This window comes from Perognathus longimembris, chromosome 17, assembly GCF_023159225.1.
Source record: "Perognathus longimembris pacificus isolate PPM17 chromosome 17, ASM2315922v1, whole genome shotgun sequence".
In the NCBI taxonomy this organism is placed as follows: Eukaryota; Metazoa; Chordata; class Mammalia; order Rodentia; family Heteromyidae; genus Perognathus; species Perognathus longimembris.
In genome coordinates, this window is record NC_063177.1 from 43,170,636 (window position 1) to 43,286,203 (window position 115,568).

The 115,568-nt window shown below is 37.0% G+C and overlaps 1 protein-coding gene and 1 pseudogene across 1 annotated transcript; one reads left to right on the forward strand and one right to left on the reverse strand.

The window, feature by feature from the left end:
• Positions 1-12,418: 12,418 nt before the first annotated feature.
• Efcab13 (EF-hand calcium binding domain 13) lies at positions 12,419-107,317 on the forward strand. The gene is made up of 45 exons (XM_048367260.1): positions 12,419-12,774; positions 14,199-14,347; positions 15,949-16,063; positions 19,211-19,338; positions 20,697-20,779; positions 24,161-24,304; positions 26,577-26,651; positions 27,018-27,161; positions 30,081-30,152; positions 31,913-32,386; positions 34,531-34,665; positions 36,452-36,523; positions 37,529-37,672; positions 41,774-41,845; positions 44,519-44,659; positions 45,520-45,591; positions 48,561-48,704; positions 49,340-49,411; positions 52,361-52,495; positions 54,855-54,905; positions 57,807-57,950; positions 59,090-59,161; positions 61,630-61,773; positions 66,095-66,166; positions 67,786-67,929; positions 68,105-68,173; positions 70,137-70,277; positions 72,872-72,940; positions 74,458-74,598; positions 76,181-76,252; positions 77,030-77,173; positions 82,174-82,317; positions 86,290-86,394; positions 88,306-88,359; positions 90,566-90,667; positions 91,501-91,554; positions 92,313-92,417; positions 94,078-94,185; positions 97,533-97,631; positions 99,168-99,222; positions 99,853-99,956; positions 100,848-100,901; positions 102,498-102,602; positions 104,520-104,621; positions 107,031-107,317. Exons 1-45 carry the CDS (start codon positions 12,745-12,747, stop codon positions 107,219-107,221), a joined length of 5,046 nt encoding a protein of 1,681 aa, XP_048223217.1. The 5' UTR covers positions 12,419-12,744; the 3' UTR covers positions 107,222-107,317.
• On the reverse strand, positions 17,319-17,985 carry LOC125365738 (annotated as a pseudogene).
• Positions 107,318-115,568: the final 8,251 nt, after the last annotated feature.

Here is a 115,568-nt window from a genome sequence, read left to right on the forward strand (position 1 = left end):
TCCTCCAGTGTTTGAGTTGTGCAACAGTGAATTAAATGTTTTCTAAAAAGAATTGGCTGCCTGGTACTTCCTGTGTTATTTCTGTTTTCTTTGGGTGAAAAGTCCTAAGTGTCACTGCCTCACAAATGATTATTTTGAAGTGTGTTCCTAAATGTAACAGAAGGATGACTCCTGTGAAAACTGTGCTAGCTTTGAGTCCAGAGCTCGTTCATTCATTCATTCATTCATTCATTCGTGTGTGTGTGTGTGTGTGTGTGTGTGTGTGTGTGTTTGTCCTGAGGCTTGAACTCAGGGCCTGGACACTCTTCTTAAGCTTTTATGCTCAAGCATGGTATTTTTCCACTTGACCCACAGCTCTACTCCTGGCTTTTTGGTGGTTAATTGGAGGTGAGAGGTTCATGGACTGTCCTGCATAGGCTGGCTTTGAACCACAATCCTCAGATCAGTCTCTTGAGTACAGAGCTATTTTTTTAACTTAATATCTTTTCAAAACAAGCAAGTTATTACTGTTTTAGAACTCTCTCTCTCTCTCTCTCTCTCTCTCTCTCTCTCTCTTTCTCTCTCTCTCTCTCTCTTTTGCCAGTCCCTGGGTTTGGACTCAGAGCCTGAGCACTGTCTCGAGCTTCTTTTTGCTCAAGGCTAGCACTTTACCTCTTGAGCCACAGTGCCACTTCCAGCCTTTTCTGTTTATTGGTGCTGAGGAATCGAACCCAGGGCTTCATGCATGCTAGGCAAGCCCTCTACCACTAAGCCACATTCCCAGCCCAACTTTCTCTTTTTTAATTGGGAATTATTTAGGAATGTATGTAATCACAACAGACAGACTGTCAAAGTAACCTTGGTTTCATTTGTGGGAATCATAAATGGGCAAAAGCTTAATGGGATTTGTTTCTTTTTAAGGCAATTTCTCCCTGTATAGTCCAGACTGGCCTTGAACTTGTGATCCTCCTACCTCAACCTCTTGTGTGCCACCATGATCAGCATGGCAAATTATAAATAAGAACATTTACATGCCTTTTACTTAAAGACATTTGATATTTTGAGGTCTTCAAAGAGTTGTATTCACACAAACTTTGAAGGCATAGGCCAACAGCTCTAGGTCATCTCATTTTTTGTGTGTGAGTGTGTGTGTGTGTGTGTGTGTGTGTGTGTGTGTGTGTGTGTATATCTTGGGGCTTGAACTCAGGACCTGGGCACTGTCCCTGAGCTTTATTGCTCAAGGATAGTGCTGTACCACTTGAACCAAAGCTCCACTTACAGATTTTTGGTGATTAATTGGAGATAAGAGTCTCTTGGACTTTCCTGCTGAGGTGGCTTTTAATTGTAATTTTCAGATCTCTGCCTCTAGAGCAGCTAGGATTACAGGCATGAGCCACCAGTGCCTGGCTCCACACGACTTCTTTTTTTTTTTTCTTTCGGTTTATGTGGTACTGAGGAATCAAACCCAGGGCTTCATGCATGATAGGCAAGCACTCTACCACTAAGCCACCTTCTCTACCCTCCATATGACCTCTTGATACAATAAGGACATTTGGTAGACATGAGCTGTATGATTTGGCTGCCAACGGAGCATGGCATATTGTTTTCTAGTAAACATAAAAAAGTATTTATTTTTTTGCTATGTTGGGAATTGAACTCAGGGCTTTATGTATGCTAGGCAAGTACTGTACCACTTTGAGCCACACTCACGGCCCTTTTGTTTTGCATTTTATGTGTATGTGTGTGTGTGTGTGTGTGTGTGTGTGTGTGTGTGTTCTAGAATCACCTGTTAAGCTCTGCTGACAGCATTTTAAGTTTTTGGGGGTTAGCCTCTTCAAAATTCTCTGCAGCTAGGCATTGGTGGCCCGCGCCTGTAATCTTAGCTACTCTGGAGGCTGAGATCTGAAGATCGCGGTTCAAAGCCAGCCTGGGCAGAAAAGTCCATGGAGACTCTTATCTCCAATAAACCACTCAGAAAACCAGAAGTGGTGCTGTGGCTCAACTGGTAGAGTGCTAGCTTTGAGCTGAAGAGCTCAGGGACAGCGCCCGGGCCCAGAGTTCAAGCTCCATGACTGACAAAACAAAACAAGGTTGTATGCATCCCACAGATCAGTTCCAAATGACCACAGCAAAGGCCTCACTTCTTGGCACCAATTTTCTCTATTAACATTCTCTAGAGGAACAGATATGTACTTATAAAGGGGGGTTATTAGATTGGCTTCTATAACTGGAGATTGGATAGTCCTACGAGGGCCATTTGTGTCCTGGAGAGCCAGAGGACCTAGTTGCCACCTAGTTTAAGAAACAAGAAGGGCTGGGAATATGGCCTAGTGGCAAGAGCGCTTGCCTCCTACACATGAAGCTCTCAGTTCAATTCCCCAGCACCACATATATGGAAAACGGCCAGAAGGGGCGCTGTGGCTCAGGTGGCAGAGTGCTAGCCTTGAGCTGGAAGAAGCCAGGGATGGTGCTCAGGCCCTGAGTCCAAGGCCCAGCCCCCCCCCCCCCAAAAAAAAAAAAAAAAAAAGAAACAAGAAGCCACAGAACAAGAGAGACCTCTGATGTGTCAGACTGAGGATCTGGAAGCTTCCTAGAGAGTTGTTGGTATGAGTTTACATTGAAAAGTTGAAGAAGCTGGGTGCGGTGGCATAACCTATAAATCCCACCAGTTGTTTTGAAGTCTGGGATAGAAGGATTGTAAATTTGGAGACAGCCTAGACAACTTAGATTCTGTCTAAAAATGAAAGAGAAAGGGCTAGGATATAGCTCAGTGGAGGTGCTAACCCAGCATGCATAAGATTCTGGGTTCAATCTCCAAGTGCATGGGTGTGTTCATACACATACACACACACACACACACGCACAGACACAAATAAGCTGTAGTCAGATGCATATGGGTTATGGTAGCTGCAATGGATATACTTACTCAGGAAGAACGAAGCTTATATATGTTGACTAGCTTCCTCCTTTTCCCACTTTTCTTCTACCCAGGTCCCTTGCCCAATGGATGGTGCTACTCACATTCAGGGTGGGTCTTTCCCTTCTATTTCTGATCCACATGCCAATCATCTTAGGGAATATACTCACAGACACATCCAGAAATGTTCTTTAATCTCCTAGGCAACTCTCAGTCCAACCAAATTGACAATCAAAATTAAGCACCACTTTTTTTTTTAAGGAAAAGAATTTGCTTTTCCTGGCCCTCTTTTGTTAAACCGCAATTGTAACTCTTTAACTCTTGGCTTCTGTAGTTTGAACTCTATAGTAACAGAGCCATCTAATGACCATGAAGTCCAATTACAAGCAGATTCCCTGATAATCACCATGATACAATGTTCACACTGATACATTGCAATGATAACGTATACTTGGTAAGCAAGCCACTTAAGGATAATTTCTATTTGATTTTGGAATGCAAAATGTTTCTGGAAATATGCTTTCCTCATTTGTTTAGTTTGGCTAAAGTGTGCAAGGAGACAATCTTAGATGCTTATAATTAGGGTTAAGTATATCATTAAGTAAATGTTTAAAACTCCACTCAGTGTGGCTAAAAAAGGAAAATTAAGAGGTCAAGAACATGATTGCCTTCCTTGCTTTTTTTGCAGCTGCTAATGTCAGAATGATGTGAAATTAAGCACAAAGGAAATATCTGTTAACGCTATGTATTATTGACAACGTGGCAAAAAATGAACACAGAAAGCAGCATTTAGAAAATGTCTGGGCCTTTAGATAAAATATCCATTGTAAATGAATTTTTCACTTTGTCCCTGAAAAGAACTATGTTAAAAAAAAAAACCAGTTCTACAATTAATTGCGCTTTATCTAATGTTAGTTGAGTTTTCCAGTGACTCATGCAATTGGCAGGATTTTTTAGAGAGGTCAGAGTGATGGGTGTGTAATGATTACTTTGATGGCCAATGGAAATTACTAGTTAAAAAGGAAAAATGATGATGTTTAGAGGGTGTTGCCTTTTTTGATCTTTATACTCACCATTGTAACAGATATGAGTAATTGTATCCCATTATTTGTTATCTCCTCACAGCTAGATGTACCTTGGCTTTCTGATAGGCAGTGAGGTATATGAGGTATAAGTGAAAGAATTGCTTGCAACTTGCAGTATTGCCATTTCAATCAAGAGAGCATGCCTTTTTCTTCCTTTCTTCAGGCTGGAATGAAAATGCATTCTATTCCAGAAGTATTCTGAAAGTTAAGTAGCCATCATGAATGGAGACATGATCTAGGTGATTGTTATTAGTTATCTGTTAGTGCATAAAGTCACCCCATAGTTTAGCAGTTTAAAACAACAAATATGATTGTATAGCTACTGTGGTCAGAAGTTCAGGAATTTAGCTGGGTGGCTTTGGCACAGTTTCTTATGAAACTGAGGTCAAACTGTTGGCCAGGATTTCAGTCAATTGTAGGCTCAATGGGGCTGGAGGATGTTTTTCCAAAATGGTTTCCTCACATGACTTTTGGCAGAAGGCATCATCCCATCCCAGCTGGCTGCTGTTCCTTACCCCTTGGCTGTATTCATAGGGCTGTTTGTTGGTGTGAGGTTCCAGCTGCTTTCTTTCGAAGTATCCAAGGGAGAAGCCACAATGTTTTGATTTAAAAAAAAAAAAAGAAAGAAATCTGCCTTCATTCTATTGGTATAGAAAAATGTTTAAGTTAGTGGAGAGGAGGGGAAAACCTGAGAGCCACCCATGAGGACGGGCGGGTTCTCTGGAAAGAACTCAGGGAGAATGAGAATGGAGCACTGTGAACAGAGCCAGAGCCTGGAGTCCATGCGAGAAAGCCCACACCACCTTCACATGTCTACATTCCTCAGCCTGAAACCAAATTCCCAACGACTTCACTGGGCTCTGGAGTTATGTGGGGCTGGAAAGGTGCTGTGTGGCCACCTTTTATCAGTGAAAGTGGCAAGGCAGGAATTTTTAAACAGCCCAATTGGCAACAGCTACCAATGGTTTCTCTTCTAGAAAGAAGTAAAAAGTTCAGAAACTCCTTGAATTAGCACCCAGTGTGTCCAGCGGAGGCCAGGGAGGGCTGTTACAGCCCCGGACCCTGGAAAGTCAGATGGGTTAGACATCATCAATCATGGTTGATGTCTATGTAATGGTATCATGAATGACTCCTCCATTGTAATTTTAGGTAAATTATAGCTATATGTATCTATATGCTAGTATTATTATGCTGAGATCAATAAATAACACTTCCTGGTTACCGGCATGAGAGCTGTGCTTCCAACCAGCTTCATAAGACAGGGCACTTAGATTTTTTTGCTTCCCCAATCTAGCTTTTAAAACAGTCCTGTTGGGCTGGGAATATGGCCTAGTGGCAAGAGTGCTTTCCTCGTGTACATGAAGCCCTAGGTTCGATTCCCAAGCACCACATATATAGAAAACGGTCAGAAGTGGTGCTGTGGCTCAAGTGGCAGAATGCTAGCCTTGAGCAAGAAGAGGCCAAGGGCAATGCTTAGGCCCTGAGTCCAAGGCCCAGAACTGGCAAAAAAAAAAAAAAAAGGGGGGCCTGTTACCATTTGAGACACCTCCCTCACTCCATCTTACAGTTGTTCACCATACCTCTGTGTAGGGAACTCTGAAGCTGAGCTGTGACACCTGGAAAAGGTTTGAGAGGTTGGAACGCCACCTTGATAGTACTTGGAATGCTGAGAACTGGTCATAGAAATATTAAGACAGCCAGCTCTGAAGGTTTAGGAGGCTGGAATACCACCCTCCACCTTCCTTAGAGCTGGAAAGGCACTTGGAGCTGGGCCTTGAAAGCTAGATAAAGCAGAATACATGTTTGAATTATGCCTGGGTTGCAGTCTGCTCCCCAAACAATAAGGGAGCCAGTTATTTATGCAAACTCTGTTTTGTCTCTATGAGTGGAATAACTATAAATGCTTGTTTTCTGCATGTACCCATGGTAACATCCCCTGTACTAAATAAATAAGCTTACTTATGGGAACTCAGGGTTCAGAAGCCAGTGAGCATGGAATCCCCTGGTTTCTCGCCATCTCCCTCTTCCTCTGTCTTTTCTCATTTCTTTGGCTCTGTCCCATGCTGTCGCAGGTTGCCTTCTTTGGGTTTTGTCAGCTCTTCCTTTTTCTTGGCTATCTGCCACCTTGTATGCTCACCATTCTGAAGATTCTTCTTCTTCCCTGCTATGATGATTGGCATGCTGAGACAGAATGCTTGACTTCCTGAATTTCTTTTTTTTTTCTTGGATGTTTCTAAACTACAGGGGCTACCAGTTGGTGTCTGGGTTGGAGAGTATCCCAGTTATCCCCCACAAAACCAGCCTTCCCAGCTTCCCACCCACCTTGATGTTTGCCACATAATTCTCAAACACCATGGGCACATACAGCTCTGGGAATTGCTCCTTGCTGAGATCATGAGGCAAGCACATCTTCCTGCAAGGTCCATCATCAACTAGCACACAAATTTGTCCTGGATGACAGTCACCACATACAAATGGGCTTCAAAATGCATGGTTTATGTGACAGAAGCTGTAAAGTGTGCCTTGAACTTCTCAGATGAAAGACACAGACAACAATGTCCTGGTTGGCCTCTTTGCATGGAACATACCCCTCTGTGGGTCATAAGCTCAGAGAAGTGGGCAGGACACTCAAGAGATGATGGCAGACTAACGATGAGAGACCCTCTGAAGGGTAATAAGCAGTGGAACATAAGCAAAGATGGCCAGGGTAGGAGTCTGAGGAAACAATGCTTGTTACAAGATTGAGTTTTGTATCACACGATCACTTCTGACATAGTCTATTCATTATAGGTAGCCCAATAAAGCCTGCTAATAGTTAAGAGGATGGGAATAGTTGCTACCTCTTGAAGGGAGGGACATTATAGACAGAACCATTACTCCCCAAAGATACCCATATTGGAATCCTCTAACCTGTGGATATGCGATGAAAGACTTGGCTGATGGGATCAATGATCTTGACCTAAGATTATCCTGATTTTTCTGGGAGGCTCAATATAATTACTTTGGCCCAGTAGAGTCAGATTAAGAGTAGGAAATATGATAAGGAAAGTAGGTTGGTGTGATTTGGCCATCAAAGAGTACATATAGCCTGTAGAAGTTGAAAAAGATAGAAATGGATTCCTGCCCTCCTGCCACCTGCCCCCTACCCTCCCACCACACACACACACACACACACACACACACACACACACACACACACACAGAGGAAGAATTGCAGCCTTTGATTTTAGCCCTGAAAGTTTCATTTTGGAGTTATGATCTCCAGAAATGTTAGATAATAAATTTGTGTTGTTTAAGTTGTTACGTTTATGGGATTTTTGTTTGTTTTTGTTTTACTGTGGCAAGTATTGTTGGATGTATTTAAAATTACCACTGTCTAGCCTCTGGATACAAATTATTTATAGCTCTCCCACAGGCAAAATAAACTCCCTCCTCCCATTATAGCATCAACTCAAATTTCAGAATCATATTTTCTAAATAGGTGCAGGTGCATCTGAGTTCCTTGGGTGTAATTCCTTGTATAAGGCTACATAAGAACAGACCTCTAATTCTAAGATCTTTGCACTAGAGAAAAAGTTATGTGTTTTTGTTCCTTCAACAACTCATAAGAAATGATAGGCCAGACCAGATAGATAATTGCTACAAACACACAGAAAGTGGAACCAAAGGAGACACAGCAATTCTGAAATCCACTTGGGCAATGGGTTTGCAGTCACACATTTGAAGCCTGGGAATAATTCTGCATGGCTCTTCATTCCAACTTTTGGGCTTTTGACTTTACCTTCTATGTCACCCTTCTCATGAAAGGTAGCATGTGTTTGTGTCTAAATAGGCTTCTCAGACTTCTTTCTTCATGTACAGCTGTGGGGGCCTGAAGGTCTCTTTCCTTTTTATATTTTCTTGATTTTAGTCCAAGCCAACAGTATCTCAAAACCTTTTTGAGTCTTCTTCAAATAATACCAGGTTTCAGCACATGAGATAATAGCTATTCCCACAAATCTTTTTGAGATAAGTCTTGGAGATATTTCTGCTGAAGGACAAAGACCTTAAGCTTATTGGAAGACAAGTGATTTTCCATAAAGGAGTCAAGAATGCACATTGGGGATGGGAAGATGTCTTCAATAAATGGTAGTGGGAAAACTGTCTACATGCAAAAGAATGAAATCAGACCCTTATTAAAACAATTTACAAAAAAATCAACTCAAAATGGATGAAAGGCCTAAGGGTAAGATTTGAAATCATAAAGCTACCAGAAGAAAAATTCCATGGTGTTGACCTGGACAATGGTTTTTGTTTGGTTTGGCTTTTCTATGTGATTTTGAACGCACAGGTAAAAATAAATAGGATGACACCAAACTGAAAAGCTTCAGCTCAGCAAATGAAACAAGAGAGTAAAGGGACAACTCAGAGTGGGAAGAAAGATTTGGAAACCATACATCTAATAAGGGCTTCATATCCAAAACAGAAGAAAACCAAACAACTTGTTAGCATGCAAAGAAATAACCAGCTGGGTATCAGTGGCTCATGCCTGTAAACCTCTAACTATTCAGGAAGCTGATATCCAAGGATCACATGCTTTGAAGCCAGGCTGGACAGGAAAGTTCATGAGACTCATCTCTAATTAACTTCTACAAAAGCCAGAAGTGGAGCTGTGGCTCAAGTGGTAGAATGCTAGCCTTGAGCACAAAAATCTCAGGGATAGTGCCCAGGCCTTGAGTTTGAGCACCAAGACTGGGAATAGTAATGATGATGATGATGACGATGATAACAACAACAAACCAAACTAAAAACTGGGCAAAGCATCTGATTACACATTTCCCCAAAAGAAGAAATAGACAACAGGGATTATGAAGAAAGTGGGAGATCTCAGTTTCTGTCAGTGAGAATGGCTATTATAAAAAAGATGAATGATAGCCACCATGAGGATATAAAAAAAAGAAACCTTTGCATATCGTTGATGGCAATGTAAATTAATACAGCCATTACAGAAACAGTATGGAGGTTCCCCTCATGGAAAAAAATGGGGTTACCATTTGATCCAGCAATCCCATTTCTAGGTATATCGCTAAAGGAATTTAAATCAGTGTGTCAGGAAGACAATTGACATCCATATCTGGAGCCAACTGAAGTGAAGGGATGGATCAAGAAAACGTAAGTATATGTAAGTGACTGTTGTTTTAGCCTCAATAAAGAAAGAAATTCTGCAATATGCAAGAGCATGCAGAAAACAGGTGGACATTATGTTAAGTTGTAATAAAACAGAAATAAAGCATAAGACATATACTTCAGGGTTTGACTTGTACGTGAAATATGACAAGGTCAAATTTGTACAAGTTAGGCAGTGGAATGTTGCCTGTTAGTGACTGGGAGGGAATGAGGATGAGGAAACACGATTCAAGTGGTACATCATTTCAGCAGATGGGAGGGCTCCTGCTCTGAAATCTGTTGCACATGTCAATTTACATATTTACATAGAGTAAGCGAACATTTTTAAAAACTGCTGTCATTTTCAGATGTCTCACTCGTAGAAAAGATAAGTGAACAGATGGTGGTGTTACTAGGCTTGATCTAACCATTCTCTATATATTTAGGGAAAATGATAAAGGGGATGAAAGAACTGAAGGATGAGTATCCTCGAGTGATTGAAATATCATTTTGAGGGAAGGTGGAGGCGTTCACAGGATGGGCAGAAGGAGGAAAAAACCAACAGAAGTGGGGTGCGAATCTGGCCGGACTCAGCAGGGACGGAGCGGGGAGCCAGGAGGAGGAGGAGGGGGGGGTAACCTTCATGCCAGGGTTACCGGGAGCACGGTGTGAAGACAGAGGCGCCTCGGTCGTGTGCAGGGTCTGCAGGGCTGGGGTGGGGTGAGGTCACAGGCCCTTATGAGGTGGGGCGACGGACGGGCGCGGCCGCGGCGGTTCCCGGCTGGAGCTCAGCTGCTTCCCCTCGCCGCTGCCGCCGCCGCCGCTGCCGCCGGGAAGCCTGGGCCTAGGAGGCCGCCTCCGCGGGAACCCTAGCGAGCGCACGGTGGGCGGAGCGTCGGGCTCGGTCAGGTGATCTAGGGGGCGGAGCCTCCCCGCGCGGGAGCCTAGAATGGGGGCGGGGCTAAGGCTGGGCTCTCCGCGCGAGGGTTCTGAGGGGGAGGATGGAACCCTCGGGCCTGGCGAGTGGGCCTCGCACCCGCACCCTCCGGGGACAGGCATGAGCCCTGGTGAGGACGAGGGAGGCCTTGGAGCCTATGGGGGAAGAGAACAGGACTGGTGTGTGGACCAGATGGGACGTCTCACAGAGTTGGGTGAAGGAAGGTTCCAGAAAGGAACGGGTCAGTCATTGGGGCCCAGTGAGGAATGATGAACGGATCCCGGGTCCCTCAGAAATGGTTGTTCTGGGAGGGAGGAGGACCCCGTCCTATGGAAGCTTCCTTGCTCCTCCCATTCGTGGCCTGTCAGAGCCCTGGTTTTTATCTCGCCGGGTGGTGCGGCTCTATGCCCATTTCCTTCCCAAAGAAGTTGCCTCACAAAGGCAGGGCCTATGGCGAAGCGACTCCTAGGGCCTTCCTGAGGCCGGGGGCTCGCCAGTGTGAGGTTCGTGTTTGAACGCGGATTATTGGTGATCGACGCCATAAAGTTTGGGCTGCAGTTGCCATTAATGGACATTTGCAAGGGAAAAGTGAGCATCCGTTTGTGAGAGAATTGAAAGCCCAAAGAAGGGGAGATATTTTTGGTGAAGCCATGTCCTGCAGAGTCTCTGTTCAGTGAAGATGCTCACACTTGTTTCCTTCTCAAACCTTATGACTTCATTTCCCCCTCAGCTGTTATCTTTTCTTATTTTTTATTTTTTTGGTCTATTGTGGGGCTTGAACTCAGGGCCTGGGAGCTGTCCCTGAGCTTTTTTTTTTTTCTGCTCAAGGCCTAGTGCTCTACCACTTGAACCACTGCCCCTCTTCCTGCTATCTTATTTCTCTCTCTCTCTCTCTCTCTCTCTCTCTCTTTCTCTCTCTCTCTTCTTTGTAGAATCTGAGCTGTTTCTTTTTCCTCCTATTTTCTCTTGTTTTGAGGACACTGCCTCCTTACCACACATTGCTCTGTTTAACAACATGGGTTACTCTGCCTTGACAAGCCTCAGGTGTTATTCAGATTTGTCTTGACCTAACAGTAGCATTTACCATCGTTTAAAATATTTTCTTCACTTGGCATCCAGGAATGCAGACCCACCTGGCTTTCCTCCTACAGTAAGCACAGCACAGCCCTTTTAGAAAGGATTTCAGATCTTGTCACCTCCTGCTCAGAATTCTACCCCTTCAAAGTTCAACCCTAAATTCTTGTAATTATCTACAGATCCTCTACTCTCTGTTTTCCTCCTTTAGGCTCTTCTATCTGCTTTCCTCCTTCTTTTCCTTTGCTTCCCCTGCTTTAGCTTCAAGTACTTTTCCAGTGTCCTAGAACATTCTGGCTGCTTGCCTCAGGGCATTTTGTACTTGCTTTCTTTCTGGCTGAAGTGCTGTTAGAACTGATTATCTGGCTCCTAAATTCAGTTTTCTTAAGTCTGTAATTCAAAAGCCTCTCTCTCTCTTTCTTTCTCTCAGTTTAGCCCATCTCCTCTCCCCCTTCCCCACTTGCTTTTTCCTCTTCACTCTAGGCCCTCAGTTTTACTGGAGACTCAACCACTCTGGCACCTGAACCACACCCTAGCCTTCCTTTCCCCGCCCCACCCTCCCACCCCCCTCATTCCCCAGCCCCCCTCCATGCCCTTGCCCACGCTGATATTAAACTCCCTATCCTCTTACCTCTGCCTCTATCTCCAAGTAAATAGGATAACAGGTGTGTACCACCACACTCTGCTCTTGGCGACGCTTTCCATTTCCCGAATTTCTTCCCGAATACCACACTTCATAGTCCCCTCAACATTTACTTTTTCCCTTTATTACTTACTTGATTATATACAACATATTTTATATTTTTCTATCTCTTATTAGAATGTAAGTTCCCATGGGACAGGATTTCACCCTCCTGTTTTATTCACTGGAATAATTCATGTCAAAGTGTTTATCATGTCTAGCACAGTATAACATAAGCCCATGTAACAGTGGGATTGCTGTTTCAGCACCTCTGTTTCTCAGGGTTTAATTGACTATATAAATAAATATCAACATATTTATATTCATATAAATATATGAATTATGGGCTGGGGAGATAGCCTAGTGGCAAGAGTGCCTGCCTCGGATACACGAGGCCCTAGGTTCGATTCCCCAGCACCACATATACAGAAAACGGCCAGAAGTGGCGCTGTGGCTCAAGTGGCGGAATGCTAGCCTTGAGCGGGAAGAAGCCAGGGACAGTGCTCAGGCCCTGAGTCCAAGGCCCAGGACTGGCCCCCCCCAAAAATGTATGAATTATGCAAACACATAAATAAATATACTAAATATGAATATGAATGGATTTGCTCTTCCTATCATTTGCAATGTATTAAACTAATTTCTCCTTATACTGAAAAGGACAAACTTTAAGGCACTGTGTGATATCCTGTGAATTTCGAGCTTTTGTCCACCTATCTCTGTTGGTGACATTAGGTATTATACTCTGAGCATGACATTGAGCTGCTAATTTCAGGTAGGTAAATATAATAGCTTAAGTCTCCTAGATAGGCAAATTATTTTTCTATTTTTCTTTTTTCTGACAGGAAATCTTTTTGTACTGTTGTTCATTTGTACTTGTTCATGACCTTACAGTCCTGAAGGCCAGAATTTACCTCTAAACAGAAAGATGGAAAGTAAAGAACATTTTTTTGGCCAGGTATTTACTTCAAAATAGATTTTAAGTATTCTTCCTCTATTACATATGACATTATCATATATTCATAATCATTACACAAAATTAGGGCATAGAACAATTCGTAAGAATCTGTCTAATAATGGAGGTGACTTCAGGTCTTTTAGTGGAGGTAGCACATGTTGAACTGTTATCCAACTACTCAGATAGCTCTGTATGAAAAGAGTTCCCATGTGGTATGATGGAAATTTTCTTTGGGGGGCGGGTAGTAGGACCCTGGATCATTTTTCAGACAATCAAATTCAGGATTTTAACTGTCTGCCAGAGTGCTATACCATTTTGCATTCTCAACCATGAATGAGTTTTAAATTGAGTGGTACTTTTTTCTTATAGCTATATTTGAAGAGTTCTTTATATATTTTAGATAATAGTGCTTTATCAGATAAATTCTTTGCAAGTATTTTCAACCAGTATAAGACTTGTCCTCTCATTTTCTTGATGGTGTCTTTCACCATCAGAAGTTTTTAATTTTAAAAAAGCGTAGTTTATCAGTTCTTAACTTTCATAGATCGTGTCTTTGTGTTTTGTCAGTTGTGGGGCTTGAACTGGTGGCCTGCACACTGTCCCTGAGCTCTTTTTGCTCAAGCCTAGCACTTTACCACTTGGAGCCACAGCGTCACTTCTGGTTTTCTGGTGGTTAATTGGAGTCTCACAGACTTTCCTTCCTGGGCTAGTTTTGAACTGCCATCCTAAGATATCAGCACCCTGAGTAGCTAGGATTACAGGTGTGAGCCACTAGCTCCTGGCTCTTGCCTTTGGTTTATATTAAGTATAGTTAGTTTTTATGATAAAATAATTGCTTTAGAAAACTTTTTCAACATAAGCCTCTAAGAATGAGGTTCAGGCTGAGTGCTAGTGGCAGTAATCTTAACTGCTCAGGAGGCTCAGGTCTGAGGATTGTTGTTCAAAGCCTGCCCAGGCAGGAAAGTCTATGAGACTCTTATTTCCAATTAACCACTAAAAAGCCAGAAGTGGAGCTGTAGCTTAGGTGGTAGAGCACTAGCTATAAGCAATAAAGTTCAGAAACAATGCCCAAACCTGGAGTTCAAGCTCCAGGACCAGAACAACAACATCAACAACAAAAAAGAATGAGGTTCAGATGATATATATGTTTATGAATCCTCTGTACTTTATAAATTTCATGATGCATTAAGGAAAATTGGTAGTACATAGAATATGTCCCTAATGTATAATAATAATAACAAATTAAATAATAATAAAAATAAGACTAAGACTAATGTTCTAATGAGTACTAATGGTAATACTAATGAGTTCTAATGCTATTTGAGAAAGAATATTTATCCAAAAATGAATTATTTGACCCAGATTGTTACATTTCATGTGTATGTGCAAAGAGAACATGAATGACCATGGCTTTTGATTTGCAGACTGAAGAAACTGTTGACTCATCAGACAATGAAGCTAGCAACTTGCCACCAAAAAGTAATGAAAGCAAGAAATACAGCAAAATTTCTAAAACAATAGAGAAGAGAACTTCACTCAGAACTGTGGATTTGAGCCCAGATCATAAGAGAGGGTCAGTTAAAAGTTCTGAACTTGCTGGGTGTGGTGGTTCATGTGTGTAATCCTAGCTACTCAGAAGACTGAGATCTAAGGATTGTGGTTTGAAGCCAGTCTGGGTAGGAAAGTCTCATCTCCAATTAACCATCAAAAAGCCAGAAGTGGAAAAGTGGCTCAAGTGGTAGAGTCACGGGGTTTGAGTTCAGGGGAAGTACTCAAGCCTTGAATTCAAGCCCCACAACTGGCACAATAATCTTTTTGAACTTACTTTATCAAGTATGTTTTTTCAAGAATGTCACAAATGTAGCTTGTGTTCAGATGTACAGTGCATATAGGATCATCCATATTAAGGTCATGCTTTCAGGAACCAAGTTTTCATTCATATGCTGACATTCTTATGCTTTGTTTCATTCTGTGACATCCCTGGAAGTCTGTAAGCTATTATAGGATTCCCATTAGAGGAGAGCAATTGTGGATAGGTGTGTAAGTTTGTCTCAGAGATAATTTAGTAAGAGAAAGGAAGGGTTCTTCCATCTGTGCTTGGGTTTATGATTTCCATAAAATTAAACTATTTTATTCCTATAGTACTTTTTTTGGATTATATGGCTTTGTTGACTTTTTTGAGCTTTAAAAGAAGCTATAGCATTTTATTTCACCTAGGATAAATGTAGAATATTGGTAAAGAAAAAAGGGATTTGGAGAAGAAGAATTGGGGATTTAATCTTGTGTGTTTTTTTTCTAAATAAATACCAGTCTCATGGCCTATTAACTAGGAAGGATAGTGGAAGTATTGGAAATTTCTCCTTATCTTTTTTCTTTAGCATTGTTCAAAATAGGTAATCCTGAGATGTGCAAAGGAATGGGATACAGGAAGAACATTTTTATTCATGACTTATGCAATAAATAATAATAAGTTTTGGCATAAAACTACCCCTATTCCATAAAATGTTTAAAGCAGTTTATAATTTAAAAATGTAATTATACTTTAAAACAGATGAATGACCCAAAGCCAGGTAATAGAGTAAAAGTCATGAGTAAGCTAGGAATAGGGAAACTCAATGTCAGTAGGAGAGGGTAGGGGATATAAAATAGTTAACAGACCAGACCAATAACAGAATCTTAAAAGCATGATGAAATTGTCACCAAAATAACAATAATAACATAGAAGGAGAAGCTATAGGTGAAAAGAAACTTGAAAGGCCAACCAGTCAATTGTGTTATGGAGAAATTATTGAATCTGATGCAAAATGTCAAACCTGACATTTAACAGCTGAAAACTTGAACACTGATTAAGTATTTGGTGTTATAAGAAACACCTATTAATTTATTTAGGTGTCATGAGGTGTTTCAGATATTTTAAAAGAAAAAATCATTCTAGAGATGTGTATTAAAATCTTTACTGAGGTTTGTTTCAAAATGATAAAGGATGGGAAAAGGGATAAGGACACAGGTAGAATGAGATTGGTCATTATTAAAGCTGAGTGATGAATACATATGGATAAATTAATATTATTCTGTCTTCTTTTGTATAATTTGAAAATTTTCATAATTAAAAGCTGAAAAGAAGAAAAGTCAATGAAAACAACTCAAGAATTATTCAATTTTTATGCAATTTAGGTATGAAACATCACTATTCCTAAGTAGAGAAGAAAACTCCTCTGATTCTTCAGCAGGGAAAACAGTCAGGAAAAAGAAAAGTTTACAAGTATACCTGCATAGTAAAAGAACTGAGGTAAGTCTAAATTTAGGAATTTTCCTTTCTCTTTTAAATATTGTGCTTAGACCTTAAATATTTGTATACATTTTTGTCCAAACACATCTTCATTCCAGCCTCCTTCTTTCTCCTCCCTTCATTCTTCCTTTGACACAATTTTTCTATGTTGCCCAAGATGCTACCAAAGTTCTGGGCTCAGATTATCCTTCTCTTCTTAGCCTACTGAATACCTGGGAATATACCATGACACTTACCTAGTTTTTTTTCTATGAAAGCAACCCCCTCCCCCCAAAAAAGAACAAGGGATTCTTTCTTAGGTTTACATTCTTTACTCTTTCCACATATATGCATATACTATATATTACACACACACACACACACACATATTTATTTTTTTACTGTGCTGTCTGCTAACATTTTTCCTTATTCTTATAAGCACATCTGCCATTGGGTATCTCATCTTGTGACAGTTACTTGATTGCAATAAGGATTCCCATTTCTTAGGTTGCAGATATTAGTGGAGTGGATCCACTACAATATTCCACCAACTACATTCACTGTGATATAGTTCTGTATATATGTTTTAATTTCTCTGTCTTAATATTTGTGTGCTTCCTAAATCTGAGAATCAGTATCTTTCCTCAACTATGGGAAGTTTTAACATTTAAAAGCATTTGCTTTTTTAAACATATATTTATTTTATTTCATTTAAAGTTATTATAGGACAACCAAAACTGTATTTTACTTCTAAAACATAAATTAGCACTAAAGTCCTAACTTGTGAATCACAAGTCAAGTAATAAAATCTTACAATTATAAAACAAGCTAATGTTATAGTTCTTGGGGAAAATACTAACAACTAAGAACAACCCAAATAAAATAAATTCATGTTCAAGTATTACAGTCTCTTTTGCAGAAAGGAAGCATCAAGCATTCTTGTCAGGAGTGTATTTACAAACATATCTAGTATGTGGAATTGGAGAGTTTAATCCACTTCCAGAAGCCTGTGCCTCTTCATTCTTCTGTTAAATGGGTGAATTATAACACACTTATTTCTTTTTTTTTTTTTTTTTTGGCCAGTCCTGGGCCTTGGACTCAGGGCCTGAGCACTGTCCCTGGCTTCTTCCCGCTCAAGGCTAGCACTCTGCCACTTGAGCCACAGCGCCACTTCTGGCCGTTTTCTGTATATGTGGTGCTGGGGAATCGAACCTAGGGCCTCGTGTATCCGAGGCAGGCACTCTTGCCACTAGGCTATATCCCCAGCCCAACACCCTTATTTCTTAAGCAGTTGGTGCCTCACTATTTAAAAAAGGTGCAGCAAACCCGGATCCAAAGTACACAGTCATCATGCCCGGTAACCGCCACTTGTTTTCCACTGAAAATGGCAGCGTCTTCCCTGGACCTTCCTCATAGCAGGCCCCACGGATCACCGAGGTTATGAACCTCCAGACGCTTTGGCCCAGCCTTGCGCCATGAGAACCTCTGCTAGGGCGCAGAGACCACTCGAGAGAATCGGCAGAGCAACCCCAGCGAGACTTCCCTCATGACCTTCTTCCAAAGCATTCGTTTTTAGAATATTTTTCCTCCCTCAATTCTCTGTTTTCCTTTTCTACTAGACGTGTAGTAGGACTTTCTGTTCTTTAACATTTGTATTAGCTTTCTGCCATAAAACATTAGGGGGTAATTAATTCATAAGGAAGGAAGCTTTATTTTGGCTCACAGTTCTGGAGATTCCAGTCCAAGATCAATGGCACCAGTTTTAGCAGAGGCACAGGGCAGAGCATAACAAGGAGATATGAGGGACCTCACAGTCCTCTTGAAAGTTATTTCCCAATGTCATAGGGACCTCCCATTTGGTCCTGCCTCTCGAAGGTTCCACTACTTCCCAGTAGTGCCACCTTGTGGCACCAGCTTTTGGGGAATACTACCCACTGCAACATTGTGTCATCTGTTTCTCTATATTGGTTTTGGTATTTTTAATCCTATTTTATAGTACATTTATTCAGCTAAATTTAATCTACAACTTTAACCTACCCATTGAGATTTTTTAATTTCAATGAATATGTGTGTGTGTGTGTGTATTAAAGTCTGACTTATATTACCATGTTCTTTGATCATTTTCCAGACCAGTATCTGCTAAATACAATATATGGAGTCCCTGGGGGTGGGGGTGGGAATCGAAATCTTGCTTGCAGTTAACTTGTATCCTTGAGTATTTTGTGTGTTTTATTAATTCTTTCATACATAGTTGATCTACATTTGTGGAGACACGGTGATTTTTTTTCTCCTCTAAGAGATATTTTTTCCCAAGGGGAATTTGCATTTGCTTTGTCTTGAACAAATCTGAGGCCACTTGAAGTGATTTTTTGAGTTATTTTTCTGGGTCATATATTTGGTATATATTTGAATTCAATATATGTTTATAATCAGGACTAGTAATCCTTCGTTAATTTTTTTTAATAGCTTGGAGTTGGAACAGAGAAAGAGGCTGTTCTTCGTATTCCTAAATTGGAGGTAAATTTGTTTAATCTAGCTTTTTCTTGCTGAATGTGTTGCTGTTTGAAGATTTTGGCTTTACATGAGTTTCAATATCAGTTCTTGACATTCTTCAGTAGCCTGGAAGTTTTCTCTCTCCAAACTGTAGAATCTGTAAAACTCAAGGTTCTAGGTTCCATGTAGAAGTAAAGACACCCGGAAATAGAGTTTTCATTTTCTAAAATGGTACTTTTCTATCTACCTTGCTATTTGGACTTTTGAATCATGTTTGGATATGTAATGTTAAGTGGATAATTTACTCAAATATAAGGATCATTTAAAACAAAATTACCTGCATCATTTGAATGACTGTGATGCTTCTCATTATTTTGCATGTGCTATTAGAACCAGTAGCCTAGTCTGGGTGCTGAATCATATTCTTGCTTTACTATAAAATTTTCCTGTCTGTAAAATCCATTACTGTGCAAGTAAAGAAAAACACGATGTTGCAAACGAACATTGTATATAGCTTATTTTAAATTTCAGTATGTAAAGAATATAGTTTAATTATAAAAAAAAACAGTTACATCAGATGCATAACTAAGTGAAAAGGCAAAGAATGACTACTGTACAAGAACAATGGATTCCCAGTATGATCTCAGGCACCAGCATACTTGCATTTTGCCCTAGATCGCCTCTCCTCCTCTGAAGCCATCAAAGGAGATAACCAGGAAAGAAAGTACTCCATGCAAATTGCCAGATCAGCTTGGTGCTCCCAAGCCTTCAATATCTCCTCGTAAATATTCCTCAAGTATTCGGTATTTAAATCTTTGTATTCTATTCTTTGAATGTTGGGCTCAAACTTGGGGATTTTCTCCAGAGGTATTTATTCCTTCTACTTATAGAATGCCCAATTATTTGTATAAATTAAGAGGCTATGTGGACAGAAAAAGACTATGTAGAGAGGTAAGAACACTCTATATAGGATTGGGTTCTAGTTGATCTCACCTAGTAGTTTGCCCATTTGTAAAGTTAACTTCGAACTTTGGTCCTCACTTTCTAAATCTGTATAAAGTTCTTGTTCTACATGAACTTCCTTTTTAAAGACATTGTTGGCATCTGAACTAAGAGTTTTTGCCCTTGCTAGGCAGGTGTTCTACTTCTTTTTATTTTTTTCTTTGAGCTGGTTAGTGGAGTTTGAACTCAGGGCCTAGGTGCTATCTCAGCTTTTTCCATTCAAAGCTGGTGCTCTACTATTTGAGCTATATCTCTACTTCCGGCTCTTTTAAATTAGAGATAAGAGTCTCATGGGCTTTCCTGCTCAGGCTGGCTTTGAATCATGATTCCTTAGATCTTAGCCTCCTGAGTAGTTAGGATTACAGGTGCGAGCCACAGGCACCTCACTGTACACTTTGGGGCATGCTCTAGCCCCTTTGCCCTGGTTATATTCAAGATAGGCTCCTGCTTCTCCCTCCCCGGCAGTCCTGGACCACATTCATCGTGTTTTATGCCTTTTGCTATAACTGGGATGACTTGCATATGCCACCCTATTAAGCTTTTTTCTGTTGAAAAGCTTTTTTCTGTCTGTTCACAAACTTCTTTTTTTGGCCTGGGCTGGTCTAGAACCACAGTCCTCTTGGTCTCAGCACTGTGGTTCATAGCGCCGTGTCTAGCTATTGGCTGAGATGTGGCGTCTTTTGCTAGAGCTGGCCTTTAAGCACAGTCTTCCTTGTCTCCTTCTGAGTAACTACGAGTACAGGCATGAGCCACTGGCACCTAGCTTTGCATGAACTCTTAAACAATTTCAACTGCTTATATATTACAGCATCAGACGAATCATTTTATTTGAGACATTTTAGTGGAAGGTGATAAAATCTGGAATTCTTTGGTTGTTTAAAGATGTTTTCATTTACCTTATAGTAACTTTCTTTGAATTGCTGTAACTTGTATTGATTACAGAAATCAGACCACAAAGGATAGTGATTTATAAGCACTGTTTACTTACTAGAGTCGATTATACCCCATAGATATGCATTGTCTAAAAATTTAATAAAGTAGGAATTCTGGAGAATAGAAGAATATTATGTACTTTAGTTTACTAATAGGTTTCCCAATATTTTTCAGTGTTTTTAAATATTTTCTTTGTTGTTTTCTAACATGGCTATTTCTTTGAAAGGAGAAAGGAATCATTATCTAATCTCTACATGACACTATATGAAGAAGTACCTGAAGGAAACATTTCCAAAGAAGATTTAAATGGTAATAGAAGGTTCTTGAATCCCTCCCTCCCTCCTTTCTTTCTTTCCTTCTTTACTTTGATAGAGTCTCAATAGGTAGTCCAGGTTGGATGAGATTATAGACATATGTCTTTACTCTTGGTTTAGAGGTTCTATAATTCCTAGAATATGTTTCTTTTCTTTTTTTTTTTTTTTTTGCCAGTCCTGGGCCTTGGACTCAGGGCCTGAGCACTGTCCCTGGCTTCTTCCCGCTCAAGGCTAGCACTCTGCCACTTGAGCCACGGCGCCACTTCTGGCCGTTTTCTGTATATGTGGTGCTGGGGAATTGAACCTAGGGCCTCGTGTATACGAGGCAGGCACTCTTGCCACTAGGCTATATCCCCAGCCCCTAGAATATGTTTCTTGATTATGTGATGTTTCAGCAGTTATTGCCTATCCTCTACTCCCAGTAGTTTAAGGGATCAACTAATAACATTAAATTTATGCAATGGAAATGTTGGCCATGAGGAAGCAAAAGTTGATATTTAATAAATTGCTTCATAGTATTGGTAGGATTGTAATACTATATCAACACAGACACACTTGTACAGCAACACATACACAAGCTTATTTTCATTCAATTTTTTGTTCTTGTTGTTGGTCGTGGGGCTTGAACTCTGGGCTTGGGAGCTGTCCCTGAGCTCTTCAGCTCAAGGCTAGCACTCTACCACTTGAGCCACAGAGCCACTTCTGGCTTGCTAGTGGTTAACTGGAGATAAGAGTCTCATGGACTTTCCTGTCTGAGACTGCTTTGAACTGTGATCCTCAGATCTCAGACTCCTGAGTAGCTAGGAATAGAGGCATGGACCATCATTGCCTGACTTCATTCAATTTTTTGTTTTGTTTTGTTTTTGCCAGTTCTGGGGCTTGAACTCAGGCCCTGAACACTGTCCCTGGCTTCTTTTCACTCAAGGCTAGCACTCTTCCACTTGAGTCACAGCGCCACTTCTGGCTTTTTCTATATATGTGGTGCTGAGGAATCAAACCCAGGGCTTCATGTATACGAGGCAAGCACTCTACCGCTAGACCATATTCCCAGCCCTCATTCAATTTCGTTTAAAATTGAGATTGTATACAATGGATAAACTTTACTGCACTCAAGTTCCTGGATTCATTGGAACATAGACCTTGGTACCTTAGTATAAGAGCTTAATGTTACCTTCTACTCCTGATGTTGACCTCTCCCATAATGTGGTCATCTAGTTTATATTTTGTAGTGATTTTTCTCTCAACTTTGGTCACCACATTAGGTATCTTTAGCATCCAAGTGGATAAGGACATCTGTGCTGCTCCAGCTTTATACTTTCCAAAATCAATTGCTTTATTCCATTTTCTCTGATTAGCACTGATGGCCACAAACTATCATGATGTTGAGATCCCAGGTTTTTTGACTTGCTCTCTCCTCACAATGCCTTATACTTACTTCCAGTTCTTTCTTTTTCTTTCACAATTTTATTTCCAACCTCAGCTACCTTTGGCACAGTTTGTATTCCCTTCATGGTTTGGTCAGAGCTTTCGTCTTTTCTGGTGTCTATGCCAAGCCTTCATTACTTCAAATTCTCATCACCTAGTCCTTCACACAGCATGGGTAGAAAAGTCTGAGAGACTATTATCTCTAGTTAATGAGCAAAAAAGCCAGAAGTAGAACTGTGGTTCAACTGGTAGAACATCAGCCGTGAGTAGAAAAAGCCACAACGTCATGAATACTTGAATTCAAGCCCCAGTACTACCACCAAACAAGCAAAACAAACCAAAAGGAAAATAAAACAGCAACATAAAACAAACCATATAGGAAAAATCCTGTCCATAAACTTCAACATTATCTACGGCTTTCAAATTGTCTTTGGAAGAGATTCCCTTTGACTAAACTAATCTATTCACTTCTTATTTTTTATTCTGCTTCCACAGGGTCTATACTTTGGAAATCTTATATTCAATGTTTTTTTTAGAGAAGCTTCTAGTATGAGTTGTCTTCCTTAGTTCCTTTTTTTTTTTTTGCTTCCCATTTCTACCTCTAATACTCTACTACTAACTCTGCTATTGTTAAAGTCAGTATCATCAAATTTCCAGTCTTTCATTTGTATTAGCAGTGTCACCTAATTATCCAATCTTGTTTCCTTACTCTAATCTTTCTTTCATTCTATTCCCTTCATCTCCTTCTTTCCTCTTTACTTCTCTTTCTTGTTTGCTTTCTTTCATTCTCTTCTCTCTTCTCTTTTTCTCACTTTCTCATTCTTTTTTCTTCTTCCATCCATCTCTTCCTTCTTTCCTTCCTTCTTTCCTCCCTCTTTCTCTTCCTGTCTTTCTCTCTTATTCTTTTTCCCTTTCCTCCTCCCTTTCTCCTTTCCTCATTCCCTCTATTCTTTCTTTCTTTATCTCCTTTCTTTCCTTCCTTCCTTCCTTCCTTCCTTCCTTCCCTCCTTCCTTCTTTCCTTCTTTTCTTCTTCCCTCCTTCCCTCTCTCCTTCCCTTCCTTCATTCCTCCTTTTCTTCCTTCCCTCCCTTCCTCTCTCTTTCCTTCTTTCTTTTTTTTAATCTCTCTCTTTCCAGACATTGTGTAGCTCAGGCTGGCTTAAAACTCATGATCATCTTTTTTTTTTCAAATTTTTATTATCAAACTGATGTACAGAGAGGTTACAGTTTCATACATTAGGTATTGGATCATGGTCATCTTGTCTCTGCCACCTTACATGATTATTTCATCCTTTTTGAAAATAAAAATGTAGTTGTCATTGAACTAAACAAAAATTCAGTTCAAACATTGTTTTGAGAATCTGATCTAAAATAACACTGGAAAGAAGGGAAATGGAAACTTTTGCTTCTTGTAAGCAGTTACAATACCAAGTGCTTTAGCTGAGATGCACAGTGAGCGTTAAAAGACCACATAGGAAGGATTTCATATTTCTAGGAAAAGTTGTGGAAGCCTTTTCCCATGTAACCCTTGCATGACTTTTCTAACAATGTTTCATGGGCTCCTGACATAACTCAATAGATTATCAGATAGACTTTTTTTTTTTGGCCTGTCCTGGGGCTTGGACTCAAGGCCTGAGCACTGTTCCTGGCTTCTTTATGCTCAAGGCTAGCACTCTACCACTTGAGCCACAGAGCCACTTCTGGCCTTTTCTATGTATGTAGTGCTGAGGAATCAAACCCAGGGCTTCATGTATACAAAGCAAGCACTCTTGCCACTAGGGCATATTCCCAGCCCCAGATTATCAGATAGACTTTAAAGTAGACAATCTAGAAAACAGACACCTGCTCCTTTTTCTTCTTTTAATGATTATTATTTTCTCTTATTAGCAGGTGAGGGTAGGAAGCATAGTTATTCCTTTGCATTAACTCAGTGTTTTGTACTATGTATACAGCAACTCATAAAGCCTGTAAAATTTTTGGAAAAGTTCGAGGTGGTAAGATTTATGTGAATGATCTGCCAGTGGTCCTTAGCATGTTAAAGATTCCCATGACTGACTCAGAAATACGATGGGCACTGAAGATGATTGATATTGATGGTAAGTATTATCTTTTCATTATCTGTTTAAGGCTCTTGAACACATGAATTTAAGTTATGTTTGTGAGATTAGTTGAAGATGATGTAATCCTAAAATTTAAAATGGAAAGCATCATTTATAAAAATATTATTTACAATAATGATATTAAAAACTGAGTTTTGGATTATACAATTAGGTTGACTACTAGGTTGGGTTGTGATATATTCCCATTGTTGATTCCTACAAATCACACTTTAGTTGTGTAATGTTATTTTAATAATGTGATAATATCTGACCCAACCACCTCATATGAAAAGTAAGATCTTGACAATAATTTTCATCTGTACATAAAGTTCTAGACGTGGATTTTCTTAAAACACTCCCATCATCTTTTAATACCATACAAGAATTTTTAGCAAGTATGCAGCTCATACATGTTTGGAAGGACCTTTTGCATATGATCTGAAGATGATTGTCCACTTTTTAGTTTGTTTAAGAGAAAGGAAATTTAAGCTAAATGTCTGTAAAATTCCTTAATCTAGTCCAGGATTCTTGATATTAAAATACTTTTTTTCAGGTTGAATTCAGCGATTTGTGCTCACCTGGCTTGCTTTCTTAGCTGGCATTCTACCGTTTGAGTCACACCTTCAGCCTGACTTTATGCTATTTATTTTGGAGACAGAGTCTCGTGAACTCTTCTGCCTGGGTTGGCTTTGACTCACAACCTTCTGGTTCACATTCTCCTAAGTAGTTAGTAATACAGGCTTGATTCGCCAGTGCCTGTACTAAAAAACATTTTAAAGGAAATAAAGGAAAAGCTAGTGACTATATTTCCTTGGGCATATAATTAGAGGAAACTATAGATATGCCTAATAGTTCTACCACTGCTTGCTTTTCAACTGTTATGCTGTTATGACTGTAATGAGATAGTGATGATTTCTCAAATGATAGTTTCTATCTGTAACATTAAAAATGGTGCTGTAAATTTTTTTTTTTAACATAACCCCCAAATCACAAGGAAGTCAGCAAAGAAGTCACACACAGTAGCTGATTAAGATGGAAAATGTGGGGCTGGGAATATGGCCTAGTGGCAAGAGTGCTTGCCTCGTATACATGAAGCCCTGGGTTCGATTCCTCATCACCACATATATAGAAAACGGCCAGAAGTGGTGCTGTGTGCTCAAGTGGCAGAGTGTTAGCCTTGAGCAAAAAGAAGCCAGGGACAGTGCTCAGGCCCTGAGTCCAAGGCCCAGGACTTGCAAAAAAAAAGATGGAAAATGTTTCACTGTTTTTCAAGGAAAGGAGAGCCCACTTTCAAGTTGTTATGCTAAAGAAGTTTGGAGACAGATAACTTGACAAATTTTGTCATTTTGTCTGCAAATAGAAGAAACCTGGTGACAGCTGGAAACATTTATATGCTGCATGTCTGCTTAGATGACATTTAATAAAAATGTAGATTTATAATCATTTTATTCTTGACATAGATAATATCAGTGGTGCAAACCCTGTCAAAGCCTCGTTTGCTTAAAATTTTCTTAAGTAAATAAATCGTAATTATTTAACTTGAAGAAACTTGAAAAATTGAGATATTTATTTATGTTTGGTCAGCAAATGAGATTTGCAAACCCTAATTCTGTGCTTTGGTAGATCTTGTGTGTCAGGATTTTCAGTTTTAGTCATCAAAGGTGGTATTTTCATTTATCATTCTAAAAACCAGTCTATGATTTTCAAGTCAAACATCATTCATTATCATTCAAGTCAAACAATAAAAATTTCTGATGAAGTTATCAGTTGTATAGCATAGGTTTTCTTTTTAAAAAAATCTTTTACAAAAAAGTGTCCATTATTTTTTACTTGAAAAATGAGGTTATTTTTGTAAGTAATGTCTTAATATAGTGCAATATTATGTGTATTATTTAAGGAGAAATATTATAGTATCACATATTATAGGATCACATGTTGTAGAAGTCACATGTTTAGCTTGCCATTTTTGTCTTATATTCTTTTTTTTTTTTTTTTTGCCAGTCCTGGGCCTTGTTCTCAGGGCCTGAGCACTGTCCCTGGCTTCTTTTTGCTCAAGGCTAGCACTCTGCCACTTGAGTCACAGCGCCACTTCTGGCCATTTTCTGTATATGTGGTGCTGGGGAATCGAACCTTGGGCTTCATGTATACAAGGCAAGCGCTCTTGCCACTAGGCTATATCCCCAACCCCTTGTCTTATATTCTTGATTAGTCTACAGATCTTATTTGCTGATGGATTTTTTTCCCTTATGTTTCTGAATCACTTTTACAGTTAATGGAATGCTGGAGTTTTCAAACTTCCTGAAGACCGTGAATAATGTTTCCAGTTTGGTTTCTCAGGATCCAGGTAAAAGAATATTCTTCAAAAGTATACACTAGAATGATATTGATAATAGTCAATTATAAGGTGAGGTTGATATATTAGTTTGTCTTTTCTACTTTATAATTTGACTGTGATGACTGAATGAGATAATGCAAAGCTTTTAGTACAGAGCTTAACTAATAATCAGTATTCAATAAATACGAGTGATTGTTGTATTACTTTAGCAGTAATAACAGCAACAATTAGAATTCATGTTAGAAATGTGGCCAGAATTTGGCAAATGCTTTTATTGTGGGTAAATATTTGGAAAATCCCCATACCTGTGTTGATTTTTAAGTATTGCTTGACACAAAATCAGCTCCTTTCTCATAGTACGTCTGTTTGTTTTAGCATTCCTGAATGCCTTGAAGATTTTTTCTAAGATGAAAGGTGGTCGAGTTTCCACTGATGAAGTGGGTACTATTTTGGATAGTCTGGATATTCCTATCAATCCAGAAACAATTCAGCAAGTGTTAAAATATAGTTTCATTGACCGTGAGTTATTTCAATTTTGAATATAACTTTTTGTGATTCTTCCTTTACCTCAATGTATTTTCTCCCTTGTTTCTTAACTTTTGCCACTGCCACAGCTTATCAGTGTCAATAGTAAAGGCTAATCTAGAAAAACTTAAATGAGAAGCTTCTAAAATTATCATACTGTCATTTGTTTAGCAAAGTTCAAAGAGTACAATGAATTTAAAAGAAAATTCAGCCTCATCTCTCTTTCCTAATAGTAATTTCTTATCTTTGTGGATAGTTTCTTATAATAGCAAAGAAAAGGGCCTTGTTTTCCCAATATAGGAGGTTGAAATTTCTTGACTTCCCAGTTTTATTATGTTATCACTATGGCTACTAACAATCACTAATGGTGGATTGATTAGGGATTGGCTAGGTTAGTGATTCATTCCTTTAATGTAATGATGGTCATTTAATAACTATTATGCCTGAATCTATGATAGGGGAAATAAAGATGAATGGAACAGTTCTTATTTTAGGACAGCTCCCATTCTCCTGTGGAAAGAGTCAATTAAGAAAATTAGAATGCTCTGTGCATTGGAGCGTATGTAGGCTGCTTTTGCATATTGAAAGAAACAGGGAAAGATTATCAGCAAAAGTGGTGTCTGAGTTAGATCTTGAAGAATTAGCTGGGGGTTAATGGGATGAGGGTGGTGGCAAAAAAAAGAAAGACATTTTAGGCTGAGGTAACAGTTTGTGTAAATATGGCAGAAAAGTAATCTGACATAGCATCTGTTTTGGTGGGCTTTGATTTTTTTTCATTCTTTAGTGATGGCTTTGTAGTGGGCCCCTTGGGTGCTAATTTTGTATGGAGATAGGCTTAGGCTACACTGAATTCTATTAGATTGGGCCCTAGTGCGGTAGACATGAGTAGAGGGATATACTGGAGTTAGAAAGACAGTAAACAGTCTTTTGTAAAAAAAAAAAATAATAATAAAATGGTTGTAGGGCTTGAACTCAGGGCCTGGGTGCTGTCCCTGAGTCTCTTTTTGCTCAAGGCTAGCGCTCTACTACTTGAACGGTTTTCTGGTAGTTAATTGGAGATCAGGGTCTCATGCACTCTCCTGCCCAGGGTTGGCTTCAAACCACAATCCTCAGATCTCAGCTGCCTGAGTACCTAGGATTACAGGCAAGAGCCACTGGTGCCCAGCTCACTACACAGTCTTTAAGGCATGCCTTTCCAGGAACAATAGAAATTATTTGTAAAGCCATTATATAATCTTGCTTTTTGGGCTTACATCTTCCTTGTTTGGTGAGATGGACTTGACAAAAGATACCAACTTTATAGGATTGATTTAAGAATTAGACATAAGCATTTATTACAGTTATTATCACTATGAACAGTCTCAGGAAAGATGAGGAAGAAACATAAGAATTTTTCCTGAAAACTCAATTTCTTTCTTCTCCTCATGTTATCAATAAAGTTCTCTTATTTTAAACTTCTCTTAGATCTTTCTGTTTCTGTTTTTCCACCTTAGTTCAAGTTAACATAACCTTTCCTTGAAGCCATTGCAATTTAACCTTATAAGTCTATCCATATCCACTTCTATCCCCTTTATACTGCAAACATCATAAAAATGATGCAAAGCATAAATCTAATCATTAGTCTCCTCGCATAAAAGCCAATAACAATCCTTGTGACCAAGAACCCTTAAGGTGGTGTGTAAAGTTTTACCTGATCTAGCTTTCCTTCACATGTTCAGTTTTCTTTCAGACCACATTTCTTCCTTGTTTTCTGTGCCTTTTCAACTAGACCTCTTTCTGCCCAATAGACATTGCATATGTTCTTTCTTTGAGCATTCCTCTTCTAGTTAATTCCTATTCATAACTTAGATCTGAACCTAACTGTCTATACTTCTAGAAATGTTTCTCCTGATCTCTTGGACTAGTTCACATTCTTTTTTTCTTTGTGCCCATCCTGGGGCTTGAACTCAGGGCCTGGGTGCTGACCTTAGGCTATATTTGCTAAAGGATAGTACTCTGCCACTTGAACCACAGTCCATTTCTGGCTTTTTTTTTTTTTTGGTAGTTTATTGGAGACAAGAGTCTCACAGATTTTTTTTTTTTGCCCTGGCTGGCTTCAAACTACAATCCCCTGATTTCAGCCTCCTAATAGCTAGGATTATAGGCATGAGTCACCAGTGCCTGACATTAATTCACATTCTTATGTTATACACTTTACAGTGCATCACAGTTGCAATTTGTATTTAGAGTTTGGGTTTGTTTTTTTTGTGTGTGTCATTTGGGGGCCTTAAACTCAGGACCTAGAAACTGTCCCTAAACCTTTTTGCCCAAGCAAGCATACTACCACTTTGAGTCACATTGCCAGCCACTTCTGGTTTTCTGGTGCTTAATTGGAGATAAGAATGTCATGGACTTTCCTCCTCCAGCTGGCTTTGAACTGTGATCTTAACATCTCAACCTCCTGAGTAGCTAGGATTATAGGCATGAGCCACTAGTGCCTGCTCAACTAATCATATTTGAGTTACCAAATCTCAGACTTTTGGGGGCTGAAGCCTTGAAGTCTATGACCTAAGAGTTTGTTATAGAATCATTGCAGTAAGGAGGCGGGAAGATGAGAGAACCACAATCTACAACAGAATGAGGATAAACACTAAATAAATAAGAAACCTGACTGTAGGAAGCAGTTCCTAATTAGAAGGCAATTTGGCATCAATTTGTTTTCACACTTCTTCGATTTGTTCAAGTTCACACTTGCTTTATAGTAATTTAAAGGTCTGCATTGAGCTATTAATTCACAATTGCAGATATTATTTAAAATTCATAACAACTGGCCCTCTATTCTACACATTTCTGTACTATTTTCAGATTAGAACAATATGACAGCTATATATGTATTAAAAAGTAAACACAGTACTTGAAATTACTCTATTACAGGCAACCAGATGGTGGATATTGGAGACATTGTGTTTTCTTTGGGTGAACTGCAGCAACTATATGAAGATGTTTGTAAGAGAGCTTTTGCTGTGATAGCAAGTTTTGTCTTTAAAAATCAAATTGTCTTCAAATCCTAAAACTATAGGTTTTATCTTGTAGTACAGGTTGTTATTATTTTGTGTGCCAGTACTGGGGCATAAACTCAGAGCCTGGGCTCTGTCCCTGAGCTTTTTTGCTCAAGATTAGTGAGCTCTTGAGCTCTACTTGAGCTCTACTTCTACTTCTGGCTCTTTGCTGATTAATTAGAGTTAAGATTCTCAAAGACTTTCCTGCCTGGGAGGGCTGCAAACTGTGATCTTTAATGATCCTGAATAGCTAGTATTACAGACCTGGGCCATCATTATCTGGCTTTATATGTTTTGAAATCTGTCTTTGAATCCTTTTTTTCTAATTCATAAATTGGGGATAAAAATTTAATATAACACTTTTTTTTCTAATTTTTTCTAATTTTTTTTTTTTTTTTTTTTCCAGTCCTGGGGCTTGGACTCAGGGCCTGAGCACTGTCCCTGGCTTCTTTTTGCTCAAGGCTAGCACTCTGCCACTTGAGCCATAGCGCCACTTCTGGTCATTTTCTGTATATGTGGTGCTGGGGAATTGAACCCAGGGCCTCATGTATATGAGGCAGGCACTCTTGCCACTAGGCCATATCCCCAGCCCCTAATATAACACTTTTTTTAAAAAGTTGATTGTATAATCTGGCAGTCTCAACCTTTTCCTTTTATCTTGTTCTTAACGTATCAAGAGGTATAAGGTAATAATAATATTTCATTTGTAATCTATAATACATTCTGATATTGATCCTTTAATAAAATTTCATAGTTTCTTTTTAATTCATTATTTAGTTTTTCTTCATTAATAGGTACATTTAAAAAAATCTCTTCTTATTGCTCTGCATACCTTTTTTTTTTTTTCCCCAGTCCTGGGCTTAGGATTCAGGGCCTGGGCACTGTCCCTGAGCTTCTTTTTGCTCAAGGCTAGCACTCTACCACTTGAGCCACAGTGCTACTTCTGGCTTTTTCTGTTTATGTGGTGCTGAGGAGTTGAAGCCAGGGCTTCATGCGTGTTAGGCAAGCACTCTACCGCTAAGCCACATTCCCAGCCTTCTGCATACCATTTTAACACTTCTGCTCATATCATTTGGTCAATTACCTGTGCCTATAATTTTAAGAATTATAGTTTTATTAACCTTATTGCAAAAAAAAAAAAAACCAAAACAACCCCAAACCCAGCCCCATCCTTGATGTCTCTTCCCAGAATGAATAGCAATGACTAAATCAGAGAGATTAAAATTTAACATAACAATATACTGGAACCATTTTAGTTTCACTATAACTTTTAATAACTTTGGATGAAAGCATTTAAATATAGGAAACTATCAGATTATATTTATTCCAGTCAATAGTTTATTGACACAGTTTTTTCTTTTTTTTTCAAATTTTTATTATCAAACTGATGTACAGAGAGGTTTCAGTTTCATACGTTAGGCATTGGATACATTACTTGTACTGTTTGTTACCTCGTCCCTCATACCCCTTTCCCCCCATGAGGTGTTCAGTTCACGTACACCAAACAGCTATACAAGTATTGCTTTTGTAGTTGTTTTTCTTTTTTTACCCTGTTGACACAGTTTTTTCAACTTGTTAAATTTTGCTTTATATATTCAAGCAGTTTATATTCTTGAATGGCTTTTATGAGGACTTGTTAGGTGTTTTTGAAATACAATACAAATTGTACAAATACATGAAATAATTGAATATGTTTCTTTTCCTTAGCAACTTTGGAAGATCCAGGCTTGAATGAAAAAGGTTCAAACAGAACATTATCATATGTAGCCCCATACAGGAGGAAATCAAGTTCCGCAAGATCATCTGAATCTTCATTATTAAAAAGGTTGGAAAAGAAAATCTTCCAATCTTATAGTAATGTTTTGGAGAGGAATGACTCTGAATATAAAGAACCAAAAGTTTCTTCACAAAAGTTTCCAGATGTGGTTGACAGCAGACACACAGGAATCCAAGAACCATATTCGAAGTATGGAACAGATTTAAGAAAACTTTCAGAGAAGGTTGAAATTCCTGACTCAAAGTCTAAACCACAAAGCTTGAGGAGTATTACAAGCCTCAATAAGTTTCTGGATAAAAGTGATATCACCAGTATTCCAAAACCTCAGAAACCATCTGGGAAAAGGCGTTCTACCCTTCTAAAACAGATTTCATCTAAGGAAGAACCTGCAGTTAATACTCTGGGTCAGTACTATGCATGTAAATCAGAAATTGGGTCCTTGAGTTCTTCAGTCAGCATAGAAATGAACATAATTAGTTGTCATTGGATTAGTTGTAAGCATTTCTACTGTCAATGCTTTGAGTAAGCACCACTTTTGATAGGTGCAGAAGGCCAATAAATATTATCTTGTGATTTTGATGGTAGTTTCTTCTCAGATGCCCCATTTTTCACAGGGGGTGGTGGGTAGAGAAGAATTTAACTTTGAGAAGCTTATTCAAGTTTCCTAGAAAGGAGAGGGCTTATTTTCCTTTGTGAATATTTATACTTTATTTTTAAAAGTGTGGAAGGAGTTTATGAAATATTTCTTTACAGTTTCTTGCTTTAAATGATATTCATAGTACATCAGGTATTCTTCTCTATTGGAAAATATTATGAGAAAAAATACTATACATTTAAGGTCCTCAAGGATTTATAGTCTTACTCAAAGATGACTAATGATTTTTCACGTAAATGTATGTACTACCCTTCTATGCTACTTCCAACACAGAAGTACTATGTATAGGTACTAGTTAAACATGTGCTGAAATTACTTAAGTAACTTCCTATTAATGGAAAGAGTACTAGTCTTCTTAAAGAAATTTTATAACTTTAAAAATTTCCATTTAGTACTTAATGTAATAGTTAAAAATGAATGTTCAGTGAAAAATCAGCCATTAGTACACTAATGCATAGCCCAAACAATGTAGTTGGACAAAGAATGTTATCTGTTGAGAAAAGTTAGGACTATTCATTCTTATTCCTTTACTGAGGTGGTGCTATTACTCTGAGACTCCTATTTTTAAGGGATCTTTGTGTTTCAATAAGAAACAATAAACTCTGGGTGAACAGAAAGAGAGTAGTATACATTTAGCCAAAAGATAGAAGTGGCCTTAAGAAGAAAGTGAAATCTACCTACCTGGTTTTGCTAAAACCAAATGATGTCAGCTACCTCTGCCATATTTATGTTTTGTATACAGAGAAGTATAAAATAATTTATTTGGTATGAGTTCTCCAAAAAAATTGATGGTAATTGGGCATCTATGAAATATGACCATACCAATGATTTTTATTGAAAAGCACTAACCTATCATCTTAAATTCATTTTGCACTTACAACAGTTGAAAATATATTTAAGAAAACATTGCCACATGCTCCTCATTTTCCCAAGTGTTAATATCCTATATACTCATAGTCTAATGATCAAAACCAGAAAATTAATACTGATATTCATCCATAGACTTTATTCAAAGTTTGTCTATTGTAACCTTTTTCTGATCTAGAATCTGATCTAGGATTATACACTACATTTAGCTGTCGTGAGTCTTTAGTCTCTTCCAACATGGGATAATTCATCAATCTTTCAATGCCCTTAACACTTTTGAAGAATAGTGACCATTTTGTTTAATGCCTTTATTTTGGATTTTTCTTATATTCATGAGTAAATTCATGTTATTCATTTTCTCCCAGAATACCAAAGAAGTGATGTTATTCATCCATGTGTATCTACTTTTAGAATTTTAGTATTTGAAAGTTGTACATGCAAAGCTTGCCATAGGTAAATTTACTGAAAGGGAAATAACTCACATTTTTCTCAGAATTCTGGAGTTTAAATAAAAATATTGTTGAAATAGTGTTGTTTTTTATCTTAGACTTATTAATTACATCTTAATCTGAAGCAAGAAGCATTGTGATGGCCATTGGCACGGGCTGTGACAAACCAGCAGTGTATATATGTTTATAGAATTTTAAGTCAGTTCTTTGTTTATTCTAAAAGAGAGATATAAAGCAAATTTAAGACAACAGAAATGTAGGGAGAAAAGCTATTGTTTTTAATAGTTAATATTGAGTAGGTAAAACTTGTTCTCTGATTAATAATTTTAGGTATACCTTGGTGTGGTGGCACATCCTTGTAATCCTAGTACTTGGGAGGCTGAGGTGGGTGGATCCCAAGTTTGAGACTGTCTTAGGCTACATAGTATAACTGTGGAGGAGGAAAGAGAGAGAGAGAGAGAGAAAGAGAGAGAGAGAGAGAGAGAGAGAGAGAGAGATTGAGATTTTGGGCACCAATTATTGCTTTTAGACACATTAATTCTGTTGTTTAACAGTTTTCTAAATTTTATATATTTAGAAAATATCCTTCAAGCTATCAGTAAACTCCAGGAAAATTACATTACTGTAGAAGATCTTCAGTCCACTTTGCCCTTATTAGGGATTACTTTATCGGACACAGAATTCCAGAGAAGTGTGAAAGAGACTAAAAATGGTAAGAGTTTGATAACACCAAACTTTTTGAGAAAATTAGGTATTTTTATGGGATGGTATTACATGTTGGAGGAATTTCTCTCAAGCAGGAATGGGTCATTCTGAAGAAAATCAAGAAAAAAAAACATAAAAAATGGAAAGTAGTAGAAAACAAATCCCAGCAAGAATGACTATTCAAATGGGCTGGTTTTGGAAGATATAGGCTTTTTGTAACACCGAATTGTTTCAGTAAGACTCTTTCTACCTGTGTTTTCCAGAGTGAAAGATACTAGCAAAGGTAATCTAGCTGTAGAGAAGTTCATACTACAATACTACAACATCCAAGATGTATAAAACTCTCTAAGAACTTGTAACTCATGCTTATAATCCCAGCCACTCAAGAGGCTGAGACCTGCAAGGTTGTGGTTTGAAGCTTGTGCAAACAGAAACATCTGTGAGATTCCAATTAACTAGCAAAAAGCCAAGCTGGAGGTAAAGCTCAAGTGATAGAGTGCCAGCCGGAGGCAAGCTGAGCAAGATTGCAAGTCTGCAGAGTTCAAGCCCTAGCATAAAACTAAATACCAATCTACACTAAAACAGAACAAAACAAAACAAAATCTCTTTGATCAAGAGCTGGACATGTGGCTCAAATGGTAGAATACTTGCATAGCTTACAAGTAAGAGGCTCTGAATTCAATCTCTAGTTCCATCAAGGAAAATAATTGAATTAAGTTCCTAGAGATTGAGGGAGAAATAATTGGAGGGAATTTAGAGCTAGTGATAATCAAGAAAGCAGTTAGCATCTAGATATTAAATGGTACATTCCGGTTATTAGTCTAAGTTCAAGGAAGACATTGTCTCTAGGGAGGTTTTGTTTTTGTGAGAGTTTGTGTATGAGAGAAAGTGTTTTTTTATCAGTAACTAAGAATTATTCACTGCAAAAATTCAGCTTGAGGGGAGAGAGAACATTTTTTTAAGGAAAAGAAGACTCTATCTGGATACAATTTCTCAGCTAAGAAAAATAGAAAAGGTTTGATTGAAAATATATGGGAATTGGGTGCTAATAAAATTATCGAATCCTTTGTTGCTTTTCCAAGTTGGTGTGATTACTGTGGAAGGTTTGTATTGAAAAATAGGTACTAGACAATATTAACCAGCCGGTTAATATTGTCAAGGTGTCTTAATAGAGAGCATATTGATAGTGTATGGGTTTCCATGGTGGCATGAAATAGATTCTTGAGCCTTTTTGTAGTCTATCTATATGGAACACTTTTCCTTTTACCCATACCTATCAAGAATTTAGTGTCTACCTGGGGCTGGGGATATGGCCTAGTGGCAAGAGTGCTTGCCTCGTATACATGAGGCCCTAGGTTCGATTCCCCAGCACCACATATACAGAAAATGGCCAGAAGTGGCGCTGTGGCTCAAGTGGCAGAGTGCTAGCCTTGAGCAAGAAGAAGCCAGGGACAGTGCTCAGGCCCTGAGTCCAAGCCCCAGGACTGGCCAAAAAAAAAAAAGAATTTAGTGTCTACCTGAATTTATTTTCATCTATTGATATTGAAAAGGCAGAGACTGTGCCTTACTTATGATGGTATCACTTATGCTTAGCACTAACATGCCTCAATCATTGCTGAAATAAAAGGAACTGACCTAATTTACAAACACTCCTCTTAGGAGAAAGTATATGAAAGAGAAATAGGATGATGAAATGAAAGATCAAATGTTTTTTCATACTTGCATTTAATGTGAATTTATTACTTATGCAAATGACAATTAAAACTATAATCTATGACTCTTGATTTTTATAGAAAATGGACTGGTGAACTTAGATGACTTTATTATGACTCTCTCCAAGGATCAAAGTTTTCATGAATATGATGGTAGGTGGAAACTTGCTTTAAAGTGATTTGAAGGAAAGAACAGTTATACTGGGAAGAATTAAATTCTATTGGGACAAATATTTAAAACTCCTGTGATTCTTAGTCAAGTAAAATGCTGGTTGGCTATTATTACTCTGACACACCAAGGTTTTTTTAAAAACTGGATTTTCCAGATAAGAAAAAATGAATTCTACTAATGTATGAAACTGTAACCTCTCTGTACATCAGTTTGACAATAAAAATTTTTTAAAAAGAAAAAAATGAATTCTAAGAGACTTCTTTTTATAACTAGATGAAACTGATGTTAAAAGCTACATTTGTCACGTAGCTTAAGTACTTGTGTCAATTTCTTGAAGGTAATATAAACAAACCTACATCCCCAATGTTTCCCTATGAAATAATTCACTTACCATCTTAGTCACTGTTATATACTGTTCTTCTGAAGAGTAAAAGGGACACTTTCTGAAACTTTGTGGTATAGCTTTTGAGGGGGCATGGAAGGGGTCTTGTGGCTTCAATTCATGATGCTCTGTCACTTGAACTATGCTTCAGCTTGTGTTTTTTGCTAGTTAATTGAAAATAAGAATTTCACAGGTTTTTTATTGTTTCTAAGTAATAATATATATTTACAGGAGATAAAATAAAGGGACTCACCAAGGAGTGAATTACATATTTCCACAGAATGGTATTTCAATTTGTTATTAATGCTTGAAGATTTTCTGCTAATGAGAAATAAATACATTTCAATTTATTGAATTAACTAGGAACCTTTCATATTTTCTATACACTTTTAGTTATGTTATTGTCAGTGCATTTTAGGCATAGAAACTTTAGAGCAAAGACAAATATTTTGACTGATTTTGATACATACTGATCTTCACTATTTTAAATAATTATGGTCATGTGCTTTTAATATATAACATTTTGGAAATGATTTATATTTTTGTTACTGCTGGCTTTCTCTTTTTTATTTACATTTAATGCAAGTATACTTCTTTATTTTAGTGCTGACTAATGTCATTAATGCTTTTGACAAAATTGAAGATGAAAAAGTTGATTGTGAGGATCTAAATACTTGTCTGGAAGATTTTGGAATTTATCTCTCTAAGCCAGAAGTGGAAAAGCTTGTGGAATTGACTGAAGCTGATGGTAAGTGCTACATTTTGAGGCAACTGGGATGACACATCTGGCACAAGCATCAGTTTGCTGTTATTTTCCTTTGAATAATGATTTTTATTGGTTTTGGTCAGAAAAACTATTAAGATTAAATAAATAAAAAGAAAGCACAAAAGTACTCACATGTGTAACACAAAATGTTCAATATTATCTAGAAATAACTAGTGTTAATAGTCCATTCAGACATTTTCTTTCGGGGGAAAATGTTAAAAGAAAGAAAGAAAGTAGAGTTTGTGACTTTGCTATGTGACAAGGTAGAAGTCAGGATACAAGATATTGAATAGGGCAAAGGACTCCATTATGCCAGAGCCCTCAATTCACAGTAAAGGCACACTGGTTATGGGTATCTGTGCCTTTTAAGTGAGCAACATCAAGGTAGAAGTAAGCTTGACAAATGAGGTTCTGAATGAAGAATGGCTATGAATTCATAATTGTTGATGTTAAAATAGATAGGAGCATTCATTACAATGTTCTTCCCATTTTTCATACATTTAAAAACTTCCATAAGAAAAATATATGAGCTATGTAAAGTGAAATGTGTGAGGAGAAAATGAAACTGTTAAAACATTAAAGACGTCTCTTTGTAAGTCTTTAGCCCACTTGATGAGGGGGCTAATGGTTCTTTGTGGTTTTGTTTTGGGAGAAGGTAATTTTTTTAGTTCTGCATATATTTTAGAGATGAGGCCTTTGTCCATTGAATGGCCGGTAAAGATCTTCTCCCAGTCTGTGGGCTTTCTGTTTATCTTGCGAGCTATGTCCTTTGCCGTGCAGAAGCTCTGCAGTTTGATGCAGTCCCATTTGTCCAACCTTTCTTTGATTTGTAGCCTTTCTGGGTCATTGTTAAGGAAGTTCCGTCCTGCGCCAAGGAGCCCAAGTGTTTCTCCTACTCCTTCCTTTAGTGTTTTCAGGGTGTCTGTTTTGATTTTGAGGTCTTTAATCCATTTGGGATTGATTTGGGTGCAGGGTGATATATAAGGATCTAGTTTTAGTTTGTTGCATATGTTGAGCCAGTTTTGCCAGCACCATTTGTTAAAGAGGCTATCTTTCTTCCAAACTATTGTTTTAGCTCCTTTATCAAAGATTAAGTAGGCGTAGTTCTGTGGGATCATTTCTGGGTATTCAATTCTGTTCCATTGGTCTTCAGGCCTGTTCCGGTGCCAATACCAAGCTGTTTTTATTACTATAGCTTTATAATACAGCTTGAAGTTGGGTATTGTAATTCCTCCAGCACTGTTCTTTCTGCTTAGGATTGTTTTTGCTATTCTAGGTCTTTTATTGATCCATATGAATTTCTGGACTGCTTCCTCTATTTCATTAAAAAATGGTGTTGGGATATTAATGGGTATTGCATTGAATTTGTAGCTAGCCTTTGGCAATATTGACATTTTGATTATATTAATCCTCCCAATCCAGGAGCATGGGAGGTTTTTCCATTTCCTTAGTTCTGACATAATTTCATTTTTCAAGCTTTTAAAGTTCTCCTCAAAGAGGTCTTTCACTTCTTTAGTTAAGGTTATCCCTAGGTATTTTATGTTTTTGGGGGCTATTGCAAAAGGAGTTGCTTTCCTTATTTCCGCCTCGGTCTTTGGGTCGTTAGCATAGAGAAAGGCCATTGATTTTTGAGGGTTTATTTTATATCCTGCAACTTTGCCAAAGTTTTGGATCAACTCTAGTAGCTTGGGGGTAGAGTCTATGGGATTCTTTAGGTATAGGATCATGTTATCTGCGAAGAGAGAAAGTTTAACTTCATCTTTTCCTATTTGGATCCTCTTTATATTTTCTTCTTGCCTAATTGCTCTGGCTAGGAATTCTAGTAGTATGTTGAAGAGCAGGGGAGAGAGTGGACATCCCTGCCTTGTTCCTGATTTTAAAGGGAATGGCTTTAGTTTTTCACCATTTAGAGTTATGCTTGCTGTTGGTTTGTCATAAACTACCTCGATTATATTCAGGAATGTTCCCTGGAATCCCAGTTTTTCCAGGGCTTTTAGCATAAATGGGTGCTGGATTTTATCGAATGCTTTTTCCGCATCCAGAGAAAACCATGTGGTTCTTTAGCTTGCTCCGGTTGATGTGGTGGATTAAAATGAGAATGGCCAAGAGACATATGAAAAAGTGCTCTATATCACTGGCCATAAAAGAAATGCAAATCAAAACAACATTGAGATTCCATCTCACCCCAGTAAGAATGTCATATATCAAGAAAACCAACAATAACAATTGTTGAAGGGGATGTGGCCAAAAGGGAACCCTACTTCATTGTTGGTGGGAATGTAAACTGGTTCAGCCACTCTGGAAAGCAGTATGGAGATTCCTCAGAAGGCTAAATATAGAACTCCCCTATGACCCAGCAGCCCCACTTTTGGTATCTATCCAAAAGACCACAAACAAAATCACAGTAATGCCACCAGCACAACAATGTTCATCGCAGCGCAATTTGTCATAGCTAGAATCTGGAACCAACCCAGATGCCCCTCAGTAGACGAATGGATCAGTAAAATGTGGTACATATACACAATGGAATTTTATGCCTCTATCAGAAAGAATGACATTGCCCCATTTGTAAGGAAATGGAAGGACTTGGAAAAAATTATACTAAGTGAAGTGAGCCAGACCCAAAGAAACATGGACTCTATGGTCTCCCTTATTGGGAATAATTAGTGCAGGTTTAGGCAAGTCATAGCAGAGCATCACAAGAGCCCAATAGCTATACCCTTATGAACACATAAGATGATGCTAAGTGAAATGAACTCCATGTTATGGAAACGATTGTTATATCACAGTTGTAACTACTTTCAACGTCCCATCTGTATCTAGCTTCTATTATTGATGATGTTCTTGTATCACCTTCCAGTGGTTGTACCTATACTATCTCTGTAATCTTATCTGAGTATATTGGAAACCGTGTATACTGGTATTAGAAGTAGGAAATTGAAAGGGAATACCAAAATTGAGAGACACAGGGTAAAAAAAGACAACTACAAAAGCAATACTTGCAAAACTTTTGGTGTAAGTGAACTGAGAAAGGGAAAGGGGGAGGAGGGAAGGGGGTATGAGGGACAAGGTAACAAACAGTACAAGAAATGTATCCAATGCCTAATGTATGAAACTGTAACCTCTCTGTACATCAGTTTGATAATAAAAATTTGAAAAAAAAAACATTAAAGACAACCTAAATGAATGGGACTATTTTCCGCATCTCTATAGATTGAGACCAAAAACTGCCAGTTTTCCCATTTAAATACCTACACTGCCCACTTCTTCTTAGCATCTGTGATCAGATTAAATTTGAGGATGTGGCCATAGAGAAGACTGTCAATTCTCGATTGCCATAACAATTCTAAAAAATTGAGGCTTGTATTAGCTGGTTGTATGAATCAGCAACATTTAGCAATATAGTTAAAACCCTCTCAACCATTTGCTCCTCTAGACATTCAAGCTTCTTAAAAAGCTATCATAATTAAAATAGTGTGAAAATGGAACCAGGATAGAGAAATTGACCAAAGTACAAGGTAATAACCTTCAAAACATGTCCATACATACACATGGGAAGATATGAGTTAAATTGTATATTAAATTCTATATCAAAACTATTGTACTAGTAACAGATTAAAAGGATTTTTATCAATTTTCTTAGCTGATTTTTGTTGTTGTTGTCAATACTAGCTAGCCTTGTGCTTTTGCTTGACTTTTTCTGTTCAAAGCTGGTACTCTACCACGTGAGCTACACATGCACTTCTGCTTTTTTGTTGGTTAATTGCATATAAGAATGTCTTGGATTTGTCTGCATAACTACGCTCTTTTTGGACTTTGATCCTCAGATTTCAGCTTCCTAAGTAGCTAGGATTATAGGCATGACCTACTGGCACTTTGCTTTAACTGTTTTTTTTTTTTTTTAATTATTTACTCTTTGCCTCTATATTGAATTACTTCCTCTTTACCCATATATTTTTAGTGGTTAGTATTATGCGATGGTTGTAATTATATCTTTCTAAATCTAGTACTTTTCATAACCCAGTATTTGTCATAATTTAATATTTAATGATACTGAAGAAAACATATTTCTTTTCCCTTCAGAAACAGAAAAGGTGAATTTTAAGCAATTCATTGATACCTTGATGAACAACACAGACTTCTCTGAAAAATTAAGTAAGAACATTATGTCTTTTGCTTTTTTGTGGATCAATTGGTTTAACAGACTTTGCAAATTACAAGTTTTAATAAAATGCCCAAGAGCTAGTGACCTGATAGAGTAGGACAACAAAGGCCTAGCTTCCTTCTGCAATATTTGGCCTTAATCATCACACACACACACGTGCGCGCACACACACACGTATATATTTAAGTTATCTTTTTTTTTTCTTTTTTTTGTCAGCCCTGGGGCTTGGACTCAGGGCCTGAGAACTGTCCCTGGTTTCTTTTTGCTCAAGGCTAGTTAGTACTCTATCTCTTGACCCACAGCACCACTTTGGGCTTTTTCTGTTTATGTGGTACTGAGGAATCGAACTCAGGCCTTCCTGCATGCTAGGCAAGCACTCTACATCTAAGCCAAATTCCCAGCCCTATTTAAGTTATCTTTAACTAGTTGTACAAAGGGATTTCAGTTCAACATGGCAATTTATGAGTATAATGTACTTTGACATCCCTTCCATCATTCTTTTCACTCCTACCACCTCAATCCTCAATTATCTCCTTTATTGACCCTTAATTGGAGTAAATTCCACATGCAAATGAATAAAAAAACTATGTAACAATCTTCTCATATCCACCTTTACTATAGAGCCAGAGCCATGTATATCAGGCTCATTATATGGGAAATTTTAAAATGTCTACTTGCTTTGGGAAAGTGATGCTGTTTAGTATCTGGGTCTTAATATACAGAATTTCATTCTAGCTATTTCATCAGCATTTCTTCCCATTTTCCATTTATTCAGTAATATTTATGAGCTATTAATATGTCATGTTTTATGTTAAGCTGTCAGTGTGGCTATATGACATAGTCTTTGCCAATATGAAATTTACTTTAAAGAAAGGTAAGGTAATGCATATACATTTTCAATGGAGTGAAGTTCACATTTTAAAAATTTGTGGCTAAAATAATATTGTTATTTTTATGCTTACATGTTGAGTAATAATGGATATTAAACTATTTTTACCTTAGAGATTTGTTTCCTAATATATAAAGATGAAGAGGTTATTTGTATTGTCAGTCACTTCAGTTTTCTTAGAATTTCAATATCAGGGAAATAAAACTTTTCATAGCACAGAGTTTTAGAAAATATTTCTATTAATATCTGTAGTTATGTTCTCTTTTTATTTTAAATTAGTTTTTGATATTGTATATTTATGTTTCTTTGTCCATCAGATGGCTTCAGGGACTACTCTCTTCATTAGTTCTATATACCTTTTTCTTGTGCAGGTCCTAGAGTTTAAATTCAGGGTCTTGGCACTATCTCTGAGCTTTTTGTTCAAAGTTAGTGCTCTACTACTGGAACTACAGCTCCACTTCTGTATTTTTGGTAGTCAATCGGAGATAAGAATATCACAGACTTTCCTGCCCAGGCTGGCTTCAAACCATGATCCTCAGATCTTAACCTCCCAAGTAGCTAGGATTATAGAAATGAGCCTTGTTGAAAAATATGTTTTTTTTTTTTTATGACACTATTAGCTCCTGATTTTATCTCCCGATTTGTCTCCCACTTTACTAGCCTGCTTTTATTTTGTTTGCTGGCCACTGCTTTTATGGATGACTTTTATTTTTTATTTTTATTTATTTATTTATTTTTGGCCAGTTCTGGGGCTTGGACTCAGGGCCTAAGCACTGTCCCTGGCTTCTTTTTTTGCTCAAGGCTAGCACTCTGCCACTTGAGCCACACACAGCACCACTTCTTGCCATTTTCTGCATATGTGGTGCTGGAGAATTGAACCCAGGGCTTCATATATACGAGGCAAGCACTCTTGCTACTAGGCCATATTCCCAGCCCTATGGATGACTTTTAAACATTAGCAAGATCCCTGTCTCATCCTCTCACTAATGCTCTTTTAGTGTAATTCTTTTTGAAGTAGGGTCTCACTTTGCAGCTGAGGATGGCCTGGAACTTGATGTGTATCCCAGGCTGTCCTTGAACTCTTCCCACATTAGCTTCCAGAGTGCTAAGCTTATAGGGGTGAGACCAGGACTAGAGTAATCTTACTGCTTTAAGTAGTATCTGTATCCTTTTGACTCCCAATTTATCTCCATCTTACTGTATTCCCCAATAAGCTTGTTATTTCCATAGTCTTTGAAATGACTACTTAGTTGCTCAGGACTTGAGCTTCTTTAGCCTCCAGTCAGTTCATCATTAAATTTCCTCAAAATATATCCTGAATTCTTTCAGGTCTCCTTAGTGCCATCACTGTCATAGTAGATCATTGCAGTTTCTTCTACCTTATCTTCCAAGGAGTCCATTCTTTATATAGCAGCATAGTGATCTTTTATGAACTTTTAATAAGATAATTTGTCTCTTCTATTTAAAACACAAGATTGTCTATTGGACTTCTAATAAAACAAAACTTTGCATTGTCTGCAGTGGTAGATTTAAGGGAATGAAGGAGGTAGGAAAGAAATGGAGCAGAAGCTATTTTCTTAACATACTTTGGAATCCTCAAAGATATATTAAAATTGGGTTAAATATTTGTTTCAATACTTGAACGTTGTCTATTCATTTATCATTATTCTTCTTAACTACAAAATCTTTAATCCTTGACTACTCCAAGTAATTTTACTGTATTAACTTCTTGAATAAGCATGTTGTAAAACTTGTGTTTTTATCCACTATTTAGAATTGCCTGGTGTTACTGAAAATCTTCAGAACCTCAGCCAGGAGCAGATGAATATTTATGATCTGTGGGACACTCTGTCTAGTTTGAATAGTAATTTAAAAAAAGAGAAATTCCTAGATGCAGTGAAACTAGCAAAAGTTGGTGAGTATTCCCTATACTAAAAAAATAGATGAAGGGTATTGTATCAAACTAAAAAGCTTCTTCAGATAAATAATTGGAACAAGGAGACAATTCATGAATTGGGAGAAAATGTGTGCAAATCATATACCAAGTAATGGGCTAGTATCTAAAATATATAAAGAACTCAAATTACTTAATAGCAAGAAAACATCCTTAAATTGGGCAAAGGTCTTAAATAAAACATTTCTCAAAAGAAGACATATAAATAACTAAAATGCTCAATATTCCCATTACAAAAATGCAAATTAATCCCACAATTAGCTCATATTTGTTAGATTGGCTATCATCAAAAAAGAAGATAAACGCTATATGTTGGAAATGTACTTTGCTGGCTATACTTTGTTTTAGGTTTTGGTCACAACTACAGCAAATTTAAATTTTGAGACTAAGTTTCTTTATTCTCAAATAGGGAAGAAAAGCTATAGCTTTTGTGATTGTTATTTGACATACTAATCTGACATTTATATGTTCTTGTATAAAATATGGGTATAAGTATTTTTTAGACATATCTTCAGGTGAAGATAAAATTAAAGACTAAATTAAGATTGAAATCTACATTAGTTTAATATGGGGCTTTATTTTCATATTATATTTTAGGAATACAGATATAGTCTCTCTTGATTAATGGAAATTGAGAAATAAGCTTAAAGTTGATTATCTTAAATTTAGTCTATAAAATTAGTCTTTTGGTTATTCAGAAACATGGAAAAGAAATATGATTTTCTTCCGAGCACATCAAATGATTTACATTTTTATAGATTGCTTCATTGGAGCTGACTTTTGCTATGTAAGGGTAACCTATTAAAATTTTATTCTTACAGACGATGACAAAGTACAACTTAAAGAATTTGAAAAAATAGTAAAGAATATGCATGATGCCTCCAGGTTAAAAGGTAAGCACTGGACTATTTGTGATTGTTTGTCTTTCATAGAATGTACATCTTTTTGCTCTAGATTTTTCATCACTTCTGATTCTAATTTCTGGTTAACAGATTGGCATTGATCTACTGAGAGACAGGTAACACTTGGGGTTTTCATTAAAACTGGCAGCTTCCATAATGAGAGAGAAAAATGCTTTTTGTGGAAAAGGGTTCTATTGAAAGCTCTTTTTAATTTCATTTTTATTTCCTGGGATCTACAGAAACTGAGATATCAGCTTTAACTTTTGTTTTTCCAGATATAAGTATTTTCTGTGTGTCTTAGACTTGGAACTCTATACTGTGAATTATTTTCTATTATTTTAAAATTTCTCATAAGTCTCCTACTGCTTCCTTTAGGAGAGAATTCATTATGAGCTTTCTTTAGTCTTCATTAAATAAAATAGTTGTCATGCATTTTTAGCACATTTTTATAGTATTTAAAATGTCCTTATTATTATAAAGATGATATACAGAGGGGTTACAGTTATCTAAGTCAAGTAAAGAGTACATTTCCTTTTGGACAGTACCACCCCTTGCCTCACTTTTGCTCAGTTTTTCTCTCCTGTCCCGACTCACAAGTTGTATAGTTCATTTTCAACATAGTGTCTAGTGAGTACCACTGCTGAATTTGTTCACCCTTTGTCCCTTCACTTCTGTGCCCTATTACCCTCCCAAAGACAAACAACTCAGACAAAAAGAAAAGAAAAAAAAATAGCAAAAAAGAAAAAAAAACCTTCCTATTTCCATTTCCTGGAGTTCATTTTGATAAATATGGAGACCAGTACAGAATCATTTACATGCCCAGAGAAATAGCAATACCTCATTTTCCCCTGAAATGTAAAATTCCCAATATTGTTCAGCTAATAAAAGTGTTCAATGATTTTTCTATTAAAATACAAATACATTAATGTGTCAAGTAACATCACTGCCAAAAGCATAATGAATTATAGTTAGGTTTGTTTTGTTGTAGGAAACAAAGCATAGAAATAGAGCATGAGCTTTGGGATAAACTGAGATGGAATTGTGTTTCTTTCACTTAACATCTGGTCATTCTTTCTGGGCCATTCTGATTTCTTTCAGCAAATAACATCATGTTAAATACAATAGTAATATACATAAAGCAGTATTAGTATCTAGTATTAGGGGCATATTGTGGGTTTAATAAATGGTAGCTATGATTTTATTTCTAATTCTGAAATTAGAGGGAAGGGCTCAAAAGTACTGATTGATATACTATATAAGTAACATTTTATAAGAAGGAAAAGGAATTTTTTTAAAAAGATTAGACCATTGCATATTAAGGAGAGGATATAGGCTGGGTGCCTTGATCTGGAAGGTAGTCACAGATATAAAGGAGATGGCATTGTCATCCAGTGCAGAATAAGGCCAGTAACTCCCAGGAAGAATTATAATAACTGAGCTACCTGAGCAAGAAAGGGTGAGCATAGCAGGGCTGAGGTTCTTGTTTGGAAGAGCCTGCTGCAAGGTTGACTGGCATATACAAACTTGGCTTTCAGAATGTTCTCTCCATCAATAAGGGATAAAACGGGCTCGCTGTGCCTAAGCTATTTGTTGGAGAGACTGGAAGAGCCAAGAGAATAGCTACACAAAGTTCTATGCTTTTCTTCAATATTACACATAAAGTCTTCAAGAATTGTCACCAATGTCTGGTCTGGTAGTTAAGATTTTAGAGGTGAAATAGGCCAATGTTAGGGATGGAGATAGATGTAGGGTAGCCATTGTTACAGACAACTTTGAAAGGGAAATGAAGACTTTTCAGAGTGAGAAGGTGAAATTGATTTGAGGCTATGTTTATTTTTACAGTCGATAAATTATAATATAGTCTAGGATCAAGGGAAGATTATTCTATCAAGATGCCAAAATCCACAGAAAGTAATACATGATGATGTTATTAGAGTAACATCATCGAATGACAGGCCTGAAACTTAAAGAGAAGGGCTAAGGCTTGATTGAAATTGGAACAACTTGCCTCTCTGCTTCTTGGTCCTATGATGTGTAGAACATGGGATGATGAGCTGACTCCATTTAAGAAAATTATGCAAGGAAACAGTTTTTCAAGGAAAGCAAGCTTTTAGTTAAATCACAGAGATGGTGCAGATTTTCAGGTGCTGGGGAAAGCACAGATTGGTATTTTCAGTTACTTCCCAATGATGTTAGGGGAGTAGGCAGTAAAGCATCTAAGGTAGCTAAAAAGGTATGATTACTACTTACTAGTTCTCATTGGCTTTAATAGTCACCATTATTTTATTTTATAAATATATTTATTAGATTTTATTATATGGCTAGTACAATTTTTAGTGCTTTTCATGAATTATCATCCACATCAACCTCATGAAGTCAATTATTTTCCCTCTTTAGATCCATTACCATGAACATTATAGAGTGGTTAAGTAGTAATAATTTGTATAGTCACATAACCTGAAGCTGAGATCTAAATGTCAGTCTATCTTCTTGACCATCACTGGACATGAAGCTAAATTCTAGATGCTAGGGTATAGGGTATAGGGTAAAGAATTGGAAATAAAAGATGAATGAGTACCATATTTTACATTTTTCATGATTCTAATTTTTTTCACCTAAATCAGAATGAGTTAATTTTGTCTGCTACCATTAAATCTCCACAGAAAGATTACTTTCTATAGTTTCCAGGAAAAAAGCTAGCTATATATGATTCTGATATATATGATGCTGATTTTATATCAGTACTAAAGAAATGTTATCAGCCAAGAACTCTCTTTACACCAAGGTGTTGGTCCTGGAATTCTTTGAAGGTTGAATTAGTCTTATTCCTTAATTCAAGATGTAATGATAACAGAATATGCTGCTACTGACAAAGATCTTTAATGACATCTGTTTTTTCCTGCTTTATTTTTTAAATCAGAGATTAGTTCAATTATAAAACTTTTTTTTTCAATTTCTAGAGTTACAAGAGATTGCCGTAGCGCTTGATTCACTTGAAGGTGACATGATAGCTGAGAAGAACTTGGAAGATTTTCTCAAAAATGTTGGGATTAAGTCACCTAAAGAAGAAGCAGAGAAAATTCTTCAATCAGATTTTGTTTCTGGTAAACATTTTATTACCTGCAATTTTTTTCCTGGTGAAGTACCAGTAAAAAAGTTGTGCAAGCCCCTCCTTATAATTAAAGATAATTTAGAAAACTAAAAAGCTGTGAAAGGTCTATAGATATTTGCTTATAGAAGAGCAAATATTATAAATATTATCTTTAAAAGGAGACTTTCCTCTTCCACTTACCTCATATATATATATATATATATATATATGTGTGTGTGTGTGTGTGTGTGTGTGTTTGTTACACAATCAACTCTAAAGTTTGTGGGGAGTGGGGCTGTTGAAATCATCTCTGCCCAGAGATATCTTAATTTACTGTGTGAAGAACAACTTGAGAATTCAATTTCTGTGAACAGAAATCCTAGCTTTGTCACCTTTGATCAAGTAAAGTTACTTGGCTTTTCTTGTTATGGATGGAATTGGTGCTAGTATAATCTCTATAAACTTGTAGTGTTAGTGAGACAAACTGGAAATGAATGCAAAGAATCTTATAAATAAAATGCTCAAGAAATTTATGTAAATTTTAGATATAAATCTTATGTACATGTACATAAATGCTTATTTAATGTTGGTTATTAGTTTTTTTTATATTACCAGTTATTGTTTTTCACTCCTTTCTTTTTCTTTTAGAGGGAAACACGGTGAATGTTAACGACTGTTTAAAAAGTTTGAAGGACACCCCAAAATTTTCCAATTTTATTGGTAAGGGCTTTATGATAAAGCTATTAGAAGGCAACAATGCAAGATTCATTCAAAAGGTCATTTAGTCAAATACTGTGTTTGGTACTTAAATCTTTATAGCTCTTGATTTGATTTGATTATGGTTTGTTCCCTCTGAAACTGGTGATGATGTTTAATTCAGTTGTGAGATATTAAGAGAGTAGAAACTCTGATTGTGGCTTTTGGAGTTGAGGCCTGAGGCACTGATTAGGACTACATAAGGTCATTTGGATAGAGCCCTGGTGGCTTTATAAGGAAAGAGAGTCCGAGGACAAACACACATGTGCTACTGCCTCTTACCAGGGATATCTTAGACCATCTTGGAAGACCACCATTAGGTGTGACCCTTTGAACTTGGACCAGAGCTAATCATAGGAAACTTCAGTACCCTACTCTCACTGATAGGGCATCCAGTTGTCAACTCTGATGCCATGTGAAACCGTAGCTTCTATTGTTGATGATCCTCTTGTATCCCCTTCCTGTGGTTGTACCTGCACTATCACTGTATCTTATGAGTACATTGGAAACTGTATATACTGGTATTAGAACTAGGAAAGTAAAAGGGAATACCAAAATCGAGAGACACAGGATAAAAAGACAAACAACTACAAAAGCAATACTTGCAAAACTGTTTGGCATAAACCAACTGAACAACTCATGGGAGGAGAGGGAAAGGGGGAGGGGGAGGGGGGAATGTAGGAGGAGGTAACAAACAGTACAAGAAGTGTATCCAATGCCTAATGTATGAAATTGTAACCTCTCTGTACATCACTTTGACAATAAAAGGAAAAAAAACCCAAAAAAACTAGCTACTCAGGAGGCTGTGACCTTAAAGATCTCAATTTGAAACTAATCTGGACAGAAAGGACAAGAGGTTTTCTCCAACTGTCCAGCAACGTATTGGACTGGAGATATGGCTCATGTGGTAGGATGCCACATGAGCAAGCAAGCTAAGTGAGCATGAGGCCCTGAATTTGAGCCCCAGTATTGTAAAGCTAACTGCTTAGGAGAAAACTAGAAATCCCAAAGCAATTTAGATTTCACTGTTTCCCTTAGTTGTTGCTTCTAATTTTATCTCATTGTAGCTACAGAAATGTAGCTAGAGTTTGATAGTTCCTCTGTTCGTTAAAAGTGGAGTCTCCTGTCTTTTTCTTGTTTTTTTTTTTTTTTTTTTGAGGGGGGTGTTGGTAGCATTGGGAACTCAGGGCCTTGCACTTGCTTGGCATGTGAGCTATCACTTGAGCCACACCTGCAATCTCCTCTTATTTCTTACTTTAGTTATTTTTTTTTTTCCCAGATAGGGTCTGGTGATTTTTGCTTGGAACTGCCTGGACCATATCCTTGCTATGCCTCTAGCATGTGACACCACACTGAGCCCTATAACTGGACTTTCTTCAGTTTTTATATGCTTATTTCAAAAAATCAAATTAGTTAGTTGTAGGGATAAACTAGTGATAGAGTACACTCACTCTTTCTGTCTTGGAAGGCTATATAGCTTTTTAAAATAAGTCATTCCACAGAAGAGATTGAATATTATAAAAGTACATTATATACATATTTGAAAAAAGAATGAGAACCATTCAAATTATTTTAAAAATAAATAAACTTTTAAAAGCTTAAAAATGGCCCACCCCCTGACAAGAGGGAAAAAAATGGGAGAGAATGAAGGAAGAAGGGATGACATTGTCCAAAAAGAAATCTCTTAGCCTGACTTTTGTAACTGTAACCCCTCTGTATATTCTTTTTATAATAACAACAAAAACTATAAAAATAGCCCATTCCATACTTTTGGACAGCTGTGGAACTAGAATTTTGTTACATATTTTTGGTAGAATTCTTTCCTTATTTTTTCCATTGCTAGAATATATTTTACATTTGGAATTTTTTGATTGTTTGTGTAGCTTTCCAGAAATATGAAAATAATTTATTTTCTCTTTTATTTTCACTAAATTTATCTCTTTTGTATAGTCAAATTTCCCTTAAATTCTTCTTCACTGACCTGTTTTTAAAACCTCTATCTCATAAAACAAAATAATATATTAAATGAGTTACTTTTAGATAAAGCTTATGGTAATTTATTTTACACTTCTTTCAGTGAATTTTGAGATGATTTTAAAAGAAATATGCTTTAGATGTATGGATTCTTTTGTAGAAAAACTAAGGAGATTGACTGTGGGCTTTTTAGTCCAAATGTATGCTAAATATGAGACCTTGAGTCTTTTTAGAATAGACCAAGGTATCTGGCAAGAGAAAAGGATGTGGGAAGGAAAGTGGGAGGAGAACTGGCGTTTGGAGGTTTTGTAAAGAATGAGGGGGAACTTTTGACTGAAATAGTGAGCTCATTGGCATAATAACTAGAGAAAAATTGATATGTTCTTGTTCATAGAGAAATAACCTAGTCAATTCCTAGACCCTTAATAAAGTAATTTTGAGCATAAAGGAAAGAATTATGTGCTGAACTTGGTGGCGCATGTCTGTAATCCTAGTACTTGAGAAGTGGAGATTATAAATACAAAATTATTGAGGTAGAATTTGGTGTAAAGCAACTAACTGTACAACTCATGGGGAGGAGAGAGGAAAAGATAAGAGGAGGTGGGGGAAAAATGAGGGAGGAGGTAACAAGTTGAACAAGAAATGTACTCACTGCCTTACATATGAAACTGTAACCCCTCTGTTCTTCACTTTGACAATAAAGAAAAAAATGAAAAGAATTATTGGGGTAGAGAAAATTATCAAAGTGAGGTTATAGAAAATTATGAGTGGAAAGTAAATTGTTCTACTTAAGGAACCCACATGTCTTGTGAAGACCATATTGAGTAACATATTGAAGAGTGTAGACACAAAAGAGGTTTTTAGTTTTATTGATCTGCTCAAAAGACTTAGATCTAGGAACTAAATTGTATGTTGTTTGTGCATTTTCTGTATTTGTAGCATTGAATGAGCTCCTTGATACACTGGACCACATGGAAGACAGTTACCCATCTGATAAAGACAAATATTCTGATGTAGTTGAAAAGTCTTATTTTACTGATGATACGCTTCAAGAAATACTTAATGTCATGGAGGGTGAGTTGATTAAGCAGTCCCAGCTTGTGATAAAATTTTTTTGAAATCTTATTTTTTAAAATTAAGGAATCTGAGATGGAGGTTTTCTACTTTGAATAGTTGATACACTTATTTTTCTAAATTATTTTACCAAATATTAATTAAAACTTTTTTAGTTCTAAAATAACACCATGAGCTTATTGGACCACTTTTTACTATAGATCATATATAGTACTATACCTATGTTAAATCCATAGAAATTTTATTATTGTAGTGTTAAATGTCTGGGTAATCTTATGATTTGAATTGTAAAACTGATCTCAAAATATTTCTGTATGTTGTGATGTGGTATTGAATTGATGTTTGTTTCTAGGGTAACTATTTCAAAGTTAATACTTTTATTACTATGTGCTTTATAGTGCTTTTAATATTTGTTTTGTAGCTTTTTTTTAAAAAGTGAAAGATCAACAGAAAAAGTATTGCTGAATAATTACAGTGAAGTTTGTTTTGTTTCTCTAGACAATGGTTAGTATGGCTTGTCAATTTCCAAACCATTTACTTGATCTATCTATACTCTCAATTCAGATATATCTTATTCATATTTAGAAAGTTATATCTTTCCTTTAAACTTAATTTTGGCAAAAAATGAATATTTGACAATGTCTGGAAGCAGTTTTGGTTGTTAGGGTGGATGAGGAAGGATTATTAGTATTTACTGAGTGGAAGCAAGAGATGCTACTTAATACTCTGCTATGTATAGAACATCACCACTTCCCCAAATAGTTATCTGGACCAAAATGTTGATAATGCTGAAGTACAAAGAATAATGTTGTAAAGTTACTTATAAAATCGCTTGATCCTACTATTTTAAAACTATTTTTAATAGTTTAGTTGTTTTGTTTATCTTACTTAGACAAGAAAAAAATTATCTGTATTTTAACCTCCTTTTGGTATAAGGTAACACCCTGGGCTAGCTGTGAGTTACTCACAGTTGTTCTTTATCTACAATAAGGCCAATGTAGGCAAATAGATTGTATTTCTAACAATTATCTCTCAAATAGATCTCTGTATCAGTTTGCATCTCTGTAGGAAGCATGTGAGATAAATGGATGTAGCTGTAGTTTGTCCTTAGGAAAACTCCAGGATTAGATAGTGTAGGGCCCACACCCAGGAGGGCTCCATGCAGATGCCCCCCACCTGTTTAAAGTCTGTGCCCAGTACCCGAGTTACCTAGGTAACTGGCACACCTGGAGGCAGTTACCTCCCCTTCTTTCAGGTCACATCCAATCCATCTGGCCGGACCTCCCACCTTTTCCTATGTAATCTGGCTCAACATAGTTCCTGATCTCTTTCCTTTTTTTCTCTTGCTCTCTTTTTGTCTTTTTCTTTTCTTCCTCCCCCGCTGTCTCCCCACACCTCCATCTGTGGGTGCGGGGCAGCAGTTTGCTCTCCCCCCGCCCCCCCCCCCCCCAATAAACTCCTTTCTGACTGAATCATGTGGCGGGTTTCCTTTCCTGTGAGCCTTACATCTGGTTCCATGACTCAGGAGGGGCAGAGTCAGGAGTCGATGGATCCCCTCCTCCCTCTGCTCTTTTGAGGGTTAATCCACTCCTTGACCACCCCCGGGACCAAACTGCCAAATTGCTGGATTTGGCATTAGACTTGCAAGTCTTTACAGAAAATGTACTGGCCCATCCTTGCATTGCTCTATGCTGTCAATGTCAGGTTAATTACCATGCTGATCAGTACCATCTCCTTTTACAATTATCAACATTATGTACAACTTTAGCAAAACTCAAGGTCCAAGATCCCTCTTTCTTTTTCTCTCTTTCTGTGTTTTTCTTTTCTTCCTTCCCCTCTGTCTCCCCATCTTGGGGGGGGGCAGCAGTTTGCTCTCTCCCCAACAAACTTTCTGACTGAATCATGTGGCGGGTTTCCTTTCCCATGAGTTTTATAGATAGTAGCTAGCTAGGTAGGCAAGTGGAGATAGATAAGGGTAATTCAAATTGAGAGTTTATGAATGCAAAGTGAGAGAGAAAGGAAGCACCTATGACATTAGAAACTCGTCCACATTTAAGAGTTGGTGTTGACCACAGAGGGGCTTTAAGAATGAAAGAGAAGACTAAGGGAAGTTTGACAGTTTGAGAGCCTGAGGAAATTTTTTTTAAACTTCATTTTTATAATTTTATACATGTTTTTAATATGTTTGTATCAATCTCAGCTCCTCTTCAGTCTCCTTTCAGCCAGGTAAGAGTTTAAATGAGGGAACCAGTGATAAATGTTAATGAGAAAAGAAGTACTTTATTGTTGCTTTCCTTCCAAACTAGCTAATGTCAAGATGCCATTCCTTATTGTATTGTCTCTGTCTTCAAATTTTCAGACTTTAGAAATGAGGCTTTATCTTCAAATCTGCAATTACCAGCGGTGGATGGTAAGAACTTTCCAAGAAAAATTCCAAATAAGAGACGTTTATTTTGTTTTCAGATCATTGTCAAGTACTAATGCATTCCTAATCTACCCTGCCTACTTCAATTAGATTGTTATTTCCAAATAGTAATCAGGTCTCTAAAGATGAAATTTCTGTATTCCCTAACTCTGTGGCATTATTGTGGGTATTATCTATGCTTTCTATACTTCAACACCATTTTTTTTCAATTCCTTCGTACTCTCTTTTCTTCCACTTCTAATCTTTTGCACGTTCTATTACTTGGGATATTCTCTCATGACTCCTTTTTCTTATGTTTGTGTTTCACAGTACTTATACTATAAATATCGACTCATGTTTTTGATTATTTGATTAATACTGATTTTTCCACTTGTGTGGAAGTGTTGTTGGGTCAAGGACTATTATAATTCTAGGAAGTAGCACAATCCTGGTGCTTTTCATACTTAAATAGCAAATATTAATAGCTCACACTTATATTTACTATGGAAGATATTGTTCCAAATATCATGATTAAATATTAATTGAATGAATAGATCTGTGCTATCTTTTAGCTTCTTGTTTATCACTTCTGTATTTGTATTTATTCTATAGCCACACTACTATTTATAATTAAAACTGGCTTAATTTGCTCTTCATTTCCTGTGTTTTTGTGTGCTACTTTATTGGTATGCATTTCTTGTCAGACAAACTAACCAACTTGGCTCAAATATTATGCCTATTCTATGAAACTTTCTTCTGAGTTCATCACTCACTAAATTAAGTTAGAAAATTCGGTTAACCTCAGTTCTTCTGTACTTCCTAAGGTATATTTTTTCACAGCACTATTTACAATCATATGTTATAATTTTGTTTACATAGATTACAAATTCAGTCTCTCTCATCAAAGATTTTATAGGAAACTTTGTTTTGTATATGTGGTACTGTTAGCCCAGAGCCTTGTTTTTGCTAGGCAAGTGCTATATCATTTGAGCTATATACCTTAGGCCCCCTCTAAAGATACTGCTTTTGAGATAAGGTATTGTTGATTTTGACCAGTCTGGCTTCAAACTTGCAATCTTCCTGTTTTAGCTTAAGGGAGTTACAAGGATTACAGGCATATACTACCACGCCTAGCTTTGGGAAACTCTTTGATAAGAGGGATTAGATTTTTTTTATTTTTAGTAGCTTTAAAAATAATTATTGCGGGGCTGGGGATATAGCCTAGTGGCAAGAGTGCCTGCCTCGGATACACGAGGCCCTAGGTTCGATTCCCCAGCACCACATATACAGAAAACAGCCAGAAGCAGCGCTGTGGCTCAAGTGGCAGAGTGCTAGCCTTGAGCGGGAAGAAGCCAGGGACAGTGCTCAGGCCCTGAGTCCAAGGCCCAGGACTGGCCAAAAAAAAATAATAATAATAATTATTGGTAGAAGGAATATAGTTCTATGATGATATTATGGTATTTTTTCCAAGTAACCTTCTGTGTAATGCATCTTTCAGAATATGGAAATATATACATATACACATGTATATATATACATATGTATACACATATATACCTATATACACACATATACATATATGTACATATACATGTATATGTATACATGCATACATGTATATGTATATATGCATACATATATGTATACATATATATGTATATGTGTGTATATGTATATACGTATACACATATAGAACTTCATTTTCAGGTTGGAGATGAAGGAGAATAGAAATGATATAGATGAAAAATTAGAAAGATCAATACTGATTGTTTTATATTTTAAATTGGTATGAGAACAATAGACCTACTTGGCTATATGGGTTATATATCTGCACAGAGACTTCTGGTTGAGGGAGTAAAGGCTGAAATGAGGCTCAAATTCAACTGAACTGTCTAACCCTTGACCCTCTGTGCTTAATTATTACTGCCTACAGAAGGTGCCATGTAGCATATACATAGAAGGGCATCTTTGTGTAGTCCATACAAAAAAGTACAATCTGGATTGGCAGAGGCCCTGGGAATCAAGAGCTTCAATCCCAAATTTTAGCCTTGTGTGTGTGTGTGTGTGTGTGTGTGTGTGTGTGTGTGTGTGTGTGTATGTGTTGGTCCTGGAGCTTGAACTCAGGGCCCGAGTACTGTGGCTGAGTCTTTTTGCTCAAGGATAGCACTCTACCATTTGAGCCACAGCTCCACTTCTGGGTTTTTTTGGTGATAGTTAATTGTAGAGTAGAATCTCATGGACTTTCCTGCCCAGGCTACCTTTGAACCTTAGTCCTCAGGTCTCAGCTTCCTGAGTAGCTAGGATTACAGGTGTGAACCATTGGCACCTGGTGTTAGCCTTTATTTACCTCAGCAGTTGATAGACATCTACATGTAGAACCATTACGTCTTATTTAAGAGATGCTTACAGCTTAATAGGTATGTAGAGTATGAATGACTTCAGGTAAAATTTTATTAAAATGTAGCTAGCCCAATATATTCTCTTTGCCATAAGTTAAAAATAATTAAATACTATTTCAAATAAGTGGCCATCAGTTACAAATAGGCATATTGTACTTCTGCTATGTTTTAGTTTCACATAAATATTTACTTTGGGGCTGGGAATATGCCCTAGCGGCAAGAGCCAGTTGCCTTGTATACATGAAGCCCTGGGTTCAATTCCCCAGCACCACATATACAGAAAACATCCAGAAGTGGCACTGTGGCTCAAGTGGCAGAGTGCTAGCCTTGAGCAAAGAGAAGCCAGGGACAGTGCTCAGGCCCTGAGTCCAAGGCCCAGGATTGGCAAAAAATAAAAATAAAAAATAAATAAAATAAAATTACTTTGATGATTTGCCTGTAGTAGACTTGGTGTGAATTATTTCTCATTAATTTTACATTAATATCCTGTGTGTGTTTATTTTTATAGAGATTAAAGAGGCTGCTAATATCTTTTCACATGTCGATGATAAAAAGATTGATATACCTAAGTTGGAGCATGCCCTGAAATGTTTGAATCTTAATTTGAGGGAGGAGGATTTCAACGAAACCCTTAAACACTGTGATACCAATGGTAAGCAGTTCTTGGTTTGAGATTCTTTTCATTTTTTCCCTACTCTGCCACTTTGTTATAACTTAGTCTTCTTAATGTAGTTAATAGCCCTGGATCACCTGCTGTGGTCAAATTAGTGTATTTGTTTAGTTGTGACTCTGTGCCGGTACGTCTATGTACTAATAGTTTATGTCATCACCTCAGGTTTCAGATTGAATCAGTTTAAAACTACCTCTAGAACTTCCTGGCTTTGTAATCTGAACAAAGTTATTTAATTTCTATTTGCTTTCAACTTTTAAAAATAGGCATAATACTAGGCCTCATGGCTCAAATCTGTATTCTTAGCTTCTTGGGTAGTGGAGACCAGGAGATTGTGGTTTGAGGCCAGCCTAGGCATAAAAATTCATTAGACTCCATCTTCACTGAGTGTGATGATTCATAGCAATGATCCCAGAAATACTGAAACACAAAATTAGGGGATCACGAATTGGGCTAGTTTAGACCTAGGTAAAGAAAAGTAACCAACACGGGGGGCTGGGAATGTGGCTTAGTGGTAGAGTGCTTGCCTAGCACACATGAAGCCCTGAGTTCGATTCCTCAGCACCACATATGCAGAAAAAGCCAGAAGTTGTGCTGTGGCTCAAGAGGTAGAGTGCTAGCCTTGAGTAAAAAGAAGCCAGGGTCAGTGCTCAGGTCCTGAGTTCAAGCCCCAGGACTGGCAGGAAAAAAAGTAACCAACATGAAAAGATATTGAAGGTGTAGCTTAAGTAGTAGATTGCCTGCCAAGCAATTGTGAAGCCTTTAGTTTAATCTTCAGTATTATTAAATAAGGGACCCATGTGAGAGAATTTTTTTGAAGATCAAGTGAATTTATGTATGTGTATGTATACAAAACATACATACTATGTATATGGCATATATATATTTATGACATACATATATGTCATATGGCTAGTATATAAAATTCTAGTTATTTAAAGTATTGACTAATGGAAATTATTTACAAGTGTTAATAGTTTTATCAAAATAGCTTCAATAATTTGAGAAAGAAAAGTGAACTAGAATAAAATTTTAGCTAATTATTGTAGACCAAAGACTATTTCGTGTGCTCATTCAGTGTCTGCTTTTTAATATAAGTGTGTTTGATTTTGATCTTCTAGATAATAAAGAAGTAGATTTACAAGATTTCTTAACAGAAATGAAAGAAAGTCCGAACTTCAAAAACTCTACAGGTAAGTGAATACTTCTGGTCCAAGAAAATGACTGGAAAATAAAGATTATGATATGGAATGACACATTAAAAATCACCACATGGTTTAGGTACTGGTAGCTCATGCTTATAATCCTAGCTACTCAGGAGGTTGAGGTTTGAGTGTTAAGGTTCAAAAACATCCTGGGCAGACAAATCTGAGAGACTCTTATCTCCAATTAACCAGCAAGAAGCTAGAAGTGGACACATGGCTCAAGTGGTAGAACTGTGAGCAATAAAACAATGTGAGAGCTCATGGCCTGAGTTCAGTCTCATAGATTTCAATCTTTAATTTCTACTTATTAGTTTCAAAATAGATTTAAAGCAGCATATAAAATATAAGTATGAATGTAATTTTGAAAAGGGGAGGAGAGGATAAGAGAACACTACACAATGGTGTCTTCCTTCTGAGCCATTGTACATTAGAACCATCTTTTCCTTTGCCGAGTTTGCTCAGTAGTGAGCCACTTATTCTTTTTCTACCTTAACCTTAACCTCCTCTTACATACTACCTTACCTTTGAATTTTATCAATAAAGGATTAGAGATTCTTTTATTTATTTATTTTTTTGTCAGTTGTGGGGCTTGAACTCAGGGCCTGGGTGCTGTCCCTGAGCTTTTTCACTCAAGACTAGCACTATACCACTCTGAGCCCCAGTTCCACTTAAGGTCTTCTGGTAGTTAATAAGAGATAATAATCTCACAGACTTTCCTCCCCTGGCTCAGATCTCAGCCTCTGGAGTAGCTAGGATTACAATGACCCACCAGTGCTCAGTACAATTCTTCTTTTACCTGTGTTCTATATGTTGAATGACCTATCTTCTTCCTGGGTTTCTATATTTTGTAAGGTTTCTCCACTCTTAGGGTGACTCCTTCTCAAATCTGCTTCAAGGTGACTTTCTGTTTTTTACCTTTTGAATTGAAAAGAGCTTTTAGCTTTTAAATGAGATTTTCTTTCACTCAAAAATTACTTTTACAAAATAAGAAATGCATCTTCTATGCTTATTATTACATATGAATCATAGTTTAAAGACAGACTTACCACTTATCTAATTCAGATATAATTTTGAACATATCTTTGCTCAGAAATCCGTAATCATTTCCAGTGACTAAAGCAGATTAACTACTGACAGTGGCTTGAATGTCTTCTCCTCCCTTGCCTCCTTCCCTCCCTTCTTCCTTTTCTTCCTTCCTTCTTTCCTCTTCTTCCTCCTCCTTCTCATTCTTTTCCTCCTCTTCTGCCTCCAGTGTCACTTCAATTCTCCAATGTCATCTCTTCTCCTCCATCTTTTTTTTTTTTTTTGGCAAAACTAGAGTTTATTTGAACATAGAGTCTTGATTTACTAGTATTACTCTAGCCACCCCAGTTTCTGAACCCAGGAGTGGCAGACATCCACATAGTGGGTGTTCCTCAAGTGCATAAGAGAGTGGGGGCAGCAAACAGTGCCGAAATCTACACTGAAAGGGAACTGAGGGAAGCTGGAACTCTGTCTGCTAGTCTCAGAGCTTTCAGATTCCACCCAGTAAGTACTAAATTACTTGGTCAGAAGGAAAATCTGGGAAAATAGAGTGATCCACTGGTCCTGGCACCAGATCTCTCAATCCTACCAGGCAGCAAACACACTCAGTAAGGAGGCAACTCCACTGGCCAATGGACAGGGGCTGGGAACTTTCAATCTCTGTAGTGATCCCTGGGCAATGGGGCAGATCCTCTCCATAGAGAGCAGAGCCTCTGACTCCCACATCCTTCACAGCCCAAATTGCCCTCTGTGTAACATCTCAGTGGGTCCCACTCTATGACCACCTCTCATGTCTGTGTCCACCCAGCACTGTGAGAAGATGCCCTCAAACTCCCCGACTTGTAATTGTTTCTTGTTTTCAGATCCCAGAGTAGCTCAACCTCAAAAAATGGGCTTCCTCTCAAGATGATGTCTAGCTCGTTACAGGTGTCCAAGATACAGGAAGCAGCAAAATCGGTCTTTTTCCCAATGCTGGGCTGTCATGCAGGAGGAGCTCAGTGTCACTCCAGTTCAAAATGGTTTCAGGAGCCACAGCTTAAGTGTTAAATGGCCCAAGGGATTAAAGCATTAGCTACTTTTATGTTTAGTTGGAAGGCACAGCGGTTAAGAGCCTGAGCTTTGGATTTAAATCCCAAGCTTGCCACTTAACTAAAAGTAGTCTTTAGTAAGTTACTGAATCTTGCTCATCTAAATTCCTTCATCTGAAAAATGAGATAATAATGGTATTATGATAAGGACCAAATAGATAAAGTAAAATTTCTTAGATTAGTGCCTAGCACTTAGTTCTTGTTAGCTATTATATAGTCTTGTTTTAAAAGCTATATTAATAGCTCCCCATAAAGTTCTATTACAGTATGCAATTGAGACTATTAATTAATGAAGAGCATATCTTGTCTCTGCTATAGAAACATTTGGTTTTGCTCTTTTTGCAGCTATGGAGCTACTCTTAGCTACTACCCAAGTTCTCCAAGATGACCTTGTTGATGTCTCTGACCTCAAGACATTATTGGAAAATGCTGGCCTTGGTACAGCTAATGTTGTACTTACTGAAATGTTAAGAAATGTACCTGAATATGGTTAGTAGTTTCAATGGATTAATAATTATTTTTAATGGGAAACAATATATAATGTGAGGGGTTTCACTGTGGTATTTCCATACATGGACATAATGCATTTTGATCATATTCACCCCTTTTGTTACTCTTTCTTATTTTCTCTCCTCCCAACTCTCCCCTTTAAAAAACTTTCTTAGAATTTTATATGGGCTTCATTATGACCTTCTCATAAATACACACATACACACACACACACACACACACACACACACATACACACACACACCTTTATATTCTCCCCCTACCCTGTTTTATATCTCCCTGGTTCCTTCCAAATGGTCCCAATTGATGATCATACCTTCTCTTCCTCCTCCTCCTTCTGGTTCTTTTATCTAGATTCTAAGAAAACACATAGTATTTGTTTTTTTCTAAATCTGGCTTTTTTTTTTTTTGCTTAATAGGATTATCCCTAGTTCCATCTCTTTTCCTGAAAATAACATAACTTCATTTTCTTTTTTGCCTAAATAATACTCCATTATGTGTATTTAAGGAGCTTTAAGTGCATTCATCTATTGATGGGCATCTAGTCTAATCACATAACTTGGCTATTGTGAATACTCTTGCAAAAATATGGATTTGCAGGTATTTTTATAGTATGTTGTCTTATTTTCCTTTGAGTATATTCCCATGAGTGGTATAGTAGGATTTTATGCTAGCTTTTTTTTTTTTTTTTAAGAAACCTGCACATTGATTTCCATAATGGCGGTACTAATTTAGTCTCACCAACAGTATAAAAGAGTTCCTCCCTATGCTCCAACTCCTGCATTATCATTTGTAGTGGTTACCTTATTGTTACCTTGTTGATAGCCTCTTTGGCTAGGGTGAGATAGAATTTCAATGAAGAATTCATTTGCATTTCCCTTATGGCCTATGATAGAGAAGTTTTTTGTTTTTCTTTTTTGCCAGTCCTGGGGCTTGAACTCAGGTCCTGAGCACTGTCTCTGGCTTCTTGTTCAAGGCTAGCAGCCTACCACTTGAGCTACAGTGCCACCCCTGGATTTTTCTGTATATGTGGTGCTGAGGAATCGAACCCAGGGCTTCATGTATGCGAGGCAAGCACTCTACAACTAGGCCATATTCCCAGCCCCATGATGAAGATTTTATGTGTTTATTTGGCATTTGCTCTTGGTTTGAGAACTATTGAATTAACTTGGCCACTTATTACTTGGGTCATTTGTTCTTTTAATATTTAATTTTATGAGCCCTTTATGTATTCTAGATATTATTCCCTTATCACATGAATAGCTGAATTTTAAAATTTATTTTATTTTTGTTGGTTGTAGGGCTTGAACTCAAGGCCCAAGTGCTGTTCCTGAGCTCTTTTTGCTTGAGGTTAGCGCTCTACCACTTTGAGCTATAGCTTCACTTCTGGTTTTCTGATGGTTAATTGGATATAAGAGTCTCATGGATTTCCCTACCAGGATTGGCTTTGGTCTGTGATCCTCACATCTCAGCCTCCTGAGTAGCTAGGATTGCAGGCGTGAGCCACCAGCACTCAGCTTTGAAATTTTTTGTTTCTACTTTGGAGAGGTTTTATTTATTTATTTTTGTACTAAGGACTCATTTGAGAAGAAATGTTTCCTTTTCCCCCCCCATTTAGTACTCTATCACTATAGATTTCCCATATACGTGCTTTATTATATTGAGGCATGTCTCTTCTAATTTTAGTTTCTTCAAGGTTATTATCACTAAGAAATGGTGAATTTTGTTAGAGACTTTATCCACATGCATTAAGAGGATATGTATCCTTCACTGTATTTATGAGCTGTATTGTGCTTATTGATTTGTGTATGTTAAATCAACCTTGTATCCTTGGAATAAAACCAGTTTTGCTCACAATATGGGATCTTTTTGATATGTTGTTGGATTCAGTTTACTGGTATTTTATTTCTATATTTTGCACTTATTTGTATGAAGGAAATTGGTCTATGGATTTTTTTTGTTGTGTTCTAATCTGGTTTTGGTGTCATTCTAACACTGGCTTCATAGAGTGAATCTAGAAGTGTTCATCCCTTTTGTATTTTATGGGATCATTTGAGGAGCACTGGTGTTCTTCTTTAAGGGGTTTGATAGAATTTGGCAGTGAATCCTCTGGTTCCAGGCTATTGTTTATTGGTGGTTCTTTGTTTTGTTTTGTGCCAGTCCTTGGGCTTGAACTCAATGCTTAGTTCTGTCCCTGAGCTTTTTTGCTCAAGTCTAGCACTCTACTACTTGAACTACTTCCAGCTTTTTGGTGGTTAATTGGAGAAAGGAGTGTCATGAACTCCTGCTCCGTCTGGCAGTCCTTAAATCTAGCTGGGATTACAAGCATGAGCCACAGGTGCCTGGATGACAGTGTTAGTTTTGGTCCATAGTTTTGAGACAAGTAGAAGCTACTGAAGGATTGTGTTCATAGGGGTGATCAGATCTTGTTTTTAAGATACAGATCTCCCTTGTCAAATGAGAATGACCAAGAGACATATGAAAAAGTGCTCTACATCACTGGCCATAAAAGAAATGCAAATCAAAATAACATTGAGATTCCACCTCACCCCAGTAAGAATGTCCTTTATCAAGAAAACTAACAATAACAAATGTTGGAGGGGATGTGGCCAAAAGGGAACCCTACTTCATTGTTGGTGGGAATGTAAACTGGTTCAGCCACTCTGGAAAGCAGTATGGAGATTCCTTAGAAGGCTAAACATAGAGCTTCCCTATGACCCAGCAGCCCCACTTTTGGGCATCTACCCCAAAGACCACAAACAAGAACACACTAAAGCCACCAGCACAACAATGTTCATCGCAGCACAATTTGTCATAGCTAAAATATGGAACCAACCCAGATGCCCCTTAGTAGACGAATGGATCAGTAAAATGTGGTACATATACACAATGGAATTTTATGCCTCTATCAGAAAGAATGACATTGCCCCATTCATAAGGAAATAGAAGAACTTGGAAAAAATTATACTAAGTGAAGTGAGCCAGACCCAAGGAAACATGGACTTTATGGTCTCCCTCATAATTAGCACAGGTTTAGGCTAGTCACAGCAGAGGATCACAAGAGCTTAATAGCTATGCTCCTATGAACACATAAGATGATGCTAAGTGAAATGAACTCCATGTTATGGAAACGAGTGTTATATCACTGTCGTAATTACTTTCAATATGCCCTGTGAAACCGTAGCTTCTTTTGTTGATGATCTTCTTGCATCCCTTCCTGTGGTTGTACTCAACGATATCACTGTATCTCATTTGAATACACTGGATACTGTATATACTGGTATTAGAACTAGGGGAGTGAAAGGGAATATCAAAATTGAGAGACAAAGGATAAAAAGACAAATGACTCTAAAAGCAATACTTGTAAAACCATTTGGTGTAAACCAACTGAATAACTAATGGGAGGAGAGGGAAAGGGGGAGGGGGGAGGGGGAATGAGGGAGGAGGTAACAAACAGTACAAGAAATGTACCCAAGGCCTAACATATGAAACTGTAACCTCTCTGTACATCAATTTGACAATAAAATAAAATTATTTTTCACTTTGTAAAAAAATTGTGGAAAATAAATAAAAGAGGATGTGATTGGGGCTAATAAGCTTTTAATGGATGCTATTTTAATACCTTAGGAGTTAGGTAATGAAATGCATCCAGTAAGTATTAGGAACAGAGAGAAGCTGACATTTCTATCCATACAGGAAATAAGAGGGAATAAATAATCTAGGCTGATTTCTAAGCTTTTAGTCTTGTTTATAACTTTCTTGTTAGCTTCAGATATATTAACTAATTTAGAAACATGCCAACAAGAGTGACTTGGACCAGTAATACTAACTACTTGGGAGACTAAGAATAGGAGAGCTATGATTCAAGAACAGCTGGGACAGGAAAGTTCATGAGACCCTATTTCAAATTATACCTAGGCACAATGCACATGCCTGTCATGGCAAGTCTATATGGGAGGCTGTGATTGGGAAGATCAGCTGACAGGCTGGCCTGGGCAGCAAAGTTAGAGAGACTCAGGTTTCATGGTGGGAAGCTGGATGCAGTGTCTCATGAATGACTGTAATCCCAGTGATAGCAATGACAGAAAGAGGATTTTGGTTTAGAGGTGCACCTAGGCAAAAAATAAGAGCCTATCCTAAAAATAACCAGTGCAGAACAATGCTGAAAGTGTGGTTCAGTGGTATTACACCAGTTTTGTAAGTGTGAGGCCCTGAGTTCAAATACTTATTACTGCCAAACCACAACATCAACAACTATGATGAATTATTTCGTTGACTTAAAATTTGCTTTGCATTGCAGAACATGGCAAGGTTACTATTCATGAAATTCTGACTAAGCTTGCAGATGCACTGACAATTCCAAAAGCCTCAGGTGAGTTTTATTTAATATATATTTAATATGCACATCTAGAAAGACAAGTGATGATTTACAGATTAAAATAGCATGAGATTAGATAGTTGAACAGGTAAGAAGCAATATGAAGATCAAGCAAGATTCAGTGTTTTGTTTTGTTTTTTTCTTTTGCTAGTTCTGGGGCTTGAACTCAGGGCCTGAGCACTGTCCTTGGCTTCTTTTTGCTCAAGGCTAGCACTCTACCATTTGAGCCATGGCACCACTTCCAACTTTTTCTGTTTATGTGGTGCTGAGATATTGAACCTAGGGCTTCATGTATACGAGGCGAGCACTTTACCACTAGGCCATATTCCCAGCAAGATTCAATTTTATATAACATTTTATGAGACATATATTGCTAATCTGAGTCCAAACTAGTTTACTTGATAATGCTAGAAAATAACTTGATGTGTGTGTGTGTGTGTATGAGCGTGTGTGTGTGTGTGTGTGTGTGTGTGTGTGTGCTGGTACTGGGTTTTGAACTTGGGGCCTGGACACTGTCTCCTAGCTTTTTCACTGAAGGCTGGCACTCTTCCATTTGAGCCACAGCTCCATTTTTGACTCTTTAGTGGTTAATTGGAGGTAAGAGTCTCATGGACTTTCCTCCTTGGAATGACTCCAAACTTTGATCCTAAGATCTCATCCTCCTGAGTAGCTAGGATCACAAGCATAAGCCACTGGCACCTGGCATTCATATTTGACTTCTGTATTGATTAGAAAATTCTAAATGGTTAGAAAATATATCTTAAACTTTTTTAAAACCAGCAAATACAAAAGAAACTTTTGACAAACCTAATGGAAGGGACTCTATGATCATCTGTTATGGTGTGTGTGTGTGTGTGTGTGTGTGTGTGTGTGTGGTGTGTGTTAGTTCTGGGGCCAGAACTCTGGAACGTCCCTGAATTTTCTTTCTTTTTTTTTAGTTTTGCTACATAAATTCTTATAAAATTATAGTGTCTTTTTGTTGTGATTAAAAATATGATTTTAATAGTGACCTAGAATTCTATAATTTTACTAAATTATAATTTTAAGTCGATGTTTGCCGTTCTCTAGTTTCTATCATGATCTCATGTGTGAATAAAGGTAAGTTTTTATCTTATTTTGCAATCTGGATTCCTTTTATGTCTTTTTTAGTCCCTTGCACTGGCTACCATCTCCAGTACAATGCTGAGTAGAGGTGGTGAGAGTCTCCAAGTTTCTGTTTGTGATTTTAGAGGGAACCACTCAGTATTTCAGTACTAAGCATCATATCAGCTGTAGAATTTTCAAACCATTTCTTTTCAGGTTGAGCAGGCTTTCTTCTATTTATTATTATTATTATTATTATTATTATTATTATTATTATTATTATTATTGCCAGTCCTGGGGCTTGGACCCAGGGCCTGAGCACTGTCCCTGGCTTCTTTTTGCTTAAGGCTAGCACTCTACCACTTGAGCCACAGCGCCACTTGTGGCCGTTTTCTATATATGTGGTGCTGAGGAATCGAATCCAGGGCTTCATGTATAGGAGGCTAGCACTCTTGCCACTAGGCCACATTCCCAGCCCCTCCTAATTATTTTTGTTGCTCTCTAATTGAAAAGTAATTATCTCTTTCCAGAGGCTAAAATTAAATTTTACAATGTCAACATTCAAAAAAGTGATCCTAAAGCTGTTTCTGACATTCAGCAAAATTTAAGTGCTGTAGGAATCCATCTCACAGATGAGGAAACACAGAAGGTTTTGGATAATACTAATCCTAGCGGTGAGTAATTATTGTACTTTAAACAAAGTTTGAGTATTTCAGAAGCTTCACCTTAAATGCCTAAAGCATCTCCCAGTACAAGATAAATGGCATAGTTCAATTCTTAATATCAAGTTCATAATATCAAATGGTCCTTTTAAAAAAGAGTATCTAAATTGTTTCTTTTTTTTTTAAGATGAAGTGGTGTCTTTTAAGGATGTCATCAGAGAACTAGCCAACACTGATGACTTTATGGAGTGTCAACGTAAGTATGAAATTTGAAATAAATGTAATTAGAAACTACGTGTTTTGGGATTGGCGTGTGTGTGTGTGTGTGTGTGTGTTGTGTATGTATTTGTGTTATTAGCAGAACTCTTTCAAGTCTTCTTTTTCATTCTTTCATTTAAACAGAGTAGAAATATATATATATATTACACCCTAGTTTTTCAAATATCTGAAATATGAATTTATTTTTCCTAATCTTGAATTTAAAAATTTTAGATACATCTGTATTCATTTCTTTCTCTTCATATAGTCTGTGGTCTTCTTATTAATTTTGTCAGAGGATTACATTTCTCTACTCTTGGTTTCTTTAATCATTTCTAATGACTTTTTCTCTTTTCTTATCTGTTTATTTGAATTTATTTGGGTTTAGTCTCTCCCTCTTTGCCTGTAACTTTATTTTTTTTTTAATTTTCCAGCTTTTTTTTATTTTGCCTGTAACTTTAAATGAGTCTTTTTAATCTGTTTTGACATTTCAGCAAAAGGGACAGTAAAATAAACCAGGTTGAGGATTAGAGTTGTAAGACTGGGCGTTTAAAATGGGTGTTAAAAGTAAGCATATTATAAATTAATCCGTAATTTGAATGCAATTCCAGTCAATATCACTGGAAATTTTTTATCGGAACCTTTGCATATAATTTTGATATTTATTTCAAAGACTTCTAGTGTATACATAGCAGAAAGAACTAGTATGGGACCGAGTGCTGCAGGCTCACACCTGTAATCCTAGCTATTCACAAACTGAGATCTAAGGATTAAGATTCAAAGTCAGCCCAGGCAGGAAAGACCTTGAGACTCTTATCTCCAATTAATCACAGAAAAAGCCAAAAGTGGCCTGTGGCTCAAATGCTAGCCTTGAGCAAAAGTTGCTTAGGGACAGTGCTCAACAACATAAATAAGGTAGTAATAATGATGTATACAGAGATTAAATTTTTAACTGAGAGCCAGGCATGGTATATACCTGTAATCACAGCTATTCAGGAAGTGGAGGTAGAAGGATCTCTGAGGACAGCTCAAGCAAAAGCCTGAGACCCAATCAGAAAAGCAAATTAAAAGTAAAAGGACTGGTGTATGGCTCAGGTGGTAGAATATTTACCTAGGAAGTTTGAGACACTGAGTTCAAATCTTCATACAGACCCCAAATTGTAAAAGATTAATACTTAAAACTAAGTTCATGGGGCTGGGGATATGGCCTAGTGGCAAGAGTGCCTGCCTCATATACATGAGGCCCTGGGTTCGATTCCCCAGCACCACATATACAGAAAATGGCCAGAAGTGGCGCTGTGGCTCAAGTGGCAGAGTGCTAGCCTTGAGCAAAAAGAAGCCAGGGACAGTGCTCAGGCCCTGAGTCCAAGCCCCAGGACTGGCCAAAAAAAAAAAAAAAAAAACAACAACAAAAACTAAGTTCATGAAATATCTGTTTACTGGTCTGTCATCAAGAGCATTGATATTCTTGCCAAACATTTGGATAGAGTTAGGGACACCTTTTTATTTTAAAAAGGAATTTTAAATATTGTGGCATAATTTTCTTAGGGACTATTTTGGTCTTAGTTGTTTTGTGAGCCAAACACAAGACAAAACAGTCTAGTGTATAAAATTCAATGCATATTCTACAAAATTAAGAAAGGGAAGGGCTGGGATTGGGAGAGATGGTGGAAAATGATGAAAGGGGTGATATTGTTCAAGATTCATTGTATTCATACACTATTTTATTGAATGGTAACTCAGTTGTACAACTATTTAAAATAGAAATTAAATTAAAAATGTTTTAATGTCTCTTATCTCTAACCTAAGGATTGAAACAAGAATTTTGTAAAGCTTTCTGCCTGCAGAGTTTTTTTTAAAGGCCAGAAAAAGATGAGCTGTTTTAAAAATGAATACATTTCCTATAGTCTAGTTTGTTATGAGCTTATCTAGATAGATTAACCATCAATATATGTACATAGGAATAGAAGATATGTGGAATATTGTTAATACTGTCTCTGATGGAAAAGTTGAAGTTAAAGAACTTTTATCCACCCTGAAGAACCTGGAGAAACCTTTAAATGAAGACCACTTGGAGGTGTTACTGAGCTCTGCAACAGATGGTAAGTAGTTATTTCTCGTTATTTCCTTTTTGAGGGTCCGCGATCATACAGAATAATTTCCTTCCTTCCTTCCTTCCTTCCTTCCTTCCTTCCTTCCTCCCTTCCTCCCTCCCTCCCTCCCTCCCTCCCTCCCTCCCTCCCTTCCCTCCTTCCCTCCCTCCCTCCCTCCCTCCCTCCTTGAACTCAGGGCCTAGGCTGTCCTTTAGCTTTCTAGATCAAAGCTGGTTTCTCTACCACTTGAGCCACAGCTCCACTTCTGGCTTTTTTCTAGTTAATTGGAGATAAGAGTCTTATAGACTTTCCTATCTTTCAATGGTGATCCACAGATTTAATAGCCTCCTGAGAAGCTAGAATTATCTCTGTAAGCCACTGGAGCCCAGCTAATTTGTTTCTTTGTTTGCTTTTTAAGATGTTGACAGTACTGAGTATTTCCTTCTTTGTAGGCTTGCTTGTTATCGGAATGAAACTGCAGTATCCTGGATAGCCAGAAATGAAAGTCAAATCAAATTACCTACAAAGGATAGTTTTTCCTCTTCTTAATTTTTTTTTTTTTTTTTTTTTTTTTTGGCCAGTCCTGGGCCTTGGACTCAGGGCCTGAGCACTGTCCCTGGCTTCCTTTTTGCTCAAGGCTAGCACTCTGCCACTTGAGCCACAGTGCCACTTCTGGCCGTTTTCTGTATATGTGGTGCTGGGGAATCGAACCCAGGGCCTCATGTATATGAGGCAAGCTCTCTCGCCACTAGGCCATATCCCCAGTCCCCTCTTCTTAATTTTTTTGAGTGTTGAAATATAGGGAAACTGTTCTATAATCTGAAGGGAAAAAAACCTCAGGTTTTGAAGACTCTAGACTTTGAGCTTTTGAAATTTCAGCTAAAGTTTATCTTATTTTATTTTGTATTTGCCACTCACGATAAAAAGTAGCTATCGTGTTTTTAGATTTCTTTTCTTCTCTTTTTAAGGGCAAGGTGCTAGAAATTTCTCATGTTCTGACAAGCACAAATGTGTTTAAGGTTCTTCTTTTTTTTTTTTTTTTTCTGCTTCAGGGGCCTGAACTCAAGTGTCTAGGCCCTGAGCTTTTTTGTGCTTACTGGGAACACACTACCAATGGAGCCACAGAGCTACTTCTGGCTTTTTCTGAGTAGTTTATTGGAGATAAGAATCTCACAGACTTTCCTGCTTGGGCTGGCTTCAAACTGTGATTCTCATATCTCAGCCTCCAGAGTAGCTAGGATTAGAGGCATGAGTCACTGGCTTCTGGCTTAAATTGTTTTTTAACATAACATTTTATTAATCATTTTTGGTCCCTTTCAGAGGGATAATCAAGGTGTGTAGCTGGTATATAGTATCAGAAATTTCAGTTACATTATTAATTAAACAATATTATCCTAAAGGCTGGCTAATTCATTATTATAATCATCTTCCTACCAGAGAAATGGGGGTGGGAGATGGAGGAAGTACTCAAAAACTTCCTTGGATTGTCACTGGCTGTGGTGGCACATGCTAGTCACTTAGGAAGGGAAGGATCTCAAGAGGATCATGATCCAAAGGCAGCCTGGATGGAGAAAGACCAGGCTGCAAGTTGCTATCTGCAGAAGAAAGAACAAAAGAACTAGGGATGTGGCTTAAGTGGTGGAGTACGTGTGTAACCAGTGTGAATCCTGAATTGAATATTTAGTACCATAAAAACAAAAAACTCACTTGGATTTTATTTGTCTCAGCATCTCTCTGTCTCTGGAGATAAGGATGTCCTTTCATCATCTCTCACATAGCAGTCTTAGGACATACTGCAGGGAGTATGGGGGCCATTTAGGTCCTTCCTACTCCTACTCATTTGTTCAATTCCCTCAGCTTAAACTATTCAGTAAGCCATGGTGGCATATTTGGCTGGCATGTCCTGAACCCTGTTAACCGATAGAATAAAAACATTTTATGTATGCTGTTGTGGATAAAGCAGAAGAAACTGAAAATTGACTTTAAGATTTCCTAAAGATTTTTACTTACTTAGAAGGAGATTTTTGGATTTTTGTACATTTGCTTTTGTACATATTAGTTTGCTATTTGAATGTTGAACATAAAGTACCGATAGAAAAAAAAAAAAGGAATTTGTCCTATTTGTCATCAGATTTTTGGCAAAGGAAAGTGCGTGCGTGTGTGTGTGTGTGTGTGTGTGTGTGTTCTTGTCCTTATAGAAAATATCTCTTCAAAGAGTATGTTCTGTTACTCTTTCATACTCTCCACATGTATTTTATATGCCTTAATGAAAGTTACTATGCATATGTATTTGGACAAGATAACCTGTGTATGGCATTTTAATCTGTGGGACACATGGTGGGTTGTAAAATAAATTTGGTAGGTCCTGAATAATAGTTAAAAAATAAAATGGGATGAAATTTGCTAGATGATATCAAAGTATATCACAGATGGTAAGGGTAAATATTGTTTTAAATTTATTTCTGTGTATATGTGTGTGTGCTAATAATCTAGTTGATGCACTGTGATTACGCATGTTTGAGACAGTATTAAGACAATACCAAGTCTCTGCCTTAATCAGTTTTAAATTGTCTTTATTTACAATTATTTTATTTACTTTTCAGAAAATAAGTTCATCTTAAAAGATGTAATTGATAGTTTCACTGATTCATCTAAACCATCACCATTCAACAGTAAGTATAGTAAATGAATAAAGTTTAAAAGAAAAATTCTATGTCTTTCTATGGTGGTTTTTCTTTTCTCAAATAGTTGGTTTCCCTATATTTTCAATTTGTTTTATTTTAATACTTTCAATACGTCAGTCTTAAGTTTTCTTTGACTTATTAAAATGATATATTCAACTTTCTTATTTCTTAACAATTTATGCCCTAAGTATAATTAATTATTTAGAGTAATATGCCTTGAATATAGCTCCTTAAGTCAAATAATTTTGCTTAGTGCATGCTATACTTTACAAGTACACATTTCCCTCTCATGAGTCATACAGTTTCTCTCCTCTCTATTTATATCTACATGCTAGTTTGTGTGACAAAAATTAAACATGTTAATGTTAAAGGGAAAAAAATACCTAGTGTACCTAAAACAAGTGAATAGACTGGTAAGAGAGAAAGGCTCCCTAACTAAAGGACAGTGCACCACTCAGGGTGTTTCAGTCTATGGTAGATTTCTATATGTCAGCAGAAGCCATTGCTTCTGTTTCTTAATCTCTTTTTCAGAGTTTCTGCCTAATTACTAAGGAAAAGCTTTGCAGTCTAAGAATGAAGTATATGATAGAAAAGCAAAATTGCACAGAATTATTCAGAAGCTTACCTTTTACCTGATTAGTAGATTTGTTTGTTGTTTAACTGATTTCATTTTATTTTAAAATTTATTGTAAAGGTGATATACAGAGGGGTTACCGTTACATGAGTAATAAGTACATTTCTTTTTGAACAGTGTTACCTCCTCTCTCATTTTCTCCCACCTTTTCTCCCCACCCAGACCCCGCACCCCCTTCCCAAGTTTACAGTTTGTTTCCAACATAGTGTTTAGTGAGTATCGCTATTGAGTTGGTTCACCCTTTGTCATTTCTGTGGTTCCCCTTCCCTTCCTCAAATCAGATAAACCTATATACAAGACAATGGGTACACATATTAAAAAGTGACAAGAGGGAATAAACCAAAGGAAAAAGAAATAACTACAAACTACAATAAAAAACGACCTCTTGTTTCCATTTCATGCAGTTCATTTCAATAAGCATCACTTTATGTGGTCATATGCACAGTTATTGAGCCATTGTGATCCTCTCCTAAGGATATCCTTTGTTCTCATTGTGTGAATTCTTAGAGGGCTGTTTAATTAATCATGTCCAAGTGTAATTATTTGTCTTTTACAATCCATTGGATTACTAGTAGATTTATAGACATATTCTAGTTATTACAAATAAGAGAAACCATGCAGCTTATGTTTCTTTGGGTCTGGCTTACTTCGCTTTATATAATTCTTTCCAAGTTTAATTGATTTCTAAAAACAAAATGCACTGATAGGTTTTTAAAAGTCTTAAGATTGGAAGTGGTGCAGTGGCTCAAAGTGGTAGAGCACTCTCCTTAATAAAAAAAAGTCTCAAGATATTCCTACCATCTGCAGTTGAGGGTGTTGACTTAAAGAGGGCTTTGCTCCAACGCCATCATCTGTTCTCTTGAATTTATAGGTTTATTGAAGGAGACTACAGCTCTTGATAATATCATAAATAATACAATGCCTGTAAACGAACTGAACTCCAAACTTTTGAGTGCTGGTATTCCAATTGACAAGACATTCCAGGAGATTCTGAGAAAAGCATCTATCAAAGGTAAATTCTTTTTCTTTATTTCTTTCTTTTTTGTACTGGGGAATCAAACCCAGAACATTGCACTTGCTAGGTAAGTACTTTGCCACTGAGCTATGTCCCAACCCTAAATTCTTTTTTTAAAAAACGTCTGTTGAGATTAATCAAGTCCTGTTACATGTGTACTTGGATATCTGTTCTTGTTTTAACCAGTAAACATGTTTATTTTTAATTAGCAAATGAAAAATTAGACATATTTATAATATACAAGGTGATATATATATATATACATACATATATATACATACTTCATGAAATGATTAAATCAAGATAATTATCATATGCCTTATCTTATGTCCTTATAATTTTGTGATAAAATTTAAAGTCTACTATCAGCAGTTTTATGTACCATTATTAATGTAGTCATTTCTCTGCAAATAGATCTCTATAACTCATTCCTGATGTCCACTGAAACTATCTACCCCTTAACCAACATTTCCTCCCTGACCTCCACTCCCTACCACACCAGTCCCTGATAATTAGTGTTCCAAATCTAAAATTATTCCACATAGAAGTGAGATCACGTAGTATTTCATGTACTAACATCCTATGCCTGACTTATTTTACTTCACACACTGTTCATCCATGTCCATGCAAGTGACAGAATTTTTGAAGGCCAAACAGTATTTTATTGAGTGTATTTTTGTGCACATGCATGTGTTCATTGCATTGTATTTATTCATCTACTGATGGACACTTAGGTTGATATAATGTTTCAGCTACAGTGAATATGGCGCACTGAGCATGGAAGTGTAGATATGTCATACTGATTTCTTTCTAATGCTAAGAATTAGAATTACTAGATCATACAATAGTTTTATTTTTCTCCTTTGAGGAACCTACATAGTGTTTTCCATAATTTTATGGCTTCCATTAATACTTCTTTGAGTACCCACTGTGAGTGTGTATGTTCCCTTCTCACCACTTCCCCTGCCAACACTTACCTTTTGTCTTTCCCATAAAGTTCATTCTTACAGTTGAGCGACAAGCTGAGTTATAAATACAATGAAAAGAACAGAATATTGATATCTCAGTAAAACTTGTATTTTTTCTTCTGAAAATGGTTTTCAGAGACATTCTGTTTGTATTGCATATATACGTGCTCATGTGTAAATCAAACTATAATACTGTTTGCCCATCCTCAGGCTTGAGCTCAGGGCCTGGACACTGTCCTTAAGCTTCTTTTGCTCAAGGCTAGCATCTATCATTTGATCCACAGTGCCACTTCTGGCTTTTTCTGTGTATGTGGTGCTGAGGAATCGAACCCAGGGCTTCATGCATGCTAGGCAAGCCCTCTACCAGTAAGCCAAACTTCCTGGCCCCCAAACTATATTATTTTAAAGTCAAGTAATTGAATATAGTTACAGGTTATTTCTTGTATTGAAGGAAGGGGTTTTGAATAACATGATTTTAAATTAATTTTATTTTATTCTGCCAATTTTCAGAAATTACAAAATTTGCCCATCCTCTTCTTTTATCATTGCTGTTTAATGATCATTAGTTTTGGCACCTTGCCACTTTATAATCTGCATGCTTATTTTTTTAGAAAATGATGAAATAAGTCTCAAGCAAATTTTGGAGAATTTAGACAAAAGTAAGCCAGCTCCTGAATTTGAAGGTGGGTTCATCAGTATTTCACTTTATATATAAACATGTATGCATGTATGTATGTATGTGCGTGTGAATATTTACTAGGATCTGAACTCAGGGCTTAGCACTTGCTAGGCAAGTATCCAAACCAGGTATACTATGTTATTATTATATGCTAAATACAGGGTTTTCAGTATTAGACAGGATAGGCAACTACTTCAGGAAAAGATAGTTGTTCCCTCTGGAAAAAAGTTCTACTGAGTCTTTTCACAGGATCAGAAATTTCTATTAAGAAAATACTTTTGTACCAAGTCATTATCTACTTAGGCTCTATTAAAGTGTCTTGTTATTAAATAGAGGGGCTGATTTGGTATGATGGCACACACTTATAATCCCAGCACTTTGAAGTCTAAGGCAGAGGAATCGTGAGTTTGACACCAAGATATGAGGCATATAGGAAGACCCTAGCAACAGACAGAAATAAAATAGAGGAGAGTTGGGGATGTCAGAGTAAAACTCCCCATTACATTAACATCAATTTCCAATTATTAGCCAAAATTTATTCCTCTTGAATTTGCTTTATAATTGATATTCTACTTTATATGCAAAAATGAAAGCACACCCACATTCATACACACCCATATATATGTTATATATATAATCTATTTCTATACATCAAAAAGAATTTAAATTGAACCATGCTGTATCATCTTTAATAGTGTCAGGTATTTTTGCTAATTTTTGCATGATAGGTTGTTTGTTATTTAGAATTTGTATCTAAACCAAAAATGTTCCCTTTTGATAGATGTGCAGGAACTTTCAAAGGCCTTTGACAAAGTCACTAATGGAAAAGTGGATGTAGCTGATGTGCAACCTGTACTGAAGGGCCTGAAAGTTTATGCTCCCGAGGAAGAATTACAGAAGATGGTCTCTTCCATTTCTGTTGATAGTAAGAATTGTCTTTTGAGTCATTTATTATACGTAAAGCTGTGTTTATTTTTACTCATTTGTCAGCAACTGTAATGAATGTCCTTTGTGAAGTTGAGAATTTGTTGTAGGTTACAGTCATATTGAGGGATGGTGGATATCTGGGTTGCCAACTTGATTGGTTTGAGAAACACCTATGATATTAGGTAGAGGCACATGACTAGGTATATCTGTGAAGGGATAATAGATTAAACATTAATATTTTAAATTTAATATATGGTTTAACCCACTGAAGCATTCATATTTTGAATAGACTATTAGGAGGCTATAGAACTATGGAATGTAGTACCTGGTTAGAGATCACTGGTCCCTGGGACATATCCTTGGCAGCTATAGCTTGCTGGTTCCCTTCCTATTGCTGCTCTATGCTCGTTTTGTGTGCCAGGATGTAAATACCAGAATGCTGGCAGAAATACAGACAGTTAAGGTGAGGCTCATGTAGTTTCAGATAGGAAAGAGGACTCTTTTGGGAGTTGGACTACTGGGCATTCATGTTACATTCTGGGAAATAATTTACTGATATTTTGTCTGAGATTTTGTAGAAGAGTGGCTTTAAAAGGGATAGACTAATGAATCTGGTAGAGGCATTTTCAGGGCAAGTCACAATTCAGTTTGCCAAAATATTTATTGTTGGCTGCTTCTCGACAAGTTTACTTGATGATAATTGGGAAGTTATTGGATCACTGCAAAAGTCAAAGTGAGAACTTTTTTAAGTGTGCAACCTATTTGGAAAAGGAAGTGGTTTAAAGTTGTGAACAAGGAAGGTGTAGTTGTTCAAGATTAATGCTGGTAAAAAGAAATCAAGAACTTCACACTGAAACAATAGGAAAGATATCTTGAAGGCAATAGGAAAGGTATCTTCAATTGACCAGCCCCGATTTACTGAAGACTCCAAGTTATTAAAGAATGAACTTATCAAAAAGACTTTCCCTTGAAAATAGAGCACCTCTAGGGTTCTGAGATTGCACAGAGGGCCATAGTAAGCTGTTTCACCAAGATTTAAAGTACTAAGCTCAGCCATGCAGGCCTTGGGGCTGTTGTCCAAAGGGAGCCTGGTCACTGCTTGTGCTGGTGACAGACCTTGTTGTCATATGAGGCTGGCTTTGTAGAATGTAGAATATAAGAGTTATGGGGGTAATTGTGGGGAAGTCAGGCAATATGTGATAGGGTCAGTATTCTTGTAGGCATCTAGCAAGGCCATAAGCACAGGGCTGATTAATTACTTTGAAATTTATACTATGCCACCATATTGTCTAGATATGAGACATGGAGGCACAGGACTTAATGTTTGTCCTACTGAGTCTCCATCTTGCTTTGGTCCTTCTATTTGACTTTCTATGCCCCCATGTCTCTCCTACCAAATAGGGAATGTTTACTTTGTGCCTGTGTGTCTTAGAAATATACAACTTTTCCTGTTGGTTTTAGAGGGGCTCCTAGCTAAGAGACTGCTGTAAGTCTAAGTAAGGAGTTTCAATTTATACTATTGAACAGTGTTAGAACCATTAAAGACTGTGGTAGTGAGGCTTCTGCAATGCTGTAACCAAATACCTGAAGAAAGCACTCATCAAGATGGACTGCATGCATTTTGCATGTTGAGATGGGCATGAACACGTGAGGGTTAGACAGCAGATTGTTATGGTTGGAATCTGAAGTGTCTCCAACAGACTTGTGCTTTGATGCCCAGTCCTCAGCTTGTGGCAATACTTCGGAAGGTAGGGCCAGGATGGCGGAAGTGAGTCTGAAGCATGTCTTTGAAGGTTATTCTTGGCACCTGGTTCCTGCCTCTTTGCTCTGCTTCCTTTTCTTTCACACACTAATGCTACCATAATGTTCCACTCAAGTACTTGAGGCCAAGAAGCCATGGAATGATCCCTCTGAACCCATGAGAGGAGAAATCCTTCCTTAAGCTGTTTCTTTCAGATATTTTCTCTCAACAATGTGAAAAGTAACCAATATATAAGGTAAAATAGTCTTCCTTTTTCACATTTCCTTACTTTTTTTTTCCTTTTGGTAGTACTAGGGTTTAACCTGAGAGCCTTGTACTTGCTAGCCAAGTACTTTGTGACTTGAACTACACATACCCCTTTTGGTTTTAGGGTTTTTAAAAATAGGGTCTCATGTTTTTGCTAGGTGGGCCTTGGGTTGAGATACAATAACCTATGGCCTCCCATGTACCTGGAATTACAGGAGAACCACCTTATCCTGTTTATTTGTTAGACAGGTGTCTTACCTGCGCTGGCCTAGAACCCCAAGTCAGCATCCTGAGTAGCTGGGATTACAGGCATGAAACACTGCACTTTAACTCTCTCCCAGTTCTTTGCCTCCTATGATTCAAGTTCATGAAACTAGGGCTTAATCCTAAGTGTGCATTGTATGACTAGCTTGTTTTCCCAGAATCCTTCAAGGGCTATATTGGTATTTTGAGAGTCTTCCAATGGAATGTTTAGCTTATATGAAGAGCCTTGCAGATGTTTTCTTCTTAAATCCCAAGTATATAACTCATAGAAAGTAAAACACTGCACCTTTCCTTTGTTGATATATATTTGTTTTTCCAGTGTCTATGGAAAGTTTTATTATTTGCACTTATATAATGAGATTCAACATATCTATACGTTTATATCTTTCTCTATATTTGTAACATAGTATTTTTTAGCTATTACAGTTGAATTTTTTTTTTTTTTTTTTTTTTTTTTTTGCCAGTCCTGGGCCTTGGACTCGGGGCCTGAGCACTGTCCCTGGCTTCCTTTTGCTCAAGGCTAGCACTCTGCCACTTGAGCCACAGCGCCACTTCTGGCCGTTTTCTGTATATGTGGTGCTGGGGAATTGAACCCAGGGCCTCATGTATACGAAGCAAGCTCTCTTGCCACTAGGCCATATCCCCAGCCCCTACAGTTGAATTTTGTTTGTAATTACCTTGATGGATCTTGTCTCTGTGCAGTTATAGTAGGACTTATAATTATGAAAAATCAAGGGACTATTAGGAAGCATATTAAAACTGGTTTTACCTGGTTAAGGCATATGTAAAATCCATATGAAATGCTCAACTGTACAACAAAAAAATACATGGAGTCCTCATAGTCTTTTTATTTTTCATAGTTATTCTGAAGTGTGTATAAAGAGGAAAAATTTTAGGTTTACTTTTTTTTGTGGGAGGGTCATGAAGCTTGAAGTCAGGGCCTGGATGCTGTCCCTGAGCTTTTGGCTCAAGGCTAAAATTCTACCATTTTGAGCCACAGCTCCACTTTTGATTTTCTGTTAGTCAATTGGAGGTAAGAGTTTCAATGGGCTTTCCTGCCTAGGCTTGCATCAGACTGTGATCCTTACATGTCAGCTCCTTAGTAGGATTACAGGTGTGAGCCACCATTGCCTGGCTGCAAAATTTTAGTTCTTAACATTAAGTATGCCATACATAATTTTGACCAAAGGCCATTTATTCCTGTTACTTTTTCAGAGGAGGGGAATGTGGACTTAAAAGATTGCCTGAAAATTTTGAAGCAAATACCATATTTTACCAAAATTGCAAGTGAGTGAAAATTCTTAATGGTAAAGATTTTAAGTAGAATTGTTTACTTTTTAGACATGCATTTGTGTAGCTTTATTTATTTATTTTTGCCAGTCCTGGGGCTTCAACTCAGGGCTTGAGCACTGTCCCTGGCTTCTTTTTGCTCAAGGCTAGCACTCTGCCAACTTGAGCCACTGCGCCACTTCTGGCCTTTTCTATATATGTGGTGCCGAGGAATCGAACCTAGGGCTTATTCCAAGCACTCCTGCCACTAGGCCATATTTTCAGCCCAGCATTTGTGTATTTTTTTAATATTATCTGACTATTTTCTATTGGTTTATTTGTATATTTTCTTCTTTATTTTTTTTGTTTTTGCTTCTTGCATTAGAAGTTTTTTTGAATTATATTCTACAGATTTTTTCCTAGTATATACATTTTTTTTTGTTTTGTTTTTGTTGCCAGTCCTGGGGCGTGGACTCAGGGCCTGAGCACTGTCCCTGGCTTCTTTTCGCTCAAGGCTAGCACTCTACCTCTTGAGCCACAGCGCCACTTCTGGCTTTTTTCTATATATGTGGTGCTGAGGAATTGAACCCAGGGCTTCATGTATACAAGGCGAGCACTTTACCACTAGGCTATATTCCCAGCCCCGATTTGTGTAGTTTTTACTCCTACAAATAAAATCATATATACAACAAATATATTTTGGGTGAAGAAACAATAGGGGATTCTACTCTTGCTTTTTATGTTTTCATCATCATTAAGTAATTATACAAAGGAATTGCCTTCAACAAAGCAGTTTATGAATACAATGCATCTTGGTCAATGTCCCCTTCCATCATTATCCCCATTCACCAAATAAGAAAAATGTACCTTTGGAGTGGCTATTCTGTCCCCTGTTCCTTCCCCCAATTTTCTTAATTTTGTAGAATGTGCATTGAATTTTATAACTGCATTCTTACCCTCTTTCTCTCATCATTCTTTTGATCTTTTCTTGACTTATATTTTCTTTGCTGAAAGTTTATCTGTTCATCCTTCAAAAGAGGTAATATACAAAATATATCTAGATGTTGCATCTTAGTGTCCAAGTTTTAAATGCAACATGATTGCCATTAGTCAACAAGTAGCCATTTTACTAAAGTCCCATGGCAGTGATCAATCTTTTCTAGATTATCCCTTTATTAAATTCACAACTAGTTTGAATTCCCTGAGTATGCATGGAACAACTGATTTCTTAAGAATAGCAGCACCAACTAGATTTCTTATTTGGTGAAGTAAGGGTTTTATATTGTCTTCTCTGTTTTTTCTGGGATGAAATCAGATGGTACACATAAAACACTTTGCACAGTGTTTGGCAAGTTCAGACTGAAAACTTGGTAAGTGGTAAGTAGCCATAGTTCTTAGTAGCATTATCATTCAGGAATACTACTGATATTTGTGTTTTATTTTGTTTTTGAGTGTAGAAGCAAAAAACCTTTTAAAAGCTCTGGCCTCCATTAGGAAAAACCTAGCTTATCCTGATGACTTATTCTCCATACTGGAAAATATGGGAGTTCATTTATCCCAAGATGTGATTCAAAATACGCTGAAGAATACAACTCTCAGGAGTGAGTATTTTACATGTTTCTGTGTTTTTAAGTTTATTTGTAGTACTGGTGTTTGAATTCAGGGCCTCACACTTGCTAGACTGGTACTCTGGTTCATGCTTCCCACCTTGTTTTTGCTGCTGTTTTTAAAATTTTTATTGTAAAGGTGTACAGTTACATAAGTCAGATATTGAGTACATTTCTTTTTGAACAATGTCACCTCCTCTCTCATTTTCTCCCAGTTTTTCCTCCCAACCCCTCCTCTCCCCCAAGTTGTATAGTTAGTTTCCAACATAGTACCTAATATGACTGCTGAATTAGTTCACCTTTTGTCCCCCCATTTCTATGCTTCCCTTTCCCCTCCCCAAATCAGATAAACTTACTAAAGAGTCTTTCATACTTTTTTGCCCAATCTAGCCTCAAACCGTCATCATCATACCCTTGGCCTAACAAGTAGTTAGGATTATAGTTGTAAGTCAATGACTCCCAGCTTTTAGTTATATTTTATCTTAGCTAACATGACTGTGTCCAAATTTTACAAGCCTTTAGAAGATTCTTCTGCTTCAGGATTATCCAAAGCTTTCTTCTACCTTCCAATGACTTGGGCTATACTTTTGTCAGTTGGGTTCTAATTATTTACAGTGGGAGCATGAAGAGGGAGATCATAGCAGATAAAAGTGTATATCTGAATGATATACGTATACTTAGATTTCTGGATGACTATGTATACTTATATTTTTGTATCTATAGATTTGATATCTATATCTATCTATTTATAAAAGGCAAAACTATAAAATTGTGTGTGTGTGCGCGCGCATTTGTGCACATGTGCGCATGTGTGCATGCTGGTCCTGGGGCTTGAACTCAGGGCCTGGCATGTTGTCCTTGTGTTTTTGTGCTCAAGGCTAGCATTATATCACTTGAACTACAGCTCTACCTCTGGCTTGTTGCTGGTTAATTGGAGAAAAGTGTCTCACTGGATTTTCCTGCCTAGGCTGGCTTCAAACCTTGATCCTTCGATCTCAGGCTCGTGAATAGCTAGGATGTACACCCTACTGCTGTCTGGCAAAAGTGTTTTCAAATATGCAATTATACTATCATTGCCTATGCTTATTATATTTGGTCATTTGTTTCCTACATATGCTGACATTTACTTTTTCTTCCAGAGGACGGGACAGTGAATTTGGAAGACTTCATGGCCAATTTGGTTAATTCACAGTATCCATCTGTACCAGAAAGTAAGAATTTTTCAGTTAAATGCAGATCGATGACAATATATGATAGATGACATATTTATGTTGTAGGTTTTTTTTGGAAAATCCCAGAGAATCTTTTGTAATGAACTAATGTAAAACTCAACTGAGACTGTAAGCTTTTGTAAAGGAGGGATCTCATCCTTTTAGTGATGACTAATGATTTGGTCACTAGAGAGGAACTATCATTTCTTATCTGATAAATTTAAAAACCTGTTTAGCATTGGTATAATTTTCTAATGCTTTTGTGTCAGACATGTCTGCTATGCAACACAACTAGAAAAGACTATGCTCATATTAGTTATCCTTTCTGGTTAGTCTGGGCATTGGAATTTTCACGATTGTATTTCCCTTAAGACATTAAGATAAAAGCAATACTAGTTAAAATGACCAATGCCGTAGTTCATTTCTGTAATTCTGTAGCTACTCAGGAGGCTGAGATCTGAGCTAGTTTAAAGCCAGGCTGGGCAGAAAAACCTGAGAGACAATTTTATTTCTAATTAACCATCAAAATGAAAAACTGGAAGCATGATTCAAGTGGTAAAACACCAACCTTGAGTTCAAGCTCCAGTAACAGCAAAGAAAGAGAAAGTAGAGGAAGAGGAGGAGGAGGAGGAGGAGGAGGAGGAGGAGGAGGAGGAGGAGGAGGAGGAGGCGGAGGAGGAGGAGGAGGAGGAGGAGGAGGAGGAGGAGGAGGAGGAGGAGGAGGAGGGAGGGGGGGAGGAGGAGGAGGAGGGAGGGGGAGGAGGAGGAGGAGGAGGAGAGATGAGGGAGATGAGAAAGAAAAGAAGAGAGAAGGAGAGGACAGATAGGAAGAAGGAGAGGAAAGACAGAAAGGAGGAGGAGGAGGAAGAGAAAGAGGAAGAAGGAGAAAAAAAGGAAGAGGAGGAGGAGATAGGGAGGAGGGTGGAGGGAGGAAGGAGGAGGAGGAGGAGGAGGAGGAGATCTAAACCAGTGCTTACAGAGTCAGAGTCAGGCTACTTGCAAATTACTGTAATGCAACCAAAATGCAATTATATGAGACTTGTTAGTTCATGGCAGTGGGTTATGATACTGATTAATAATTCTTCACCAGGGCTGGGGATATGGCCTAGTGGCAAGAGTGCTTGCCTCCTATACATGAGGCCCTGGGTTCAATTCCCCAGCACCACATAGACAGAAAATGGCCAGAAGGGGCGCTGTGGCTCAAGTGGCAGAGTGCTAGCCTTGAGCAAAAAGAAGCCAAGGACAGTGCTCAGGCCCTGAGTCCAAGCCCCAGGACTGGCAAAAAAAAAAAAAAATAATAATAATAATAATAATTCTTCACCAAGTAACTGGGTGAAGACATTTGTCTTATTGTTAGAGAAAACATTGCATTTGTATATATATATGTATATATGTGTATGTATATGTATATATACATATATTCATATATATATATATATCTGGGTGCCAATGGCTATCATTTCTTAGTGGGAAAACATTTAAGACTTTTTTTTCTAGCTACTGAAGAGGAAGATATTAGGAGGGTCTGTCTTGAAGTCAACTTGGTCATGTCAGCCATCAAGCTGAGCATGGTGCTGCATGCATGTAAGCCCAGCTATATAAGAACTATCTTGTTGTCCAAGGACAGCAATGGGAAAGATTGAGAAACCCCATATGAAAACATGAAAAGAGCTTGGTGAATGACTCAAGTGGTAGAGTGCTTGCCTAGCAATTGCAAGGCCCTGAATCCAAACTCTAGTAGTGCCAGAACAAATATGATCAATTAAATTAAGGACATGTATAAACACCTGAATTAACTCAAAGAGAAATCAATGCTAGTTGAATGAAAAAAAAAAGAACACAATGTAGGATATGACTGGAGAATTTAATAAAGATATAGGAATCCTGTAAATTATTTTAATCTTAGCCGAATTCTCATATTTTGTTAGTCTGCCATATTTATACATATTTTAATCAGCTTTTTTAGGAGAGAAACAATTTATTCCACATTAACTATGAAATTCTCAACAAGAGAATAATCATTAGTGGATAGCTTAGGCAATGAATCTAGTTTGGTTAAATGAGAAAACCAGTTCTACTTTTGCTCAAAAGTTGTAATAAAAATGCATCAAGCATTGTACTCAAGCATTTTAGAACTTTTCAGATGTTTGACTTTGTCCTCTCTAACAGGAAGGATAATCTTCATTTCATACAACAGAAAACTGGAAATCAGAAGAAATTATATAAATTCTGGTGATAGTAAATAGTAGGAGACAATACTCAGACTGATGTTTTCTTGCTCTAGTAGCTATAATTTTTTCATTCCACTTAAACTCTCAATTTTCATTGTAAGAAAAATACACTGGGAGATGTGAATGTGGCTTAGAGGTAGAGTGCTTGTCTTGCAAAGTATGAATCCCTGGATTCTATTCCTCAGCACCACATAAACAGAAAAAAAAAAAAAAAGGCTGAAAGTGGTACTGTGGCTCAAGAGGTAGAGTGCTAGCCTCGACCAAAAAAAAGCCAGGGACAGTGCTTAGGCCCTGAGTCCAAACCCCAGGGCTGCCAAAAAAGGAAAAGAAAAGAAAAGAAAAATACACTGAAAAGTAATTCTACTCCCATTAGAAATTGTTGTATGTCTATTTTTGAGAAGAGTAAGCATAATTCTAACTGTATTGAATTTTAATCTTCTTGCTAAAGCAGTCTACAATTTATATGCAAAAATAAGCTTAACATTTTATCATGAGTAAGTTTTCATATTTTTTCCTTTATTAAGAAGATACAATAGATGCCAGAGACTTGGACAGCTCACTGGGATATATGGGCACTGAACTCACCAAAGAACAGCTTGATGAGCTGGAAAGAAACCTCCTTGCTGAAGGTAACTAATTTTAGATATGAAAGTATCAGTCATTCTTGAGAATCTACATAAAATTACTTCGGAAAACCACATTCATTTTGTAATGATCAAAAAATATTGCAAAGTTAGGGTGTTTGGAGGGAACACCTTCTTCTATGGCCTCTACAAACTCTAAGCCAAAATGTGTAAATCACAGTGAAAGATCACAAAATTTAGAGTTGGAAGCATGTCTCAGTTTGTAGAACACTAGCCAATAAATGAAAGCAGCAGGTACAGAGTTTGAGTCTCAGTCTCGAACCAAAAAAAAAAAAAAAAAAAAAAGAAAAAGAAAAAAAAGATCCCACAATTCATGAACAATCAAGACAACATGCCACCCTAGAAAACAACCAACAACTCAGGGGAGGACTTTAGTGAGAATGAACATGAAAAGAGGAAGAACAAAGAATCATTAAAGCAATGATGAGGGTCAACTAGAATAATACAGAAAAGAAATGATGAAGAAAATGCAGGACATCCAAGACATAAATAAGATAGAAACTTTACACACCTCAAACTGAAGGAAATAAAATACAAAATTAACAAGAAGATAGACAAAATGAGAATCTCAATAAAGGGCACCAGACTTGACATCAACAAAGAGCTTAGAACCATGAAAGGCTCTACTTCCCTATTACAAAGCACAGTTGAAAGCATAGGCAATAGAACAAATGAAGTTGAAAACAAGAGTATCAGGAGTTGAAGATAAAGCAGAGGAATTACAACAAAAAGTCAAAGGGAACATAACAAAGGGACATTCAAGAATTGGCAGATTCAAACTTGTTCAGCCACTCTGGAAAGCAGTATGGAGGTTCCTCAAAAGAATAAAAATAGAGTTCCCCTGTGACCAGCAATCCCACTCCTGGGAATTTACCCAAATGATCACAAATAAGGCCAAACTAAAGCTACCAGCACAACCATACTCATTGCTGCAGTATTTACCACAGCTAAGATATGGAACAAACCCAGATGCCCCTCAGGAGGTGGAGTATATATGCCCAATTATATATATATATATATATATATATATATATATATATATACATACACATAGAGAGAGAGAGAAAGAGAGAGAGAGAGAGAGAGAGAGAGAAACAGCCCAGATGCCCTAGAGTTGGTGATCCTCAGATCTCAGCCTCCTAAGCAGCTAGGATTACAATCATGAGCTAGTGTTTCCCTGCAAGAGTTCATTTTATTGGATACTTCCCTGTTTCCACTATTGTGTATTGCTTTCCATTGCATTTGCCACATTTTTATTGTATTATGTTTACTTGACTCTTTTATGTTTATCTTGTCTCTGTAAATTTAATATAAGAAAGGATGTTATTTATCTTTTTATGTTCAATACCTAGAAAAGTATGTGGCATGTAAGTAGGTACTCCCATTAATGTTGTGGGGGGATGAATAAATGAGAAAATGAATGAATGAGTAAAGACATACACAGTGATAAGATTATTTCTAAAGAAAATGGAAGCCTTCTTTTGTTCAAGGAACTAATATTTATTTCTGGCACATTGTAATTATTTATCTACAGCAACTCAGAATGCCATAGAGAACTGAAGTCTATGTTTAGAAATAGAGTAAAAATGAATAGCCCTCCCCCCTTTACCCTGAGGAGACCCACTTGTAAGATTCTAGGTATTACTAGAATTAAGGGTATTCAGAGACTTAATACATGAATGGTATTTTCAATCATGTTAATACAGTATAGTCCCCAGGGCTAGATTTTTTTTTTAGTGGTAAAGGGCCAGTTCACCAATACAGAATAAATCCTTGAAAACTAAGAATTCTGTGCTTAAATAGAATATAAGCAAATAAATGATATACAATAATAAACTTTAGCTAGTTTCTGGATCATTACTTTAAAAGCATTTTCTCTGAATTTGTATATTATAGCTAGAGTGGAGACTGATCTGATACCATTGACAGATACAAGAGAAGTTATTTCAGGTTAGTGAAAATTTACTGCAAATTTAAGGCTCCGATTCTTTTCCCTGTACTATATTTTTTCCTATGATAAATATTTTATTGAAGTATGACACAGTTATTATCTTACATGATCATGTATGTACAGCTTAAGGAATTATCACAAAGCAAACACATCCACATTGCTAGTGTGCTACCATTTTGTGCCACAGCACTGTTTCTGGTTTTTTGGTAGTTATTTGGAAATAAGAGTCTTTTAGACTCTTTAAACCATAACTCAGGCCTCAGCCTCCTGAGTAGCTAGCTAGGATGACAGGCATGAGCCATCAATACCCAGATCACATTATCTTTTATTGTACCACCTGGATAGACAATTGCTAGTAATCTAGAAAATCCTGCTATCATTTTATGGCCACTTCTTCATTACTTTTGGAGTACAGTCACCCCTTTATTTTGATGGACTCCCAATTTGCAGATGCAACCACATTTAATCAAAAATATTTGGAAAAACACTGCATCTGTACTGAACAAATACTTTTTCTTATTCTTTGAAATACAGTACAACAAATATATAGTATTTTTATTCCATGAGATTTTTTTTCAGACATTATTTATTTATTTAATTAAAAAAGAATTCGTGCCAGTCCTTGGGCTTGAACTCAGGACCAGGGCACTGTCTCTGAGCATCTTTTGACCAAGGCTAGGGTCCTATGTCTGGCTTTTTTTTCTTTCTTTCTTTTTATTTATTTTTTCTTATTTATTGTCAAAGTGATGTACAGAGAGGTTACAGTTTCATACGTTATGCCTTGGGTACATTTCTTGTACTGTTTGTTATGTCCTCCCTCATTCCCCCCTCCCTCTCCCCATCTCCTTCTCTCCCCATGAGTTGTTCAGTTGGTTTACACCAAGTTTTGCAAGTATTGCTTTTGGAGTTGTCTTTTTATCCTTTATCTCTCGGTTTTGATATGCCCTTTCACTTCCCTAGTTCTAATACCAGTATATACAAAAATACTCTGATGAGGAAATGAGAGTGGCCAAGAGACATATGAAAAAGGGTTCTACATCACTGGCCATAAAAGAAATGCAAATCAAAACAACATTGAGATTCCACCTCACCCTAGTAAGAATGTCCTTTATCAAGAAAACTAACAATAACAAATGTTGGAGGGGACAAGGCCAAAAGGGAACCCTACTTCATTGTTGGTGGGAATGTAAACTGGTTCAACCACTCTGGAAAGCAGTATGGAGATTCCTTAGAAGGTTAAACATAGAGCTCACCTATGACCCAGCAGCCCCACTTTTGGGCATCTACCCCAAAGACCACAAACAAGAACACACTAAAGCCACCAGCACAACAATGTTCATCGCAGCACAATTTGTCATAGCTAAAATATGGAACCAACCCAGATGCCCCTCAGTAGACGAATGGATCAGTAAAATGTGGTACATATACACAATGGAATTTTTTGCCTCTATAAGAATGAATGACATTGCCCCATTTGTAAGGAAATGGAAGGACTTGGAAAAAATTATACTAAGTGAAGTGATCCAGACCCAAGGAAACCTGGACTCTATGGCCTCCCTCATAGGGAATAATTAGCACAGGTTTAGGCTAGTCACAGCAGAGGATCACAAGAGCCTAGTAGCTATGCTCCTATGAACACATAAGATGATGCTAAGTGAAATGAACTTCATGTTATGGAAACGACTGTTATATCACTGTTGTAATTACTTTCAACATGCCATGTGAAACCGTAGCTTCTATTGTTGATGATCCTCTTGTATCCCTTTCCCGTGGTTGTACCCACACTATCACTGTATCATATCCATTAAGTCTTTTTTCTGAATAATTATTTATTGTCAAAGTGATGTACAGAGGGGGTTACAGTTTCATACGTAAGGCAATGGGTACATTTCTTGTACAATTTGTTACCTCCTCCCTTATTTCCCCCCTCTTTTCTCCCCCTTTCCCTCTACCCCCCCATGAGTTGTTCAGTTGTTTTACACCAAGTGGTTTTGTAAGTATTGCTTTTGGAGTTGTTTGTCCTTTTATCCTTTGTCTCTCGATTTTGATATTCCCTTTCCCTTTCCTAGTTCTAATACCAGTATACTATAAGTAATATAGAAATGCTTTAAGGGATATGGGAGGATGCATGTAGTTTATATTCAAACTCAGTATTACAACAAAAGAAGAAAACAAAATTTATCATCTTTACTTTTTACTCTGAAGAAGAAGTTGAAATCAATGACCTGGAAAATGTCATAAAAAACATGGGAATAGAGCTCACACCTAGAGAACGACTGAAGCTGGAGAAATTACTTCCTACTGATGGTGAGTATTTCAAATATTAGATTAGCTTTCAAGAGTGTTTGCATAGTCATCCAGGGAATTATTCAACACCAAAAATATCAACACAGTCTTGAAGGACTTATGATTACACCCTTAAAACTTGTATTGTCTAATAATTCATATTTACTTTAAATTATTTATAAATTATAGGTAAAAATTATCCATAATCTTATATATAATGACTTTAGGAATATGTAAATTTTCACTTAAAATATATGCAGGCCAGTAAACCATAAATTTTGTCATCAGAGATGAGGAATGCTTAAGATTACCTATCATCCCTTTGAGATATGTGGTTTGCCAGGCACCAGTTGTTCATGCCTATAATCCTAGCTACTCAAGAGGCTGAGATCTGAGGATTGCAATTTGAAGCCAGCATGGACAGGAAAGTCTCTGACGCTTTTATTTTCAATTAACTACCAGAAAAACATAGGTGGCACTGTGGCATAATGTGGTAGAGCGCTAATGTTGAGCAAAAAAGTTCAAGCCTTATGACCAACAAATAAATAAATAAATAGATAATTTTAAATGTGTGGGTTAAGACCTACAAGAAATAGGAGGATATGTATAGGAGGAAGAGGAGTAAAATGAGTATAGATGGAAAAAAATACAAGTTTGTGAAGTATTTTGCTTTCGCCTAAGTGGTATTCATAATTGCCTCAGGTGCTAAAAATGACATTTACTTTATTATTTCTTAGAAAATAGGCACAATTTAGGAGCAAATTATTTTATGGTGTACATTTATGAACTTAAGACCTCTTGTATTACTTTGGTATCATAGCTTTCCTTGACCTGAGCTATGTATTTTCTTACAGTTAATGGGAAAATAGATAAGAATAAGCTGATGAGTTTGGTGGAAACTATAAAAGGTGAGTGATTTGGAAATTGAGAAGCCAGACTGAGGCGTTCATGTTTTGCTTTTGTGATATCATTCTCAGTAAGCTTTGCTTCTTGTCAGTCTCATATGCATTTTCATTACATATATGAATTGATTAAACAATCTCGTCTTTCTCTTTCCTTCTTTTCTTTTTTCCTGTTGCTAGTTTGCTTGCTTGCACTCAAGGCCTGCGTGGTCTCTTTGAGCTATTTTTCTCAAGGTTAGTGCTCTACCACTTGAGTGACAGCTCCACCTCTGGCTTTTTGCTGGTTAGTTGGAGATAAGAGTCTCATGGCCTTTCCTGTCAGGACTGGCTTTAACTGTGACCCTCAGATCTCAGCTTCTTCAATAGCTAGGAGTACCATGTGAGTTACTGGTGCTGGGCCTCTGTCATTATTTTTAAAAGATAGTTCATATAAGGTTTATTTAATCTTGGTAGTGGAAATAGTAAAATTTTAGAGAAGCTAGCTTAACTTGAAATTTGGCTGAATGAACCATATTTTTCAAAATATTTATGTTAAATATTGTTATCATTACTGTTTTGCTCCTATAAATAGTCTGAAGTCTTTCAACATGTTTTCTTATATAATTATTTCCAGTGCTGAATACATATGAATAGATTAATTTTAGTCCATTAATAGTCCTCTTTAACCACATATGTTTTTGGACTCCATGAGGAAATGGATAATCATTATCTATAGAAATTATTAATTCTTTATAATTTTTACTCTTGTTTCTTTTCCTCTGTAGGGTCACAAATTGATGTCCATGACATTGACAGTCTCCTTGGAAACATGACATTAAAACTCACACCAACAGAATCCAGTGATCTAAGTTCAGATTTACTAGTTGATGGTGAGTAACTTAATAGAATTGTGCCCTGAAGAGGATTGGAGATTTGATGCTGCTGTTGTTGATAGTACTTATCTGACTTAAACTCAAATACCTTTTCTCTTATTGGTCACCACTTTTTCATTTGTTTATTTAATACATTTTGCTAACATGCATTAAATCTTGGAAAGGCGGAAGTTATACATTAGAAATGTACTCAATATTAAATAGTAGAAAGAATGAACTCTGTATGGAGTTTTTTTCACAATATAGGTCTACTCTTATTTTTTTAAGCTATTTCTTTTACTAGGTCCAAACTGTCTTTTCTTATAGTTAATGAGAAGGTTGCTATCAAGAGTCTTAATAAAATAAGCAATAAAATTGTTATAAGTAATATGTAGAGTAAGACCTGAGTAAGATGCTACTAGAAATCTAAGAACTTAGTCCTTCCTACATAGATACAACTGATATCCACATCACTACTTCATGAATTTTTAGTTGTATTTTTCTGGTTTGCTTCACAAAATTATTTTTATATGAACAACAGACTCCAAGACAATGCTTTTAGTGATAGGTATCAAAGGATATCATGGCAGAGAACACATATGTTTAGGTAGGAATTGAATCAAACAGAGGTAACCAGCATCACCATTATTTCAGGTTCAAAAAACATCTTAGGTCAGGGGTCTATGGCTTACACCTGTTATCCTAGTTACTCAGGAGACTGAAATCTGAGGATCGTGGTTCAAAGCCATACTGGGAAGGAAAGTCTGTGAGACTCTCATCTCCAATTAACCACCAGAAAATCGGAAGTGGTGCTATGGCTCAAGTGGTAAAGCGCTAGCCTGAAGCTGAAGAGCTCAGGGACAGTGCCCAGGCTCAGAGTCCAAGCTCCATGACAGACAAAACAAAAGAAAAAAACCAGCTTAGCCTCTTGCCAGATTTCTTTTGCTTTACTTACCTGCCGGGCTTGGGTCGCCTCCCCTGGCATGGGGGGTCAGGCTCTACTCTACTCTAATCGTTCCCTTTCTCACCCTTTCCCCTGGTCACCCAACCCGCAGGTAAGGCCAGAGTGGAGTGGGGGGCTCAGGAAAGACCTCAGGTGCACGCGGCCATACGAGATCGCTTTACCTCCCTCCATACCCTTGAAGAAAGCCAGGTGTACGCGGATCTCGGAGAGGCTTCAAGAGAAAATCTGATTTAATAAGGGAGTAGCTAGCAGTTGATATAGTAGGGGTGACGAGAAAAGGGGTGATTGACCAGAGAGCTGGCGATAGGCTGGCGAGCTTGTCATAGGACCCCCTCATGAGCTAACGTCACTTGCTTAGCACCACCCCAGGGGCAAAAAGCCCGCAAGAATGGGGAGCACATGGGCTGGCGAGAAAGTTGGGGGGCTGTTCGCAAAGCCAGTTGTTCTGGTTCCGGACCCAGAGAATTGTGGCCTGCTTCCGCATTCCCCCAGGGCTGGGGGAAGGGTGGCGTCTTGGGAGCGCTCTCCATTGCCCTTCCCCCTCAAGGCCAAAGCTGAACCCCAACACGTATCATTACTAGATTTTTACCAACATTAAGGAGAAAGTCTTAATTGGAAGATTGAAAAACCAAGTTGTTAGTTCCTGTCTCCTAGCCACTGAACATAGCAATATAAAGACTATTTCTAAAAGTCTTCATTTTTCTTGCTTTGCAGAAAAAGGAGAGATTGATACCAGTGACATGAAAAAAAATCCAGAATTTATGGGAATAGAACTTGAAGATAAAGATCACTGGGAGATGGTGAATGATCAGCCAGTGAATGGTAAGAAAATAAAAAAAGCAGTATACTTATTAAACCATCTTCATTTGGAGGAATTTATAGGTTAATTTATGAACATTTTTATAACAATTCTGTTTCCTATCTATGTGGAAAATTCTCCCTTTTTGTTTGAGGCAGAGGCTGGCCTCAAACTCAATAAACTTTCAGAAGGCATTACTGGTTTATCTTAAGAAAAATATCAAATGTAACATCTTGATTTTAGTTTGAAAATTAGTTGTTTATTGAGAAGCCTTTCTACAGTCAATAAGAAACGCTGATTGTTATCTTTGATTCAGTGGAGTCTGAAGATTTAAGTGAGAATTCAAAAGGAAAGTAGCTATTGCAAAGCATTTGAATGGGTAAAGAAAGGAATGACAAAAAAGAAATGGGAGTCTTAGGGAAAGGTTGGCATACAAGAGTTCTAGCAATAACTATCTTAGGTGCCAATGAGTGAAAGTGACATTGTTAAGAATTTTCTGTTTTATTGAGAGTAAATTTGTGCTTTGTTGGGAAATGCAAAGTCTGATTTTGTGAAATAATGGGCTTTTATACTAAATATATCACTTGGGAAAGACTTTGTCTCTTCCATGTGGTGAAAAGAATGATTACAATAGGTCTGTGGATGGTATGAAAGGCTTTAAAGATGAGTAAATGGTACAAGGCATGAAGTTTTCATCCTTGTCACTCTTCATATATTCAGAAGACATATTTAAGGTTCTTTTGGCCTACCTTTAATTCTGCAGATAATTTCCTATATTATATTCTAGAAAGGAGTCTCATGATTTATTAAAAATTTGAGATGTATAAAAAAGAATAAGTTCTGATCTAAGTGATTAGTAAACAAAAATTTGTGTTTTCTAAGAAAATTTGCTTTAAAAATCAAATAAGGAAAGCCAGTTTTACTGGATAGAATCTGAAATTTGTTATGTCCACTGCTATATTTCATTGAGCAACTAAGCAATCTCCTTTAGAACTTTATATATGGACTGAACTGATCAAATGAGTTTTTATTCAAATGCTGCTATTGAATATCTCTTAAATATTTGAAGGCCATTGATTTAGCCATCATTTTTTGTCCTATAATTTAAGACCATAATACACAGGAATTAGTAAATTGAGTCACACATAAGAACCATTCAATTTTTATCTTATTTCTCTCAGTTACTAAGAGAGGAATGACTGATATCAATTCAACTATACACTGTTGTAGAAAATGTGAATTTGAATTTCACAGAAAAAATCTACTCTGGAAGGCTTAGACTTATGAAGTCATGAAAATAATCTGTAAAGCTATTAATTTGACACTTTAAGAAGACATTTTAAAGTTTATAAAAGATCTTCCTGGAAATCTACCCAGAACACCACAAGACAGGATACCATAAAGACATTTGCATATCCATGTTCATTGCTATACTATTCACAATAGCCAAAGTGCCAAACAGATCAGGTCCCCGATAATAGACAAATGGTTCCAAAATATGTGGTTCCTATACACAGTGGAATTTTACACAATCATTAGGAAGAATACTATTATGTCATTTTCAAGGAAATGGGTGTATCCAGAACAAGTTCTGTTAAGTGAGGTAAGCCAAGCTCAGAGAGACAAATGGCACATGTTTTTTTTTTCTCATCTGTGGAATCTAGATCTAAAATACACGGAAATATAATAAATTACAAGTTTCTAGTCATTCACACACAGTGAGACCAGAGGAGGACACTCTTAGGAGAAGAACAGAAGGGCCCAAGGCCTAGGTGCATCTGATACAAAATAATATTTATTGAAATGAACTCCAGGAAATGGAAACAAGAGGTTTTTCCTTTTACTTTTTGTTTTTGTGAGTGTAAGGGGATCCACAGAAATGGAGGGACAAAGATTAAATAAACAAATGCATCCATGGTACTCACGGGATGCTATATTGAAAATGAACTGTGTATACAACTTGTGGGTGGGATGTGAGAGGAAAACTGGAAGACAGCCAAGGAAGGGGTGACATTGTCCACAAGGAAATGTACTCTTTGCCTTAGTTCTTTTTTTTTTTTTTTTTTGCCAGTCCTGGGCCTTGGACTCAGGGCCTGAGCACTGTCCCTGGCTTCTTCTTGCTCAACGCTAGCACTGTGCCACTTGAGCCACAGCGCCACTTCTGGCTGTTTTCTGTGTATGTGGTGCTGGGGGATTGAACCCAGGGCCTCATGTATACGAGGCAAGCACTCTTGCCACTAGGCCATATCCCCAGCCCCCTTTGCCTTAGTTCTTAACTGTAATCTCTCTGTTTAATAAAGAAACTCAGCTCCAAATAGGAATAAATACTATCTTGAAAATGTATTTGTTTTAGTAGCAACTTCTTTAACTGTGTGTCATAAGTACTGCTGCAGTTTCTAAAGACCACAGAAAGCCAGAGAAGACTCAGGGCAAAGCAAACAAATAGAGGACAAGGAAAGTGGAAATGAGAAAAAAAACATGAACCTGAAAATCCAAACTAAAGAATATACTGTAGGGCTGGGGATATAGCCTAGTGGTAAAGTGCTTGCCTCATATATATGAAGCCCTGGGTTCGATTCCCCAACACCACATATATAGAAAGAAGCTGAAAGTGGCGCTGTGGCTCAAGTGGTAGAGTGCTAGCCTTGAGCAAAAGAAGCCAGGGACAGTGCTCAGGTCCTGAGTTCAAGCCCCATGACTAGCAAAAAACAAAACAAAACAAAAAGAATATACTGTAAACATTGAAATGAAGAACTAGCTGTTACTCAATAGAAACAAAATTTGATTCAGGCAAAAGGGGCTAGATCTTTTTTGTTTGTTTGTTTGTTTGTTCTAGGGGCTTGAACTAAGGGCCTGTGTGCTGTCCCTGAGCTTTTTGTGATCAAGGCTAGCACTCTACCATTTCAAGCCTCAGCTCCTCTTCTAGTTTTTTGGTAGTTAATTGGAGAAAAGAGTCACACAGCCTTTTCTGCCCAGGCTGCCTTCCAACCAAGATCCTCAGACTTCAGTCTTCTAAATAGCTAGAAATACAGGCATGAGCCACTGGTGCCAGGTGGGAACTATCTCTTTTTATTGCTTAGAAGAAAGAAATCTGTTGTCTCCAGCTCTAGGCCATTACTCTCAGTACATTTTGCTCTCTCAGGTTGTTCTGAAAATAAGGTAAAAGGTAATAGGTTTTAATTTACTCTTTCTTTTTGAATATTTTCTGTACATTTAGATATCAAAATAAACTCTTCCTGATGGGCTTAAAACTGTTATGCAACAATACAAAGTCATGAATTATATTTTATAATAGTAACACTGATTACTGTTACATGTAATATATTTTAAAACATTTTATCTTATTTTTCATTTATATTGTTTTCCTAAGGACAAAAAATTGACGTGAAGAATTTGGATAGCATTCTGGGAGGAATGGAAATTAAGCAGATAGAAGAGGAAATAGAAAAGCAGACAGAAAACCTTCAAAGTGAGTATTATAGAAATAGCTGTGTCTTTAAAAAGAGTTCATAATTGTGAAAATAAATAGAATTTCTAAAACTAATGCCTTTGATACCTACAAGGTATTTTGTAGGTCTTGTGCGGGGGGGGGGTGAGAATCTATTCCTAATATAAAAGTAAGTCTTGTTGATTGAGAAGAGTTAAGATAGTATAGACTTCAGTTGAATCACTTTGTCAATTTCTTCAGAAAATGGTAATGAAACTTTGCTATAGAACAAATTTTATCTGTAGACTTGGGGAGAATGGACATACTACACAACTAGCCATTGAATATAGCAATGTAAAGACTAATTCAACTAGTGTTGTATCTATAGACTAAGAAAATAGACATCTTAAAAAATGGTAAGAATTGATAGCCACAAACATAGTGTATCTTTCTCTTAATTTAGGTCTTCATTTTTGTAGTTTTCAGCGCAGAAGACTTTTTTTTTTGCCAGTCCTGGGGCTTGAACTCAGGGCCTGAGCACTGTCTCTGGCCCTCTTGAGTCCCAGTGCCACTTCTGGCCTTTTCTGTGTATGTGGTGCTGAGGAATCCATCCCCGGGCTTCATGCATGCTAGGCAAGCAGTCTACCACTAAGCCCCATTCCCAGCCCCAGAACATTAAAAAAATTGTATTCCCAATTATTTTTCTTGTTTATGCCTTTTAGGTGACTCTTATTTTTCCCTTCCTCTTTCCCTCCTTCCCTTCTTCCCTCCCTCCCTTCTTCCCTCCCTCCCTTTTCTCCTTCCCTCCCTCCCCCCCTCCCTCCCTCCCTTCCCTCCCTACTGTGGTTTGAATTCAAAACTTTGAGTTTGCTAGGCAAATATTCTGCCACTTAACTCATCCCCAATCCTTTTTGCTTTAGTGTCTCATTTTTTTTTTTTTCCAGGATGGCCTTGACTGCAGTACTCATATTTATGCCTTCTGCAGAGTTGGGTTACTGATGTATACCACCATGTCCACTTGTTGAGATGGAAGTCTCACTAACTTTTTACCTGATTGACCTTGAGTCCCAATCTCTCAATCTCCACGTCATAAATAGTTGGGATTAGAGGTTTGGGTCACTGTACCTAGACTGTAGGGTATTTTAACATTCCATTTTCTAATTGTTTACTGCTAGTATCTAAAAATACAACTGACTTTTGTATTGATCTTGCATACTATAACTTTATTTCATTCATTTATCAGTTCAAATAAATTTGATTGATTTCTGCTTACATGATCATGTCATCTACAAATTATGCCCCTTTTCACTTCTTCCCTTTAACTTGTACAGTTATTTTTTTCCTTTCCTTTCTCTATCCTTGCATTGGCGTGGATTTTCAGAACAGTGCTGAATAGAATTGATGACAGTGGATAATGTGTCATGCTCCCAATCTTAGGGGAAAAAATGCTTAATGTTTCATCACTAAGTATTACGATAGCTGCAGTATTTTTCCCCTAAGATGTCCAGCTAATTTATATTCCTAAATTTAATCTTTCCTAAGAGTCCTTTTTATTTTATGTCTCTCAATTTCTTATAGCTGAAGAGAAGACTGATTTTAGTAAATTAACAGATGCAGTGAAAGTTGAATCAGGTTAGTGATGACATAATGTGAGATTCTCACTATTCTGAGATTCTTTACCCAAATTTTAATTTAGTGTGCTATTCCCATTATCTACTTCTTATTCTTTGTAACATGTACATTGTGAAAACTTTAGTATCTACTATCATAAGGCTTGACTATAGATTATCTACATCGAGCAACAAAATTTTAGTGCAATGTCATGATGGTGTTTTCATTGTGGAGATTTTGCTGGTACTACCCTTCTTCATGCATAACTGTTGGGGGAAAATGACCTGGGATTTAAAAATAAAAATTTGAAATGAAAATAAAAGCATAAGATATTTTATAATTAGAAAAATGAAAAAATTTATCCTATTTACAACAATGTCATTATTTTATTATACTTGTGCATGTACACATATACTTATGGCTTATTCCTACTATTTAAATTATCCCTTTACTAGGAATAGAAAAATTACATTTTAACTTGTACAATACACTAAATCTTCACAATAGCTACTGGTACAGTTGAGTAGGTCTCATTGTGCCTGCCTGTTCATATGGAAATTAATTCTAAGCAGACATAAAATAGTGTATGCATGTTTCTTAGATCATTCTTATTACTCTCATCTACCTGCATTTTTACTTTTTTACCTTTTGAAGAAGAGATTGATGTTAGTGGTGTGGCAAGTATCCTAGAACATTTCAGCCCAGAGCTCACACCTAGAGGAAGCAAGGACCTGATGAAGAATGTGCCAGTTGACCGTAAGTACTTTAAACAACAATGTAGCACTTAAAGGAAATTATAGTTGTGCATGTTTTGTGATAGTCCATAAGTTGTCATAAAATGTTTTTTTATTTATTGCATGTTTCTCATAAATGTCTTTTATTTGGTAAAAAAAAATATATTTTAAAAGAAAGTACTTCCCCCAAAATGTTTTACATAAATTTCTTAGTGGTTCTACTTTAAGTCATAACTGCATGAGGAAATAGTTTCAAGATCACTATTTTGCTAGTTACTCATCTTGCCTTCGAAAGAAGGAGTGACACTGTCCAAAAAAGAAATGTTCTCATTACTTAACTTATGAAATGATAACCCCCTTTTCCATCACCTTCATAATGACAATAAAAAATATTATTAAAAAAGTACTCAGACACCAGTGGCTCACGCCTGTAATCCTAGTTACTCAGGAGGCTGAGATCTGAGGATAGCAGTTCCAAGCCAGCCCAGGCAAGAAAGTTCATGAGACTTTTATCTCCAATTAAGCACCGAAAAAGCTGGAAGTGGAACTGTGATAGAGTGCTAGCTTTGAGCGGGGGAAACAAACTCAAGAACAGTGAACAGACCCTGAGCTCAAGCCCCAGGAATGGCACAAAAAGAAAAGAAAAGGCTGAGATAAGAAATCCAAAAGATGAATCTGTGAAGAATGAGAGAATAAGCCAAATGTAGGTGAGAACTAAAAGGGAAAAGTAAGATAGAACAGAAAAAAAGTTAAGAAGGATAGGGCAAATTAAGAGGACTAAGGCAAATTTTAATGTTAATTATAAGATTACATTATAAATTAGTTGGGGCTAATCGATGTTTGTCATTCTGAAATTATTATTTTAATGGTGTCTAAGGAAACTCTTGTGACTTGATTTGTACCTTTCTTACAGATAGTGAAAAAACTTATGAAATGAGATTGGAAGACGATGTACAATCTCTACAAGGTGAGTGAAATGCGTAAAGGAAAGGCACATGTGTGCCTTTATATTGCAGCTTCTGCCACCCTGTCTTAAATTCTGATACCCTGCATATGTTTCATTTAGAAATCTAAGTGCATATTAGCAGTTGTATATTTTGTGGTAGACAGTAGTCCTGTTTTGAGATTTTCCTATTTTTCGAGAGAAAAAGAAATAGGTATTGCATCAACATTTCAAAAATGAAATGATAGGAACAGAAATTTTAGTAAGAGTTGGAGCATACAATTTTCTAGGAACTAAGGAAAGCAAATAACATGTTTTTCTAAAAGTCTTAAATTTTAAGTCTTCTCTTTAACTATAAATTGCTAAGCAGTGCTCAGCCAGTTGGTTAAAACACTAGATCAGAGGTGTTGATATTTCTGGTACACTGGAGTGAGTAGACCTCACTGCACCTTAATCGTTGTGTACTATGCTATCCTAATGCCCTGAAAATTATACCTATAAATAATACGTAGTAATTCAGTTTTGCTTGTTTTTTCTAAGGGAAAGATTTTTATTGTTGGTTTTTTTTAGCGTTAGGGTTTTGGTTCTTGAGCTCACTCTGCTACTTGATCTGTGACCCCATTTCTTGTGCTTTAGTTATTTTTCCAGTGGCTTTTTTTGTTTTGTTTTTGTGACAATACTGGGGCTTGAATTCAAGGCCTCTTGTGCTTTTGTTTGGCTTTTTTGCTCGACTGATAATCTACCACTTAAACTACACCTACACTTCCAGCTTTTTGTTGGTTAATTGGAGATGTCTCTCAGATTTATCTACTAGGCCTTGCTTCAAACTATGATCCTCAGGTCTCAGTCTCCTGAATAGCTAGATTACAGGCATATGCCATCAGTTTCCAGCTACAGATATTTTATATTGCCACTTAATGTGACCACAGTATTATAACTCAAAAATGTAGAAAATTGAGGGGCAAATAAATACTAAATAATTACTTAAAGCATTAAGAATACCTTTTTTTTGTTATCCTTAGTGTTTAGACTCAGGGCCCAAGCAGTCTACTACCTGAGCCACACCCTCAGCTGTGTGTGTGTGTGTGTGTGTGTGTGTGTGTGTGTGTGTGTGTGCGCGCGCGCGCGCGTGCGTGCGCTCTCGTTCACTTTTCAAATAGGGTCTTCTTTCAGATAGGGTCCTCTAACACTCACAGACAGCAGTCCTCCTATTTCTGACTCCTTAAGTAGGAGATGACAGCTGTGAGCCCCTACAACCTGCATAGAAACCATCCCTTGCCTCCTGGAATGTCCAAAAGCAGGCAGCAGGAGGGCCTCTAGACCACAGTTAATTTGTAGCTGACTCTTTATCAATAAAACCCTACCTGATTAAGCCAGGGTTTGTTTCCCAGGACGCCACCCGCTCTGGAAGGGTCCAGCTCACATATATCCATTCATCACTTGTCTTTTCCATTAGCTTTTTGCCTGGTTCTAGTGTCACACTGAGACCTTCCTACCTACAGCCTTTTGTGTAGCTAGGATTACATCTCTAAACAACCAAGTCTGGAAGATCCGTGAAAATGTGGTTTGCTATTTTTTTGCTGGGACTGAACCCTAATCTTCCTTATCTCTTCCTTGTAGGAGGGATGGTTGATGTTGTCAAACTGGACACTAATATGCAGAACATGGAGATGAAACTCATAGAAGATGAAATTAGTGACTGTAAGCAAAATCTTTTAGTTGATGGTATATAGTGAAAGTATTTTTAAATTGCTCATGACAGTTGGGAATTATAGCTTCTATGTGGAAGTCTCAAAAAATGCTTATTTTTACATTAAAATATAGAAAAAATCTATCCTAATATTTAAATAAATTACAGTTCATAATTTTATTCACTAGTATTGAGAATATGGTTGTGTCTACTCTTAGACTGAAGATTAAGGGGAAAGATAATTCTCCTGGAAATATGTTATGGACATAAAATGTGAGAAACAAAAACTAGAAAAATATAAAGTCAGAGAGAGACAGAAAGACAGAAAGAAATACTGCCAAAGCAGGAAATCATTAACATGCTGTCCTCCCAAGAAAGAAATGAGACGTTCCTTAAACCCTCCTTTTTCTACTTTTAAAAAATTCAAAAGAATGGGGCTGGGGATATGGCCTAGTGGCTAGAGTGCTTGCCTCGTATACATGAATCCCTGGGTTCGATTCCCCAGCACCACATATACAGAAAATGGCCAGAAGTGGCGCTGTGGCTCAAGTGGCAGAGTGCTAGCCTTGAGCAAAAAGAAGCCAGGGACAGTGCTCAGGCCCTGAGTCCAAGGCCCAGGACTGGCCAAAAAAAAAAAAAAAAAAAAATCAAAAGAAATTTATAGCCAGATATTTTCTTATTATCTGTTACCACGTTTATGGGAGCAGCAATGTTTATACCAACTAGATAAAATAGGATAAGCTATAAAGATAAGGCTGTGGTCTCTCACTATAGAATCCTGAGACACATGACTATTTCAGAGCTGAACGTTGTTAAAGGCATTCTCACTAAACATAAAGTAGAAAAGTGATTGAGAAACTTAATTATCTTCCTTTTGGTGTCCTAAGATCAAAGGTTTCTGACCTAATGTAGAGCTGATTCTTAATACTTAAGATTAAATCAAGAAAATTGGCAGAATCAGTACATTCTTCATGGTGTTTATTTCCCATTTTTTGTGCAGCCTCTTTTTTTATTTTATTTTATTTATTTTTTATTTATTTATTTATTTTTTTTGGCCAGTCCTGGGGCTTGGACTCAGAGCCTGAGCACTGTCCCTGGCTTGTTCCTGCTCAAGGCTAGCACTCTGCCACTTGAGCCACAGCGCCACTTCTGGCCATTTTCTGTATATGTGGTGCTGGGGAATCGAACCTAGGGCCTCATGTATACGAGGCAAGCACTCTTGCCACTAGGCCATATCCCCAGCCCTTTTATTTTTTAATTGTTATTATAAAGGTGATATATAGAGGAGTTACAGTTACATAACTCAGGTAGAGTACATTCTTGACCTTGCTTTCTCCCAGTTTTTCCCTCATATCCCCACCCACAAATTGTATAGTTCACTTTCAACATGCTGTACAGTGAATACCATTGCTGCGTGTTTCCTTTTTGTCCCCTCATTTCTTTGCCTCCCTTTACATATATAAGTGAACAAACTGGGAAAAAAAGAAAAGAAAAACACTAAAAGAAAACCTTCTTGTTTTCATTTCCAAGGAACTCATTATTATACTTAAATGATAGGTGCTTTTCTTAAAGCCATGTAATGAAAAGGTTACACTCAGAAATTTGTTGCATGCTGTTGTAGGTTAGTAAGAAATACTATGAATCCATTTGTTACTGTTTTGTTTAGTTGAGAAGTGTGTATACCTAATTGGAGTTGAATTTTAAAATACCCACATTTTAACAATAAAATTTCACAGGAATGTTTGAATAAGTTCTATTTTCTGAAGTATTTTCTATAGACTTAACTATGTATATATTCAAATTTACCATAATCTTGGCTAGCATCTTAAATAGTTGAAGAAAACAAAAGATGCAGTTAATAACAAAGAGAAAATGCAGAAACTACTATCTGCTGAAGAAATGATGGAGGTAAGCCAAAAATTCTTTTCCATCTGTGTTTCCAGCTTTTGAAGGAAAAGAAGTTGATGTTGATGATCTGGAAAGTATAGAAAATGTGGTGTTGGAACACATAGATCAAGAGGAATTAAAAGAAATGAAAAACCTACCAACTGATGGTAAGCACTTCATATACCGAGATAGCCTTTAAGGGGCTTATAACTGCACACATTTGTACTTGCTTAACTTTAATATAATAACTCATGTATAACTTTTAGCTACATTTGATGATTATAAAATGCTGTCATATCTGCTTCTTCTTTTATTTCTCAGGATGAAATAGCTTGAAACAAATCTATTTATTTTAGCTCTGCATATGTGAGTATGTGTCTCTACATGCAGTTGCATTTCTAATACCTCATATATCTTTACATAACCACATTGTTTAGTACATTGTTTAGAAGTTTTAAACTTCCTTTCATTTTTAAAATGTCTTAAAGCCTATTAAAAAAACAAATAATGGTTGCACATTTTATGTGATTGTCATGTAATTGACAGCTCTTTCTCCTCTGTCCCCTTTTTAGTCATCAACTTACTGAAAAATGTCATTTACTAGTTGTTTTACAGTATTTATTCCATTTTAGCTGTCTTCTCATTTATCTTGTTACTCCACTCGCATATTTCTCATGGGCTAAAGTCAATTCTAACAGCTAAATTATTTTTAAATAAAAACACTCCAATGTCCAACACATTGCATTCCATCAGGAAATACAGATCAATTTTTATCTTTTTAACGAATGTTTTCATAGATGTCCCCATATTATCTAAGTGACCAGCACCATACAATTTGAGATGCTATTATAAGTATATAGTTTATTTCTATATATAGTTGTCTAATTTTTTTCTGGTCCTGGAACTTGAACTCAGGACCTGAGTGTTGTCCCTGAGCTTTTTGTGCTCAAGGCTAGTGGACTACCATTTGAACCACAGCTCCACTTCTGGCTTTTTGGTAGTTAACTGGAGATAAGAGTCTCACAGACTTTCCTGCCAGCAATGGCTTTGAACATGATCCTCAGATTTCAGCCTCCTGAGTAGCTGAGATTACAGGTGTGTGCTGCAGATGTTTACCTGTGAACCTCGTAGTGCTGTATCCATGTCCTGTGGTTCTGGGTACCTCTCATGACCCCATATCTATCCTGTTTGCTTCTTTTCTCTCTCCTTCCCTTCCTCTTTTCTTCCTCTTTTCTCTGACCTCTTCCTTACCATCTTTTTCCTTTCCTCTTTAAGAATTTGTGATTATTACTTTTCAATTTATTTAAAAATTGAAATATATTTGTGCATATTAATGAGTCAGTGTGAAGAGTTGATTTGTATACACATTGAGTAGTGAGCAATTCAGTGTAATTAGCATATCTTTAACCTTAAACTTTTATCATTTGCTTATGGTGAGGACATTTACACACTCAGGGTCTTTGTTTTATCTGTGTTTGAATAAATTGTGAGCTCTGTTTCTAGGGAGAGAGTATTTGAAAGGAGCCTAAAATTACATTCCAAAAAAAAAGTATAACTTGTGTTTTCTTTGGTCAAGCATTGCAGGTTATGTGAGCAAGGCCTTCCTGTACTCACCCTCCCAGAGTTGATTTTCCTTTCTCTGATTTCTCTATTTTAGGGAAGCTCCCCACACTCACTTCTGGTCTCCTTGAGGTTTGGGAGAAGTGAGGTAGTTATACTTCTTAATTACTATTATCCTGAAGATTTAGTCTTTTAGAATCCTAGCCTAATCTTTAGGACTTAGTCTAATTTGAACAAGTTCAGGTCTTTGGCTTTGTTCAGCTCTACTCCATGAGATCATCAGCTTTACAATTTAAATTCTGATTCCACTAATGCCATTTGAAAACAGTAATTGTGTTTTTCATTCCTTCCTGGGTTTCTGTTCTCTATTACTAATAGATTTTTGATCTCATAATTCTATATGCTTTTCGTGTTCAAGGAAAGACTTTTTGCAATTGTCTTCAGGAGGAAAATTAGTCAGAGTAGCATAATAATTGATAGCAGATTTTAGTTACGAGTTGAGGTACCTAATTTGGAAGTTCAGAACACAAAAAGTAAGATCTACTGATTATAACCAACATTTTATTTTTGTTGTTATTGTTTTGGGGTTTTTTGTTTGTTTGTTAGTCCTGGGCCTTGGACTCAGGGCCTGAGCACTGTCCCTGGCTTCTTTTTGCTCAAGGCTAGCACGCTGCCACCTGAACCACAGCACCACTTCGGGCCATTTTCTGTATATGTGGTGCTGGGGAACTGAACCCAGGTCTTCATGTATATGAAGCAAGCACTCTTTCCACTAGGCCATATTCCTAGCCCAACATTTTATTTTTTTTATCCTTTGTTGTAAATGATCGAACAGTTGCTTAACCACCTAGAATATTTCCATTTTAATTCTAACACTATTTTTCAATCCCCAAATATATAGGAACAGACTTTATTGGTCTTTTGTCTTCATGAGACTGATAATCATAATATATAGAGACATCAGTGGTCATACTACTGAGTTAGTATGTTTTACTCATATTACTGTTTTCCCATAGGAGGGACTGTTGATGCCAATGAAGTGGATACTCTTTTGCAAACCATGGGGATAAACCTTTCAGAAAAGGAAATTAGTGATCTGATGCAGAATATGCTATTTGATGGTAAGCATGTAGAACATAATCTGAATTGCTCAGAACATCAAAGAATATCTGCTTTTATAATAGAGCCTCTGCAAACTCTTATTTGACAACAAGGAGACAAAATATTAAAGACAACAGCTGAAAGGGAATATGTTTGTCTTTTAGTAACTTTATTGTAGGGCTAGGGCCACCATTAATCCAAAGAAGACCAACAGTGCCATTGAGGGAGAAAAGAAGATACATAGAATGGAAGAAACCTTAATGTAGGAAGAGAGGGAAAATAGAAAGGAAATAAGAACATTGCCAAAAGTGAGAAATTATTAAAGTAACATTTCTTCACCCTGCCATCCCATCATTATTTACAGGGACATTTAAGAAGACAAAAAGATGACTAACTCATATAAATAAAATAACATGCCTAGGTCAGTGAAATTGAAAGAGAAATAGTAACTGAGATTTCAGTAAGTGAAAGATAATTTCAAAAATTTGGTTAACATAGGACAAATAATAGATTCTACTTTTGAGTTTTTAGGTAACCAAATACTTATTCTGCAAAGTCTTGGGACTAAAAGTTAGGTCCCATATAAAGAGGTTATGTTTAAATTTCACACTTTTATTATCAAAAGTTAATTTCTCTATAGGACTATGTAACTTTTTTTTAAAAGCACAACTCACAGTAAGTAGAGTGATTCTTGTTCATGCACGTTTTACTTACAGGAGAAATAGTAGGATAAATTCATTTACTGATAAATACTCCTAAGTTTCTTTAATGTTTCACACATTTTAAGTGAATTTCAAGTGTGCATTCAATTTACATTTTTTAACAGTTCTTGGGAAGATCGAAATTGAAAATCTTTTAGATGGAATAAAATCTTTTATAGGTAAGTAAGAAATTACCTTTTTTTCTATGCTTGAAAATACTTCGTTGACAAGAATAAATGATCAGAAATACTGTAGTTTGAGGTGAAGGTGACTAGCATAGGCACATGGGCACATGGAGAAATGAGTATTCTGTAGGTGGAATTCTGCCTCCAGATATTTCTAGGCCATTGGAAGATGGCCATGGCAACATGGCTTGAAGAATTTTGTGGTGAGTACCCTCTAAATGAAGCAACCCTTTAAAGGGTACTTGGAGCTTTATTCTTTAAACTACATGTATTTGTGATGAAGCCCTGGGTTCAATTCCTCAGCACCACCTATATAGAAAAAAGCTGGAAGTGGTGCTGTGGCTCAAGAGGTAGAGTGCTAGCCTTGAGCAAAAAGAAGCCAGGGACAGTGCTCAGGCCCTGAGTTCACGCCCCAGGACTGGCAAGAAAAACAAAACAAACAAATAAATTACATGTATTTGTGAATGGTGGGCAACAATGTTTGAAACTTAAATTGTCAGGTTCAGATGTGTGTTCTGTATTCCCATTGTTCCCTGATGAAGTGCCACTTAGGTTCTGGATATGTTTAAGTTACTCTGCATCTCAGGATCTCACTCTATTCTGTTAATAGATATTAATTCTCAGAGCCTGGAGCTGTTATGAAAGTTAAATAAGTCATGCAATTCTCAGAGAAGATTCTGGCATTTGTTTAGGAAGGATATTGTAAAATGATGAGTTGCTATGATGCGTATCGTAAGGTTATATCTGAAGGCTCTTATGATTGGACTGGGGTGGCTACAGTGGAAAGGAGAGATTATCCGTGTATTCCTAGAATCCCTGATGAAGGTCTAAATTATTGGAATGGAATGACCAAGTGACAAAGTTAGGAAAATAAAACACAAAGTGGCCAGATTATGGAGAACCTAATGGGGAATTCCAGTTTTCTGGTTTTTACTCTAGGGGTTACAGGGATTTTTATGACACAGTTCTAAGGAGAAGAACGACATGATCTGACTTATTAAAAGGACCATTCTGGCTCAATTAAGAATGGACTGTAGGGCTGGGGATATATATGGCTTAGTGGCAAGAGTGCCTGCCTCATATACATGAGGCCCTGGGTTCGATTCCCCAGAACCACATATACAGAAATGGCCAGAAGTGGTGCTGTGGCTCAAGTGGCAGAGTGCTAGCCTTGAGCAAAAAGAAGCCAGGGACAGTGCTCAGGCCCAGAGTCCAAGTCCCAGGACTGGCAAAAAAAAAAAAAAAAAAAGAATGGACTGTAGGGGCTGGGAATGTGGCTTAGCAGTACAGTGCTTGCCTGCCATGTACGAAGCCCTGGGTTCAATTCTTCAGCACCACACAAACAAAAAAAGCGGTAGAGTGCTAGCTTTGAGCAAAAAGAAGCCAGGGACAGTGCTCAGGTCCTGAGACCCAAGCTCCAGGACTGGGGAAAAAAAAGAAAAGAAAAAAAAAAAGAATGGATTATAGAAGAGACACAAGAATAGAGACAGCAAACATGAATTTACTTTATTAACCCAAGTAAAGGACATTTAATAGCAGTGTTATTCGGGTGGCAATAGTTTATCCACTAAAGAGTGGTGACCCACATGCAATAATGCATAGAAATAGACAGATTAATAAGGAAATAAAGACTTAAGAAACTCTTTAAACCTGAAGAATCCAGTCCGGGTTAAAACTCCATGTGTGATTTCTTACATTTGACCATGGATAGTTATAGAAGTTTTACCAGGCCTCATGGACAGAAAAGCTACTCTTACCAGATATAGCGCACAACCAATGCAGGACAGATTCTGAAAAGTTATGAACTATTACATGTCAATAAGTTAGGCAATATAGATAAAATAGACACTTTAAAAATACATAAATTAGGGCTGGAAATGTGGCCTAGTGGCAAGAGTGCTTGCCTTGCATGCATGAAGCCCTGGGTTCAATTCCCCAGTACCACATATATAGAAAACGGCCAGAGGTGGCGCTGTGGCTCAAGTGGCAGAGTGCTAGCCTTGAGCAAAAAGAAGCCAGGGACAGTGCTCAGGCCCTGAGTCCAAGCCCCAGGCCTGGCCAAAATAAATAAATAAAATAAAATACATAAATTACAAGACTAACTCAGAGATATAAATGATAAATATATATCATATATAAATTATATAAAATATGAACCAAACTACTAAAAATAAAACTAGATTATTAATAAATTAATAATAAAAAGTCCACAACTAGCCAACTGCCATTGGCTCATGCTTATAGTCCTGTATTTCAGGAGGCTGAGGAGATCTGATGATCAGAATTTGAAGCCAGCCCAGGGAAGGAAAGTTTATGAGATTCTTCTCTCCAGTTAGCCATTCAAAAAGCTGGAAATGGAGCTGTGGCTCAAGAGGCAGAGCACTGGCCTTAAGTAAAATAAACTTAGGGACTGTACCTAGGGCCTTAATTCAAGCCCCAGGACGGGCATGCGCACACACACGAATGATTCAACATAATATCAGTGTAGGCTGGGGATATGGCCTAGTGGCAAGAGTGCTTGCCTCATATACATGAGGCCCTTGGTTCAATTCCCCAGCACCACATATACAGAAAATGGCCAGAAGTGGTGCTGTGGCTCAAGTGGCAGAGTGCTAGCCTTGAGCAAAAAGAAGCCAGGGACAGTGCTCAGGCCCTGAGTCCAAGGCCCAGGACTAGCCAAAAAAAACAAAAAAAAAACAAAAAAAAGAATATCAGTGTAACACATTTATAGAATAAAAGGAAAATTACACAGTCCTTTCACTTGATGTAGAAAAAAGCATTTATGGAACCTAACATCCAACATCCTTTCATGTTAAAAATAAGTAATAATTCAAATTTCTTGAGTAAAATGGAAAATTAGAAGCTTCCTTCATATGAATATGAATAAGAAGAGAAAGGGTAATGAAGGAATGGCTGCATTCTGAGGATAGAAAGAAAAGAGTATTGGAATCAGGAAACAGTCTACAATTCTAACCAGATAAACTGAGATTATTCACATGTGAAAATATTTTTCATGCATCAAACTCACATTTTCCATGTTCCATTTCTATGTATTTCTTAAGAAGAAAAATTTAAGGCTGAGAACAAGGACGCTATCCTGGAGTTCCTGAGAACCATGCTCACACAAAAGGAAGGAGAAGGTGTAACAGAAACTTTGCAACTTAGGGGTGAGTGTTGTATTTTTGTGTCTTAGAAGAAAACTTATGTACTCAAATGAGATTTTTCTATAATTAAATATATCTAGTATGTGTGGGTCTATGTATGTGTGTTTTCCAGACATTTACTCTTGTCTACTAGATGACATATACAAGAATGTTCATTGCAACAGAACTTGGAAACAACCTAAACATAAGACAACTTAAAATTATTATAGAATAATGGCACTTAAAACGAAGAATTTCATGTTCAATAAGGACAAATACAAAGTATACAAATATAAAAAGAAAACATTGAATGAAAATTACAAGCATCAAAACAGGGCCCATACTGAGTAATAGAAACCATTTTACGTACATGTAAAAAGGACACAGAGTTATAAAACCTATAGTTAAGACAATGGTTCCCTTGGGTAAAAGATGGAAAACGAACGAGGATTTTCACAAGACAGTATGTTGGAAATTAACTGTACAACAGAGGAGGGGATTGAGTGGGAAGGAAGGTGGGAGAAAAATTAGGAAGGGGTAACACGTATGACAAGAAATGTACTCAGTACCTTATATTTGTAACAGTAACCCCTCTGTAATCACCTTGACAATAAAATTAAAATTTTAAAAATTCAATACATTTTTAAAAGAATGAGGATTAGGATAGATTCACAGGGTACTAGGGCTTGAACTTGAGGCCTTGCACTTCATAGGTAGGTGGCTCTACCAAGCTTTGCCTCTAGTTCTAGATTCACACGGTATATTTTGCTATATCAATACTGTTTTTCCTAAGGCTGGATAGATTCCACAGATTTTGGTAATGTCATGAAAAGTTTTGCATCTTTGTAATTCATCAAAAGTATGAAAGGAACACTTCAAAATTTCTTGACAAATTTACTTTGAGTATGAACTATGGAAATTTCTGTTCTTCCTGTAAGCATTTAACACATTTGAAAGTGAGTTATATAAATGGGCCCCTCCCCTATAAAAAGCTCCAGAGTAGAATTTTTAATTACTCCTTCACAATGGCAGAAAGAAATGTAAGTTGTACAACTTTGTACAATTGATTATACTTTATTGAAACATTGCCTTTGAGATGAAACTGGTATTCATAATATTCAGCAATGCATTGCTTTTATCACATTTTCCAGTTATTCAGTATTGATTATTATCCTTTCTCTCCAAGAAGAAACTCTTGATATCACTAAACTGGACACTGATGTCACTAAACTAGACACTGATGTCACTACACCAGACACGGATGTCACTAAACTGGAAATTGATGTCACTAAATTAGACACTGATGTCACTAAACTGGAAAGTGATGTCACTAAATTGGACGCGGATGTCACTAAACAGGAAACTGATGTCACTAAATTGGACGCGGATGTCACTAAACCGGAAACTGATGTCACTAAATTGGACGCGGATGTCACTAAACCGGAAACTGATGTCACTAAATTGGACACTGATGTCACTAAACCAGAAACTGATGTCACTAAACCGGAAACTGATGTCACTAAACCGGAAACTGATGTCACTAAACTGGACAGTGTTGTACAAGACATGGGGATGCAATTCACTGAAGTGGAAAGAGGAGATTTGGTAGAGAATGTTCCTGTTGATGGTGAGCATGTAAATCTGAGTTGCTCAAGATAATTTGAAAATGTGTGTACCTCTGTAATGGTCTCCAAGAAGAAAGCATATTTTCCATCAAGAAAGTATTCCTAGAAACTTAGGGAAAACTTGGGGAAAATGAAAACTTTATTACTTTACTAACATGCCACCACCTCCTTTAATTTTACATAAAAAAGGATGCAGCATGGGTGGACAAGACCATTGTCAGTGCTATCTTAAAAATGGAGGAAAAAACAAACAATTGGGAGCAAAGTAGCTGGAAAAATGGTTTAGAGAGAAGTCGAAGCTAAAAGAAAAAAAGAGCAAATAGAAAAGAGCAAGTCAAAAGTAGGAGGTTATGGCTGGGCACAGTGGTCCATGCCTGAAACCCCAGCTTCTCAGCAGGTAGAGACAGAAGAATTAGGAGTTCCAAGCTAGCCTGGACCAAGTTAATATGACCCTAACTCAGAAACAAAAATACAGAAACAAAGGGGTTAAAGGGGTGTGGCTCAGGAGGTAGAGTACTTGCAGAGCATTTACATACCGTGAGTTTAATCTCTAGTACCACAGACACACAGAAAAGTGGGAGATTACTAACATCAGAGACATTCCACAGCCATATCATTGTGCATCTTTACTTTCTGAGAGTTGAGTGTTAGCAGAAATTCAAATCATAATGCAGAGAATACTTTTTTGTTGTTGTTGTAGAGCTCCATATTTTACTTCTGAGCCCAGTTTCCATAACCCAAAGGTATATTTGATGGGTTTTTTTTTTGTTTGTTTCTTTGTTGCTTTGTTTTTTTGTGAGGCTTGAACCCAGTTTCTGGGCATTGTCCCTGAGCTATTTTGCTCAAGGGTAGCTCACCTTGAGCCACAGTGCTACTTCCACCAAAGGCTTATTCTCAAGCATTCCTTTTTATTGATCTAGAAGCAAACTTAAATCACTATTAGAGCTCAGTTAGTGTTAAAGTGCAGTGGTTCACAACCAGCAAAAGATTTTGTGGATACATTTGTATGAAATTCCCAAATTGATAAATTTATAGAGACAGAGAGCACATTAGATTCTTTGGAAGTAGAGAAACTACAGGCCAATAGATCTGATGTTTAAGGGGATGAAAATATATATACTTAGATTGTAGTCCTTATTGCAGAGCCGCATGCATATACTAAAAGGCACCTATAGGGTATGAGAATTATATTTGCAACAATTCAGTAAATCTGCTGAAAAACTAATAACAGCCTAATTGGTTTTTTAGATAGAGGAGAAAACAAAGAACAACATTCTCAGTGTAGATTTAGTAACTGGATAATTGATACTTTCTTCCTATCAATTTCTGCTACTTATGGGATAATTAATAAAAACTTAAATTATTGAGAACATCTTTTAGTTTATGGTCTTAAATATTACGGTTTCGCAGTTACGTGAAACACATTTGTCATTTAGAGTAAGGAAAAATGAAGACTGTACAAATGAGCACTAGAGAGAAAACTTAGTCATGAAAAAATAACCTTCAGTTCATGAGTTAATTATATCTATGTAACATGCTTTCATTATAATATATAATCTACTCTATAAAACATTAATCATTGGAGTATTAACGTACATATGTAGAACAAAGGAAGAAATCAGAAATCAGAAAAGACTAATTATCAACTTATTATATTAGATTATTTTTTAAATACAAACTGAGGTATCACTATTTATCTAGTACTGGCAAGTTGTAAATCCTGACCTTTGTGCTGTATACAAATAGTAGAGTTTACAGAATCACCAATTTTCCAAGGCATAAGAGAACTATTAAGCAGACTCCATTGAAAATAAGTAATTCTGTAATTCACATTTAACTGTTAGAGATATAATTTCCTACACTAGAATCAATGTTCTAATAATCATAAATGTGGGATAGATAAATGTAGGATAGTTACTTTTAAATAAATGTTACTTTATTTCTATCTTATATTTTTAATTAGTGACAGTGATATGTCAATATTTGACTTACATGTTCCTTCACAGTTACCGAAGAGGCTGAACTGAAAAAGTTTATAGACACATTGAAAACTCTTACTGGTAAGGGTCAAACTATACTATACTAACACTGTAAAACTGTGTGAATTTTAAAAGTCTTCAGTCTACTCAATTGGCTAATTTTGCCTTACAAGTTTTTCATCAAATGCATGCTTTTAAAAATCTCATGCTGGATTTTATCTTACCTAGATTAAACATCATGATTTAAATCCTGTATTTTAGTAAGCAATTTGATGGGAATATTTTAAATAAATCATTCATATTTACTTCAATAGTACTCAAATTATCCATATGAAGCAATTAATCAACCAAAGCTTTACTAAGGATCTAAATATTAATGTCTCTAATTAAGAATTACATAATTTTTGAGAATCTCCTCCTCTACTGATTTCTCCTGCTATAATTATAAATTCCATTGTTTCCATTATTCTAATTTTCTAAACAACCTTGATAGCAAAGTTACTACTCTGCTGTAGTCTATGAATATAAGCCATCCATCACTAAGACATTATTTCTTTTATGAAATTAAAGAACTATGCTCTATTATGGTTCCCACATAATACTGTATAGATATATGTGACACTTCCTTCCTGGGATGTGATATAACACAGGTGATGAGGTTTGGAATCTTTTAGTTTTTTGTTAATACTCAAATATCTAATAAGCCACTGACCTGTGGAACAAGCAAGCAAGCAAATATACACACTGATATGATCACTCTAAGAACAAAAGTTTGCTGTTCAGGCAGGTGTCATGGAAAGGTCCAGTAATTTGAGTCATG

Bases quoted from the DNA above. Each gene is read 5' to 3' on its own strand.
- Efcab13 (XM_048367260.1), top strand. From the start codon at position 12,745: ATGGAAAGTAAAGAACATTTTTTTGGCCAG. The intron at 86,395-88,305 runs GTAACTAATTTT...TGTATATTATAG, and splicing joins AAGAAACCTCCTTGCTGAAG to CTAGAGTGGAGACTGATCTG. The intron at 90,668-91,500 runs GTGAGTATTTCA...ATTTTCTTACAG, and splicing joins GAAATTACTTCCTACTGATG to TTAATGGGAAAATAGATAAG.